Source organism: Dendrobates tinctorius, unplaced genomic scaffold, assembly GCF_039654945.1.
Source record: "Dendrobates tinctorius isolate UK_male_01 unplaced genomic scaffold, ASM3965494v1 ptg000226l, whole genome shotgun sequence".
NCBI lineage: Eukaryota > Metazoa > Chordata > Amphibia > Anura > Dendrobatidae > Dendrobates > Dendrobates tinctorius.
The window spans coordinates 647,442-754,244 of record NW_027361893.1 but is presented as its reverse complement, the minus strand read 5'-3'; the positions used below and the strand labels follow the sequence as shown (position 1 = coordinate 754,244).

The 106,803-nt window shown below is 46.7% G+C and overlaps 1 protein-coding gene across 6 annotated transcripts; it reads right to left on the bottom strand.

Moving 5' to 3' along the window:
* Nucleotides 1-26,256: 26,256 nt before the first annotated feature.
* LOC141059289 (uncharacterized) lies at nt 26,257-106,192 on the bottom strand. 6 transcript variants are annotated; one of them, XM_073555620.1, is made up of 10 exons: nt 82,672-82,725; nt 81,819-81,920; nt 76,071-76,122; nt 75,460-75,640; nt 66,246-66,395; nt 65,937-66,116; nt 65,730-65,853; nt 65,550-65,647; nt 65,261-65,351; nt 26,257-27,479 (listed from the first exon to the last, which is right to left on the bottom strand). In XM_073555620.1, exons 5-10 carry the CDS (start codon nt 66,321-66,323, stop codon nt 26,371-26,373), a joined length of 1,680 nt encoding a protein of 559 aa, XP_073411721.1. In that variant the 5' UTR covers nt 66,324-66,395; nt 75,460-75,640; nt 76,071-76,122; nt 81,819-81,920; nt 82,672-82,725; the 3' UTR covers nt 26,257-26,370. The 6 variants fall into 6 exon arrangements, with proteins under 6 accessions (XP_073411721.1, XP_073411720.1, XP_073411722.1 ...); XM_073555619.1 differs by lacking the exons at nt 75,460-75,640; nt 81,819-81,920 and adding an exon at nt 106,176-106,192 and having other exon boundaries at nt 82,672-82,746; XM_073555621.1 differs by lacking the exon at nt 81,819-81,920 and having other exon boundaries at nt 82,672-82,746.
* Between the last annotated feature and the right edge of the window lie 611 nt (nt 106,193-106,803).

Sequence of the window (106,803 nt, the reverse complement as noted above, 5' to 3'; positions counted from 1 at the left end):
CTGTTGCTGCAACCTTTGGGCCAGCAATAGCAATGCAGGCTGTTCAGCAGCAAACCACTCCAGAGGCTAAGCCCTTCTGTAGCTCCACTTAGTATGCTCACGAGACGATCTCCCATTGGAGATCGGGAGTCACATGCCCAGGTCCATCTCCAGATCTGATTGGTCCATCTCAGGAATCTGGAAGCTTCCGGAAGGTCCCGGCTATAAAAGGTTTGCATGGCTGCTCGTATGTGCTAGTATAGACTCTAGTTGCTACCTGTGTGAATGACGTCGGATGCATGAACCTGCAAATGACTCATTAAGATTCCCCTCCCTCTGATATTACGTGTGTGGATAGGGATTTAGTCATAGAGTCAGCGCCAGTCAGTGGCACGCTACAGGCCACAGTGCATATCTCCACAGAACTAGGGTCTGAAAGTGCGCCTCCTCCTGGGCATTGTCGTATAGCGGCTGTCAGTCGCCGTGCTGCAGTCAGCAGCACTTGTCGGCGTCCACGGTAGCGGCGCCGCACGCACGGTAGGTCTAGACAGACACTGACCCTGTGACTTGGGCCCTAGTCCTTTGACCATATACCGTGCGTGCATTCTGCTGAGACCTGTGAGTCCAACAGGCTCAGTATTTATGTTTATTGCTTTGGTGCCTCTGTGTCATGGTCCATGCTGGATCATGACAGATAAAATGCACTAGTAACCTTTTCTTTTGCACTGTGGTGGTGTTGTGAGTTCATTTTCTGGTCGACCAGTTGTGAGTTCTCCTTCCAGGCTCCCTCTGGTGGTAACAGGAGGTAGTGAGGCTGATTTAATCAGTAGAGATCTTCCACCTGATAATGAGGATGACGATTGGACCTCAGGAATCTCAGACTGGATTTAAGACAGCCGACGCCCTATTCTGGTGCTGGTGATTCCTTCTGGCTTTTCAGGTCTTGGTTTTCAGCTCTGTTCCAGTCATCTCAAGCTAAGTTTTTCTGCTAATGTTCACACTTGATTTTGTTGGTCTATTCATTTTTTTGTGTGGTCAGCCAGCCCCGGCTGGGGCTGTGCTGAATTTCCACTCTTATTTATCTGTATTTGCCAATTTGCTTTTTGTCCCTTATTAGATTGGCCTCTTTTTGCTCTGTCTTAGAATATTTCAGAGTGCTGATATAGTGGGAGAAGTCTAGTGACTTCAGGGTTAATTTTGCTATCAGAAGTGTTGGACATTATTTTTGTAGGGTTTTTGGCAGATTGCAGACAGTGTCTTTCCTTTCCTATTCTTTCTAGTTAGTTTGGGCCGCATCGTTTGCTCAGCCTATTTTCCTGCCTGTGTTTGTGCTTTCATCTTGTTTCACCGTCAATACATGTGTGGGGGCTGTCTTTCCTTTGAGGTCTGCTCTGAGGCAGTTAGTTTTCCCCTTTTCTTGCTTTAGACTTATTTAGTCCTCTGGCTGTGACGAAGCGTCTAGATTCATCATAGGTACGCTCCACGGCTGCTGCTAGTTGTGTGGTTAGGATCAGGGATCTGCAATCTGCATAGTTACCAACCTCTCTGGTTTTCTGTGACTTAGCTTGTTTAGTTTTTTTCTCCTCGGTGACCCATTCATAACAGAATCACGAGCCAAACCGCAGATTCTAGGATACTCAAAAGCAGGAAAAAGTTGTAAAAAAAAAAAAATATGTCAATTTTTTTTTTTATGTATTTTTTCCTCTTTTTCTCTGGGGCCGTAGGGGGATTTGTTTTTTCCTAATGGAGATTAAGCAATTGTCTGATCATGTGGAGCAACTTGCTGCTGAAGTGCAGGGAATTTCCTCCTACCTCATTCAGTCACATGCTGCTGAACCTAAGATCCCTACTCCTGATGTGTTTTCTGGGGATCGGTCTAAATTTCTGAATTTTAAGAATAATTGTAAATTATTTCTTGCCTTGAAGCCTAACTCATCGGGGAGCTCTGTGCAGCAGGTTAAAATTGTCATCTCCTTGCTGCCCGGCCATCCCAGGGATTGGGCTTTTTCTCTGACACCTGAAAATCCTATTCTGACTAATGTGGATGAATTTTTTCAAGCCTTGGGGTTGTTGTATGATGAACCTAATGCTGTTGATCAAGCTGAGCGAACCCTGTTGGCATTAAACCAGGGTCAGGATTCTGCAGAGTTATACTGTCAAAAATTCCGAAAGTGGGCGGTCCTTACTACATGGAATGATAGTGCATTGGCAGCTCTCTTTTGGAAGGGTTTATCAGAGACCGTAAAAGATGTTATGGTGGGATTTTCTGTTCCCTCTGGTATTGACGATTCTATGTCATTAGCCATTCAAGTTGATCGGCGTTTACGTGAACGTAAAACTACACAGGAGGCGCTGCCACCTTTTGAACAAACGTCTGAACCTATGCAATGTGATGGGGTTTTGTCTAGGGCGCAACGTCAGGAGTTTAGAAGGCGTAATAAGCTGTGTTTTTTCTGTGGAGACGCCTCTCATACTATTTCTGTCTGCCCTAAACGAGAGAAATGTTTTGCACACACATTTGCTGTGGGCAGTGTACAATCTAAGTTCCTTTTAGCAATTACTCTGATCTGCTCCTTATCCACATTTTCTAATAAGGCTTTTGTGGATTCAGGAGCAGCGTTGAAGCTGATGGATTTGGACTTTGCTAAACATTGTGGTTTTTCCATGACGCCTCTGCGGACGCCTATTCCTTTGAAGGGTATTGATGCTACTTCTTTGGCGGAGAATAAACCTCAGTTTTGGACCCAGGTGATAATGCGAGTTGCCCCAGACCACTATGGGATCCTATATTAAGAAGTGATTGGAGAAGGGTCATATTAGACCATCCTCGTCACCTTTAGGTACTGTTTTTTTTTGTGGCCAAGAAAGATGGTTCATTAAGACCGTGTATTGATTATCGTTCCCTTAACAAGATGACGGTTAAATATCAGTACCCGTTACCTCTGATGTCTGATTTATTCTCCAGAGTTAAGAGTGCCTGCTGGTTTACTAAGCTTGACCTCAGGGGGGCGTATAATCTTATTCGCATCAAGCACGGGGATGAATGGAAGACGGCGTTTAATACTCCGGAGGGACATTTTGAGTACCTGGTGATGCCTTTCGGGCTCACTAATGCCCCTTCTGTCTTACAGTCCTTTATGAATGATATTTTCAGTGACTTTGTGGATAAGTTTTTGATCACTTATCTGGATGATATTTTGATCTTTTCTAGTGATTGGGATTCTCATGTGGAACACGTCCGGACTGTGTTCCGGATTTTGAGGGAGAATTCCCTGTTTGTTAAGGGATCGAAATGCCTCTTTGGTGTACAGAGGATTTCATTTTTGGGATTTATCTTGTCTCCGTCGACTATTGAAATGGACCCGGCCAAGGTACAGGCCATTTATGATTGGGTTCAGCCTACTTCTTTGAAGGCCCTCCAGAAGTTTTTGGGTTTTGCTAATTTCTGTTGTAAATTTATAGGTAATTTTTCTGGTATTGTCAAACCACTGACTGATCTGACCAAGAAGGATGCTGATGTGTTGAATTGGTCTCCTGAGGCTGTCTCAGCATTTCAGGAGCTTAAGCGGAGATTTACTTCAGCTCCAGTTTTACGGCAACCTGATGTCTCACTCCCATTTCAGGTGGAGGTAGATGCTTCTGAGATTGGTGCAGGAGCTGTTTTGTCCCAAAAAGACCCTGTGACTTCTAAGATGAATCCCTGTGCCTTCTTTTCTCGAAAGTTCTCCCCATCTGAACGCAACTATGACGTGGGGAATCTGGAATTGTTGGCCATGAAATGGGCATTTGAGGAGTGGAGACATTGGTTGGAGGGAGCTAGACATCAAGTTGTGGTCCTCACCGATCACAAGAATTTGATTTATCTGGAGTCGGCCAAACGCTTGAATCCTAGACAGGCTAGATGGGCCTTGTTTTTCACGCGTTTTAATTTTGTGGTCTCTTTTCTTCCGGGCACTAAGAATGTTAAGGCAGACGCCCTTTCTAGGAGTTTCTTTGCCGATTCTCTTAATGTGACCGAGTCTACTACCATCCTAGGTGAGGCAGTAGTTCTTTCTGCCATTTCGCCCGATTTGAGGCGCGCCCTGGAGGAATTTCAGGAGGATAAACCTGAGCGTTGCCCTATGGGAAAATTGTATGTTCCTGACCAGTGGAGAAAGAGAGTGATGTCTGAAATTAATTGCTCCGCATTGGCTGGTCATCCAGGTATTTTTGGTACCAGAGATTTGGTGAGTCGGTCTTTTTGGTGGCCTGCCTTATCTCGTGATGTCAGGAATTTTGTACAGTCCTGTGGGACTTGTTCTCGGTCTAAACCCTGTTCTCGTTCTAGTGGGTTGCTGATGCCCCTGCCGGTGCCCAAGAGGCCATGGACCCATATCTCAATGGATTTTATTTCTGATCTTCCTGTCTCTCAGAGAATGACTTATCTGGGTGATTTGTGATAGATTTTCGAAGATGGTCCATCTTGTACCACTCCCAAAATTGCCATCTTCCGCTGAGTTGGTGCCCTTGTTTTTACAACAGGTGGTTCGGTTACATGGGATTCCTGAGAACCTTGTGTCCGACAGAGGTGTCCAGTTTGTTTCCAGATTCTGGAAAGCCTTTTGTTCCAATCTGGGAATTCAGTTATCCTTCTCCTCCGCATTTAATCCCCAGACCAATGGACAGACTGAGAGAACAAACCAGACCTTGGAGTCTTATTTAAGATGTTTTATATCTGCTGATCAGGATGATTGGGTCTCATTTTTGCCCTTGGCCGAATTCGCACTGAACAATAGAGCTAGTTATGCCACTTTGATGTCACCCTTTTTCTGTAATTTTGGGTTTCATCCTCGATTCTCTTCAGGGCAAGTGGAATCTTCATCCTGCCCAGGTGTGGACACTGTGGTTGAGAGAATGCAGCCGATATGGGACCAAGTGGTGGATAAGTTGTCACTCTCTCAGGAAAAGGCCCAGCGATTTTCCAACTGGCATAGGACCATTGGTTCCCGGTTTAAAGTGGGTGATATGGTTTGGTTGTCATCTAAGAATATTCCTATGAAGGTTGCATCTCCAAAATTAAGCCAAGATTTATTGTACCTTATAAGATTTTGGAGATTCTTAATCCTGTTTCATTTCGATTGGCTCTTCCAGTTACGTTCAAGATCCATAACGTATTTCACAAATCTCTGTTGAAGAGGTTTGTTGAGCCAGTGGTTCCTATGGCAGCACCTCCTGACCCTGTGTTGGTTGAAGACAATGTGGAATATGAGGTAGAGAAAATATTAGATTCTCGTTTGGTTAGACGGAGACTCCAGTATTTGGTTAAATCGAAGGGTTATGGCCAGGAGGATAATTCTTGGGTCTCTGCCTCTGATATTCATGCCAATAGATTGGTTCGTGCTTTTCACCGGGCCCATCCTGATCGGCCTGGTGGCGTGGATGAGGGTTCGGTGACCCTTCCTCAAGGGGGGGTACTGTTGTGAGTTCATTATCTGGTCGACCAGTTGTGAGTTCTCCTTCCAGGCTCCCTCTGGTGGTAACAGGAGGTAGTGAGGCTGATTTAATCAGTAGAGATCTGCCACCTGATAATGAGGATGACGATTGGACCTCAGGAATCTCAGACTGGATTTAAGACAGCCGACGCCCTATTCTGGTGCTGGTGATTCCATCTGGCTTTTCAGGTCTTGGTTTTCAGCTCTATTCCAGTCATCTCAAGCTAAGTTTTTCTGCTAATGTTCACACTTGATTTTGTTGGTCTATTCATTTTTTTGTGTGGTCAGCCAGCCCCGGCTGGGGCTGTGCTGAATTTCCACTCTTATTTATCTGTATTTGCCAATTTGCTTTTTGTCCCTTATTAGATTGGCCTCTTTTTGCTCTGTCTTAGAATATTTCAGAGTGCTGATATAGTGGGAGAAGTCTAGTGACTTCAGGGTTAATTTTGCTCTCAGAAGTGTTGGACATTATTTTTGTAGGGTTCTTGGCAGATTGCAGACAGTGTCTTTCCTTTCCTATTCTTTCTAGTTAGTTTGGGCCGCATCGTTTGCTCAGCCTATTTTCCTGCCTGTGTTTGTGCTTTCATCTTAGAATCATAGAATCGTAGAGTTGGAAGGGACCTCCTGGGCCATCTGGTCCAACCCCCTGCTCAAAGCAGGATTCGCTAAATCATCCCAGTCAGATGTCTGTCTAGCCTCTGTTTGAAGACTTTCATTGAAGGAGAACTCACCACTTCTCGTGGCAGCCTGTTCCACTCATTGATCACTCTAACTGTCAAAAAGTTTTTTCTAATATCTAATCTGTGTCTCCTCCCATTCAGTTTCATCCCATTGCTTCTAGTCTTTCCTTGTGCAAATGAGAATAAAGTTGATCCTTCTACAATGTGACAGCCCTTTAGATATTTGTAGACAGCTATTAAGTCTCCTCTCAGTCTTCTCTTTTGCAAACTAAACATTCCCAAATCCTGCAACCTTTCCTCATAAGACAGGGTTTGCAGACCGGTCACCATTCTGGTCGCTCTTTTCTGAACTTGCTCCAGTTTGTTGATGTCTTTTTTAAAATGTGGTGCCCAAAACTGGACACAATATTCCAGATGAGGTCTGACCAAAGAGAAGTAGAGGGAATAATGACTTCACGTGATCTAGACTGTATGCTTCTGTTAATACATCCTAGAATTGCATTTGCCTTTTTTGCTGCTGCATCACACTGTTGACTCATATTCAGTCTGTGATCTATTAGTATACCCAAGTCTTTTTCACATGTGCTGTCACTTAGCCCTATTCCTCCCATTCTATATTTGCTTTTTTCATTTTTATTGCCCAGATGTAGTACTTTGCATTTCTCCCTGTTAAAAACCATTCTGTTAGTTGCTGCCCACTTCTCCAGTTTATTTAAATCTTTTTGAATCCTCCCTCTCTCTTGTTTCACTGTCAATACATGTGTGGGGGCTGTCTTTCCTTTGGGGTCTGCTCTGGGGCAGTTAGTTTTCCCCTTTTCTTGCTTTAGGCTTATTTAGTCCTCCGGCTGTGATGAAGCGTCTAGATTCATCGTAGGTTCGCTCCACGGCTGCTGCTAGTTGTGTGGTTAGGATCAGGGATCTGCAATCTGCATAGTTATCAACCTCTCTGGTTTTCTCTGACTTAGCTTGTTTAGTTTTTTTCTCCTCGGTGACCCATTCATAACAGGTGGTTTCAGTCCTAGTTTTGCCCCGGTGGCCATTAGGGTCATTGCACACTGGTGGTTTCAGTTCTAGTTTTGCCCCCGGTGGTCACTGGGATTATAGCAGCCTTTAGCCCCTGATCATTTGACCATTCCCTTTTCCTATATAGGGTCACATGGTCTATGAGAAGGTGTTGGTGATAGCGTCTTTTTGGGATTCCAACCATGGTGAAGGGAGCAGCTGGCTGAGGTGTGAAGCCACTGCAGAAACCTGGTGAAGTTAGCAGCTGACTTGAAGGTTGGAGCCACTGCTGAAACTGGTGTTGAACTCTGGCTGCCTGGTGTCCGCAGCAGAGTGAGATGGTGAAGGTGGCAGCTGGCTCTGAGGTGTCGAGCCACTGCGAAAGTTAATCCGTTGATGCACTCTGCTGCCTGGTGCTGCAGCAGAGCAAGATAAGTCTTTTTGTGTTTCCCCTGTTTGTATTTTTCCCTGGTGTGTATTAGTACAGCGGTGGGGCCAGTGCCTGCACCACCTAGCTTCCTAGCAAGGGATAGGTGTAGGGTGTGCTAGGGTGACAGGTATCCTGATCGGCGCCCGGTGCGGAACCGGCCTAGGGATCCTTAGGAGTGGAGGGACACTGACTCAGGGGCGTGCAGGAGGTCTCCACGTCCCCGTTCCCTATCGCAGGACCCACCGTTGTAACTGTTGCCCCTTCCCCGTGTCGTGCTGTTTGTTACCGGCCTGCGGGTCGCGTCATACAGGACAGTTACACGTGCCTTGTCTTGTTGTTTTAGTACCGGCCTGAGGGCTGTGTCACACAGGATGGGTCCTCGTGACATTATCACCAACCATAACATTTTTTTCTGCTGAGCCATGGACCCAATGCAGTCCTTTACCCAAATGCTGCAAATCTTTATGGATGAGATTAGGGGGCTGTGCGGTGAGTTGGTGCAGCAACTGCAGCTGTTGGTGGGCTTTGGGGGCTTGGTTCAGGCACAGGCTCAGCCAGAACCCAAGATATCCCTCCCTGACAGGTTTTCTGGAGGGAGAGATCAATTCTTGGTATTTCAGCAAGCCTGCAAATTATATTTCAGGCTGCATCCTCGTTCTTCAGGGAGTGAAGAGCAACGGGTGGGAATCATTATGTCCCTTCTTAAGGGAGATCCCCAATCCTGGGCCTTCTCCCTACCGGACGATTCACCATCATTAGAGTCCGTGGACGAGTTTTTTGCGCTTTGGTGCTAATGTATGGGGATCCTGATGGCGTTGCCTTGGCGGAATCCCGACTCCGTAGGTGTAAACAGGGAGCCCGGGTTGCTGAGGAGTACTGCTCAGAGTATAGGAGGTGGGCCACTGACACTCAGTGGAATGACCCTGCACTTAGGAGTCAATTTGTGCAGGGTCTGTCTCCAAAGTTGCAGGATACTCTGGTGCAGTACGCCGTCCCCAGGTCGCTGGAGGCCGCCATGTCCCTTGCCATCCAGGTGGATAGACGCCTTAGGGAGAGACATACACAAAATGTGCCCCCTGTTGTCCTCGATAGGGAGGAGGACCCACCAGTGCGGACGGAGTAACCCAGACAGCCCGGTGTTGTTGGTACAAAAAATGGGGTGTCTGCGGTTCGCCGTGGTGGGGGGTATGCTTTTCCTGTGGGAAGCTGGGCCATTTCATGAGAGCCAGCCCAGTTCGTGCCAAGTCTCCAGACGAACCCATGCATGTAGGAGGAGCTGGTTTGTGTACAGGGCTGCCTACGGTTCAGGGAGTGGTGGCGGCATAATTTTACTGTGGGCAGACTGGTCATGTCCTTATGGCTTGCCCAATGCGCGCCAAATTATCTGTGTCATCTCAGAAGCTGCATTCCCCTGGTCGCTTGGAGGGAGACGACCAGGGAGTGTATATTTCCTCCATTTTGCCCTCCCAAGGTACTATGTCAGCAGAGGTGTTGGCTGGCGGCGTACCAGAGGTGATAGATTGGCGGGCGAGGGAAGTAGCCAGCTGGGGGCAGTCGTATGAGGGCTGCTGCCTAGGGACTACTGTCTCTGCCGTCTCTCTTCAACGGACCCCTTCCTCTCCAGTGAGGGCAGCAGATGTCCTGCAGGAGAGTAGGGGCAAGTCTCAACCCTCGCCATTAGCCAACCCTGGGAGGCGCAGACCTCGTGGTGGAAGGGGTTGGAGGGTGGTGTACCCTGTAATGAATTGCGGGGGTGTGAGTGTGGTGACACAGGGGGGACGCCTCTGTTGTCAATCCCAGAAAGAGTTCACCGAATTGTGACAAACGAATGAGTGGCAAAAAACTTTCAGGTCCGGACCTGTGTGTGAACGAGCATGTATGGGTGGCCACCAAAAAACATCCAGTGGAAGTGTGTTGCAGAGTCTTACCAGCTCGAGTTACCCCCAAACATACACATACACAACTCGTTCCCCAGGTCGGCGCTTCGGAGATGTGTGGTGCCTCCAGAACATACATTGCCAATACCAGCGGTGCTTGTTTGTCATCAACCTGACGTGCAGGTAGTTGCAGGGGTGAACTCTGGATTTGGGCGTCCCCGCTGTAGGTGGTTCCCTGATGAGGAGTGGTCTTGAGGGTCCACAGGCCCCTCATTAAGGGGAGGATACTGTCATGATCCATGCTGGATCATGACAGATAAAATGCACTAGTGACCTTTTTTTTGCACTGTGGTGGTTTCAGTTCTTGTTTTGCCCCGGTGGCCATTAGGGTCATTGCACGCTGGTGGTTTCAGTTCTAGTTTTGCCCCAGTGGTCACTGGGATTATAGCAGCCTTTAGCCCCTGATCATTTGGCCATTCCCTTTTCCTATATAGGCTCACATGGTCTATGAGCAGGTGTTGGTGATAGCGTATTTTTGGGATACCAACCACGGTGAAGGGAGCAGCTGGCTGAGGTGTGAAGCCACTGCAGAAACCTGGTGAAGTTAGCAGCTGGCTTGAAGGTTGGAGCCACTGCTGAAACTGGTGTTGAACTCTGGCTGCCTGGTGTCCGCAGCAGAGTGAGATGGTGAAGGTGGCAGCTGGCTCTGAGGTGTCGAGCCACTGCGAAAAGTTAATCCGGTGATGCATTCTGCTGCCTGGTGCTGCAGCAGAGCAAGATAAGTCTTTTTGTTTCCCCTGTTTGTATTTTTCCCTGGTGTGTATTAGTACAGCGGTGGGGCCAGTGCCTGCACCACCCAGCTCCCTAGCAAGGGATACGTGGAGGGTGTGCTAGGGTGACACGGCGCCCGGTGCGGAACCGGCCTAGGGATCGTTAGGAGTGGAGGGACACTGACTCAGGGGAGTGCAGGAGGTCTCCACATCCCCGTTCCCTATCGCAGGACCCACCGTTGTAACTGTTGCCCCTTTCCCCGTGTCTTGCTGTTTCAGTTACCAGCCTGCGGGTCGCGTCACACAGGACAGTAACACGTGCCTTGTCTTGTTGTTTTAGTGCCGGCCTGCGGGCCGTGTCACACAGGACGGCTCCTCGTGACACTCTGTGAATTAACAGAGTACTCCCAGCGCACACCGGGTGACGTTCAACCCGTGTGCAATATACCGCCATATTGAGTGTCCGCCATTACCTAGCAGCAGTGTAACACCTTCTGCACGGTGGACCCCGGGCGGTGAACGCACTTTCTATTATTTATTATTTAGTGCGTTCCGCCGTCCCTAACATTATACTAGCACCAGGGTCTGGCTAGTAATGGCGGACCAGCAGCAGCAATAGCTTCGGCAGTACATTCAGCAGCTGGATGGCAGGTTGGTGGCCCTCGAGAGTTCCACCTCAGCTGCGAATGCTTCTGCAGCTGCTGCCCAGGCAGTCGCAGAGGCTGTCTCGTGTGAGGCCAGTTTCTCAAGTCTCTAAAACAGGTCTTTTTGGGGCCCCGGGTCACTCACGACACTTCTCTCCAGTTACTTGCTTTAACACAGTGATCCCTGTCGGTCAGCCAGTACGCCGTCAGTTTCTGGACACTGGCTTCCGAGCTGGAATGGCCTGATAAAACCCTCGTCCCTGTGTTCTGGAGATGTTTGGCGGAGCATGTTAAGGATGCTCTATCCACCAGGGAGGTTCCCGTAAGTCTGGAAGAGCTGATTGCCATTTCCACCCGCATTGATCTCCGTTTTTCAGAGCGCGGGCTGGAACATGCTCTATCCAGACGGAAGGTTAGCTTGGCTCCCAACCTCTCTGAACCTCTTGAACCTCCCGAGCTGGATAGTTTACCTCCTGAGCCCATGGAGGTGTCCCGCGCCGGTCCCAAGCCACGTCCGGCACAAAGCTACACACGCTGTTACCAGTGTCGACAGTCTAGTCACCTGGCTAACAGGTGTCCGCAGCGGTCTAAAAAACGGTTGCGTCCAATGGTAATGGGTGGGGGTCTGTTTGCTATGGAGGCCTTCTCCCCCAAACCAGCATTCCCGAGGGACGTCAGATAGCGGTGCTTCTTCCTGGGAGGTAGAGGTCACAGTGGACTCCGGGGCAGAAGGGAACTTTATGTCCTCGGCCTTCACCCAACAGCACGCTATCCCGTTGGTGCCACTTCCTCGCCCCGTGCCCATCAGGGTGGTCAACGGTTCGACCTTACCATCCCAGATTACCCACCAAACAGCACCCCTTAGGCTCTCAATTCCACCATCTCACCATGAGATGCGGTCTCTGCTCATTATGCCAGTGGGCATCGACCAATTGCTCCTCGGGGTTCCCTGGCTCAGTTGCCATTCCCCTCATATAGAGTGGTCCTCGGGGAGAATACTGGGATGGAGCAAGGGCTGTGTGGGAAGGTGCATGGGGGGCAGCGTCCAAGTCGCCTCTGCGGAGGTGCCCGCGGATCTTTCCGCGCCCCCCACTGGGAATCTGAGGACCGTGGCTCTGGTCGCCCTCGAGTCAGTGCCGCCGGGCAAGACCTTTGTCCCGCCTCACCTGCGACTCAAGGTTCTCGCATGGGCACACGCGTCCAGGGTGGGTGGTCACTTTGGCTACAAGCGGACCACAGAACTCCTGGCAAGGTCTTATTGGTGGCCGCACAGGGCTCGGGACACTAAAAAATACATCAAGGCATGCGCCTCTTGTGCTCGGAGCAGGTCCTCTAAGCAGACTGCAGATTGGATTGCACCTCGCATGCCATTCTAGCCTCTAAGGAGAGAATGAAGGCACCTGCCGACACACATCGGCGCCCCACTCCAACTTTTGCTCCTGGCGATGTAGCCATCTCTGACGCCTTCCACGTGTCCCTACTCAAACCTGTTCACATGTCCCGGTTTTCTGAATCATCTGCCAGGATATCCGACTTGTCTTCGGACAAGTCTGAGGTCAATGCCATTGTGGGACGCAGGGTGGTACGTGGCAAAAAACTTTATTTGATGGATTGGAAGGCTCAGGGGGGAGGGGGCAATGTTAGGCGTCAGGTTCCTGCAGTGGCACAGCAGGAATCCAGAGCCTCACATTCTGCGGTCTCCTGTTCCCCATCGACCACAGAGGAGCTTGCTCAGCAGCTCTGTCGTTCCTGACGCTCTTCCCAGACCTGCTCTGTGGGTCTGGCTGTTGCTGCCACCTTTGGGCCACTGCCTTCTGTCGCTCCACTGAGCATGCTCACGAGACGATCTCCCATTGGAGATCAGGAGTCACATGCCCAGGTCCTTCTCCAGATCTGATTGGTCCATCTCAGGGTTCTGGAAGCTTCCGGAAGGTCCAGCTATAAAAGGTTCGCATGGCCGCTCGGCCATGCGCTAGTATAGACTCTAGTTGCTACCTGTGTGAATGATGTTGGATGCATGAACCTGCGAATGACTCATTAAGATTCCCTTCCCTCTGATATTACGTGTGTGGATAGGGATTTAGTCAGAGTCAGCGCCAGTCAGTGGCACGCTACAGGCCACAGTGGATATCTCCACAGAACTAGCGTCCGACAGTGCGCCTCCTCCTGGGAATTGTCGTATAGCTGCTGTGTCAGTAGCCGCGCTGCAGTCAGCAGCACTTGTTGGCGTCTGCGGTAGCGACGCCGCACGCATGGTACGTCTAGACAGACACTGACCATGTGTCTTGCGCCCTAGTCCTGTGACCATATACCGTGCGTGAATTCCGCTGAGACCTGTGAGTCCAACAGGCTCGGTATTTATGTTCATTGCTTTGGCACCTCTGTGAATCAACAGAGTACGCCCAGCGCACACGGGGTGAAGTTCAGCCCGTGTGCGATATACCGTCATATTGAGTGTCCGCCTTTACCTATCATGCAGGGGTGGCATTTATGCACATGTAATCGAAGTACATGTATCAAAGTACTACTGGCAGTTATAACATGGATGAATGTGACACGCATCTCTATTCTCTTCATACAGGTAACCAGCTTTTCCAATCTCTGCTCTGAATCCACTCCTGTGTCTCCATTCAATGTCAGCAAGCAGTTAATCCTGAATGCTATCTCTGTGTTTTCAACTCTGCAAGCTTATATCTGGTAACCAGCTTTTCCAATCGCTGCTCTGAATCCACTCCTGTGTCTCCATTCAATGTCAGCAAGCAGTTGATCCTGAATGCTATCTCTGTGTTTTCAACTCTGCAAGCTTATATCTGGTAACCAGCTTTTCCAATCTCTGCTCTGAATCCACTCCTGTGTCTCCATTCAATGTCAGCAAGCAGTTAATCCTGAATGCTATCTCTGTATTTTCAACTCTGCAAGCTTATATCTGGTATATAGTTTTTTTCAACTTAAGGCCCTGTCTCACTAAGCAATCTCGGTAGCGAGATCGCTGCTGAGTCACAACTTTTGTGACGTAACAGCGATCTCACCAGCGAGATTGCTGTGTGTGACAGCGATCAGCGAGCGGCCCCCCTGCCGGTATCGCTGATCGCTGCAAGAAATCTCTGGACATTTCTTTGGTCACTGGTCTCCCGCTGGCCAGCACGCATCGCTGTGTGTGACAGCGGGAGACCAGCGATCAGGTGTAAAAAATAATAAAAAAAATAAAAAATATAGTTATTCTCACCTTCCGATGTCCCGTTCAGCCATCCCGCCTCTCTCCACGCTCCGGTCCCAGTGATCCTTTGCACGAATGACCGCGAGACTTTGTTATCCCGCGAGACCGTGACATCTCGCGGTCATTCATGCAAAGGATCACTGGGACCGGAGCGTGGAGAGAGGCCGGAAGACTGCGCGGGACATCGGATGGTGAGAATAACTATATTTTTTATTTTGATTCTATTTTTTACAGGATGGCCAGCGATGCCGGGCGCTCGGCATCGCTGTGCTGATCGCTGGTGAAGCTGTCTGTGTGACAGCTCACCAGCGATCACATAGCGACTTACTAGCGATCCTGACACCTTGATATCGGTGTCGGGATCGCTTGGTAAGTCGCTTAGTGAGACGGGGCCTTTACTCTGCTTGTCCCCTTATGTTGTGAGGTCAAGAAACTTTTCAAAGTGCTTTATGATCCATGTAGTGCTGGACATGTGTTTATTTGACCACAACATTTTATTGGGTCCTGGTGTCTCAATTTAGTGTGATTGATTAACGAGGAGAGAGAAAAAAAAAAAAAATCTTAGCCTTAACCTCCTATATATTCAGACCTAGCTAGGGGGAGCATTTATGCACATGTAATCGAAGTACATGTATCAAAGTACTACTGGCAGTTATACCATGGCAGTTAGACAGGGCAGGAGACAGGTAAGACATTTATATACATCTACTCCCTGTACATTAGGAGTACAACAAATATATACCATATGCATTTGTGTAATTTTAAAACTGGCCGCTGCATTCACACACATCCACCGCCCTGGCATTAACTCTCTACACTCCATCCATATCGGCCCCTCAGTCCTTTCCTCTCCTATGTATAGCACTCACGCTCTTTTCACGTTGTTAAATTGCACAGATCCAGTCAGTCCCACCATTCAACATCAGAGACGCTCTCACAAATCACTTAACCATCTGCTCACTCTTTCTATCCTTCTTCTCCTAGTCGCAGGAGACATTGCTCCCAACCCTGGTCCCCCATGTTATAGAAAGTCAAACCCCCCGACTGCTACACTCAGAAACCCCTCTAATCTTATTAATATTCCCTGCCTCTCTCTTAATTGTGCACTTTGGAAGTCTCGCTCAGTGTGTAACAAACTCTCCTTCATTCATGACTTTTTCCTTTCTAATTCTCTTAACCTCCTGGCTCTTACCGAAACCTGGATCCAGCAGTCAGACACTACTGCTGCTGCTGCTCTTTCATATGGGGGGCTACACTTCTCTCATACCCCAAGATCAGACAGTAGAGCAGGTGGAGGCGTTGGTCTGCTCCTATCACCAAAATGTACCTTTCAGGTTATCCTTCAAGTACCCTCACTTGTCTTCCCTTCTTTTGAGGTCCATGCCGTCAGACTCTACACCCCCTTCTCCATGTGAGTGGCGGTGGTGTATCGTCCTCCCGGCCCCTCCCATCAGTTCCTGGATCATTTTGCCACTTGGCTTCCACATTTTCTCTCCTGTGACATCCCTACCCTCATCATGGGAGATTTCAACATCCCCATTGCTCTTCCCCTCTCACCATCTGCTACTCACCTTTTATGTCTAACCTCCTCGTTTGGCCTTTCGCAGCTTACTAATTCTCCAACGCATGAAGATAGAAACTCCCTCGACTTGGTCTTCTCTCGGCTTTGTGCAGTGGATGATTTTGCAAACTCCCCTCTCCCGCTCTCTGACCACAATCTTCTTTCATTCTCTATCAAGAACTGCCAGGCTGCTCAGGTCACCCCCACTGTCCAGACTTATAGAAACATACAGGCCATTAACACCCAGAAACTTATGAAGAACTTGCAGTCTTCATTGGCCCCTATCTCCTCCCTCTCATGTCCTGATTCTACATTGAAGCATTACAATGAAACACTTCAAAGTGCCCTGGATGAATTTGCACCCCCTATAAATAGAACACCACAACGCAGACGGCGACAACCATGACACACGGTGCAAACACGTTTCCTGCAGCGGTGCTCCAGGTGCGCCGAACGTCTGTGGAGAAAATCCAATCTACACGAAGATTTCATCCATTTTAAGTTTATGCTTAGAACATACAACACTGCCCTTCACCTCTCCAAACAAATCTATTTCAACACCCTCATCACCTCACTGTCCAATAACCCGAAACGTCTCTTTGACACTTTTCATTCTCTACTCAATCCAAGAGTACAGGCCCCAACCACGGAGCTCCGAGCTGACGATCTGGCCAATTACTTCAAAGAAAAAAATGACCAGATTCGACAGGAAATTATCTCTCAATCACCTCATACCATGCACTGTCCTCCCTCCCCCACTGCATCTAGCTTACTCTCTGATTTTGAACCAGTCACAGAAGAAGAAGTAAGCAGGCTCCTTGCATCTTCTCGCCCAACTACTTGCACCAGTGACCCATTTCCGTCACATCTCCTCCAGTCCCTTTCCCCTGCTGTCACCCCTCACCTAACTGAAATATTTAACCTCTCTCTTCTGGTATTTTTCCCTCCTCATTTAAGCATGCCATCATACATCCACTACTTAAAAAAACATCCCTTGACCAAAACTGTGCCGCTAACTAGAGACCTGTCTCTAATCTTCCCTTCATCTCTAAACTCCTGGAACGCCTGGTCCACTCCCGTCTTATCCGCTATCTCTCAGAAAACTCTGTTCTCGACCCTCTCCAATCCGGTTTCCGCTCTTTACACTCCACTGAAACTGCCCTCACTAAAGTCTCTAATGATCTGCTAACAGCTAAATCAAATGGTCATTACTCCATGCTAATTCTCTTGGATCTCTCTGCAGCATTCGACACTGTGGATCATCAGCTCCTCCTCACTATGCTCCGTTTCATTGGCCTCAAGGACACCGTTCTCTCCTGGTTCTCCTCCTATCTCTCTGACCGCTCCTTTACTGTATCTTTTGCCGGTTCCTCCTCCTCCCACCTTCCCCTTACTGTTGGGGTCCCCCAAGGATCGGTTCTAGGCCCCCTCCTCTTCTCCCTGTACACTGCCCCTATTGGTCAAACAATCAGTAGATTTGGTTTCCAGTACCATCTCTATGCTGATGACACCCAATTATACGCTTCTTCTCCTGACATCACGCCAGCTTTTCTAGAAAACACCGGCGATTGTCTAAACGCTGTGTCTAACATCATGTCCTCACTATATCTGAAACTGAACCTGTCAAAGACGGAACTCCTGGTGTTTCCTCCCTCTACTAATGTACCTATACCCGACATTGCTATTTCTGTGTGTGGTTCCACTATTACTCCCCAGCAACAGGCCCGCTGTCTTGGGGTCATACTTGATTCCGAGCTTTCCTTTGCCCCCCACATTCGATCACTGGCTCGCTCTTGTCATCTGCACCTCAAAAACATTTCTAGAATTTGACCTTTTCTTAATTTTGACTCTGCAAAATCTCTGACTGTTTCTCTTATTCATTCTCGTCTCGACTATTGTAACTCTCTTCTAATCGGTCTCCCTCTTACCAAACTCTCCCCTCTCCAATCTGTCTTGAATGCTGCAGCCAGGATAATATTCCTCACCAATCGTTACACCGATGCCTCTACCTTGTGCCAGTCATTACACTGGCTACCCATCCACTCCAGAATCCAGTACAAACTTATTACCCTCACCCACAAAGCACTCCATGGCTCAGCACCACCCTACATCTCCTCCCTTGTTTCAGTATACCACCCTACCCGCGCCCTCCGTTCTGCTGATGACCTGAGGTTAGCATCCTCAATAGTCAGAACCTCCCACTCCCGTCTCCAAGACTTTACACGTGCCGCGCCAATTCTTTGGAATGCACTTCCCAGGTCAATACGATTAGTCCCCAATCCCCACAATTTTAAGCGTGCCCTGAAAACACATTTATTCAGACTGGCCTATCGCCTCAACACATTAACCTAATCTATCCCTGTGTGGCACAGCCAAAAGTTTTACCATAACCAGGTTCCCCGCATCATGTTCCCACATGCTTTATGCATCCATTAGCCCTCTGTGTCTGTACTGTCACACACTTAACATTATGGCTGGTCCATACAATCAGGGCAGCTGTTACCACCCACCTTTCGTGTCTACCTCTTTCCTCATAGACTGTAAGCTTGCGAGCAGGGCCCTCTTTCCTCTTGGTATTTGTTATAATCTACTGTATGTGATTATTGTTATGCTGTAATGTCTATTGTCTGTTCAAATCCCCTCTGAAATGTAAAGTGCTGCGGAATATGTCGGCGCTATAAAAATTTATTATTATTATTATACCTAGCAGCAGTGTAACACCTTCTGCACGGGTGGCGAACGCACTTTCTATTATTTAGTGTGTTCCGCCGTCCCTAACAAGGATGATGATAGAATCTCTTCCTTGGAGTCAGATGGTACGTGTACGGAGAATTGTTAATGATGAGACCAGACTTGATTCAAGACTAAATGAAATGTGCAATAAGTTTGTGAGGAGGGGTATCCGGTAAAGGATGTCATACGTTACAAGGATAATGGATCTGACACCAGATGAGTTGTGTCATAAATGTGACAAAACAAAAACCAAATGTATCCCATTTGTTTCTACGTTCTGTCCATTTAGTAGTAAAATTGGTGGAATACTGAATAAACATTGGGATCTTTTACACAAGGGTTTGCCACAAATTTCAGAGTTTGCCACTAAACCAATTCTGTCATATAGATGTGGATATAACCTTAAGGATAAACTTGTGAAATCAGATGTGAGGTCTAATAAAATCTCTCTACAAAGGACGTTGTGTCCACCAAAATGTAACAATTTTCCATTCCTGGGGTGTGCTTGCTGTGGGAATATGGTAAAGGGTGATAGTTTTAATCACCCACGTACAGGGAAGAAATTCTGGATTAAGGAAAGATATACGTGTTCTTCTAGTTTTGTAATCTATTTGATTGCATGCCCTTGTGGGCTCATGTACGTAGGTGAGACAACTATGGAGATCAGAGCACGCATCAGCAAGCATAAGAGTACTATTAGGACTAAACTTTTGGAGTTACCGGTACCAAAACATTTCTTCGACTGTAGGCATTCTGTTAATCAGCTAAGGTTTAGGGTGATAGGTGGGGTCCCTATATTAAGGAGGGGAGGTGATAGGGTTAAAATCCTGAAGAGAAAAGAACTGAGGTGGATATCTATTTTGGATATATTGCAGCCGAGGGGCCTTAATGTGGATTATAACTTGCATATCTGTACCTCTCAATCCTCCTCTTCCTTTATGGCATCCTCTTCTGTTATTGTAATTGTTTTTTTGTGATTTTTGTTCACATTTTTTGTTCTTGTTTTATTTAGGAATGATGGTCAGGAACAACTAGAGGAGATGGAGACTGGATCGTTCTGAAGTATGGTCATGTGGTTTTTCTTCTTTTTTATATGTCAGTCCCCATGCCCTCTTTTCTTTCCATGTCTGTCATTTTGAAAATGATGTATTATACTGTTTGATTATATTGACCCTTTTATGTTACAGTAGTTATGTATTTTGTAAGTTTATGGAGTACTATTTATTGTTGTTATTGTATAATGACAAGGATTTGTCTAAACTATAAGCTCATATGGTCGCCATGGAATGGCTAATATCTTTATGCCTTTGCCTGTGTGCTAGCAGTGGGTGCGCAAGCTCGCTGGGTCCGGGACAGAGTTGCGCGCACGTGACTTTGTCATGTGGTCGCTCTCTGTTTCTGGCTGGCACGTGTGTGCGCTCCAGCGGTTGCACGCAGGTATTTGGTTCCCCTTTCTATATCCATTGGCCTGTGCTGTCATGGTTTGGACAGGGTTCTTGCCCTGCACTCACAAGGTTAAGTGTATGTGGCCTCTTTCAGGATCTGGGAGGGGTATTTATACTCACCCTTTACCAGAGTTCTCTGACAGCTATACTTTTGCCATTGGCTTAGGTTAAGTGACCGCTGTGTGTTTGTGCCTTGTGCAGTGTGCATGCTTCTGTGTTTGATATCTTGGCTTCTGACCCGGTCTGTCCCTGTTGTGCGCTTGCCTGCCGTTTCTATACCGTCTATTGCCCGTCCTGGTTTACTGATCTCTTGCTACATCCTGACTATCCATTCTGTCTAATCCTTTGGTACTGTCATGCTATCTCATGCTTTGACTCCGGCCTGATCTGGTTTACGTCCCTGTCTATGCCCCTTGGTAACTTTGCCCTGTAGTTACCTTTCTAGTTTTCCTTCAGCTCCTAGCTCTTCGTGGCTTAGGCCACGCCCCCAGCAGTGTCAGGTGCTTCAGGTCTTATCTGGCCTGAAGTAATCGCTCTCTGCTCCTGCTTCCTCTGAGAGACCTGTGCGAGGCCCCACCCCCTGGTAGTCACGTGGTTCAGGTCCTGTTAGTACACAGCCTCTGGGATGTGCTCCTCTCCCTAGGGACCAGCAGTGCGGATTTCTCAGGGTCCAGACACTGGCTGGATGTCAGTTCTCGATATCCTGACACATGCGATGTACGCGCATGCGCGCTGTGTCCGGGCCAGATGTTATCACGTGACTTTGTCTGGTGTTGCACCCTGTCTATGGCCGGTGTGTTATCACAAGACTTTGTCTGGTGTTGCATCCCGTCCACGGCTGGTGCGCCTGCGCTTGGCATTGTTTATGAGCTGATGATTTGGGGATTATTGTGAGCTCTGGGTCATATATATGATGTGTAAGTAAATCTGATAGGCTGCCTGTTTTGGCGCCAACACGTTTGTATATATCAGTTGGCTGACATGGTTGTATAATGGGTCATTTGTATAACTGGGGGTGATTGGTGTGCAGTTACTATGGTTTTATATTTTTCTGTGGGATATATACACTAGATGGTTTGTATGTGAATATTTTATGTATAAAACAATTTATTGTATGTATTTATTGCCTATGGGCGGTACCTTAGTAGTGATTGGTGTATACTTTGTAACCACTCTATATAAGGCTGCCATATGTGCTATTTTGTACACTTGATAAAGACCTTGTTTTGGTTCAAACGTCGTATATGATGGCAGGATAAACTTTTTTTCACTTGGATTGGATGCTGCTCTTTTTCATTTTTTTTGTGGACACTTTTGTCCAATTGGGTCCATGGACATTGAGCGTGCACACTGATTAGTCCTGTTGTGCTGTCGGCTGTCTTTCTATAGGAAGTGACAGGCAGTCAATGGGAGGACAGGAGATCGTATACTAGCAAGCTTCAGTTGGCTGCTAAGGACAACGTAGCCTCATAATCGGGGCAGCACTGGATGAGGCACCACTACACAGGTTACCAAACCAGACTGTGTACTGGGGTACAACAAAAACATAGGGGGGCGTTAATCTCTCTGATCAATTCCTCCAGATGTACATCATGCAGATGCCAATGCACAGCGCTTTCCTGCTATCACGATGTGCAGGCTATACCACTACGTCGTACCTTCTGTTCCAGGAGGTAGTGAATAAAGCCCTGATATTTGGCAGTCAGGAAGGAGCGGGCCCAAGTACTTCCGGAACTGAAGGTGCTCGTATTGTGCCAGGCCAACATGTCTTGGGGGAGGTCCCTCAAAGCGGCAAAAAGGTAAGTCACAAAAGAGGTGCCGAGTGTATTACAGAAGGGGAATACGCAAGGACACCATTTATCGCTTCCAGTCATAGGGGTTGCGCTGGCACGGTTTCAGTCAGTATATAGAGAGTGGCAGCTGTAACCTCACCCCGGCACTGACCGACAGCCGCCTCAGCCCCGTCTGCCACCCGGTAGTTACCCTACTGGCCCCCCTATAAATAATAATGCTTCTTAAATGTCCACTTAGTATTTAACGGAGTCCCCCTATGTACAGTAGTAATGGCCCCAGCATCGCTGATGTGAGCAGGGGGTGGTGTGATGACTTTCGGCTTCTCCTAATTATCTTCTATTGAGAGAAGTCAAATTTATCTAGTGACACGCGCAAATAGCAAACGTGGTCGCATGATCGCCTGATCGCACCAGTGGTCTTGGGGTCTCATGACAGCAGGCGCACCCCATCATGATTTTGCGGTCTGTAGTCTAAGTGACTGCAAACAATTTTCTTGAGCCTTTAATAACTTTATAATAATAATAAATTGCTTATTATTAAATAGAATGCAGATCGTGGTTACTGTATGCTTATACTTGTTAGGGGTCAGACAGATGGATGAATTTCTCGTGAGAGAATCGCATAGCAATCGTCGGACTGACCGTCAGCTCTCCACACCTGAGTGTGACAGCTGCATAGTAATCCATCACGCTCATGTCAGGAGCGGTACCGGCCAGTCCAAAGATTGTGGTGCGATCCTCGTATGAGTTATATGGCCGTCTGTCTGTGCCCTTGTTATACTAATACTGAAATATTAATCTATTAAAGCAGGGGTGGGGAATCTTTTTTCAGCCAAGGGCCATTTGGATATTTATTCCATCCTTCGGGGGCCGTACAAACTCCGCCCACAAAGTACATCCTGACTCTGGCACTGGTTTCATGACTTAATCTTTCATTGCATGCCCTCCAGTGTTCAGTAGTGAACACTGGGTGTGTGCGAACAGAGCAAGGAGAAATTAATGAGATTGTGGCAATCAAAATACATCTCCCTGCCCAAGAATCTGCTCGGGGGCCTGATAAAAGGTCATCGAGGGCCGTAAATGGCCCTGGGGCCTGAGGTTCCCCACCCCTGTATTAAAGTATTAACGAGCTCACAAGTAAAAAAAAAAAAACCTACCTCCCCCCTCCCAACAGCCTATCCTCCTACATGCACCCATCAGTGCTCTGTACCCCTGACCCCACAATACCCCCATCCTCTCACATTCACCCCCTGTGCCCTATCACCGCTGCCACACAATACCCCATCTTCTCACATTAACCCCCCGTGCCCTAGCCCCCACAATATCCCCATCCTCTCACATTCACCCCATGTCCTGGCCCTCCTGCCTCACAATACCTCCATCATCTCACATTCACCCCCGTGCCGTCTCCCCTGCCTCACAATACCCCATCCTCTCACACTGACCCCCTATGCCCTGTCACATCTGCCTCACAATACCCCCATCCTCACATTCACCTCGTGTCCTATCCCTGCTCCCACACAATACCCCATCTTCTCACATTAACCCCCCATGGCCTTGCCCACACAATATCCCCATCCTCTCACATTCACCCCATGTCCTAGCCCTCCTGCCTCACAATACCTCCATCCTCTCACATTCACCCCATGTGCCCTGTCTCGCCTGCCTCACAATACCCCCATCCTCTTACACTGACCCCCCATGCCCTGTCACCTCTGCCTCACAATACCCCCATCCTCTCACATACACCCCCGTGCCCTGTCCCCCCTGCCTCACAATACCCCCATCCTCTCAAACTGACCCCCTATGCCCTGTCACCTCTGCCTCACAATACCCCCATCCTCACATTCACCCTGTATCCTATCCCCGCTGCCACACAATACCCCATCTTTTCACATTAACCCCCGTGCCCTTGCCCCCAGAATATCTCCATCCTCTCACATTCACTCCATGCCCTAGCCCTCCTGCCTCATAATACCTCCATCCTCTCACATTCACCCCATTTGCCCTGTCTTGCCTGCTTCACAATACCCCCATCCTCTCACACTGACCCCCCGTGCCCTGTCACCTCTGCCTCACAATACCCCCATCCTCTCACATTCACCCCCTGTGCCCTGTCCCCCCTGCCTCACAATACCCCCATCCTCTCACATTCACCCCCTGTGCCCTGGCCCCCCTGCCTCACAATACCCCCATCCTCTCACATTCACCCCCTGTGCCCTGGCCCCCCTGCCTCACAATACCCCCATCCTCTCACATTCACCCCCTGTGCCCTGTCTCCCCTTCCTCACAATACCCCCATCCTCTCACTGACCCCCTATGCCTTGTCACCACTGCCTCACAATACCCCATCCTCTCACATTCACCCCCTGTGCCCTGTCTCCCCTGCCTCACAATACCCCCATCCTCTCACTGACCCCCTATGCCTTGTCACCACTGCCTCACAATACCCCCATCCTCTCACATTCACCCCTGTGCCCTGGCCCCCCTGCCTCACAATACCCCCATCCTCTCACATTCACCCCTGTGCCCTGGCCCTCCTGCCTCACAATACCCCCATCCTCTCACATTCACCCCATGTCCTGTCCCCCCTGCCTCACAATACCCCCATCCTCTCACATTCACCCCATGTCCTGTCCCCCCTGCCTCACAATACCCCCATCCTCACACTCACCCCTGTGCCCTGTCCCCCCTGACTCACAATACCGCCATCCTCTCACACTCACCCCATGTCCTGTCCCCCCTGCCTCACAATACCCCCATCCTCTCACACTCACCCCTGTGCCCTGTCCCCCCTGGCTCACAATACCCCATCCTCTCACATTCACCCCCTTTGCCCTGTCTCCCCTGCCTCACAATACCCCCATCCTCTCACTGACCCCCTATGCCTTGTCACCTCTGCCTCACAATACCCCCATCCTCTCACATTCACCCCACAGTGACTATGACATGCCTAAGCTGAATTAATTTAAGAAATTCCATCCCCACTTACCATGATGCTTACAGGCAGTGACTGAGGCAGGACCAGGACGTGTCCAGTGTATGCACACAGAGGGCACTAGGACCCAGTGTGACTGAGACAACCAGAGCCTGCAGAGACTGCAGCTGCTGAGGGCCAGGAAACAGCATCTCCAGTGAGACAGAAGCACCGTACACTGCAGAGACTGCAGCTGAAGGTTAGTGAGAAGGTGACCAATAGAAAAACCATATACCCCACATCTCAGTATATAGGGTGAGGTGACGTATACTCTCCAAGCCTCTCATTTCTACGGGTTTCGTCGTCCTCACCAAAGGCGACTCATCAGGAGACTATTTAATATTGACCTATATTCAAGTGAGACTAGGCATAAAATAAAATCATATTAGCTGAAACAGTCAGAATACTAGCCACATATTGGCAGACCCCAGACCTCAAACTATATACTTTGTAAGTTTATAAGCCACTCCAGTGTCAGGAATAGATAGTATGTGATAATACAGTATATACCACTCAGGGAACACATAACTTCCAGAGATCATTTCCATATTCATACTAAATAATGTCACAGATCTCCCAGACATTATGGCTGCACATATCCCTAGCCTTTATAATGATATTGCACTCATTCCCTGACAGACCGCAGCATGGCCATTACTTAGAAGCTGCTAATGATCTTTGGAGCAGGTAAGTTTTCCCTGAGTGGTATATATTGGGCCGTCTGAAAACTGGGTTTAGTCTAGGACAAATTGTCTGCACTACTAACTGACAGCTGTTACATTACCAAACTAGGGCAGTCCCTACAGGAGGAAAAACACAATAATTATACTGTGCTTTCACATACTATCTATTCCTGACACTGGAGTGGCTTATAAACTTACAAAGTATATAGTTTGAGGTCTGGCGTCTGCCTATATAAGGGCCCCGTCACGCACAGCGAGATCGCTGATTTTGTGACGCCGCAGAGATCTCGCTAGCGATCTCGCTGTGTGTGGCACACATCAGCGACCGGCCGTCCCACCGGGTATCGCTGATTGTGCAGGATCGTCCAGGGCCGTTTTTTGATTGTTGGTCTCCCACTGGCCAGCACGCATCACTGCATGTGGCAGCGGGAGAGCAACAATCAGCAACGCTGGGAGCTGGTATCCAACATAAACAGCGGGTAACTAAGAGCCGTGCGGCTCTTAGATACCCGCTGTTTACATTGCATGCCAGCTTGCTCGCTGGTCCTGATCACTGGTGGGTCTGTGTATGTGACAGCTCACCAGCGATCAGCTAGCTATGTCCCAGCGATCCCATCCACGTCGGATCGTTGGTGGGATCGCTGGGACATTGATGTGTGTAACGGGGCCTTAAGGCTAATTTTCTGACTGTTTCGGATAACATGATACATGTTTTTTTTTGTCTAGTCTTACTTGAATATAGGTCAATATTAAATAGTCTCTTGATGAGTCGCCTTTGGTGAGGAAGATTAAACTCATAGAAATGAGAGGCTTGGAGAATGAGTGTGTAAACGTCACCTCACCCAATCTACTGAAATGTGAGGTATATGTTTTTTCTATTAGTCACCTTCTGACTAACCTTCAGAGGGTGAATTCTGGGTATAGTTTTACATTTGGAATTAATAAAGTTTAGTTTTATCCTCTTATCAGCAAACATGAGGAATGACAACAGACAACCCGTTTAAGATCTAATTTTGGTTAAAATGTTTCCAACAGTCTGAACATAAAATGCTTCTCTTCTAGGTGACATCTATGTAACAGTTGATTTCCAAGTAAAATATTTCCCACATTAAGAAAATGAAAAAGGCTTCTCTCCTGTGTGAGCTCTCTGATGTTTAGCAAGATGCACTTTCTGGTTAAAACATTTCCCACATTCTGAGCAGGAAAAAGGCTTCTCCCCTGTGTGACTGCTCTGATGTCTATAAAGAAGCGCTCTCTGGTTAAAACATTTCCCACATTCTGAACAGGAAAAAGGCTTCTCCCCTGTGTGAGTTCTCCAGTGGCAATCAAGAAGCGATTTCCGGTTAAAACATTTCCCACATTCTGAACAGGAAAAAGGCTTCTCCCCTGTGTGAGTTCTCTGATGGAGATCAAGGCTTATTTTCCTTTTAAAACATTTCCCACATTCTGAACAGGAAAAAGGCTTCTCCCCTGTGTGAGTTCTCTGATGGAGATCAAGGCTTATTTTCCTTTTAAAACATTTCCCACATTCTGAACAGGAAAAAGGCTTCTCCCCTGTGTGACTGCTCTGATGTCTATCAAGATACGCTTTCCGGTTAAAACATTTCCCACATTCTGAACAGGAAAAAGGCTTCTCCCCTGTGTGACTGCTCTGATGTCTATCAAGATACTCTTTCCGGTTAAAACATTTCCCACATTCTGAACAGGAAAAAGGCTTCTCCCCTGTGTGAGTTCTTTGATGGAGATCAAGAAGCGCTTTCCGGTTAAAACATTTCCCACATTCTGAACAGGAAAAAGGCTTCTCCTCTGTGTGACCGCTCTGATGTCTAACAAGATGCGCTTTCTGGTTAAAACATTTCCCACATTCTGAACAGGAAAAAGGCTTCTCCCCTGTGTGACCTCTCTGATGTCTAACAAGATGCGCTTTCTGGTTAAAACATTTTCCACATTCTGAACATGAAAATGACTTCTTTGCTTTAGGAGCAGTTTGTTTTTTAATGCCTCTTGTGTGACTTTGATTTTCCTTAGTAGTCGGTAATGAATCAGAAGATGGGACCTGTTCCATAGGATCAGATAACAGATCTTTGCTGTGAATGGATGATGGTATATCTGGAGTAACAGCAATCACTTCAGTTGTATCTAGTAGGATCTCAAGATCATCAGATTTAAAAATTGAAGATGTCAGCTGTCCCTCTGATCTCCTGGTACAGTTATCTGCTAAGATAAAAAACAACTATTATCTTTTTAATAAAATATCCTTCAATTTTATATTTTTGAACATTTCTACTTAGCCTGCCATTTTTATGGACAGTTTTTGTACCAAAAATTTACCAAGACAATGACAGTTCACAGTCTAAATGAAAACCTTACTGGATGAACCAATAATGAGGGTTGCTCAACTGTTTGTTCATTCTGCCTCCCAAATATCAAATAAAAGGAAATCAATCAATGTTATGTAGGCAAAAATAATATCAATTCTCATCTCACAAAAAACAAGTCCCCCCATCATCTGTTAATGGAAAAACAGAGGTTTCCACACTATTAGTGGCTCAAAAGCTGTTAAAAGCAACAAGGTTTCCATAAAGTAAACCAATCCAGCAAAATCCGCTCTCACTTCTGAGTCTTGCAGTGTGCTCAAACAACATTTAGGATTAGTGATGAGCGAGCACTAAAATGCTCGGCTGCAGCATATTGGAGTATTCGGGTACTCGGACAGAACAATGAGCCCAATGTAAGTCTATGAGAGACCCGAGCATTTTTACCGCAAACCCGACCCCTCCCCGGGGTCCTTTCAAGGTCTAAAAACATCAGAAAATGATGGAAGCACTGCAAAAATGCCACGGGAACATCATGGCAACTGCCCATTTCTCACTCCTAGGTCACAGCTCTAAACAATATTGTCAGAGTTTCACAACCTTTTTACAGTCGCACCAAAATACCTACAAAAATGAAACCAAAATGGATTTTCCTGGGAAACATGTTAAGGAACATCCTTTCCAGGGTAATGACTTTTATATAAGGCAAAATAATTAACCCAAAACAAAAACGTTCCTCCACCACTTGGGCTATGTTCACACACAGCGTTTCTGCCGGGTGTCAGCTGATTATCACAACTGAAATCCGGCACTATGTGGCAGGGGCAGTCACGGACTGCCCCTGGCACACTGCAATCAAACATGACCGTAGTGAACCGGGGCACAGGGAAGAATCGAGCAGGGAGGGGGCTTCCTGCGTGCTTCCCTGAGACCCTCGGAGCAGCACGATGTGCTCACGCTGCTCAGAGGGTCTCCTCCCTGCAGGCCCCTGGATCCAATATGGCTTCGGGGGCCTTTGGGGTCCTGCAGTGAGGTGGCTGAGAAAGCCTGCAGCAGTGCCTGTCAAATCGCTGATCTGACACAGCGCTGTGCAAAGTGTCAGATCAGTGATCTAACACTAGACAGTGATGTCCCCACTTGGGACAATAAAATAAAGTAGAAATAATAAAAAACATGTGTAAAAATTTTTAAAAAATGCCTAAATAAATAAAAAAAATATTCCCTAATAAATTAAATTTTTTTGTAAATAAAAAAAATGAATAAAAGTACACATATTTCCTATCACCGCGTCTGTAACGACGCGCCCTATAAAACTGTCCCACTAGTTAACCCCTTTAGTAAACTCCTTCAAAAACAAAAAAACAAAGCAATGCTTTATCATACCGCTGAATAAAAATTGGAATAACGGGCGATCAAAAGTTGGGTATGAATAAAAATGGTACCGCTGAAAAAGTCATCTTGTCCCGCAAAAAATGAGCCACCACACAGCGTCATCAGCGAAAAAATAAAAAAGTTATAGCTTGCAGAATAAAGCGATGCAAAAATAATTTTTTTTATATAAAATAGTTTTTATTGTATAAAAGCGACAAAACATTAAAAAAGATATAAATCAGAGGTATCTCTGTAATCGTACTGACCCGAAGAATAAATCCGCTTTATCAATTTTACCACACGCAGAGCGGTGTAAACGCCGCCCCCAAAAGAAATTCATGAAACGCTGGTTTTTGTTCATTCTACGTACCAAAAATCGGAATAAAAAGCGATCAAAAAATGTCATGTGCCCAAAAATGGTACCAATAAAAACGTCAACTCATCCCGCCAAAAATAAGACCTCACATGACTCGGTGGGTCGAAATATTGAAAAATTATAGCTCTCAAATTGTGGTGATGCAAAAACTATTTTTACAATAAAAAGTGTCTTTTAGTGTGTGACAGCTGCCAAACATAAAAACCCGCTATAAAAACACGCTAAATAGTAAATCAAACCCCCCTTTATCACCCCCTTAGTTAGGGAAAAATAATAAGCTTAAAAAAAATGTATTTATGGGGTGTCAGCGTACTCAGGACAAATTTCACAATAACTTTTTGGGTCCTGTTTCCCTTGGGAAAATAAAAATTGGGGGTGAAAAGATCATTTTTGGAAAAAATATGATTTTTTTATTGTACGGCTGTACGTTATAAACTTCTGTGAAGCCCTTGGGGGTTCAAAGTTCTCACCACATATCTAGATAAGTTCCTTGGGGGGTCTAGTTTCCAAAATGGGGTGACTTGTGGGGGATTCCACTGTTTAGGCACATAAGGGGCTCTCCAAACATGATCTCAATTCCAACCAATTTTGCATTGAAAAAGTCAAACGGCACTCGTTCCCTTACGACCTCTGCCATGCGCCAAAACAGTGGTTCCCTCCCACATATCAGGTATCAGCGTACTCAAGACAAATTGCACAATAGCTTTTGCAGTATATTTTCTCCTGTTACCCTTGGTAAAATAAAAAAAATTGGACCTGAACATTTAACTTTTTAACATTCAAAAATTTCCTGTGAAACACCTGAAAGGTTAATAAACTTCTTGAATGTGGTTTTGAGCACCTTGAGGGGTGCAGTTTTTAGAATGGTGTCACTTTTGGGTATTTTCTATCATATAGACCCCTCAAAGTGACTTCAAATGTGATGTGGTCCCTAAAAATAAAATGTTGTTGTAAAAATGAGAACTCGCTGGTCAACTTTTAACCCTTATAACTTCCTAACAAAAAAAAACTTTGGTTCCAAAATTGTGCTGATGTAAAGTAAACGTGGGAAATGTTACTTACTGTAACAACCCTGCTGGCATCGCTGCATGGCCTCCCATCCCCCACTCACCAACTTGCTCACTGCTCCAGGCCATGCTGTGATTTCTGTCTGCTGCCAGCTCCATGCTCTGTCCCTCTAATCTCTTGTCTGCTGTGTTCATGTTTCCTGGCTGTGTGTATAGGGGGGCGGCGCCTGAACTCTCTAGTTCTTTGGAGTCAGGGTGCACCTGTTTAATGTGTCCCTGACCAATTACCAAGAGCCCTCTACTATTTAGGGCTGCTCTACCCACTGGAACCTTGCCTGAGCAATGTCTAAACTCAGTTAGTTTCTTGCTGCTGAGTAAGCCAGGCCCTGTCCTATGTCTCGCCTTCTCTGAGAGGCTTTACTCCTAGCCTTGCCTAGTACTCTGTCTGCACTCCATGAGGCAGAATATCCTGGTCCCTGTGCCATTACTTCTTGTCTTGGTCTAGCCTTGCTTTGTATCTGGGTCCTTGGTCCTATACCTTGTCTCGCACCTTTGCCTTGTCTGAACTCTGTCCTACCTCTGTCTGTCAGTCTCCTTGTCTGTGGTTCCTTTCCCTGCTGTGTCTTTCCTGGTGTCCTGCCTGTCTGCTTGTGCTCCCTACTCTAGCGGTTCCGCTCTGTTCTGCCTGTACTCCGCTTCTCCTGCTGCAGAACCTCTTGCTGTAGCTTCTCTCTGCATACTTTGTGGTTCCTTAGAAGCCTTAGAATCGTAGAGTTGGAAGGGACCTCCTGGGCCATCTGGTCCAACCCCCTGCTCAAAGCAGGATTCGCTAAATCATCCCAGTTAGATGTCTGTCCAGCCTCTGTTTGAAGACTTCCATTGAAGGAGAACTCACCACTTCTCGTGGCAGCCTGTTCCACTCATTGATCACTCTAACTGTCAAAAAGTTTTTTCTAATATCTAATCTGTGTCTCCTCCCATTCAGCTTCATCCCATTGCTTCTAGTCTTTCCTTGTGCAAATGAGAATAAAGTTGATCCTTCTACAATGTGACAGCCCTTTAGATATTTGTAGACAGCTATTAAGTCTCCTCTCAGTCTTCTCTTTTGCAAACTAAACATTCCCAAATCCTGCAACCTTTCCTCATAAGACAGGGTTTGCAGACCGGTCACCATTCTGGTCGCTCTTTTCTGAACTTGCTCCAGTTTGTTGATGTCTTTTTTAAAATGTGGTGCCCAAAATTGGACACAATATTCCAGATGAGGTCTGACCAAAGAGGAGTAGAGGGAAATAATTACTTCACGTGATCTAGACTGTATGCTTCTGTTAATACATCCTAGAATTGCATTTGCCTTTTTTGCTGCTGCATCACACTGTTGACTCATATTCAGTCTGTGATCTATTAGTATACCCAAGTCTTTTTCACATGTGCTGTCACTTAGCCCTATTCCTCCCATTCTATATATGCTTTTTTCATTTTTATTGCCCAGATGTAGTACTTTGCATTTCTCCCTGTTAAAAACCATTCTGTTAGTTGCTGCCCACTTCTCCAGTTTATTTAAATCTTTTTGAATCCTCTCTCTCTCTTCTCTAGTATTAGCTATCCCTCCTAGCTTTGTGTCATCAGCAAATTTAATCAGTTTACCCTCAATTCCTTCATCTAAATCGTTGATAAAGATGTTGAACAATACAGGGCCCAGGACAGAGCCCTGTGGTACCCCACTTGAGACATTCTTCCAACTGGATGTGCAGCCATTTACGACCACTCTTTGGGTCCGATCACTAAGCCAGTTATGAATCCACCTAACAGTTGCCTTGTCCATTCCATACTTAGTCATTTTTTCAATAAGGATTGTATGAGAGACTTTGTCAAATGCTTTGCTGAAGTCAAGATATACTATATCTACAGCATTTCCTTGATCCACCCAATCAGTAATACCATCATAGAAGGAAATTAAATTAGTCTGACATGACTTATTAGTTACAAACCCATGCTGACTCTGTTTAATCACTTCATTCTTATCCAGGTATTGACATACATGTTGTTTAATAATTTGTTCAAAGATCTTTCCTGGTATAGAAGTCAGACTCACCGGCCTATAGTTGCCTGGGTCCACCTTCTTCCCCTTTTTGAAGATAGGAACAACATTTGCTCTTCTCCAGTCTTCTGGCACTTCTCCTGTTCTTCCGTTTTACTCCGCTCCTGCTGCTGCAGAACCTCTTGCTGCAGCTTCTCTCTGCATATCTTGTGGTTCAGCTTTCCTCTGCTCCTGCTGCTGCTGCAGAACCTCTTGCTGCAGCTCCTCTCCACATACCTGCTATTCTGCTCTGCGCTTCTTCTCTGTGGCACCAGCTGCTGCAGAACCTCTTGCTGCAGCTTCTCTCCGCATACCTTATGGTTCCACTTTGCTCCACTCTTGCTGCTGCAGAACCTCTTGCTGCTCTCCAGCTCTTTTCCGCAACCTTGCGGTTCCCCTCCTGTGTGAACAGGTCCAAACCTGTTCCTGCATTCTCCACTCCTTCCTGCCTGTATCCGTACTTCTCCTGTGTGAACAGTCCCAAACCTGTTTCGTCATACTCCACTCACCATCCCTTCTTGTCCGTACCTGCACCTGCTGTGTTAACAGGTCCCCACCTGTTCCTTTGTACGCCACACCTGCCCGCCCTGTCTCTGCCGTGCCAGCCTTTCCGCCAGTGTCTCAGCTGTGCCACCATCTCCCCAAGTGGGATCAGCAGCCACAGCCTGACACCACACTGGAGAGGCACCTGGCAGCTGCCTGCCGCACAAGCCTGACCTCACCATTAGAGGCTCCAGTGAAGACCAAGGCAGCTTTCATAGTCACGCCCCTTCCAGGGTAGTCTGGTTTGTGGCACAGTGAGGCCACAACCCACCGGCTCACGTCAATCAGCCAAGGTGCGAGCATGACACTTAAGTTTTTTGTGTGCCGTATCTCTGTGATTTAAGGGCATAAAAATTAAAAAGTTGGAAAAGTGCAAAATTTTCGCCAAATTACCATTTTTTCACAAATAAACACAAATTATATGAATTAAATTTTACCACTAACATGAAGTACAATATGTCACGAGAAAAAAATGTCAGAATCACCAGGATCCATGGAAGCGTTCCAGAGTTATTACCTCATAAAGGGACAGTGGTCAGAACTGTAAAAATTGGCCCGGTCATGAACGTGCAAACCACCCTTGGGGGTAAAGGGGTTAATCTTCTTAAAGAGCCATTATTAAACAGTGGGTCTCCTATGCTGTTATTGCCTATGCAGTGAGTGAATGGGCTGCCAAGAATTACGACGCACCCAGATACCCCTTTCATGAGAGATACAGGAGGGCTTCCTGAAAAAATGTTGCATTAAATGCAAGGCCCGGCCTTCTCCAAAGTTACATGCACCCAGGGTCAGACTGGCCTGGCGGGGTACCGATGAATCCCTGGTGGGCCCTTGCCGAGAGAGAGAGACATCTTCTTCATTCCCTGACAGCTCCTGCATTCAGCACACGTCCTTCTCCAGCACCAGGATGCCCTGTGAGGGCAGAGCCACGGCTGCTTCACTTTCCGACTCCTCTTCTCATGCTGTGTGCAGCCTGATCAAGATGGGAGGCTCTGCAGACTGCTCTGTGTCTATGAGCAGCAAGGAGTCTCCAGGCGCATAGCAGCTGCACAGAGACCACCTGTGGCGTAAAGTGTAAGAAGCAGTGATGACCTGGGGGTGGAGCTTAGCGACATTGCAAACTGTAAAGCGCTGCGGAATATGTTAGCGCTATATAAAAGATTATTATTATTATTATTATTATTGGGGGCAGAGCTTACCACTTGGAGTCCACTACTCTAGTGCAGGATGTATCTTGGTAGAATGGAGGCAGGATCCATAAGGTAAGTAATAATGTGGCTTTACTGTCATGTTTAGAATGTGTGCTGTGTATATTCTGTACTGTATATTTGTGTACACTGCACTCGTTTTATGCAAGCTGCTGGACGAGCGTGCATGGTGCTTGTGTGACCAGCGTGCCTGGTGCTTGTGCGATGGGCGTGCATGGTGCTTGTGCGACGGGCGTGCATGGTGCTTGTGCGACGAGCGTGCATGGTGCTTGTGCGACGAGCGTGCATGGTGCTTGTGCGACGGGCGTGCATGGTGCTTGTGCGACGAGCGTGCATGTTCCTTGTGCGACGAGCGTGCATGGTCCTTGTGCGACGAGCGTGCATGGTTGCTTGTGCAGCATATGTGCCTGGTGCTTGTTGGACGAGCGTGCATGCTGGCCTGGCGGGGTACCGGGCACTCCCCGATGGGCCCTGGGCTGTTGGAAGGAGAGGAGAAGGAAGAAAAAAAGTCTGCGGTTTTTAGGGGCACGGGCCCTTTAAAAGCGCAGGGCGCATATGTGCAGGGGCGCGCGCACTCAGCGTTCATTACCTGAACTGCTGTGGTGCACATCCCGATCGCTACTGGCAAGCGTGCGCCCGCCGTCACCAGCATATGACATCAGTGTCATGTGCCACATGCGATGGGCGCACATATTCACCGGCCTCTATGTCGGCAGCTATTTTAGTATGAGCACGCCGACCTCCAGAGGAGGCCGCCGCCGGGAGCGCAGGCAGGTAAGAACAATACGGAGGAAGGGGCCCAGGATTGCTACACATAAGGGGGGAAGGGGCCCAGGATGGCTACATATAAGGGGGGGAGGGGCCCAGGATGGCTACACATACGGGGAGAAGGGACCCATGATGGCTACACAAGGAGTAAGGGGCCCAGGATGGCCACACATAAGGGGGGGAAGGGGTCCAGGATGGCTACACATAAGGGTGGAAGGGGCCCAGGATGGCTAAACATACGGAGGAAGGGGCCCAGGATGGCTACACATACGGGGGGAAGGGGGCCAGGATGGATATATGGTGAGCCAGGATGCATATATATGGTACAGACAGGATGCATATATATGGGGGCCAGGATGGATTTATGGGGAGAGGGGCAGAATAAGGACCAGGATGCATATATATGGGGGGCAGGATGGATATATGGGAGGGCAGGTTGCATAGATGTGGGGCCAGGATGGATATATGGGGGGGGTGGGGGGGGGTACAAGAGACCAGGAAGTTTGTGCACAGCTGAAAAGAGTTGTCAGAAAAGCAAGATTTTGATTCAGTAACATGTTGGATGGATTGTCTAGTGGAAACACCCATGTAGTATTATTTTTATTATTTTTTATTCATATAGCGCCATTAATTCCATGGTGCTGTACATGAGAAGGGGGTTACATACAAAGGAATAGATATCGTTTACAGTGAACAAATTTACAATGACAGACTGGTACAGAGGGGAGAGGACCATGTCCTTGTGGATTTACATTCTATGGGATAGTGGGGAAGAGACAGAAGGTCGGGGTGCAGCAGCTCTGGTGGTGGAGAGGCAGCAGCTCGGGTGGTGGTGTGGAAGTCACATCTACGACCACCACCCTCTCCAACTGACACCTCTTGAAATGCAGCCGATATGTCAAAATCTCTAGCTTCTGCTATACAAAATGCAGGGGCTCCTTTTTGACGTCATCGTCCAACTAGATCAGTATTAGTAGTTTATGGCTTTTAGAATCTGGCCCAGGAACACCAGGCTTCAGTAGTTGCGAGTCCTGGCCCCATGCTCTTCCACGTGCTCATTGTTCATCCAATAAACTGCAAAACTACATCGGTGATTTATCACTTAACATGTCCATGTGGATTAATCTACATAGGTTTGACCTCAAGACAGTTACGTGTCCGTATTTTGGAACACGCAAGGGACATACGGAATGCTAGATCGATTGATTCAAATAATAAGGGGGATATTACCAAATTAAAAACTTTACCCCTGCATTATCGGGATTTTCATCCATCTGGCCCTATCAATTTTGAAGTGAGGGGCATTGATGTGGTCCATTTGGGAATCCGTGGTGGACACCTTATGAATAAATTGGCACAAAAGGAATGCTGTTGGATTACTATTCTTAGGACCATGAAACCATTTGGACTTAATGACCAATGGGGTTTCTCTAGTTTCTTCTGAGATATATTTCTTCTTGGCTGCTGTTTGTCCATTATTTATAGCTAATGATAAATAATATTTTTGATATTTAATTAACTTTCATGAATTTATATATATTACTTATATTATATTTATATTACTTTTTGTTTTTAATATCTTTTGTTTTACTTTTTGGTTTTATCTTTATTGGGGTTTGTAGAGTTGATATTGTGTATAGTTATGTGGGTAATCCTATTTCTGGACGATTGTGATACCTGGAGGATTAATTTAAATATTTTTGATTATTTGTATCTAGATATGATATCATTTTCTCCTTGGCATTTAGCGGAAATGTGTGGATCCTATTGGTGGAGAAAAAAGAAAAAAACTGAGGGGAGAGAGAAATTAGAGAGTATAAAAGAAGTAAAGAATGGAATTAACGGAAAAGAAGAAGAGATTATTTTTTATATTTTTTTATTTTTATATTTTTTTTATTAATATTTGATTGAATTATTAATTTTCTTTATAATATGATTTTCAATTGTTTTTTATGTTTGTTCACATATTCATTATATATCAGCACTTTATACACTTCTACATTGGTATAATAGTTCAATTTACATATTATTTATTTATATGTAGAAAACTATTTCTTCTTTTTGTTTTTCTTTTGTTTCTTTTTTCTTTTTCCCTGGATCACATTCATATATTACGCTATTGTATTCTAGATTGTGCGGTCTTCCATGGCATATTTTGTGGTGTCCATGCATTTTCATATACTTATATTAATGCATTTTGGATTACGCGGCTTTTTTGGCATTTTTATTAGTGCCCACACTTTTGCCCAGATTTGATATGGCCGCTGGCTATTGTGCGCTTGGTGTGTTCTCTTATGTGGCACGCCCGGTCACGTGTCTCGCCTGTGACATCACGATGGGTGCGACTGCGCCCCCCAGTGACGTTGCCGTGAGGCTCGTGACAGGCGGCGCGCACTGAGACAATACATGAAGTGCCGCTTGTTATCTGGCTATGCTTACCGCATGTACCACTTTTATGTAACACTGATTAGGGGACACCTGCATGGTTACGCCGCCACTAATGCACGGATGATAATCACCTTAATTTAGAAACACATGTATGGATGCGTTGCCATTGGTGCATAGGTATTTACTGCCCTATATAAACCCCTCATTGCCCCTCTGCTCTATCACTCCCTGAGGAAGCAATGTGTGAAACGCGCGTTGGAGTGTGGGGTGGCAGTGACGGCACATTTACAATGAATCCTGGTTAGTAATTGAAACTTTTCCTTTTTACCTAATCTATTATGGGATTTATTATTCACTGTTATGCACTTTTTGGACTATAAATCACTTTATATATGCACTGCACTTTATCTTGATGTATATAAATACAATTTAATTCACTGAAATGGATATTTATATGGAATACATGTGCTGTTTCATTTCCACCTCTTTTTGCTTTTTTATTATGTTTTTTTGTGTTGTGATTTTAATGTGTCCTATGGTGTCCTTATATAAAATAGTTATATTGATTTCAATGTTGTAATTGTATTAATGATTGGAAATGTGGCCTTTTCTTGGTTTTATGAAGCTTCTTTGTCCATATTATTGACTTATTTTGTAGGTTACTTGTACTCCTATATTTTTGGTTAAGTATACAGTGGAATGTAGTTCTGAATTGCCACAAGTTGTAGGCCACAAATACATCAGACGTCTGACAGCGATACCAGACTGTACAATATGTGGCCTGTATTTATTTTTAAAAAAGTCTTTAAAAGATAACCAGACTCTGAAAGACCTAACAGTTGGACTGGCAACTTCTATCATGTTGGTGTTACGGGGAATGGTTGCCCGCCTTCTGTCTGCAACCACCACATGGCTTCTTCCTGCCTGAAGGGGTGCTATGCCTCTCTCCCCCTGTCTGCTGCGGTCCTTGCTCCGCATGTCCTCCTGCCAGGTTGGGTCAGTTCATCCACCACCTCATCTTCCACTTCCGCACCCTGGTCCTCCTGATTTTCCGGCAAATGTGTCTCATCATTGTCCACCTCTTGGGACTGTGGCTGCTCAAGTATTTGGGCATCATTACAAGGAATCTCATCTTGCCCTGCTTCAAGTGGACCGGGCGAGAGGCCTGAATCTAAAAATGGAAAAGTGAACAGCTCTTCGGAGTGTCCGAGTGTGGGATCAGTTGTCTCAGGGCACTCAGCATGGTGGGAGGAACGAGGATAAGGGTGAGGAATATGTGGTCCAGATTCACGGCTACTCAGACTTGACCGTGTGGAAGACAGGGTGCTGGTGGTGGCCATGTAACTGTCAGTATTATCTGCTATCCAACCAACAACCATTTCACACTGCTCTGGCTTCAATAGTGCTGTCTTGCTGCGTTTCCCTAGGACTTCGGACACTAAGGTCCAGCGAGAAGATGTGGGTGTTTTCTGTGGCCCAATTTCAGCTTGCCCACGGCCTCGGCATGCACCACCACGTCCACTTCCCCATCCCTTGCCACGCACCTTGACCATCGTAAATGGACTAGAATATTTTACACGTCCACTACAAATGAATGAATTTAGAGCGAACGTGTATGTGATACGTGTGCAGGAAAACCACACTTTAAACTATCTGGACTGTAGTTAAAAATGTTTTTTTGGTTATCAAATTGGTGTCAATAAGTACCGTAACAGACAGAAAAAACACTAGAATTATGTAGGCCTAAAATGGCCAAATTTTTGGCACACGGATGTATGAGGGCATGTCACAGATATACCCTGGGTCAGACTGAGGCATAGGGACACCGGAGGATCCTCTGGTGGGCCACGGCCCCAGCCCCTGCCCCCTTCATTAGTCCCTGCCCTGCATGCCCTACAACTGACCAGCCGTGCTGTGTGCAGATATCAGGCGCACTGGTGACTGGGCACAACTCCTAGGCTAGGCGCACACTCCCCTCATCCAGCTGAAAGCACTGTGCCAGCCATTTCCATATCATCCTATAAATCCCAGCAATGAAGTCTCTGTGCTGTCCTGTGAGCACAGGACCTGTGATGAGGTCACCCGAGGGGAGGAGTCAGGGGTCACATGATCAGGGGCCTCAGTGTATGCAGGACTCTGCTGTGCTGGTTGTCATGGTGCTGGATGAGGAGATATAATGTGTGGGGTCAGGAGGGGTTTACAGGATGGATGTAGCAGAGTAGTGTGTGTACAAGGTGTACAGAGCGGAGCCGTGTGTACAAGGTGTACGGAGCAGAGCCACGTGTGTATGGGGTGTGCGGAGCCACGTCTGTACAAGGTGTACGGAGCGGAGCCGTGTATGTACTTGTTGTACGGAATGAAGCCGTGTGTATGGGGTGTACGGAGCGGAGCCGTGTGTGTACTTGGTGTACGGAACGAAGCCACGTGGGTATGGGGTGTGAGGAGCCGTGTATGTGGTGTACGGAGCGGAGCCGTGTGTGTACTTTTTGTACGGAACGAAGCCACGTGTGTATGGGGTGTGCGGAGCGGAGCCGTGTGTGTACAAGGTGTACGGAGCGGAGCCGCATGTGTATGGGGTGTAAGCACTGGAGCCACGTGTGTATGGGGTGTGCAGAGCCATGTGTACAAGGTATACGGAGCGGAGCCATGTGTGTTTACGGAGTGGAGCTGCCTGTATATGGATTATACAAGACAGAGCCCTGTGTGTACGAAGTGTACGGAGCTGAACCGTGTGTGTACGGAACGGAGCACAGCCGTGTGTGTACTGATAGGGCTGGCGGAAAGCACCAAATAATAAAGATGGTAATAAGGTGCGTTCGCAGCCCGGGGTCCACCGTGCAGGGGTGGTAAACTGCTGCTAGTAATGGCGGACGCTATATGGCGGTATAATAGAGGGACACACGCGGGTTAACGTCATCCGGTGTTTACAGAGGCGGACTCTGTTGCTTCACAGAGCCGCACTACCGCTGAACATAAATGCCGGAGCCTGTTAAAGCTCACAGAGCTCGGCAAGGTAAACACTCAGTATCAGGTCACAGGACACAGGGTCAGAGTCCCTCTAGACCTACTTAAGCACGCGGCGTCGCAACTGCGGAAGCCACTAAGTGACGCTGGCAGCTGAGGAGTGTCGACCAAGAGAACCATGGCGTACAGACCAAGCCACCACTTGGCGTAGATGCCAGTCTCCGACTCTGCCTCCTACTTGCTCCTCAGCCTGGGCGCTAACAGGCTAGGTTACACAACACATGCATACCAAGGGTAGGGGTTTCCAATGAGTCATTCACCAGAGACATTCATACGTGCATACAACTCTCACTCCACATAGTCTAAATCTTTCTCTATATTAGCATGGCCGTGCGAACCTTTTATAGCCGCGTCCTTCCGGGACCTTCCTGATGGTCCAATCCGAGCTGGAGAAGGATCTGAGCATGTGACCTCCGATCTCCAAATGACAGATCGTCCCACGGGCATGTTCAGTGGACCGAAAGGAGGACTTAGCCCCTGGAGTAACTTGCTGCTGGCCAGCATGCGTTGCTATAACTGGACCAGAGGTGGCTGCAACAACCAAACCTACAGAGCTGGTCTGAGCAGAGCGCCTGGATCGACGAGTCTGCTGAGCAGCCTCCTCTGCGGCCAGAGAGGAATGGGAGACTGCCGAATGCAAGGCTCGAGATTCCTGCTGTGCAGCGACAGGAACCCGACGCCTAACATGTACAAGGTTTACGGAGTGGAGCCATGTGTGTACGAGGTAAGCGGAGCCGTGTGTATACGAGGCATACAAAGCAAAACCATGGGTGTATGAGGTGGGTGGAGCTGTGAGTGTACAAGGTGTATTGTGGGGAACATTCAAACCTCCCAACCGTCGCAGGACTGTCCCGATTTTGAGAGTCTTCCCCAATGTCCGGGCCGGGAGCTTACTTTTCCTGCTGACACAGGAGTACACGGCGGAGCCCCGAGGAGCACATGACGTTCCAATGGAAGTGACGTGCTGGAAGGTGACAGGAAATGAGGGAAGTTCGGGAGGAGATTGTTTTCCATGGTTCCGTCACACTTCAGGGAATGCTTCAGATCCATCACCGTGTCCTCCGACAGCGGGATCGCCTTGAAATCGGGGATGCCGGCGATGTGAGCGGATCATGATATGTCCTGCACCGGGAGGCTCAGGTGGGCACTACAATGGGAGCCGGGCTGCTATAGAATCTCTCTCTTTCTGTTCTTTTTTCTTGTTTTTTTTTTTTCTTCTTTCTTTCCCCTCTTTCTTTCGCTCTCTCTGTTGAATGATTTTTCTGTGGTGGGCCCAAGGTACTCCAGTCCGACGCTGGATATACCACACTGTAAAATATGTGGCCTGTATTTTTAAAAAATCAACATAGTGCTGTATATAACTAGAGTGACAGGAAAAAATGGCCAAACATGGAGCACGCAGATGTATGAGGCCTGGCAGGGAGATGCCTCACACTGCCAAATAGTGGCCTGTACTGTTTCCTTTTTAATACTAACTAGTGCTGTATATAACTAGAGTAACAGACAGGAAAACACTGGAATACTGGTCTAAAATGGCCAAACTTGGACCAGGCAGATATACGAGGCCAGGCACGGAGACACCACACACTGCCAAATAGTGGCCTGTTTTTTTTTTAAAGAAAAAAATCCAAAATAGTGCTGTATATAACTAGAGTGACAGACTCCAAAAAAAAAAAATAGAATTTAGGCCTAAAATGCCCAAATTTTTAGCACACGGATGTATGAGGCGTGTCACAGATACAACACACTGTAAAATATGTGGCCTGTATGTATTTTTTTTTGGGGGGGGGGGGGAAATCAGCAAAATGGTGTCAAGAAATTGTGTAAGACACTCAAAAAAAATTCTACTCTACCGTACTACATAAAAATCTGCGCACTCAAAAGTGATTTTTGGGACCCCTTTAAAATTGCTGGATTTTCATGAAGTGCTAGGAAATGCATCTGGCTGTATTGTGCAGTGTCAAAAAGCAAATGTAGAGAAAAAGGGCTCTGGATTGCTTTGCAATAAAAAAAAAAAATCTCTATTAGGCTGTGTGCCCACGTAGCGATTTTTAAGCGTTTTTGCAGCGATTTTCGGCGCGAAAACGTTTAAAAATCGTGTACAGAACGCCCCCCATGCATTCCTATGGCATTCCGCACATGCTGTGCTAATGCTGAGCTTTTTTCGCGGCGGAATCGCATCGCGGACAAAATTGCAGCATGCTCATTCTTTTGTGCGGAATCGCAAAGAATTGCCGCGATTCCGCACCCATAGGAATGCATGAGAATCGCTTACTTCCCGCATGTGGCTATGCCCACCATGTGGGAAGTTAAGCGTCTCATGTGTGGTTGGTACCCACGGTGTGGAGGAGAGGAGACTGTCCTCCAGGCCCTGGGTACCATACCCCTGTAAAAAAAAAGAATAAAAAAAAAAATCGGGGTATATTTACCTTCCGGCGTCCCGCGCTGCATTCCCGGCCTAAGTGTTCCCAGTAATGCCTTGCGGCAAGGCCCTGTAATGACGTAGTCTCGCGAGATCGCTATAGCAACGCGAGACTACGTCATCACAGGTCTCGCAAGGCATTACTGGGAACGCTGTGGCCCGGGATGTCAGCGCGGGACGCCGGAAGGTAAATATACCCCGATTTTTTATTTTTTTTAGCATTTTAACATTCTATCTTTTACTATTGATGCCGCATAGGCAGCCTCAATAGTAAAAACCTGGTCACACTTGTCAAACACTATGTTTGACGAGTGTGACCAACCTGTCAATCACTTTCCAAGCGATGCTTCAAATCGCTTGGAAAGTGCTTGAATATCGCACACGAAAATCATGGCAAAATCGCGATCATAATCGCGGTAAAATCGCGGTGAAATCACGTGGAAAAAACTGCGCGATTTCTGGGAAGGAGTCCGGTTTTTAGTGAGCGTTTTAAAACGCTACGTGGGCACATAACCTTAACCTGGCAAAAAAACTTTTCCTAGCCAATTACACCTGGGGCTAGGTATATACAGTCAATATACCCTATAGGTAGCAGCAGCAGCAGACAGTAATGGAATGGACCCTCTTGATGTATGCAATGATATCTATATACACACATACAGAGCCTGCAGGCCTTGCACTGATATGTATACAGCGACGTACACTTGCCTGCCTACCTAACACTGCAACCTATTTACTCCGGAATTAGTCCTTAGAAGGACTGTTGGTTTTAGCTGGATTTGAGTAGTTTAGGATGGTAGACCCCACACTGACTAATAAATCCCCAAGTCTGACCCTATATTGGCAGCAGTTCTCCCTACACTATCTCAATCCGGAGCTGAATGTGCTGAGCAGAGCGGCGTCCAGTCTCTTATGCCCCTGATGATGCTGTGCGGCCAGCCAATCACTGCACGACCACAATAAAGATGGCTGCGGCGTTACAGTGCCTGGCAGACAATCCCTGCATGGTGATTGGGTCTCTAAAGAACACCAAAAATGCTGGGTGGAGACCCAAGCTTCCGCCGAGTAATCCCGGAAATGCTCGGTGCTCGACGAGTACCGTGATACTCAGGCGAGTAACGAGTATTGGCGAGCATGTTCATTCATCACTATTTAGGATGCTTGTATTTAGCAATACTATAGTGAGAAGAACCCACTTAATTTATGGTGTATGTCTCCTGGAGCACAATCTGGGCACTATGTGTTGGGTAATAAAATGGCAAATGTGTAATTTTCACTCTCCAACATCCACTGCGTGTTAATTTCTGGAAAGTGGCTGTGAAGTGAAAATATTCACTCCTCTTAAGGATTTTGACTGTCCTGATTTTCTGTCATTTAGTTATATTAGGGCTTCTGCATATGATGAGTCCAATCTCATCTGGAATCTGTTCCTGCTGTCCAGCTGGAGTAATCTGCTCCCTACTTCAGCCAGTTGTAAAGTACTACACCCTACTAAAGCTCAAAGCATATGGCCGGAATCTGCCAGATACAGCGTTGTTCTCCTCTGGTTCAGTCCTCTGTGCTCAGTTCACGGCTTGTGTATTTATCTCCTGTTGTGACTGTGACCCGTTTACTGACTACTCTTGTGTCTTCTGATTCTGTCCTTCTGGTTCTGACCCAGCTACCTGACTATTGTTCTTGCCATCTAATACCACAGAATAGCAGGTAACACCATGGTCCAAGCCTAGGGGTCCTAGCGTAAGTGCAGATTCCATGTAAGGGTGTTAAAGGACGATGAGCAAGGCAATCCTTGGGATATGGAAAGTAGAGACGATAGAGCCAAGCATGTTCATGGTGGACATCTTTTGAGCTGCCAGGAGACCATGAACAGTGCTCCCAATACATTGTGTCTGCAAACTATTCCAGCAAGATCTGCATTCAAATGGCTATATATCATTCCTTCCCTTCTGAACATTGCCATGTGCACAGACAGTAGTGTACAACCGTGCATAGGGTATTGAGCGAAGTTGGAAAAGAATCTGTACGATCCATTTGTTTTCTATTATCCTTTGTGAATAATTCCAATGTTATCATCACATACAGTGACACGTCAGATTTAAAAAATGGGGCCTGATTAGGAACACAAAAATGGCTACAGGAAGAGTTTAAATCAGAGCATTTTAGACACTAACTACTGTAGTCACAAACTGTGACTGTAGACAAGAACATCGACTGAAATGATCAAACTCAACAGCCTTCATCAGTAATAAATGAGTAACTAGTGGCGAGACCTCTCTGGTGTAATTAGTGTATGGATCTCGGTGACTTAATCTAAACTATCGTAAGGGCCAATATTTTCTGTCAAATGAGTTTCAAGAAGAAATATTACACATTTAAAGACAACTGTGTATAATAGTGCAGAGCTGAGATGTCTTAAAGGGAACCTGTCAGCAGGATTGTGCACAGTAACCTACAGACACTGTCAGGTCAGCGCCGTTATACTGATTACAATGATACTTTGGCCTCCAGCTAAAAAAATATTTATCGAATCCGTCCTTTCCTCAATCTACTAAAATGCTTGTACATGCCCTCATCATCTCTCGCCTCGACTACTGCAACATCCTTTTTTGTGGTCTCCCTGCTAACACCCTTGCACCTCTCCAGTCCATCCTTAACTCTGCTGCCCAACTAATTCATCTCTCTCCTCGCTACTCCTCCACTTCTCCCCTCTGCAAATCTCTCACTGGCTTCCATTCCCTCAGAGTATCCAGTTCAAATTACTCATACTGACCTACAAGGCCATCTATAACCTGCCTCCCTCATATGTCTCTGAACTAATCTCCCGATACCTTCCCTCACGTAATCTCCGATCCTCCCAAGACCTCCTTCTCTCCTCCACACTTATTCGCTCCTCACCCAACCGCCTCCAAGACTTTTCCCGAATAGCACCTATCCTCTGGAATTCTTTGCCCCAACATGTCCGACTACCAATCACATTTGGATCCTTCAGACAGAACCTGAAAACCCACCTCTTCAAGAAAGCCTACAATGACCTCACTACCTCCTCACCACTACTGGTGATATCTGTAATCTGTATGTAACCCCTTCTCATGTACAGCACCATGGAACCAATGGTGCTATATAAATTAATAATAATAATCCACCTGAGTGGCACTGTGCACACTTGCACGCGTTATTTATTTAACTCTTGCTGGCACCGCAGTTGTGGCGCTGAGTGCTAGCGGTCTAGAGGGAGTCCAGTCCTGCGGTCTAAGGTCTGAGTTCTGTGACCTTATGCTATGTGCTTCTTCTGCCGAGTCCTGTGGTGTTAACAGACTCCGGCGTTTCTTTCAGCGGCTCTGTGAAGCAACAGAGTTCGCCCCTGTGCACACCGGGTCAGTGGTTAACCCGCCGGCGTTCACTTAGTACTCCGTCATTACTAAGCAGCAGTATACCATCTCTGCACGTGGACCCCGGGTTGCGATCGTGTGGCGCCCCCAGAAGTATGGTCACCACAGTGGCATTGCCTTCCTCCAGGGAAGGGTCTCTCTAGCAGTTAATCATTTACATGCAACACAGTTCCCACTCCAGGCCAGCAGAGGGGGCTCTGAACCAGGATTGGGGGAGGAGCGCGCTCTGAGGGCCAGGAAGGGAAATAGTTGGTTAGTGTGAGAAGGGCAATGTGTGTAGACGTGTAGAGAGAAGCTGGGGGTTGAGCTGAGGATAGAAAGCTCCCTCACAGTGAAAGCGCATGAGCTGGAGTCTGGAAGGAGACTACACAACCCATCTGATCGAGAGATCCCTGAGTTGCTTCCAGGCTAGTCTGCTCCTGTGCCATCTGTAATCAGGACCCATTATCCCGCTGATTGGCGCGCGCATGAAGAAAAAGGGGCAGGCCTTCATGGGCGGAGCCTGCAGCAGAGCGCGAAGAAGTGAAGTGCCGCGCAGGAAGAGAGGACAGCGCGCGAGAAGGGGAGGAGCTGAGGCCTACAGCCGGTAAGCCGCTCAACCCCGGGGCCTGGCAACTGTTAACTAGGGGGGAAGGAGAATGTCTCAGGCAAGCGCCGATGCAGTGGCGGACGCCCCCGCCAGCCCCTAAGCGCCGCAAGATGCAGTGCCCAACACGGCTGCGGCTCCGGTAGCACCCACCGCAGCGGTCCCCATAATGCCGCTGTCCATGCCCTACATACCCGGAGTGGCGTGGCTACCGCAGTACTCGGGTGAGTCCCATACCCTGAGTGAATTTAAAGAGAGACTGTGCAGTTTGTTTGAGGTGTATCCTCTATCGGAAAGCCAGAAGGTGAACATCCTGATTGGGCAGCCAACAGGTGCAGCACAGAGAGAAGTAAAAGCCTGGCAGGACACTGATAAAGAGACTGTCAAAAAGATTTTGGCCAAGCTGAAGAGCACCTTTGACACCCGATCTGCAGCTGAAATTAAGATGAGGTTCTTTGGATGTAAACAGAAAGTACAGGACAGTATAAGGGACTATGCTCTTAACCTGCAGGAGGCGCTGCGAGCCGTCAAACTGTTAAAAGATCAGTTCATTGAAGGACTCCTATCCAGTACCCACAGAGCGCTGCTGCGCATCATAACCCTAGAAAAACCCTGACCTGGACTTTGCTGATTTCAAGGACAGGGCTATTTGGGTACTGCAGGAACCAAATGTCAGATGCACAGACTCTGGATAAAGATGGAACTGCAGAACTGCGTCTTCAAGTCCAGGAGTTGACCAAAGGTATGGCTGCACTTACTAAAACCGTGCAGTCCTTGCAGGTATCCTCCAAGGAGAAGATCCAGCTTGCTTCCAGTCCAGAGGATGTCCCGTGGCTCCGGAAGAGGAGAACCTCGCCACTCCGAGGGAGGAACAACGATCGCTATGACCAGGACGGGCGTCCCATCTGTCGTCGCTGCCACAAGGCAGGCCATCTTGCAAGATTCTGTCCTTTAAACGAGTAACCCCTGGGGCAGAGGGCCAACCCCCAGGAGTAGGACCACAAGGCCCAAGGAACTGGCGAGCCAAGTATGTTGGAGGGAGACCGATCCTTCCAGTGGTGATTGACGGCATCCCCATGAACACTTTGCTGGACACTGGCTCCCAGGTGACCACTATGCCCTATATACTCTACAAGCAGTATTGGGCTGACTCTGAACTCACCCGTGGCCCAAGTGATGAACTAACAGTAGTTGCCAGTAATGGTTAGTCCTTACAACAAGTGGGATGTAAAAAAATTACTGTTAAAGAGGGGAGGGTGGAGTTAAAATCTCAAGGTCTGATAGTTGTGGATATTGATCGACGTGAATGTAATCCCATGATGACTCTTGGTACAAATGTAATTGAAAATTGTCTTTCCGAGGTTATTGTCTTGTTGCAACAGCTGGCTGAGACTGCTGGTTCCAGTGAACAACGAGTCCTGCAGAAGGAGATCAAGGCCCTGATGCAAAGACAGCAGGTAGAACTCTCTGGCGGAGAAATTGGCAGCGTCAGAGTGAGTGATGCTTTCCCCATTGCAATACCTCCCAGATGTGAAATGTAGATTTGTGTCGGGCAGCCATAGGCCTCAGAGGGAAAGATTACCAGGCATTGGTAGAGCCAGTATACTCTGATAGCAGGCTCACTGTCCTGACAGCCAGAGAGGTAGTTGATGTACGAAAGGGTAGAGTACCTGTACACCTTTTGAATTGTGAGGAGGAGGAGGCCACAATACCTCGGTACGCCACAGTTGCTAAGCTGCTCACTGTTAATAACAACTCATTGCAGGCAGCAGAGCCCTTGGTCTCATCCGACCAGGTGGAGGACAATGACTCTGTAAAGCAGCTGGAGGAGTGGTGCCAGCACATGCAGGTGGGGACTGACTCCACACCTTCATACCAGAAAAATGGTGTTTACAGGGTGACCCAGGAATATGAGCGGGTATTCAGTAAGCATCCCCTAGATTTTGGGAAGGCAAAAGGGGTTCAACATCATATCCCCACTGGAGATCATCCACCCATAAAAGAAAGATACCGGCCTATACCCCCAACACAATACCAATGTGCTAAAGGTATGTTGAGAGAGATGAAGGAAGCTGGGGTTATTAGAGACAGTTGTAGCCCCTGGGCAGCTCCAATAGTTTTTGTAAAGAAAAAGGATGGTACCATGAGAATGTGTGTTGATTACAGGAAAATTAACAGCATTACACATAAAGATGCCTACCCATTCCCTAGTATTGAGGAATCATTAGCAGCACTTAAAACTGCTAACTACTTTTCCACCTTAGATCTCACTAGTGGGTATTGGCAGGTTCCCGTGGCAGAGGCAGACAAGGAGAAAACAGCATTTACCACCCCAATGGGTCTCTGTGAGTTCAACTATATACCCTTCGGGCTCTGCACTGCCCCAGGAACATTTCAACAGCTGATGGAGTGCTGCCTGGGACACATGAACTTTGAGACAGTCCTGTTGTACCTTGATGATGTCATTGTTTTCTCCAAGACTTATGAAGACCGTCTGGAGCACCTGGCTGAGGTGTTTGAAGCCTTGTCCAACTTTGGCCTGAAGGTGAAGCCTTCCAAATGCCACCTCCTGAAGCCCAAGGTACAGTACCTCGGTCATGTGGTGAGTGCAAAAGGTGTGGCACCAGATCCTGACAAAGTCACAGTCATCCGGGACTGGCCGAAGCCCAGCAACCTCCATGAAGTACGCCAATTCCTTGGGTTGGTAGGCTACTACCGAAGGTTCATCAAAGGCTTCACTGAAATAGCCACTCCTATGCAAAATCTTCTGGTGGGGCAGTCCAAGAAAGCCAAACAGAGGAATTCCACATTTGAATGGACTGAGGAGTTGGAGAGGTCCTTCACCCGACTGAAGATGGCTCTCACAGGAGATGAAGTTCTGGCTTACCCAGATTATGACCAGCCCTTTGTGTTGTATACAGATGCCAGCAACGTGGGACTGGGAGCAGTACTGTCACAGGTACAGAATGGCAAAGAAAGCGTGACCTCCTACGCCAGCCGGAAGCTTCGTCCCACTGAAAGGAACTCTGACAACTACAGTTCCTTCAAGCTGGAGTTCCTCGCCATAGTCTGGGCTGTGACTGAAAGATTCAAGCATTACCTAGCTTCAGCCAAGTTTACCATCTTCACGGACAACAACCCGTTGACTCACTTGGAAACTGTAAAACTAGGTGCACTGGAGCAGCGATGGATGGCTCGGCTGTCTAACTATGAGTTTACCATCAAGTACCGAGCAGGGCACAAGAATGCCAATGCTGATGCGCTGTCCAGGATGCCTAATCTGCCAGATGCAGGAGAAGACCCTGAGGCTCTTGAAGAAATAGAGTTACCTCCCTTCCACCGGCCACTTGCGGCCCAACGTGCTCAAAGAGTGAGAAACAGACGGTCTGGCTTGAAAGAGGTCACCCTAAATCCATTGCCCCATCATTACTGGGCAGAAACTCAGGATAATGACACCGCAGTCCGCCTGGTGAAGGAGCTACTGTCACAAGCTGACTCACGCCCAGAGTCGGATGCTCCTGAAGAAACCCAGCAGTTGTGGAAGGAGAGAGGCTGGCTGTTCATTTATGAAGGAAAGCTGTGTCAGAGGAGTATCAATGCACAAAAGGAAATTTTCTGCTCACCCCTCTCCACTCCTAATCACACCTCCGACGCACGGAAACACCCTGACCCGGGTGTATAGTGCATGCACAACATAGAAAAAGATTTTCCAGCGTCTCCAGGAGACAAAATAACAATTGCTTTATTGAAAATAAATAAATCATGATTAAGCCCTTTTAGGGTGAAACGCGTAGGAAAGTGCTCCCCTCCATATGCCTCTTTATGTTGTTTTTACTTGATGGTAAGAAGATTTTATATTTTCAATAAAGCAATTGTTATTTTATCTCCTGGAGACGCTGGAAAATCTTTTTCTATGTTGTGCATGCAGAGGAGTATCAATGCCCGCACTCATGAGCTGGTCTGGCAGGTGGTAGTCCCAAAGAGAAAGGCATCAATGGTCTTGGAAGCATACCACAATGGAGCTGGACACTTCGGATGGAAGAAGTTAGAAGCATTGCTCCGGGAGAGATTCTACTGGGCTGGTATGAGGAAAACCATTGAAAGGTGGTGCCAAGAGTGTGGACAATGTAACCTGCGCAGAAAGGATCGAAACAGCCAGCGAGCTCCTCTACAGCCAATAATAACCAAGCAGGCACTTGAGTTGGTTGCCCGGGACCATGTGAAGTTGGTTCCAAGCCGTTCAGGCTACATCTATGCTCTTACCATCATGGACCACTACTCAAGATTCCTGGTAGTTGTGCCTGTCAAAGATCAAACAGCCAGGACAGCAGCCAGAGCCTTTCAACAGCACTTCTGTAGACCACATGGATATCCTGAGCGAGTGCTTACAGATCAAGGTCCAGCTTTTGAGGCAGAGGTGTTCCAGGAATTCTGTAACTTTTATGGTTGTTAGAAGATCCGGACAACACCGTACCACCCACAGACCAATGGCATGTGTGAGAAGATGAACCAGGTGGTGATCGACCTGCTGAAGACCTTGCCTTTGGAGGAGAGGAATCTGTGGCCAGAAAAGTTGCCAGATCTGGTAGACCTCTACAACCACACTCCTGTGAATTCCACCAACTGTACTCCAGCCTACCTAATGAGAGCGAGGCCTGGTAAACTGCCTATTGATTTGGACATGGGAGTCCTTACACCTGAGGTAACATCACCAGATGCTGACTGGGATACAGAGCGGCAGCAACAGTACAGAAGAGTACAAGAGTGTGTGGAAAAGAATCTAGCTCAAGCAAGACAAAAACAAGAGAGGAACTACAATCAGCATGCACCTGCAGTTACCTTGTCACCAGGAGAACAAGTCCTCAAGAGGAAAAGAAGACTGCATAAATTGGATGACCAATGGGAAGCTGAACCCTACACTATTCTACCCTCAAACTTTGACAATACCAAGGTGTGCCTTATTAGTAAAGATGGAGGAGAAACCTCAGCAGCAATATCAAGGGATCATCTGAAACTGCCCTGACCAGTTAAAAGGAAGAATGGAAGAACAAAATAACATCCAACCCATAGAAAAAGAAGCAAGGGTCAGCACTACACTTGGAGAATTCCCTGCAAATTGGACTAAAGTAAATTATGCTATAGTGGTGCCAGTGTTGACATTTCCCCAACTGGTAGTACAAGAAGAAGTGATTCAAGAAAATCCTGAAGATCAGGAAAATCAGGCAGCAGATGCCACACCAGCAGTGGAGCCAGAGAACCCTCGCCCTGCCAGTGGTGAAACTGTCATGCCCACAGTGAGTAGAACTGGTCCTAGGAAATCTAGTATGCCTGTGCTACGCAGAACCACCAGTAGTGTATCCAGTACATCACACACTACACCAGTAGTTAGCACCAGACAACCAGTAAGATCCCCAATCACACCAGTGTTACGCAGGTCTAACCGTACTACACAAGGTATACCACCCATCAGATATCGTGTATAGATAGGTCAATATAATTGTTGAAATGTATATATGTAACTGTTTTCAAGTTTGTGCCTACAGGTAATCTGTAAGAGTTTCCTTTGAATTTTCCAATTTTGTTTTATGGACATTGGACCACAGGACTTGTGTGGTCAAAACTACCTTGTAAATAGTTCACCATTTGCCCAGAAATGGACCATGGACATTGATGCTTGGACTTATCATCATAGGACTATTTTTGGAGCTTTTGGTTTTTGTACATTTTTCATTATCTTGTAACCTTCATATTGTTTATCTGTTTATATTATGTTTTTATGTTATTCATCAGCCCAGGAGTGCTGACTTGCACTAGGGGGGAATGTGGCGCCCCCAGGAGTATGGTCGCCACAGTGGCATTGCCTTCCTCCAGGGAGGGTGATGTCATGCTTGGAAGCAAGGAAGGGTCTCTCTAGCAGTTAATCATTTACATGCAACACAGTTCCCACTCCAGGCCAGCAGAGGGGGCTCTGAACCAGGATTGGGGGAGGAGTGCGCTCTGAGGGCCGGGAAGGGAAATAGTTAGTTAGTGTGAGGAGGGCAACGTGTGTAGAGATGTAGCGAGAAACTGGAGGTTGAGCTGAGGATAGAGAGCTCCCTCACAGTGAAAGCGCATGAGCTGGAGCCTGGTCTCCACGGTTGTATGGATACTGAAGGTCCTGCAACAGAAACCAGAGGAATAGGAAGCTGTAAATGCTCTATTCCAAACTAAGACTAGGAGGCACAACAGCGACGGGTGAGCCAAGAGAGATAGAGGGCTACAGCTGTCTGCCATACGAGGTAGTTCTAAGAGAAGATAAGAAGGAGGAACTTCAGAGTAACACTGTACTGCAATACCTCATGCCAGCGCTAGGAAGGAGACTACACAACCCATCTGATAGAGAGATCCCTGAGTTGCTTCCAGGCTATCCTGCTCCTGTGCCATCTGTAATCAGGACCCTGGACTGCGTTTGCCAAGTAAAGGTAAAGAAACTGCACCCTGTTGTGTCCTTGCCTCCTTCCTGCAACATCCTCAGCACTACTACATCTCTGTGCCAAACACTGCGCCTTCTTCCTAACCCTTTATCCACACTGCCCTGGGACTACAGCCCTGCCTGTGGAGGGCTACAACATCATAGCTGCACTACACCATCAGTCCCAGAGGATCTGCATGCAGCGTCGGCTTAACACCTCCCTTGCCGAACACCACAGGTGGTGTCACGAATCATTCATTTACAAACTTTACTCCCAACTCAACCCCTTGTACATGGGCGCCCAGGGCCACGGACCGGGTCACCGCTGCTGTGACATTCCCATCTGAGAGACCGGCCCGGTACCGAGTACCCCACAACCCTGGGAGGGCGACCCAATCGCACTTCCTTATATTTTAGATTTAGTGCAATCCGCAACCCTAACATTTTACTAGCGCCAGGGTCTGGCTAGTAATGGCAGACGAGCAGCGACTCCTTGCGTACATCCGACAGCTGGAGGGCCGGTTGGCGGCTCTTGAGTGTCCAGCTTCAGCTGCGGATGTTACCACAGTCGCGCTCCAGGCAGCCACAGAGGCTGTCTCCCGTGTGACCACTGCCATCCCTGCTCCGACTTTGTCCCACCTCCCGCTGCCCGAGAAGTTCTCGGGCGATAGTGCCTCTTGTAGGGATTTTGTGAGCCAGTGCGCTATAGAGCTAGAGCTGCTGGCTGCATGTTAAATATTAATAATCCGTTAATTTCTTATTACACCCAGTTCTGTAGAATGCTTTAGCTTACATGACATAGGCTATTTTTAAGCTTGGTTCATGGTAGAAAGACAGCTCCATATATGTAGAGACCACGTGCTTTAGGAGACGTATATAATTCATGGCTAACTGTAGAGGTCGCTCTTCTTCTTCCCTCACCATCATGAGACACAGACGCAAGATGACATAACTCAACAGCTGGTATGTTACTTTAGTACGAAGAAGCCGAACTGAGAGACAGACGCCATTTGCCATGTGGGTTCCCGGAGAGACAGAAGAATACATGCTGCTTTGCTATGAACAATGGACAATATCTCTTTCACTTATTTTTATTCACCTGTTTTTCTGTAATAACCTTTCTTTGATGGAAGAATCCAAATAAACCACTATATTTTTATCTGGTAACTAGTCCTGAATATTTTACAGGATATGCATTATTTTACATTGGAGAGCCAGCCAGATCTGAATTTTTGTACTTTTTTGCGGATTTCCCTCAACTTGCCCACACGGGGGATTGGACTTTGCTAACGTCAAATCATATGTGCAAGTTATCGGAAATTCCACTACTTACAAGAATCACATAGAACCTAGAAGTAAGAAGTACCAGATAGATTGAGAAGTACTACAAGTGCCAAAAGTACCAGACGTAAGCCAGACGTGTAAAGACAGGAACCCAGCGTTGTCCATCAAAGGAACAAGCTGAGACATTTCAAGGTAAGATAAAATGGATGTCATTAATTGTCTTGCTAAGCAGAGTAAATTGAAATTTAAGTCTGTAGACAATTCTAATTCAGAAGTTTTATGGTTAAGTTTATATGCCGAGTGTGAACTCGAGAATCAGAGGTTAGATTCTAAGTTTTTCAATAGAGAAAGAGAGAGATTAAAAAATATTCTACAGATGGTAGATATATTTCATAGATCTGTGTCAGAGAAATCCAAAAATGATTGTTGTGATGTTCTCGAGATTGGCTGTAAATTTAGGGAGATTGACTGTAATCAAGTGTCTGTAGCAGCCATTGAAGGTGACCTTGCAGACGTGGAACAAGATGGAGAAGTAGGAGGAGACTTCAGAACTGACGTAGAGGACGTACAAGGGAAAGACGTACCACTAAAAATAGAAGACTCACAGGCCCAAATCCGAAGTAGCGTGAGGAAGGATTTGATAAAGATATGCCAAATAATTCCTGCTTATGACAACAAAATAGATGTTTGTAGAAACTCTGAGATTTTTGAAAGTTGTTCTGATAAATTTGATTTATCTAACGAGGAGAAGAATCAGTTGTTCAAAATGTGGATCCCTGTAAATTTTGCTAGGAGATTGTCTTTAAAGTTATCTGGTGAAACACATGAGAATTTAACTGATAAAGACAGATTAAAAATTCTCATTTTTTGTTCATCAAATGAAAATCATCCAGATATTGATATTCTTCAAAAATTAAGAATTGGTCGGAAGGAATGTATTTTTACGTTCATGTCCATATATGAACGTTTGTACAAAATGCTGAGTGAGAATGTCAAAACACCGTCCCTCATAAGGAGTTTTGTAAGCAAATTTTGGTTTATAAATCCTGCATCTCGTGTTATTGCGTCACAAAAAGATTCTTTGTTTGAATGTGCGCAATCCCTTGATTTTGCCAGAAAACACGAGAATCGTGAAAGGAAAGTAAATTGTGCTAATTTTGTGAAGACAGGCAGAGTAAAATCTTATCAGAAGCCTGTATTAGCAAAGCCTTCTAAAATGAGTTTTCCCCAAATATATGAAGTACAAAGGAGATCACATGTTTGTTATAAGCCATATGGAATGATGCAAAAGAACACCGAAAAGACACAAATTGAATTAAGAAAAATGATGAGTTCTGATTTTCTTTCTGTAACAAAGATGGCCGAATTTAACAGACAGAAACAGGTGGTGAGTGACATCATGGCCTGTAAACTGAATACTCTGCTCCAAGAATCTATCAGCTTTAAAATGGCAAGAACCTTTCAGGATATTTTTTGCAGAGAAATAAGTATGGGTGTAGGAATTGGCTAGGGAAAAAGTAATATATATTGTGTAACAGTGTTATACAATTAGTGAGTTATAGAGTATAATCCTGTAGTTTTATGGTTTGTGGATATATACATAGTCATACAGTATATATAGAGTGTTTGTAGAAGTAGAAATAGTAGAACTGTATTTTTTAATGAAAATTAAAATCTACATCAGTAATAATATTTAGAATATGAATATGATATTAACCTTATTTTTTATGTTTCCTTAGAATTTTCATTTCAAAGCAGGACTTAATCGAGAAAAATTCTCTTCCAAGGATTTATGCCTTTATTTACACAGGAAGTTGCAATATTGCATGATTTTATATATCTAACCCTTAAAAGGAAATAACTAATTGCTTTTTAAAATGTTCTGGGTGTGTGCTTTACTGCATGGTTTGAATGACAACCACAGCAGGGGAATTTGAACCTTGTTCTAATAATACAAGTATACCAGTATACTATGTCCCTGTTCCTTAGGAAAATAATTTTTAAGGGGGTCTCAACTTTTGCAAAGCAATGGAATTTTTTTTTCCAGGCCTAAATGTCAAGTATAGCTATACATATACATATATTTATGTCATGTGTATTTGGGGAATATTCAAAGAAATATTAAGAGACTAAATTGAAATAGTTTACAATGCATTGATAATTAGGATAATTTGGGTTAAAATACGTGTATTCATCACACCTTCGTATGTGAGGTATTTGGTTTAAACTTAATATGTGACACAGTCTGAGTGACAGTGACTGAGTGTATGAGCAGCTGCTGAGCGAGTAATGTGATACGTTTGTATGAGGCCTCAGGATTCTGAATGAGGAAAGAAAAAAAAACCCAAAAGCTTTTATCTTTAGGAGAAATATGCAGATCAGTTAAATTATTAGAATATTAGGATATATAATGAAATATTATCTATACAACATATATTTCTATATTTCTATAGTAATTATTATTTCTTGATTTAGTTAATAGTGGATAAGTGCAAAGTGCAATCGCACATCAAAATGGTTTATGCAAATTAATTTTTCCAAAGGATAATTTTATGATATTCAAATTAATTTTGATGGTTACACATCTTCAGACAAATAATGGTATAAGCAAGTATAAATTTACATAATTTATACATTAATTATTTTTAATTTTGGTTTTGATAAATGAATTATTTCATAGAACAATATTTTTTGGTATTAAGGGGGAAAATATGTTTTTGATCCTGACTACATCATCACATTTGATTAATACCTCTTCTTCACACATTTTAATAGGAAAAAATATTAATAAGGTGCAATGGTATAAGTATTGGGTATAATAATAAGTATTATAAAGAGTCATTTCTTTACACTAAGAGGAATTACATGCAAAGTTGCATAATTTGAATATTTTGGTAACACAAGTTTATGACAATTATGAAATAATCCAGATCATGGAAATATTAAGGGTATATGTTACTGAAGACATAACTACTCTGCATCAACATAAAGGCCTTATTCTTATTTTTATTTTTATTCTTGTTTTTCATTATTTTTAATTCTTTCACCAATATTTAGTAAAGTAATATCTACTGAGAATATTGCTTCATTAAATATAGCAATTATATGGTTCTATTACTAAGGAAAATGTTTCACTTCTGAGTTATATGCAACAATTCTTTTATTCATTCATTCGCTCACTCATATATTCTTATTTTGGTTCATGGCTTTACATTCCTACATATTATTAGTATAATGAATATATTCCTTATTAATAAAGATGATAACACTGGTTACATAAAACACAGTGACACCTATGGGTTGAAAAAGGTAATTACACCTATGACATAAAAAAATGTTCTATCACATGAAAAATGCGGATAATAATGTATTATCGTTTATTATTTCAAATATTGAAATCCATATATGGTACAAATTCTGATAATAATTATATGGATATTACTGATTGCTATGGTACGCTGTGATATTATGGGATAGGGAAATTACCAGATTTGGTATAGAATAGGGAATGAAGACTTCAAGCAAGATACTGAAATTATGTTAATAAAGACTTTTCACATTTCTAAACTTCATTGATTTTTATCAGTTGCAAGAAGAAGAATTCCGCGATCCAGAAGTCCCAGAAGGTAACAAAGCTATGATTACTGAGTAATAGACTGTGTTAATTACAAATGCAGTATCCACCACTGACAGTCACAAGTGCAGTATCCACCACTGACAGTCACAAGTGCAGTATCCACCACTGACAGTCACAATTAAAGTGTCTAACCTGACAACCAGAGGACGATGATCCTATGATGCTGAGATGAACGGTGTTATCACGTTCTTATCAAGTTCCAGAGGTTTTCAATCACCTGAAAAGCTTCGATGAAAGCTGGTGAACAATGAAGGTAATTATCAGGAAGCTACAACCCTGACATATGTCCTGTGCATTAGGACAAGGACTGGTTATGGTGCTATGTTTAGCAAGGAAGAGTCATTTTAACCCTTGCTTTGCTGACCAAAGACGTCACACCTGTTCAAAGACCAGTACCGATGGAGGATTCCAGAATATCCAAGGCGAGCCAATTTAAGCCCAGGTTTTTAAAGATGACACTGCACAGATATTAAAGCTGTATAGACTTTGTTTTCGTATTAACATTTGAAATTATGGACTTTGATTTGATACACAACACAATTTCTATATGTTAGAGAAAAACTGTATTTTTAAAAGAACCAAGAAGAAGACAGAAGACATCAAAATGAAGACCAGATGACATCAGATGATGATGACTGGACCTGAGATGCTTCAATTTAGACTTAGGGAAGTATAATTATACATATTTTATATGAATATTGTTCACGGCTTACCATAACATGAATTCACATCAATTGTGTCATTGAGTACTTATAACGGTAATCTGATATTATTATTATGATTGATATTAAATTATTTTGTCAAAGAAGAAGAAAAGAAGAAAGAAGATCTTGTTATATTTGAGGGTTCCAATTAATGTCTGTCTCCCTCAAAAGGGGGAATTGTTAAATATTAATAATCCGTTAATTTCTTATTACACCCAGTTCTGTAGAATGCTTTAGCTTACATGACATAGGCTATTTTTAAGCTTGGCTCATGGTAGAAAGACAGCTCCATATATGTAGAGACCACGTGCTTTAGGAGACGTATATAATTCATGGCTAACTGTAGAGGTCGCTCTTCTTCTTCCCTCACCATCATGAGACACAGACGCAAGATGACATAACTCAACAGCTGGTATGTTACTTTAGTACGAAGAAGCCGAACTGAGAGACAGACGCCATTTGCCATGTGGGTTCCCGGAGAGACAGAAGAATACATGCTGCTTTGCTATGAACAATGGACAATATCTCTTTCACTTATTTTTATTCACCTGTTTTTCTGTAATAACCTTTCTTTGATGGAAGAATCCAAATAAACCACTATATTTTTATCTGGTAACTAGTCCTGAATATTTTACAGGATATGCATTATTTTACACTGCACGATTCCCCTCTGAGCGGGCTAAAGTAGTATTTGTTATTTCCCTCCTGTTGGGCAGGGCTCTGGAGTGGGCCACACCGCTGTGTGAGCGTGGTGATCTTGTGGTGCAGAGTGCCTCGCAGTTCTTGGGCACTCTGAAGCAGGTCTTCTTGGGACCGTAAGTAACCCATGATACCGCTCTCCAGCTGCTGGCATTATCGCAGTGCTCGTCTCTGGTCAGCCATTATGCCATCCAGTTCCGGACGCTGGCTTCAGAACTGGAGTGGTCAGATAAGACCCTCATTCTGGTGTTCTGGAGAGGTCTGGCTGGCCACGTAAAAGACGCTCTGGCCATCAGGGAGATTCCCGCAACACTGGAGGAGCTTATCACCATCTCCACCCGCATAGACCTTCGTTTTTCGGAACGAAGGTTGGAGCGATCCCAGTGTAGGCAGAGGTTTAGGTTGGCACCCAGTTATGTTAAACCTCTGGAACCTCCCAATCAGGCGTCCGAGCTCCAAGAGGCCATGGGGGATTCTCGCGCGGGATCCAGGTCCCGGTCCTTTCGAGTACCTGTATTCTGTCACAGTTGCCAGCAGTCTGGTCACCCAGTCCCAGCCAACAGGTGCCCACAGCGGCTAGGAAAACGCTCGCGTCTAGTGGCTATTGGAGGAGGCCTACTAGACACTGCAACGTTTTCCTCCAAGCTAACCATTGAGGGGTTGCTTGAGTTTGGCTCCTCCACTCTGGCGGTGGAGGTTTGCGTGGACTCCGGGGCGTAGGCCAATTTCATGTCGTCTGCCTTCGCCCAACGGCACGCAATTCCTCTAGTTTTACTACCCCAGCAAATCACCATCAGAGTGGTTAATGGAGCCACTCTACCCTCTCAAATTACCCACCAGACCTCCCCGTTGATACTCTCGGTGTCTCCGTATCATCAGGAGACGATATTCCTCCTCGTCATGCCCAAGGGTATCGATCAGGTCCTTTTAGGGGTTCCCTGGTTACGGTTCCACTCTCCCCATATAGAGTGGTTCTCGGGGAGGATTCTCGGTTGGGGTAACGCCTGCGAGGGTGGATGTCAGAGGGAGGGCAATCAGGTTGCTTCTGTCAGGAACACCGCACTGCACTTGCTCACTGAGCCAGGGCGCGTGTCCTGAGTACCAAGACTGTGCACAAAGATACCTGCGGAGCGAGCAGCAGGGGTGACAATGCATGCTCCAGGACCTGAATCACGTGACTGCTGGGGGCGTGGCCTAAGCTCCACAGAGCTAGGAGCTGCAGGGAAACTCCTAGAAGGGTAACTACAGGACAATGTTACCAAGGAGCATAGACAGAGACAGACACCAGATCAAGCCGGATCAAAGCACGAGATAGCACGACAGTACCAAAGGGCTTAGACAGAAAGAATAGTCAGGACGTAGCAATAGATCAGAAAACCAGAACAGGTACTAGAAAGTACAATAGGGGTAAACTGTAACGGAGTAACGATAGCCAAGCCAGGAGGTCAGAACCAGAAAAGACAATGGTACCAAAAACGAGAGACGGAGTACAGAGTGAAGGAACAAGCCGGGTCATACACGGGAAGCAAACAAACAATGCAGAGTACACGCACACCAGGGGTCAGACACACCAGAATAGCAGTATAACTGACAGAGAATGCCAGTATGGAGTGAGCATAAATACCCCTCCCAGATCCAAAGAGAGGCCGGCAATGTTAACCCTGTCAGAACAGGACATTAACCATGTCCTAACCATGATAGCTTCCACCGAAGTCCCCGCAGATCTTTCCTCTCTCCACCAAACACTATCAACAGTATGCAGACCTGTTCTCCAAGAGGGCGGCGGAGACCCTTTCGCCCCATCGCCCCTACGACTGTCTTATTGACCTCTTGCCTGGTGCTGAGCCTCATCGGGGTCGAGTCTACCCCTTTTCTCTCCCGGAGACAGAGGCCATGTCTCAATACATCAGGGAGAATCTGGCAAGAGGATTCATTGGGAATTCGGTGTCACCAGCTAGGGCGAGATTCTTCTTCGCCCAGAAGAACAGAGAACTGCATCCCTGCATCCATTGCAGGGGTCTTAACGCCATCACCGTTAAGAATAAGTACCCTCTGCCCCTGATATCGGAGCTGTTTGATAGGCTACGGGGAGCAAGAGTGTTTACCAAACTCGATCTGCGGGGGGGGGGTGGCTTACAACCCAATTTGCATCCACGAGGGGGACGAATGGAAGACGGCATTTAACACCAGGGATGGGCATTACGAATACCTGGTGATGCCCTTCGGGCTCTGTAATGCCCTGGCCGTCGTCCAAGACTTTGTGAACGATATCTTCCGCGATATGCTTACCACCTCGGTAGTAGTCTATCTGGATGATATTCTCATCTACTCTCCATATATTGACTCCCACCGGAGAGATGTTTGCAAAGTTTTTCGACCTCCTGCGGGCAAACTCCCTCTATGCCAAGTTGGAGAAGTGTATGCTTGAGCAGGAGTCCTTGGCTTTCCTGGGCTACAACATCTACGCCCAGGGATAGGCCATGGATCCTGCCAAGCTACAAGCGGTGATGGATTGGCAGGAGCCCCATTCTCTCAAAGCGGTGCAGCACTTTATGGGGTTCATAAATTACTACTGCCAATTCATCCCCCACGTCTCGACTTTGGTAGCCCCCCTTGGTGGCCCTCACCAAGAAGGGTGCAAATCCCAAGTTGTGGTCGGAACCTGTCTCCAAGGCCATCTCCTCCATTAAGTCCCATTTCGCTAGTGCTCCCATTCTTCATCGCCCCGATGTAGATAAACCTTTCATTCTGGAGGTGGATGCCCCTTTTGTCGGTGCTGGAGCGGTCCTGTTCCAGAAGGACACGCAAGGTCGGAAGCACCCATGCTTCTTTTTCTCCAAGACCTTCACACTGGCGGAGAATTATTCCATCGGGGACAGGGAGTTGCTAGCGATGAAGTTGGCCTTTTCGGAGTGGAGACACCTCCTGGAGGGGGCTCGTCACCCTTTCCAGGTGTTCACAGACCACAAAATCTTGGTATATTTGCAGACAGCCCAGTGGCTAAATTCTCGCCAGGCCAGATGGTCCTTGTTCTTCTCCCGGTATCACTTCACCCTCCATTTCCTATCCGGTGAGAAGAACGTCCGGGCCGATGCTCTCTCCCGCTCTGTGGTGTCATCGGAGGAGGAGCCTCGCTGATCGTCTCGTCCGAGAGCCTGAGGACCGTGGCTCCAGTCGCCCTTGAGTCAGTACCTCCGGGAAAGACATTTGTCCCTGCCCGTCTGCTACCGGAGGTCCTCTCTTGAGCTCATTCGTCCAGGGTGGGTGGACATTTCGGGACAAAACGGACCTCTGAGCTTCTGGCGAGGACGTACTGGTGGTCGCATATGGCCCGTAACATCAGGGACTATATTCAGGCGTGCGTCTCTTGCGCCCAGAATAGGTCCTCTGGGCAGCAGCCCGCTGGGCTACTTTACCCCCTGCCGGTAGCGGACAGGCCCTGGGAGATGGTCGGTATGGACTTTGTGGTGGGGCTGCCCAAGTCCAGTGGCAGCACGGTCATTTGGGTTGTCACCGACCATTTCTCCAAGATGGTGCACCTGGTACCTCTCTCCCGGTTACCTTCTGCGGGGCCTGGAAGTGTTGTTTATTAAGCATGTTTTCTGCCTGCACGGCATGCCGGACAAGATTGTCAGTGACCGGGGCCCCCAGTTTGCGTCTCGGTTCTGGAGAGAGCTCTGAGCTAAATATCTCCTCGGCCTATCATCCCGAGACGAACGGGTTGGTAGAGAAAGCCAACCAGACCCTGGTCACATATCTACGACATTTTGTCTCGGCCAGGCAGGATGACTGGGCATCCTTGCTGCCTTGGGCGGAGTTCGCTTTGAACAACGCTGTGGCTGACTCCACCGGCCAGACCCTAAATTACGGCCAGCATCCGCACGTCCCTGTGCCCATGCCCGTGTCATCCACCAACTCTAGGGTGGCAGACTGGGCGGTGGAGGCACGTGACATTTGGGATCGCACTCTGGATGCTATCCGGGCCTCCAAGGAGAGAATGAAGGTTTAAGCTAACGCACACCGGCGCCCTGCTCCGACCTTTGCCCTGGCGACTCAGTGTGGCTTTCCGCTAGTAAAATCAGGCTGCGGGTTGAGTCCACTAAGTTCGCTCCTCGCTACATAGGCCCCTTCAAGGTCCTTGAGCAGATCAACCCTGTGGTCTACAGTCTAGCCCTTCCACCACACTTGGCCATCACAGACAGCTTCCACGTGTCCCTCCTTAAGCCTGTCCACATGTCCCGGTTCTCTGAGTCATCTGCCGGGACATCAGACCTGTCCTCGGACGAGTTTGAGGTTAATGCCATCGTAAGATGCAGGGTGGAACGTGGAATTAAGTTTTATTTGGTGGAATGGAAGGGTTATGGTCAAGAAGCTCGGACCTGGGAGCCAGTGGTGAACATCTGCGCTCCGCTTCTCGTTGCGGCATTTGAGCATAGTGAGGCTCAGAGACGAGGGGGCTCTAAGAGGGGGGTGTACTGTTAGGCGCCGGGTTCCTGTCGCTGCACAGCAGGAATCCCGAGCCTTGACTTTGGCGGTCTCCCATTCCTTTCTGACCGCAGAGGAGGCTGTTCAGCAGACTCGTCGATCCCGGCGCTCTGCTCAGACTAGCACTGTGGGTTTTGTTGCTGCTGCCACCTCTAGTCCAGCTATAGCAATGCATGCTGGTCAGCAGCGAGCTACTCCAGGGACTAAGTCCTCCTTTTGGTCTATTGAGCATGCCCGTGGGATGATCTCTCATTGGAGATCGGAGGTCACATGCGCAGGTCCTTCTCCAGCTCAGATTGGACCATCAGGAAGGTCCCAGGAAGGACGCAACTATAAAAAGGTTGCATGGCCGCTCGGCCATGCGCTAGTATAGACTCAAATACTTATGGAGTGTATGATGATGGATGCATGTATCTGGTGACTGACTCATTGAGAAACCCCTTCCCTTTGATACGCATGTTGGTAGGGTTTAGAGTCTGAGTCAGCGCCTGTGAGTGGCTAGTCTATACGCCACAGTGCATACCAGCCTTCTGCACACTAGCGTCCGATGGTGTCGCCCACTGCAAGGCACTATCGAACTGTGGCAAGTGACAGTTACGCCTGCACAACGCCTTGCGCAACCTGTGCGTTTATCTGGCCCAATCCTAGGCGATTAATGGCATCCACCTGAGCGGCACTTGCACGCGTTATTTATTTAACTCTTGCTGGCACCACAGTCGCGGCGCCGAGTGCTAGCGGTCTAAAGGGACTCCAGTCCTGTGGTCTAAGTTCTGTGACCTTATGCTATGCGCTTCTTCTGCCGAGTCCTGTGGTGTTAACAAGCTCCAGCATTTCTTTCAGCGGCTCTGTGAAGCAACAGAGTTCGCCCCTGTGCACACCGGGTCAGTGGTTAACCCGCCGGTGTTCACTTAGTACTCCGTCATTACTAAGCAGCAGTGTACCATCTCTGCACGGTGGACCCCAGGTTGCGATCGCATTTCCTTAAATTTTATATTTAGTGCGATCCGCAACCCTAACAGTAGTTTACAGATCTGGGCAGGTAACGGTCAGCATCTTCTAATCCCAGGGGGGAGGTTTTATAGAAAAGGACTTTCAATGACCGAAGTCATTAGAACAGTTTTGGGAGGAGGAGAATGTTGTGGTCTTGAGGCCAAATGGTGATCACATTATTGTGATAAGACCAGACTACACGACCGATAAAGCAGTCACAACCGGTGATGGAGAAGAATCTTTGACTTCTCTGCATTTAGTGGTTACTACTCACCCGGGTAGTCATATGTAGGAATCTCCTCTTTACACCACTCATCACCCTTCACATATGTCTCTGTAGTATTAATATGGGTCAGATCTTCACCCTGAAACAAATATTGTAAAAGTAACAGACAGATGGAGAAGTCACATCTATGATCAGCTCTAATACTGCCATCTCCACAGTTCTCATTACGCAAGTATAAAACATATAATACTGGTGGATAAAACAAGACTGAGAACGAGACCTTCACAGCCATATACACATCACAGGGGAGATCTCCTGACACCTTCTCTCCATCTACCTGTTGATCCTGAGGAACATTGTTATCTTCTTGTTTACAGTCCTGTGGAAGAAGAGGATGGGGACATCTCTCTGGTGTTGTCCTCTTACTGGATAGATCTGGAGGAAACACATACAGGGACTGAATTCATTCTTTACATACAAATTATTATAGGCCGTGTGTATTAGTTCTGTCTATTACCTGGTGATGTGAGAGGCTGGGGAACCTCCATCATGATGTCCTTGTACAGAAATTTGTGACCTTCTAAATACTCCCACTCCTCCATGGAGAAATAGATAGCAACATCCTGACACCTTATAGGAACCTGACACATACAATGATACTGTCATCCCCCCAATCCCTTCTTAGCGTTACTGTATAATGTCCCAACATTCCCCTCAGTGTCACCTCTCCAGTCAGCAGCTCAATCATCTTGTAGGCGAGTTCTAGGATCTTCTGGCCATTGATGTCCTCATGTATCAGGGGGTGAGGTGGAGGCCCCGCGATTGGGCTCAGGGGTCTTCCCCATCCCACAGACACAGGGTCCTGACAGCGCTCACTAGAGGTCTTCTTCACCACTGTGTAATCCTGGTTATGGAGAGACACATTAATAAATCTCACTACAGACATTCCCAGAGTCCTCACCTCTCCAGTTCTGACCATCTGTTATTCCCATACATAAGACTGATGTAATGTGACGTCAGCAGAATCTCTCACCTCTCCAGTAAGCCGGAAGAGGATCTCTAGGGTGAGGTGTAATATCCTCTCCGCCATCTTGTCTCTGTCCATATTCATCTTTGATGGGTAAATCAGGAAAATTCTCTTTTGTAGAAGATCTTCACTGAGAGGATCGGATATTGTAGAGACCTGAATGAGAAGATGAGCCGATGTAACATCATAAAATCCTGTGTAATAAAACAGTTACTGGAGATAATAAGGGAAACATATGAGCAGATTTATTATTTTACAGTATTATGTTTTCTTTTTTACATCTACTAATAAAACCTATATATTTAAGCCACAGACAACAAGCAGTTTCCTCCTCGGAGTCGGCAGCTGAATACGTTCCTCATAGACTCATCTTCCATAACGCTAATTCTCGTCTCATTTCCCGACACTGGAATCGGCATTAGCAATACTGCAGGAGATATTCATTACACGTGACAGTAGAAATAACTACTTCATGATGAGGACGACATCTTCATCTCCTACTACGGCTCTAGAAACATATTTGTCCAGAGTCCGTCACTGACTCCATCACCACCGGCCGTCTATATGAAGGTTTCCCATCTTCCCCGCACTGTAATCTTCTATCATGTTAGATCTCAGCTCTGAGTCACTCACAGAAGTTTGAGGCTTTTAGGAAAACTTTTTTGTACGAACCAAGACAGGAGTGATTTGCTGCCAATGTCTCCATGTACGGGTTTTTTTTTGTCTTTGGATTAAATATTTTTTTAGTATTTTCTTGTTGTCTGCCGTGTATTACACCAACAGCAAAAAAAAAAATTGGGAACGGAGGTTCGGTGGAAACATTATACTATGTGGGGGAACCAAGAAAAAGGCACCATACAGTATAAAGAATGGGGATAAGTGAGAATGTGTTATCTAGTGGGTTCAGTGGGAGAAGATTGTGGGGCATCTTGTATTATCATAATGTGTATGGAGGAAATCGATACTGAGGGAACATTATACTATGTGTGGTGGCCAAGAAAGGGGCAGCATACTATTAGACTAACACATGTTTCCTTCACAAAAAAACCCTAAATATAACATTTTATACCCACCCCACAATTTGTGACTCTTCAGGGTAAATCGCTCTCTCACCATTGGATTACAGCTGATACTATGAAGCTAAAGAGACTAAACAGACTTTCTGTCCCCTCCATAAAGTGGCACTTTTCCATGTTTGTCAGAACTGTCCGAGGATTTTTAGAGGTGATAGTTTCCTCCCAAGTAGAAGGGACACCTTTGGATATTGGGGTCTATACTACTGCTACATTCAAGCAAAACAGGAAGCACACTGTAGCGCCAAACCATGCAAACATGAAAAATGAATAATGAATTGCATTACTGCATTAGAAGTATGAAAAATTGAGAAAGCTTAGCGCATAAAATGGCCAAGTTATGTGTACCTGGAAGCCACGTTAAGGCATTTCTCGTTTTCCAGGTCCCTATTCTATGCCAATCCTCACTAAGACTGTAGTCTCCATCTGAATGGGAACCTATGAAAAATCCACAGAGATATAGACTTCAGCCCTAACAGAGGATTTTTCATAGGCTCCCATTCAGATGGAGACTACAGTCTTAGTGAGGATTGGCATAGAATAGGGAGCTGGAAAACGAGAAATGCCTTAACGTGGCTTCCAGGTACACATAACTTGGCCATTTTATGCGCTAAACTTTCTCAATTTTTCATACTTCTAATGCAGTAATGCAATTCATTATTCATTTTTCAGGTTTGCATGGTTTGGCGCTACAGTGTGCTTCCTTTTTTGCTTGAATGTAGATCAGTTGGTGACTCTAGGTTAAACACCTGTTCACACTATGATTATGCTTGGATGTGACGGTCAGTTTTTGACATTTGTATACTACTGCTACAGTCGTAGTGGGATTTACTCAGTAAAGAGCTGGAATCAGTTTCTCCCAAAGGGTTAAATGGCGTCTGTAACTTCAATGTCTTTCTATGAAACTTCTTCTCTGAACTTTCTTCCTTTGTTTTCTGCTGTATTTCTATTACTCTCCGGAATCAGGAATGTATTAAGTCCTATAGAAACTGTGGAGAAAGAATCATTTCTAATTCTGTGTTTCCAGGATTCTTCTTGTGGGAATTGGCTGCGATATCCCCTGTGCAATATACACTCACTGGCCACTTTATTAGGTACACCATGCTAGTAACGGGTTGGACCCCCTTTTGCCTTCAGAACTGCCTCAATTCTTCGTGGCAGAGATTCAACAAGGTGCTGGAAGCATTCCTCAGAGATTTTGGACCATATTGACATGATGGCATCACACAGTTGGCGCAGATTTGTCGGCTGCACATCCCTGATGCGAATCTCCCGTTCCACCACATCCCAAAGATGCTCTATTGGATTGAGATCTGGTGACTGAGGAGGCCATTTGAGTACAGTAAACTCATTGTCATGTTCAAGAAACCAATCTGAGATGATTCGAGCTTTATGACATGGCGCATTATCCTGCTGAAAGTAGCCATCAGATGCCTGTTCTTAGCTGAGAGGAGTGGTACCCAGTGTGGTCTTCTGCTGCTGTAGCCCATCTGCCTCAAAGTTCGACGCACTGTGCGTTCAGAGATGCTCTTCTGCCTACCTTGGTTGAAACGGGTGGCAATTTGAGTCACTGTTGCCTTTCTATCAGCTCGAACCAGTATGCCCATTCTCCTCTGACCTCTGGCATCAACAAGGCATTTCCGGCCACAGAACTGCCGCTCACTGGATTTTTTTTCTTTTTCGGACCATTCTCTGTAAATCCTAGAGATGGTTGTGCGTGAAAATCCCAGTAGATCAGCAGTTTCTGAAATACTCAGACCAGCCCTTCTGGCACCAACAATCTTGCCACGTTCAAAGGCACTCAAATCACCTTTCTTCCCCATACTGATGCTCGGTTTGAACTGCAGGAGATTGTCTTGACCATGTCTACATGCCTAAATGCACTGAGTTGCCGCCATGTGATTGGCTGATTAGAAATTAAGTCTTAACACACAGTTGGACAGGTGTACCTAATAAAGTGGCCAGTGAGTGTATTTCTAGTACTAATGCGCCAGTAATGGGGAATCTCCACATCCCCCCACCTGCAGAGCCACACTCCACATAGAGAATAATGGAGCCTCCGGCACCGACCTCCACCCGCAGAGCCGCACTCCACATAAAGAATGGAGCCTCCAGCACCGACCTCCACCCGCAGAGCCGCATTCCACATAGAGAATAATGGGGCCTCCAGCACCGACCTCCACCCGCAGAGCCGCACTCCACATAGAGAATAATGGAGCCTCCAGCACCGACCTCCACCCGCAGAGCCGCACTCCACATAGAGAATAATGGAGCCTCCGGCACCGACCACCCGTAGAGCCGCACTCCACAAAGAGAATAATGGAGCCTCCAGCACCGACCTCCACCCGCAGAGCCGCATTCCACATAGAGAATAATGGGGCCTCCAGCACCGACCTCCACCCGCAGAGCCGCACTCCACATAGAGAATAATGGAGCCTCCAGCACCGACCTCCACCCGCAGAGCCGCATTCCACATAGAGAATAATGGGGCCTCCAGCACCGACCTCCACCCGCAGAGCCGCACTCCACATAGAGAATAATGGAGCCTCCGGCACCGACCTCCACCCGCAGAGCCGCACTCCACATAGAGAATAATGGAGCCTCCAGCACCGACCTCCACCCGCAGAGCCGCACTCCACATAGAGAATAATGGAGCCTCCGGCACCGACCACCCGTAGAGCCGCACTCCACAAAGAGAATAATGGAGCCTCCAGCACCGACCTCCACCCGCAGAGCCGCACTCCACGTAGAGAATAATGGAGCCTCCAGCACCGACCTCCACCCGCAGAGCCGCATTCCACATAGAGAATAATGGGGCCTCCAGCACCGACCTCCACCCGCAGAGCCGCACTCCACATAGAGAATAATGGAGCCTCCAGCACCGACCTCCACCCGCAGAGCCGCACTCCACATAGAGAATAATGGAGCCTCCGGCACCGACCACCCGTAGAGCCGCACTCCACAAAGAGAATAATGGAGCCTCCAGCACCGACCTCCACCCGCAGAGCCGCATTCCACATAGAGAATAATGGGGCCTCCAGCACCGACCTCCACCCGCAGAGCCGCACTCCACATAGAGAATAATGGAGCCTCCAGCACTGACCTCCACCCGCAGAGCCACACTCCACATAGAGAATGGAGCCTCCAGCACCTACCTCCACCCGCAGAGCCGCACTCCACATAGAGAATAATGGAGCCTCCAGCACCGACCTCCACCCGCAGAGCCGCACTCCACATAGAGAATGGAGTCTCCAGCACCTACCTCCACCCGCAGAGCCGCACTCCACAGAGAATAATGGAGCCTCCAGCACCGACCTCCACCCGCAGAGCCGCATTCCACATAGAGAATAATGGCGCCTCCAGCACCGACCTCCACCCGCAGAGCCGCACTCCACATAGAGAATAATGGAGCCTCCAGCACCGACCTCCACCCGCAGAGCCGCACTCCACATAGAGAATGGAGCCTCCAGCACCTACCTCCACCCGCAGAGCCGCACTCCACATAGAGAATAATGGGGCCTCCAGCACCGACCTCAACCAGCAGAGCCGCACTCCACATAGAGAATAATGGAGCCTCCAGCACCTACCTCCACCCGCAGAGCCGCACTCCACATAGAGAATAATGGGGCCTCCAGCACCGACCTCCACCCGCAGAGCCACACTGCACATAGAAAATAATGGAGCCTCCAGCACCGACCTCCACCCGCAGAGCCGCACTCCACAGAGAGAATAATGGAACCTCCAGCACCGTCCTCCACCCGCAGAGTCACACTCCACATAGAGAATAATGGATCCTCCAGCACCGACCTCCACCCGCAGAGCCGCACTCCACATAGAGAATAATGGAGCCTCCAGCACCGACCTCCACCCGCAGAGCCGCACTGCACATAGAAAATAATGGAGCCTCCAGCACCGACCTTCACCCGCAGAGCCGCACTTCACATAGAGAATAATGGAGCCTCCAGCACCGACCTCCACCCGCAGAGCCGCACTTCACATAGAGAATAATGGAGCCTCCAGCACCGACCTCCACCCGCAGAGCCGCACTCCACATAGAGAATAATGGGGCCTCCAGCACCGACCTCCACCCGCAGAGCCGCACTCCACATAGAGAATAATGGAGCCTCCAGCACCGACCTCCACCCGCAGAGCCGCACTCCACATAGAGAATAATGGAGCCTCCGGCACCGACCTCCACCCGCAGAGCCGCACTCCACATAGAGAATAATGGAGCCTCCGGCACCGACCTCCACCCGCAGAGCCGCACTCCACATAGAGAATAATGGGGCCTCCGGCACCGACCTCCACCAGCAGAGCCGCACTCCACATAGAGAATAATGGAGCCTCCAGCACCTACCTCCACCCGCAGAGCCGCACTCCACATAGAGAATAATGGGGCCTCCAGCACCGACCTCCAACCGCAGAGCCACACTGCACATAGAAAATAATGGAGCCTCCAGCACCGACCTCCACCCGCAGAGCCGCACTTCACATAGAGAATAATGGAGCCTCCAGCACCGACCTCCACCCGCAGAGCCGCACTTCACATAGAGAATAATGGAGCCTCCAGCACCGACCTCCACCCGCAGAGCCGCACTCCACATAGAGAATAATGGAGCCTCCAGCACCGACCTCCACCCGCAGAGCCGCACTCCACATAGAGAATAATGGGGCCTCCAGCACCGACCTCCACCCGCAGAGCCGCACTCCACATAGAGAATAATGGAGCCTCCAGCACCGACCTCCACCCGCATAGCCGCACTCCACATAGAGAATAATGGAGCCTCCAGCACCGACCTCCACCCGCAGAGCCGCACTCCACAGAGAGAATAATGGAACCTCCAGCACCGTCCTCCACCCGCAGAGTCACACTCCACATAGAGAATAATGGGGCCTCCAGCACCGACCTCCACCCGCAGAGCCGCACTCCACATAGAGAATAATGGAGCCTCCGGCACCGACCTCCACCCGCAGAGCCGCACTCCACATAGAGAATAATGGAGCCTCCAGCACCGACCTCCACCCGCAGAGCCACACTCCACATAGAGAATAATGGAGCCTCCAGCACCGACCTCCACCCGCAGAGCCACACTCCACATAGAGAATAATGGAGCCTCCAGCACCGACCTCCACCCGCAGAGCCACACTCCACATAGAGAATAATGGAATCTCCAGCACTTACCTCCACCCGCAGAGCCGCAGTCCACATAGAGAATAATGGAGCCTCCAGCACCGACCTCCACCCACAGAGCCACACTCCACATAGAGAATAATGGAGCCTCCAGCACCGACCTCCACCCGCAGAGCCACACTCCACATAGAGAATAATGGAGCCTCCAGCACCGACCTCCACCCGCAGAGCCACACTCCACATAGAGAATAATGGAGCCTCCAGCACTGACCTCCACCCGCAGAGCCACACTCCACATAGAGAATAATGGAGCCTCCAGCACCGACCTCCACCCGCAGAGTCACACTCCACATAGAGAATAATGGATCCTCCAGCACCGACCTCCACCCGCAGAGCCGCACTCCACATAGAGAATAATGGAGCCTCCAGCACCGACCTCCACCCGCAGAGCCGCACTCCACATAGAGAATAATGGGGCCTCCAGCACCGACCTCCACCCGCAGAGCCACACTGCACATAGAAAATAATGGAGCCTCCAGCACCGACCTCCACCCGCAGAGCCGCACTTCACATAGAGAATAATGGAGCCTCCAGCACCGACCTCCACCCGCAGAGCCGCACTTCACATAGAGAATAATGGAGCCTCCAGCAACGACCTCCACCCGCAGAGCCGCACTCCACATAGAGAATAATGGAGCCTCCAGCACCGACCTTCACCCGCAGAGCCGCACTCCACATAGAGAATAATGGGGCCTCCAGCACCGACCTCCACCCGCAGAGCCGCACTCCACATAGAGAATAATGGAGCCTCCAGCACCGACCTCCACCCGCATAGCCGCACTCCACATAGAGAATAATGGAGCCTCCAGCACCGACCTCCACCCGCAGAGCCGCACTCCACAGAGAGAATAATGGAACCTCCAGCACCGTCCTCCACCCGCAGAGTCACACTCCACATAGAGAATAATGGGGCCTCCAGCACCGACCTCCACCCGCAGAGCCGCACTCCACATAGAGAATAATGGAGCCTCCGGCACCGACCTCCACCCGCAGAGCCGCACTCCACATAGAGAATAATGGAGCCTCCAGCACCGACCTCCACCCGCAGAGCCACACTCCACATAGAGAATAATGGAGCCTCCAGCACCGACCTCCACCCGCAGAGCCACACTCCACATAGAGAATAATGGAGCCTCCAGCACCGACCTCCACCCGCAGAGCCACACTCCACATAGAGAATAATGGAATCTCCAGCACTTACCTCCACCCGCAGAGCCGCAGTCCACATAGAGAATAATGGAGCCTCCAGCACCGACCTCCACCCACAGAGCCACACTCCACATAGAGAATAATGGAGCCTCCAGCACTGACCTCCACCCGCAGAGCCACACTCCACATAGAGAATAATGGAGCCTCCAGCACCGACCTCCACCCGCAGAGCCACACTCCACATAGAGAATAATGGAGCCTCCAGCACCGACCTCCACCCGCAGAGTCACACTCCACATAGAGAATAATGGAGCCTCCAGCACCGACCTCCACCCGCAGAGCCGCACTTCACATAGAGAATAATGGAGCCTCCAGCACCGACCTCCACCCGCAGAGCCGCACTCCACATAGAGAATAATGGAGCCTCCAGCACCGACCTCCACCCGCAGAGCCGCACTCCACATAGAGAATAATGGGGCCTCCAGCACCGACCTCCACCCGCAGAGCCGCACTCCACATAGAGAATAATGGAGCCTCCGGCACCGACCTCCACCCGCAGAGCCGCACTCCACATAGAGAATAATGGAGCCTCCAGCACCGACCTCCACCCGCAGAGCCGCACTCCACAGAGAGAATAATGGAACCTCCAGCACCGTCCTCCACCCGCAGAGTCACACTCCACATAGAGAATAATGGGGCCTCCAGCACCGACCTCCACCCGCAGAGCCGCACTCCACATAGAGAATAATGGAGCCTCCGGCACCGACCTCCACCCGCAGAGCCGCACTCCACATAGAGAATAATGGAGCCTCCAGCACCGACCTCCACCCGCAGAGCCACACTCCACATAGAGAATAATGGAGCCTCCAGCACCGACCTCCACCCGCAGAGCCACACTCCACATAGAGAATAATGGAGCCTCCAGCACCGACCTCCACCCGCAGAGCCACACTCCACATAGAGAATAATGGAATCTCCAGCACTTACCTCCACCCGCAGAGCCGCAGTCCACATAGAGAATAATGGAGCCTCCAGCACTGACCTCCACCCGCAGAGCCACACTCCACATAGAGAATAATGGAGCCTCCAGCACTGACCTCCACCCGCAGAGCCACACTCCACATAGAGAATAATGGAGCCTCCAGCACTGACCTCCACCCGCAGAGCCACACTCCACATAGAGAATAATGGAATCTCCAGCACCGACCTCCACCCACAGAGCCACACTCCACATAGAGAATAATGGAGCCTCCAGCACTGACCTCCACCCGCAGAGCCACACTCCACATAGAGAATAATGGAGCCTCCAGCACCGACCTCCACCCGCAGAGCCACCCTCCACAAAGAGAATAATGGAGCCTCCAGCACCTACCTCCACCCGCAGATCCGCACTCCACATAGAGAATAATGGAGCCTCCAGCACCGACCTCCACCCGCAGAGCCGCACTCCACATAGAGAATAATGGAGCCTCCAGCACTTACCTCCACCCGCAGAGCCGCACTCCACATATATGGCTGCTCTGTGCGCACAGGACCTGTGATGAGGTCACAGGAGGGGAGGAGTCAGGGGTCACATGATCTCCGGAGTGCAGACATGGAGCCTTCTCCTCAGTCAGTGACCTTCCCGCCATTATTCCCCCTCACTACTGGCACAATTACCCCGCGCCGCCTTTTCTACACAGTGTTGTGTGTGGAATGTAACGTGTGATTTCTCTGGAGACAAATAGACCCCACACATGAGGGAATTATCACCAGTTACCGGACGGCTACTATATGGCGGCATATGATTGTGCTATCGACTCCATACCAGGAGCGAAAATGCCGAAATCTCCTTTATTTAACCCCTTCCAGAGTCCGGCTGAGGCTCATATTCGGCGTCCACCTCTCCAGTTGCTGTGGGGTTTTTTTTTTGTTAGAAGGAACCTGTCACCTGGCTTTGGCCCTGTAAGCTGGGGCCACTGCCTTTCGGGGCTTATCTACAGCATTACCTGAAAGATAAGAAAAACAAGTTTTATTACACCAGTAGACGTCCGGTAACTGGTAATAATTCCCTCATGTGTGGGGACTATCATGGTGCACAATCCCTGTCCTTCACCCCTTATACCTGACCTGTTTAACCAATTATCTGGAGATAAATGATTTTACAAACTTAACATGAGAGAGGCATATAACCTTATACATATACACCATGGTGATGAATGGAAGACGCATTCAATACACCTGAGGGTCATATTGAACATTTGGTGATGCCATTCCTATAACTAATGCTCCGGCAGTGTTTGAAATTGTCAAATTATATATTTTTTCTCACTGGTGGGTAGATTTGCGGTGGTTTATCTGGATGATATATTGCGTTACTCACGTACTATGGAGGGGCATTGTGAGCATGTCAGACAGATGGAGTGGGCATAACATTACCTAGCAATCTCCCTTTTTGACATTTCGAAGAGCTCCACCATTGAAAAATGTCCTAGCACCAAGAAAGATAAAAGAGAAGAAGGTTAGCTAAAAGTGGCATGTCTTCTGAATGAAATCATTACATGCGATCTGAATAATTGTCCATGTTGTCACACGATCTGCCGTGGTCTCTGTGAATTCACCATTAATTCTACAGGTGAAAATTTTCCCGATGAAAAGTCCCATGTCATGTTCCACCAGTTTTGTTATATACGTGATTATATGCTCATGCCAGAATGTTTATGTGGGAAGAACTACCCAACCCCTCCACAAAAGGCTGAACTCACATCGTTCCTATATTCAAAAGGGTTTTCTCAAACATGGGCTTTCACATCACTGCATCCCATTCTGGATCTCCGACCGTAAGTACATACATCACACCACATTACACATATGCTGTTTAGGGTTATATCTTCAATTTTTTTTTTATTTAAAAATTTCAAAACAGAACTCAGTCCAACCTCACTGAGAGGGAGACAGTCGGATTCGTAGGCCATTATAGATCCAGTCGGGGGAGGTGAAGAGGTGGCTGGTCCATCTTCTGAGCCTTCCAGCTGCATCCCCCGGAATCCCCCAAGCTCCACCAGCACAACCAGTGACATCAGGCAGCCTTGAGGACCAGGGAAACAGCAGCAGCCTTAAGGTGCCTCTTGAGGCCTCACCCCAGGCTGCCCTCATACCCCGCCATGGCCAACGAAGGCGAGACTTCCCTGCCTCTGACACCAGGAGGCATGTTGACACGGGGGTGCTAAATTACCTATCCAGGGCTGCCCAGGATGAGGGTGAAGAGGCATATTCCCGCAGCCTGGCCCGGTACCTCCATCCTCTACCCCGGGAGGTGAGGCTCCGTGTGCGAGGATCCATTCAGATCCTCATTGATGCCTGCACACCCACTAACACTACATCTGAGGTATTTGAGTTTTTGGAGCGGTGGAAGCTGTCACTCCATAACCTGTTACTGTCACGACTGCGCTGCCGACACGGCCCAGCAGGCGCCTCCACGCCGACCAACCATGAAGGCGAGGGACGGGCGTCCCCCAGGGATGCAATATGGACCCTCTATACCACAGAGGGGGACCCGAGCCTACCCAAACTAGACCGGGATACTGTGGCAGCTGAGCATGTGGACAAAGAGAAGACACATAGGACGTGATAACACCGCACAACTTCATGCATAAAGATCGTGAAAATTTACTAAACTAAAGCCACACAGTACATACACGAAACGGCTATGCCAGGCTCCTGATTCCACACCTCCCAGAAGGGTACCACCCAGTGGACCCCAAGGCACCAACGGATCACCAGGGCACACATAGGCGGGACATCGGGACACAGGCAGGACATAAGGGTACATAAGGACATCAGGCTGGACATTAGGATGGACATCAGGACACAGGTAGGTCATCAGGGTCACCCACAGGACATCAGAGTCATCGGCAGACATTAAACAGGAGTCGTTCGGTTCTGGACATCCGACACAACCTACAGGCACCACTGCAGTCATCAAGCTCCAGGCAGCGGTCATCATGTTCCAGACTGCGGTCGTCAGGCTCTGGGCATCGGACCTAGGAAGGAACTCAAGTGTGATGGTTCTAAAACCACAGGATTGCTGGGCCTGCATTGAGCTAGCACCGCATGGTAGTCAGAGCACAGGGTAGAAGATGCTCAGCAGAAACACCGGTTACAAGAGAGTCACTGGGTGCAAGGCTCCATACACAGAGGGATTCCAGAAACAAAACACAGCAGACACAGTTCAGACAGGGTCATGTACAGGATCTGGGATTCAGGTGTGGATATACCACCTCCAGGACAGGTGCAGGAACAGGACAAAACAGGAATCAAGGCAGGGACTTTGGTACCAAAACATAGGAGAGGTTCAGGAACACAAAACACATATGGCAAAGTTCAGGAACTTTGTGAGTAGCTCTGCCCCCGCCCATAGGGCAGGGTAAGTTTATATAGGAGCTGCCCCTCAGCAATTGGCTGGGGACAACATTTCAAGTACACACACTAACCCTGATAAAAGCAGGGAAGGTGTGGCCGCGCACGCCCTAAGCACAAACAGAAACCATTGCAGCACAATCAGTGCAGGAACTGAGGCTCAGGGCACCTGGTAGTGGCTGCATGCCCAGACCCACATGAAAAGTCATGGACCAGCTGCAAATGACCTCACAACTCGCGGACAGCTTACACAGTGGCAACCAGGGACCGTACATGCGGATGGTCATGCAGCAGAGCAAAGACGTAACACCACATGTATGGCTACGCAGCAGAGCAGGGAACTGAGCAGGCTCCATACAGGTAACAGCCAGCAGTATCCCAGCTCAGTTAGAGGGAAAGGCGCAAAGGGTTAAAGCAAATACATGCATTGTCACGCCGACAACCAGGTAGACAGAACGGCGTGACAGTTACGAGTTTCCCCAAAGTGCAGTCTCAATCTGGTTCTGAGGCACCTCCTCCATGGGTGCCTACACCACACCCCATTCCACCCGCAACCCAACCTTGGCCTCCAAAGGCCCAAATGGCTGCCTATAATCCACCTGCCCAATATGGCCACTTGTTCAGATCCAGTGTTGGGGGCTGGTCCCAACCTGGCTTTGGATGACATGGCCATATTAGGGGGTATGACTCACGTGGCTACCAGAATCCCCAGGAGTATCATCTCCAATATCCATCGGGCCACTTCTCTACTTAAAAGAAAGCGAAAAAAAAGTGCAAAATGTTTATAAATAATGTAAATAATTTATTGTTAAAAATCCATAAACAAACTCATTCACAAAACAACACAGGAGAAAAATCATGAGGGAATGCTGGAAAACAATTGTGCAAAGTATGCTGCTTCTCTACTCAGCACCATGATTCTGCCCACATCACACATCCTGAGCAAGAATATGCACCCACACAGGGTGAAGGCCAAGTTGACCAGCAAACCCAGCAACATAGTGAGGCTGGTCTCCCGCCATCACCACCCCCAACCTACCAAAATTTGTAAATAGTTATTTTTGTACATTTGCTAAAGCAAGTTTCTTATTTTATCTAAATATTTGGTTTGACAAATATGGCAAAAATATGTTTGCCCAAATTTGTATGGGCCCAAAAGCCATATGAGTGTAATATGGTTTTATGTATCCAAAGTTATATTTTGGCTGGATAAAAAGTTCAAAATTGCCGAGTTTGGTCTCTTCTTGAATTCATAACCTGGACCTCAAAAATAGAAAATATTTTACATAATGTAATTGAAAACACACAAACTTCAAGAACAAAATGGCTTTTATATCCTCAAAATTTGGCACATTACAACATAGATATAGCATGCTCTTGCCAGGGAGTAGCAACCTGAGGTGTTACAAAATAATTTGTGAAAACATCACATACGTTCAGTCCAGAGAGCGGGGAGGGATCACATGTGGTCTAGGCCTACCCACATTTCCCAAAACCCAACATCAGCACCATCAGATGAGGAGCAATCATGAATTCTGGTGAAGTTATGAAGGACCAAACATGCTTTAATGACCTCATTAACGTTAGTTTCACTCAGCTGAATGGCTGACAGGAGGACCCGCCATTTAGCACAAAGAATGCCAAAGGCACACTCCACCAGTCGTTGTGCGCGTGTTAGGCGCAAGTTAAAGATTCTGCGCTGGTGGTCCAGGTTTCAACGGGGATATGGCCTCATCTGCAACAAGGACATAAGGCACAGATTCAAATTGGAGCCTGGAAGCTGGCGTGGTGGTGGTAGGTCCAACTGGTTATTGCACAGCCGCCGACCCATAGTGGAAGAATTGAAGACTCTAGAGTCTCCAATTCTTCCATAGGCCCCAATAACTACAATTATGAACCTGTAGTTACTGTTGACCAGGGTCAACAAAACTACAGAAAAATATTGTTAATAATTATAGAATTGCGACCCTGAGTTTAGTGTCTTACCAACACGGATTTGCTTCCCAACCAGGGCTCCAATACAATTGGGAAAGTGGCAGTGCTCCTCAAATCCCCTGGAAATACGCAACCAGTCTTCCATCTTGGGCTCAGGCATGACGTCTTGATGAAGTTGGGACCAGATTTTGGAACAGGTAGACCGGACCATGCCTGACATTGTTGATTTCCCTATCAAAAATTCATGTTGTAGTGCCGCATATGACAGACCAGTTGTGAGGAAGCTAAAAGAAAACACATTTTTGAAATAAACATTACAAAACATGTTCAAGGTTTGAAAAAATCATATTGATCAAAATAATAGTGTACAGTATAACTAACAAGCCATGCAATAACAACATTAAAATAGTTCCAATGGCTATGTGATTTTAAAACAATAAACATATTACTAAGAGTTTATATTTTGGATATATTAAGAAGAAAACAACCAAAATTGATAACCAGAACTACATACTACATTTCCAAACATCATCAACATAGAGGATAAGGAGGAGGAATACATACCATAACGTAAGGAGAAGGCGCTCCTCAGCAGAAATACATTTCCGCATCCTGGTGTCCTGAAAGGTGATCCCAGGGGGCACGGTTTCCAGCAAAATATCAAAGGTAGCAAGGCTCATGCGACAATATTGGCAAAACTTGTCGGGATGGGTCTGCAGAGATGCATAGAGACGGTGGAAATGACCTTTAGTGAGGCGTTGCCTCAAAAGCGGATGGACCCACATTCGTCTTTTCCTCCTCGGATCCACAATCACTGGGTATGGCTGACCAGAGCTGCGTGACAAAACCCAGTTGTATAGCACCCGCTCAGTTGGGGTGAACCTAAGTCTGACAGACATTTTGCCAACAAACCACAAATACAGCAACACAAGCACAGCACCAAAATGGCCAGATTGGAGGCTGCCACCTGTTGCAGAGGCAAGAAATAGGGTTGCTGATGATGATTTAAATTATTTTCAGGCCTCAAAACCGTTAAATGTCCATATTGCAAGGATGTGAGAAAAAAACGCTATACAGATGCCATACGGATGCTTACATGCGCAAAATACGTGGCAACGCCCTGCCAATGGATCACTGTGCGTATTACGACCGTAAAATACAGACCGTATTTTTATACGTTGCGTCTGACTCCGGCCTTAGAAGAGATTCCCCCACAGGTTCAGAATCGCATTGAACAACTAAATCGAAAAGAAATCTTTTGGATTTTTAAACTAAACACCCTTAGTCCACATGGACTCAATGAAATAACAGATTTACAGATGTATTTTTGTGACCACCTTTTGGCTTCATAGACTGTATTATTTATTATACTAAAAACTTCCAAACGGAGCTCAAATAGTTAAAGAATGTCTGCCAAACTTACGTAGTATATAAAAAATTACGGAGAACAAGATGAGTTTACCATATACCATGAAAATATTTATCATGAATCAATCCTTCAATTACATGAATAGTAAAATTTACAATAAAATATTTTATAAATCAATTTAATATGTATGGATACAAATGATCCACAAGACTGCGAGTCACATGCTACAAGCATAATAACAGTATAGACCACTAGCATTTTCCATTTCATTAAGCCAGCGGTGGTTGAAAAGAGTTAATATAAAAAACAGCTAATATAATCAATATAAGGTGGCCACACTAGCTGACCAAGTAACTACAAGCTGTAATAGATGTCCACAATTAATAGTCCCCACCGCGGCAACGGTATTAGATACATAAGCACATATGCAAAAACCGCTACATATATAAAAGAATTGAAATTACCCATAGTGATTTCTTGTGCTGTGACAGCGTTCCCCAATGCGCGTTTCGCGAGATATTTCGTTGCTTCCTCAGGGGGCATGGCCTCCGAGTGGAAAACGTGAGCTGTAAATACAGGACCTTCCGGCTCACATGACCACGCAAGAGACAATAGCTTGTGCTGTTCTCGCACATGCGCTCTAAAGCACTGAAAAGGTCCTTCAACAAGTAGTCAGTCCACCTGACACATACATGGCCGCAAGGAGGCAGGTGGCGCCAAACCACACTACCCGCAGCCACAATGTGAAGCGGGATGAACCGAAGGGCCAAAGTACAAGAGAGACGCATAGCACATAAAATCATGCGCTAAAAAAAACCATATATGTAAAGTGTGAATGTGAATGAAGAGATGAAAATACATAAATAATTAAATATAAATGATAATGAGAATCTGAAATATAGTGACTGTTGTACAGATGAATATAAGTGAAAATGCAAATAGAATGAATAATCTTAATTATATATATCAGAGATGAATCACTAAAAAATATAACACATTGCACAGAAGTTCAAAAATAAAAAAATTTCCGCTGCTTGAATACATCGTCACGTGAGTATTCCCACTTTTCAGATGTACATAAGACAGCTTCCAGGATAGATCTTCTACTTACTAACATATTCACTCTGTCCAAAATTAAGGACATTCGCTTCATGCAGAAGTCCATCTCGGATCCTACCCCGGTTCTCATTGACTTCCTTGTGGGTCCTCCCCCTGACAAACCATTCCGCTGGAAGCTTAACTCAGCTTTGCTATATATACCAGAGTACAAACAAGAGATAGAAAACGCTCACTTAAACTACTTCAAGGAAAACGTACCTGGTGAAGTAGATCAGTTCACGGTCTGGAACGCCCATAAAGCGGTCCTGAGGGGGTGTCTTATGGAGATCCTCTCTAAACATAAGAAGAGAAATAGGGAAAATATTACAAACCTACAGGTCCAAATTAATGATCTAGAGAAAAAACAAACAAACTTAAAAGTTCTTTTCCAGACCGTACTAGATTATGGCCCGATGCTGTCGCATCGGGAGGATGCGGTAGCATCACACCTCTTGCCATGTTAACCCTCAACACACACACACTCCTCTCACCTTTCACCATCTCCACTCACTCTTTCACTCCACATACGACCCCTTCTCTCAATCCGTCTCTCATACTCACGCCGTCATCGCCGCTGCTCCACGATCCCCGACATCTTCCGCCGGTGCCATCCTGGATCCAGACTTTGTCCACGCCGGCGACATGTTCTTGCGGCGACGCCATCTTGAGTATCGCGGGATTTCGCCGATCCAAAATAGCGTCGACGCAGGAACATGTCGCCGGCGTGGATGCCGTCGGGATCCAAAATGGCGTCGGCGAAATCTCGCGAGATTTCGCCGACGCCAATTTGGATCCCGACGTCCTCCACGCCGGCGACATGTTCTTGCGGTGACGCCATCTTGTCTATCGCGGGATTTCGCCGATCCAAAATGGCGTCGCTGCAAGAACATGTCGCCGGCGTGGAGGACGTCTGGATCCAGGATGGCGCCGGCGGAAGAAGATGTCGGGGATCGGGGATCAGCAGCGATGACGGCGTGAGTATGAGAGACAGAGTGAGAGAAAGGGTCGTATGTGGAGTGAAAGAGTGAGTGGACGTGAGTGGAGATGGTGAAAGGTGAGAGGAGTGTGTGTGTTGAGGAGGAGTGGTGTGTTGAGGGTTAACATGGAAAGAGGTGTGCGGTGACGTCACCGGTTACAACTGGACAGAAGTGATTACAACCGGAAGCTGCTTAGGGCATTTATTATTATAGATATGTTATTCTATGCCTATTTGTGGGTTCTCTAGTTTTTTAAAAATTTTTCCGTACCTGTACAAGGTTGTTTATTCCCCACTCCCTTCCCTCCCTTCCTACCTTCCTTTCCCTACCCTGTTTATTTCTAAAAAAAACAATAAAATTATTTGAAAACAAAAATAAAAAAATAATGAAAAAATGCCATCAATAACAATTGATTATATCAAGATGTGCATAGTGCATAAAAATAGTGTAATAACATGGCAATAATACCAACATATATTATATTAATACAGATATACACTATATCTTCCTGTGCAAAAATGCATATTAATTCGTGCACATGTACAAATGTACATATTAGATGTGTGAAAATATACACGCACAATGCATACATAACGTGCTAAGTGGCATATTTTTGATAAAAAATTAATCCACATGTATATGTACAAAAATATATTTTCTTTTTTCCTCAAACTGCCACAGTCCAGATCACAGTATTTCTTTTTTTTCTGTAAATGCTGTGATGAAAGGAATCTTCATGGAAACATGTTTTTCAAGGAACAAAAAAGCCCAATAGAATCCATCATTCACGATGCCGTATACATATCAAATGACATATAACAATATCTAAGAAAACAAAACAAGACAAAAATTAATAAAAACATAATAAAAACAAAGAGACCAACAAAAAAGGAGGAGATATAGTATCTGGAGAAGGAGCCGCAACCCAAATAAGAGGGAATTCTTATAAGAATGATGAAAACCCATTTAGTTCATTTAGACCATTGGGCACCATTGTGTCCAATGTAAAAATCCATTTGCACTCTTTTTGAGCGAGAAGACGTCTCACGTCACCTCCCCTGATTCCACATTGTACATGCTCAATACCACGAACTGTTAACAGTTTGGGATCACATTTGTGAAATTTATAAAAATGCCGGGGCAATGTTTTCAATTGTGACACGTCAGTTACTGTTTTGGCTGCCATAATAGAATCATAGAATCGTAGAGTTGGAAGGGACCTCCTGGGCCATCTGGTCCAACCCCCTGCTCAAAGCAGGATTCGCTAAATCATCCCAGTCAGATATCTGTCCAGCCTCTGTTTGAAGACTTCCATTGAAGGAGAACTCACCACTTCTCGTGGCAGCTTGTTCCACTCATTGATCATTCTGTCAAAAAGTTTTTTCTAATATCTAATCTGTGTCTCCTCCCATTCAGTTTCATCCCATTGCTTCTAGTCTTTCCTTGTGCAAATGAGAATAAAGTTGATCCTTCTACAATGCGACAGCCCTTTAGATATTTGTAGACAGCTATTAAGTCTCCTCTCAGTCTTCTCTTTTACAAACTAAACAATCCCAAATCCTGCAACCTTTCCTCATAAGACAGGGTTTGCAGACCGGTCACCATTCTGGTTGCTCTTTTCCGAACTTGCTCCAGTTTGTTGATGTCTTTTTTAATATGTGGTGCCCAAAACTGGACACAATATTCCAGATGAGGTCTGACCAAAGAGGAGTAGAGGGAAATAATGACTTCACTTGATCTAGACTGTATGCTTCTGTTAATACATCCTAGAATTGCATTTGCCTTTTTTGCTGCTGCATCACACTGTTGACTCATATTCAGTCTGTGATCTATTAGTATACCCAAGTCTTTTTCACATGTGCTGTTGTTTAGCCCTATTCCTCCCATTCTGTATATGCTTTTTTCATTTTTATTGCCCAGATGTAGTACTTAGCATTTTTCCCTGTTAAAAACCATTCTGTTAGTTGCTGCCCACCTCTCCAGTTTATTTATATCTTTTTGAATCCTCTCTCTCTCTTCTCTAATATTAGCTATCCCTCCTAGCTTTGTGTCATCAGCAAATTTAATCAGTTTACCCTCAATTCCTTCATCTAAATCGTTGATAAAGATGTTGAACAATACAGGGCCCAGGACAGGTACCCCACTTGAGACATTCTTCCAACTGGATGTGCAGCCATTTACGACCACTCTGGGTCCGATCACTAAGCCAGTTATGAATCCACCTAACAGTTGCCTTGTCCATTCCATACTTAGTCATTTTTTCAATAAGGATTGTATGAGATACTTTGTCAAATGCTTTGCTGAAGTCAAGATATACTATATCTACAGCATTTCCTTGATCCACCCAATCAGTGATTCCGTCATAGAAGGAAATTAAGTTAGTCTGACATGACTTATTAGTTACAAACCCATGCTGAATCTGTTTAATCACTTCATTCTTATCCAGGTACTGACATACATGTTGTTTAATAATTTGTTCAAAGATCTTTCCTGGTATAGAAGTCAGACTCACCGGCCTATAGTTGCCTGGGTCCACCTTCTTCCCCTTTTTGAAGATAGGAACAACATTTGCTCTTCTCCAGTCTTCTGCTATCTCCTTCAGTACTCTGGGGTGTAATTCATCTGGACCTGGAGACTTGAATTCATTTAGGTTAGCTAAGTGTTTCCTCACTATCTTTCTGTTTATAGATATCCTGGATTCTTCTATTCCCTTAATAGGACAGTGAAGAACAGTTGGTGTTACATTTCCTTTCTGAGAGGAAAGTCTGTCCAATGTATATTTTAGGACACGTGCACATGCCATAGTATACAACTTGGGTTGTATTGCATTTTATATGTTCCTTGATGGAAAATATCTTCATGCCAGCAACTGATTCAAATGTTGTTGTCCGAACTATATTTTTACATGAAATGCAATGACCACAGGAGAAGCATCCTTTATTCGGACCACTAGAGCCAAAAAAGTTTTTCTTGTCTATCACTGAAACATAGTGACTTTTTGTTAAGTGATCCCTTAAATTGCTACTGCGTCTTGACGTCATAAGAGGTCGATCCGGCAGATGTTTAGCAAGGGTTGGTGTGATGAGGTCAGCTTACGCTGAGTCAACTTTTTCTTTAGAGTGGACCCTCTGGGTCGTGGCACCTACCCGCCTAGGGCGAGCTGACCTTGTGAGGAACCACCCCCTATACAGGGAGCGTCAGGGGAAAAACCAAGGGGGTGAGCCACCACGACTGCTGGCACCAGACGGCCGGCTCAGATAGACGCTAGGTACGAGTGTCTGACGACCAGGACTAGCAGGAAGCAAAACAAGACAATACGTAAGTTCAAGGTATCTTCATTAAGACAACTTCAGGAAAACATTCAGTGCAAAAACGTGAAAACAAGCAAACACGGTAAGGTGCGTGCGTGGCACACCAAGGTCCATGGAATAGTACGTGCTAGAAGGCAATCCTGGTTAACGGCAAGGACACTATGATATCGGACTCCGGACAGCTGGCAGGGATCAGGGCATCAGGCTGTAGACTTCATGCTTACGATCTCTGGCAGGGATGGCAGGCTCCGGGAATCCAGCAGGCAAACCAGGGTACAAGCAAGGAGGCACGACGGATCTATAGGCATGGTGCGTGTTAGGGAACACACCGAGGTCCAAGGCAAGATTCCAGGCAGAGTGCGTGCTAGAGGCACACCAGGGTCCAGGGCAAGGTGCAGGGCAAGGTGCAAGGCAAGGTGAGTGTGAAGGGGACACGCCAGGTTCAAAGTGCGAAACACAGTGCGTGTGTAGGGGACACGCCAGGGTTCAAAGTTCAACATACAAGACTGGATGCGTGTATAGAGACACGCCAAGGCACAAGGGACAAGGCAGAGTCCTGCGCGTGCAGAGGGCACGCCAGGGTCATAGTTCAAGGCAGAGTCCTGCGCGTGCAGAGGGGCACGCCAGGGTCAGGGTTCAAGGCAGAGTCCTGCACGTGCAGAGGGGCACGCCAGGGTCAGGGTTCAAGGCAGAGTCCTGCGCGTGCAGAGACACACATCAGGATTCAAGGCAGCGTCCTGCGTGCGTAGGCCGAGGGCCAGAGCCGGGTCAAGGGAGCACCTTGAGACTAGCGTGGAAATGTGCAAGAGAGCACCATAGGACAGAGAACGGAAAACCAGGCAGAGACAGAGAACGTGGAAGTACTACAAGGCTCAGAATAGCAAAGGCCAGACATGGCGAAACAGGCAAGGCAGAGAACATAGGAAGGACTACAAGTCCAAGGATAGCAGAGACAAAACATGGCACAAAGGACAAACACAAGACAAGGCACGAGATGAGAGGCAGAGTACAAGCACAGAGCGTGTGCACTACAGGGCAGAGTGCAGGGGCACAGAATACAGGGAGCGACCGAGCAGACCAAGCAGGGAAGCAAAACGATACTCAGGCCCCGACCATAGGAAGGGGCGGTCTGATATAGCACCATAGCACCTGGACTTCTGGGTCAGGATCAGGGAAGGACTTCCAGTTCAGATTCTCCAGGATCATAGAGAGCGTTGCTAGATCAGACTGGGCTGAACCATAGAGAAGGTCACATGCTCAGGGGTTCCAGGATTACATAGAGGATTGCAGAATCAGACAGTGCTGGAACATAGGAACGGTCACATGATCAGGGGTTCCAGGAATACATAGAGGATTGCAGAATCAGACAGCACTGGAACATAGGAAAGGTCACATGATCAGGGGTTCCAGGAATACAGAGGATTGCAGAATCAGAGCAGACATGGATGGTTACCTAGCAACGGCGTGCAGCCATGAGGTAAGGCGCGCATGCACACCGCTCCAGGCATCTTGCAGCACGAGACATAACGGGCATGAGAATTCAGTACACGTGCACACCGCTCCAGGAGTCATGCGACATACCAGACATGGCGGGCATGATAGTTCGGTGCATGTGCACACTGCTCCAGGTGTCATGCGGCATAGCAGACATGGCGGGCATGATGGACATGACAGGCATAACGGACATGGCGGGCATGACAGTTGGGTCTGATTTTAAGATGTTCCAGTGCCTCTGAAGGCACATCCTCATCTGTTTTCTTTTCTCTTTCCATATTTGGTTTTAATAGGGCATCACGTGAGCATTTTTTATTTGTTGGATGAGTGTCTGGGCTGCAGATGTGTTTTAAGAAATCCAGTCTTTCTGGCTTCCGGGGCAAGAATTTGGTTTGGCGCCCCCCCCATAAGATTTGCACACTTAGTCATGTACCGATGAGCTGCTCTTCCTAATGCTCTCAATGATCAGTGAAAAACAGAGCAGGAAGATAAGCTCATTGTCACAGGACCATAAGTATGAAAATCGCATATGAGTAGAGATGAGCGACTTTGCCTTTTTTAGGGCCGAGTCAGGTTTCATGAAACCCGACTTTCGCAAAAGTCGGGTCAAACGAAATCGGCCGACTATAGGGAAAAGTCGGAGGGCGACCGAAACACGAAACCCAATGCAAGTCAATGGGGAAGCAAAGTCGGCAGGGAGTGGAGGACAGTAAACACACCTACAGTGCCCATTTCAATGCCAAAAACATCAATTCTTATTACTGAAGCTTGTCAACCTTAATTTACTTCATAATAATAGTTACGCATTGAAAACTGGGGGTTATTTGGCTAAAGTTGTGGATTGTAGGGCTAGCTCCAGGTTTTCGTGTGCCCTGGGCCAAAGAGTGTCAGTGCGCCCCTTTAACACATACCACAACTCATGATGCTCCGATACGGCACATAAATATAGGTATAGTACAATGACAAATACTTCACTGCTTACATGACATGACTGATCTACTGTGAATTGTACAATAGCTCAAAAACAGGACAGTATATTACTCCATACAGTATTATGGCCACCACATTGTGCGTCATACAGAACATACAGAATAGTGAGCCCCATATATTTCTCCACACAGAATAATTGGTTATGGTCACATATAATGTTCCATACAGTATATGATGAGCTCCACATAATGCTACAGTATATGATTGTCCCCATGGACGATGCTCCAGTGTGTTATGGGCCCAAATAATGCTCCATATATAATGGGCTCCATTTCTAGTGCTCCAGTGTATATTGGACCCCGTAAATGCTGCTCCAGTGTCTGATGTCCCCCATTTGGAATGCTCCAGTATATGATGGGCCTCATGTATGATGTTCCAGTGTCTTATGGGCCCTAATAATGCTCCATATATAAGGGGCCCCATTTCTAATGCTCCAGTATATAATGTGCCCCATAGATGCTGCTCCAGTGTCTGATCTGCCCCATTTAGAGTGCTCCAGTATATGTTGGTCCCCATGGACGATGCTCCAGTGTATGATGGGCCCTAATAATGCTCCATAAATAATGGACTCCATTTCTAATGCTCCAGTGTATAATGGGCCCCGTAAATGCTGCTCCTGTGTCTGGTGTCTCCTATTTGGAATGCTCCAGTATATGATGGGCCTCATGGATGATGCTCCAGTGTATGATGGGCCCTAATAATGCTTCATACATAATGGGCTCCATTTCTAATGCTCCAGTGTATAATGGGCCCTGTAAATGATGCTCCAGTGTCTGATGTCCCCAATTTGGAATGCTCCAGTATATGATGGGCCTCATGGATGATGCTCCAGTGTATGATGGGCCCTAATAATGCTCCATATATAATGGGCTCCATTTCTAATGCTCCAGTGTATAATGGGCCCTGTAAATGCTGCTCCAGTGTCTGATGTCCCCCATTTGGAATGCTCCAGTATATGATCGGCCCCATTTTTAATGAACCCAGGCATGGTATGTGAAAAGAGCTCCATGGAGTAATCTGAAGTGTGTGCTGCCACATTCTTCACTTTTGGTGTGGGTGAAGGACACAAAGAAAGGGGTTGCTCCTGACCAGAAGCCTGCACTGACGACTCAGTGCTTGCATATTTTGAAACTTCAGAAGAGGAGGCGATAGAGCTGGAGGCTGTTTCTGCAACGTAAGCCAAAAACAGTTCCTGATGCTCCGGCTTTAAAAGCAGTCTACCTACTCCCAGAAAAGGGAGCCTTACAGGCCTTTCGGAGCTACACCATGATGCAGGCTCAACACCTCCTGCCTTAGCTGCTATTGTGCTTTTGGCACTATCAGCAGATGCACCACCACCACCATCAGTACAAGGTGGCCCCCTGACACCCACGTCCGCGTCCTCTTCCACCATACTTCCTCATGTTTTGGAAAATGGACCCAAAATACCAGCAGATATAAGGTACTGTATCAGAAGCGTACAGCTCTATACAGTCTAGGGATAACAGTAAATCTCCGTATATATTTCATGAGTCATACAGAGACTCTCACAGGCTCAGTGTGGATTACACAATAAAATAAAAAGTTGAAAAAGGGTACAGTTTCACCGGATACAAGGTATATATAGTATAGTGTAAACATTCTGAAGCTCCGTATATATTTCAGGATAAAAGGAGAGATACAGGGCGCATCCACTGTGTGAAATCCGTATAAAACAATTAAAATTGTGGAACAGTAGGGAAGGTGCTCACCTATTGGGGTTGTGAGGAAGTCACAACACCCATGAACGCTTGAGAAGCAGCAGCAAGTCTGCACAGGGTCCTAGGACAGAATTGCAGAAATGACGTGGAAGTGCAATAAGGACTGCGCTTGCTTCTGGTAGAGTAAAGGGTTCTTTATTCAGCCAACGCGTTTCCTGAGCCTGCTGGCTCACTTCATCAGGGCAGATGTGCCCTGAAGAAGTGAGCCAGCAGGCTCAGGAAACGCGTTGGCTGAATAAAGAACCCTTTACTCTACCAGAAGCAAGCGCAGTCCTTATTGCACTTCCACGTCATTTCTATATATTTCAGGAGGCAGACACAAACGCTCTCAGGCCCAGTATGGATTACACAAGAATATGAAAAAGCTGTAAATGGGTAATGTAACACAAGCGTACAGCTGTATACAGTGTTGGGGAAGTTTTAAGTCTCCAAATATTTCCGGAGTAACAGACAGACATTCACAGGCTCATTATGGATTACACCAGAATCTAAATAGCAAAAAAGGTGATTGTATCAGAAGCATACAGCTGTATACAGTGTTGGCCAAATATTTCCGGAGTCACCCTCAGATGCTCACTCAGTCTGGGTTTGACCATAATAAAAAATTTTGTAAAAAAGGTACTGTATAACAAGATAGCAAGTATATATATTATAGGGTACAATTGAAATCTCCGTGTACATAGTCCCGTAGTCACTCTCAGACACTTACTCAGTATGGATTTGACCGTAATTCTAAATGTCAAACAAAGGTACTGCATAACAAGATACAAGCTGTATCGAGTATACAGTCATGGCCAAAAGTTTTGAGAATGACACAAATATTAATTTTTACAAAGTCTACTGCTTCATTTTTTCTAATGGCAATATGCATATACTCCAGAATGTTATAAAGAGTGATCAGCTTAACAGCAATTACTTGCAAAGTCAATATTTGCCTAGAAAATGAACTTTATCCCCCAAAACACATTTCAACATCATTGCAGCCCTGCCTTAAAAGGACCAGCTAACATCGTTTCAGTGATTGCTCCATTAACACAGGTGTGGGTGTTGATGAGGACAGGGCTGGAGATCAATCTGTCATGATTAAGTAAGAATGACACCACTGGACACTTTAAAAGGAGGCTGGTGCTTGGCATCATTGTTTCTCTTCTGTTAACCATGGTTATCTCTAAAGAAACATGTGCAGTCATCATTGCACTGCACAAAAATGGCCTAACAGGGAAGAGTATCGCAGCTAGAAAGATTGCACCTCAGTCAACAATCTATTGCATCATCAAGAACTTCAAGGAGAGAGGTTCCCTTGTTGCCAAAAAGGCTCCAGGGCGCCCAACAAAGACCAGCTAGCGCCAGGACCGTCTCTTAAAAAAGTGTTTCAGCTGCGGGATCGGGCTACCAGCAGTACAGAGCTTGCTCAGGAATGGCAGCAGGCAGGTGTGAGTGCATCTGCACGCACTGTGAGACGGAGACTCTTGGAGCAAGGCCTGGTCTCAAGGAGGGCAGCAAAGAAGCCACTTCTCTCCAGAAAAAACATCATGGACAGACTGATATTCTGCAAGAGGTACAGGGAATGGACTGCTTGGGACTGGGGTAAAGTCATTTTCTCTGAGAATCCCCCTTTCGATTGTTTGGGACATCTGGAAAACGGCTTATTCGGAGAAGACCAGGTGAGCGCTACCACCAGTCTTGTCTCATGCCAACTGTCAAGCATCCTGAAACCATTCATGTGTGGGGTTGCTTCTCAGCCAAGGGAATGGGCTCTCTCTCAGTCTTGCCTAAAAACACAGCCATGAATAAAGAATGGTACCAGAATGTCCTCCAAGAGCAACTTCTCCCAACCGTCCAAGAGCAGTTTGGCGATCAACAATGCCTTTTTCAACATGATGGAGCACCTTGCCATAAAGCAAAGGTGATAACTAAATGGCTCAGGGAACAAAACATAGAGATTTTGGGACCATGGCCTGGAAACTCCCCAGATCTTAATCCCATTGAGAACTTGTGGTCAATCATCAAGAGACAGGTGGACAAACAAAAACCTTCAAATTCAGACAAAATAAAAGCATTGATTTTGCAAGAATGGACTGCTGTCAGTCAGGATTTGATCCAGAAGTTGATTGAGAGCATGCCAGGGAGAATTGCTAAGGTCCTGAAGAAGAAGGGTCAACACTGCAAATATTGACTTGCTGCATTAACTCATTCTAACTGTCAATATAACCTTTTGTTACAGAAATATAATTGCAGTCATATTATGAGTATGTGATAAAAACATCTGACAAACACACAAAAACCAGAGGGCAGCAGATCATGTGAAAATATAATATTTGTGTCATTCTCAAAACTTTTGGCCATGACTGTAGGGTAAAAATTGGTATCTCCGATTCACCCTATATATAGAAGGCGTAAACCACACACGTTCACTCACTATGGATGATACCGTAATAAAAATTTTTGAACAAAGGTACTGTATCAGCACATACCAGGTATATCCAGTCTAGGGGTAATTGTAAATTTCCGTCTATACTTCCGGAGTCTGACACAGACACTCACAGGCTCAGTATGTATTAAACCAGAATTTAAAAAGTAGAAAAAGGAAAAGGTATTCGAAGCGTACACCAGTATACAGTGTTGTGGTACTTTTAAATCTTCGTATATATTTCAATCTCAGTAAGCCAGTCCAGACTCTCCGCTACTGGAAACTACATGGATACAAGTCGAGTGTTAGCAGAAATTTGGGAATTACTCATCGCGGGAAAACCTCCAGGTAGATGTTGCAGAGGAGATGCAGACACACAATTACTGTGTCTGTGGAGACAGCAAAAACGGTTCTTTGTGAAAAGGATTGCTTTATCGCAATAGCGTGGATCACATCATCGTTACTCGTCTCCATAAAATTGTGATCACAGGGAGAGATGTGGACATGGTCCTCACTGCCTATCATGATGTGTCTGGTCATTTTGAAGTGCAAAAGACAGAAGCCACAGGCCGTAGGCGATTCTATTGGATTGGCATGAGAGGAGACATTGAAAAATGGTGGCAGAAATGTCACACGTCTGTGACTATTACAACTGTGAAAGGTGATCATAAAGTACCACTGCATCCGCTTGTAAGTTGACGTCCATTACAAATGGTAGCCATTGATCATCTGAAGGTAGAGGCCAGCAGGACAAGCCATAGCTACATCTTAACCATCATCGATCAATACACCAAATTTCTAGTGGCCGTCCCTGTAAAGGATTTAAGTGCCCAGACTACACAGCGGTGAAGCAGGGAGAGGTAAGTATTGCAACTTGCAAGTGCTGTGGCCATGACCAAGCAGGGGGGCACACTCGTGGTCGACGGTATTGGCACAGGGCCCCTCATAGTACGCTGGTGTGTCTGACGGCGAGTGGGCCCCCCCACCGTCAGACACACTGTATTGTACTATGAGGGGCCCTGTGCCAGTGCCGTCGGCCATCAATGGGCCCATCCACCTGTTCAGAGCAACAGCACTTGCCTAGGTACGCCAGGTGTTGACCCCAGCCCTTGGGGGGAGGTGGGCAGCCCAGTTAGGGAGGTTTAAAAAATGGCATATGTTGATGTGTAGGCTGGACATTCAACAGCTGCAAATGGTGGAATTGGGCAAGTCCGAGGAAGAGGAGGACAAAAGCGAGGCAGTTTTCTGGCAACCTATGTGTCATCAGGGAAAGGTGGGACAAAATCCTTGGAAGCCCATGCATGGTTCATTTTAATGAAGGTTAGAGCATCAACATTTTGGGTCGACAGACGGGTCCTTTTTTCTGTCAGGATAGATCCAGCAGCACTGAAGACGCTTTCAGATAACACACTAGCAGCAGGGCAAGCGAGCTCCTGTAAGGCATATTGCGCCAATTCAGGCCAGGTGTCCAGTTTAGAGGCCCAATAGTCAAAGGGGAATGACCTGTGAGGGAGAACATCGATATGGGAGAAGTAGTTTGTAACCATAGTTGACAACTGCTGTCTCCTGTCACTTTTAATCGATGCAGTATTAGCAGTCGTGTGAGCGGTACTTGAGGAATCAGTCCACAACATGGTCATGAAACCCCTGTCTCCAACGCCACTTCGGCTGTGTGCACCACGAACACCTCTTCCATTGTGCCCACTATGGCTCGTGGGAGAACCAGCACCGCTGCTGTGTGCTGGGAAAGCCTCATACAGTTTACCAGAGTTGCTTGTTTGTTAGCCAATATTATCTCTAGGTTCTCCTGTGGCATGATGTTGTGTAATTTGCCTTTGTAGCGTGGATTGAGGATGCTGGCCAGCCAGTAGTCGTCATCCTTCATCATTTTGGCAATGCGGGGTTCCTTTTTTAGGATCCGCAAGGCATAATCGCACATGTGGGCCAATGTTCCAGGTGTCAATAATGCACTGCCACTGCTGGGTGGAGAAGCACTTTCTGGCAAATCCACATCCTTACAGTCACGCACAAACCCTGTACCTGACCTTTTGCCCCTGAGAAGCATCCTCCTGCCCAAAATAATCATCCCACTCATCCTCCACCTCGTCCAGGACAGTTCCCAGACCAGACAATGGCTGAGTGTCAGTAAGGCTTCCCTCCTCCTCCTGTTCCTCCTCCGCTGCAGACACCAGATCCTTAATGTGAGTCAAACTGTGCATGAGCAGATGCATAAGTGGGATGCTCATGCTTATGATGGCGTCATCTGCGCTTACCAGCCGTGTGCATCCCTCAAAACACTGAAAGACTTTACAGAGGTCTTTCAGCTTTGACCACTGCACACCCAACAATTCCATGTCTTCCCTCAAACTGCCTACCCGTGTATCCTCCCACAAATGCATTACAGCCTGCCTCTGTTCGCACAGCCTCTCAACCATGTGCAGGGTGGAGTTCCACCTTGTTATGTCTATGATTAGGCGGTGCTTAGGGAGGTGGAGCAATCGCTGCAGCTTCTGCATACGACTGGAGTGTACGGGCGAGCGACGTATGTGCGAGCACAGTCTTCGCACCTTATGGAGAAGGGATGTTAACTCCGGATAATTATTAAGGAAGCACTGCACCACCAGGTTCAAAGTGTGAGCCTGGCAAGGTATGTGTGTGAGTTTTGCAAGGGCTATGGCTGCCACAAAATTACGGCCGTTATCACTGACTACCTTGCCTGGCTCAAGATGTAGACTGCCCAGCCATGACTTAGTTTGTCGCTGCAAGTAGTCGGCCAGTACCTCCACGGTGTGTCTGTTGTCGCCCAAAGACATCATCTTTAACACAGCCTGCTGACGCTTACCACTAGCTGTTCGATAGTGGGACACCTCGTGTGCAACACTGCCAGCTGCGGATGGAGTGCTCGTGCGACTGCGCTCTGTGGACGAGCTTTCGCTTATGGAGGAGGAGGGTCAAAAGCCTACAGCCAACTGTTTTCTATACCGTGAGCTAGGCAGCACTGTTCCACCGCCGCTGTCCCCTTTGGAGCCTGCATCCACCACATTAACCCAGTGCGCAGTGATGAACACGTAACGGCCCTGGCCATGCCTACTGGACCATGCATCTGTTGTGAGATGCACCTTTCCACTCACTGATTGCTTGAGTGCATGGACAATGCGGTCTTTCACATGCAGGTGGAGGGCTGGGATGGCTTTTCGAGAAAAGAAGTGCAAACTGGGTAGGTTATAATGTAGGACTGCGTAGGCCATGAGCTCGCGGAAAGCTTCGCTTTCAACCAAACGGTAGGGCATCAAGCTCTAATGAGATTAGTTTGGCAATGTAGGCGTTCAAACACACTGTACGCGGATGAGAGGATGAGTACTTTCTTGTCCTACTCAGTGTCTGGTAGGGCGAGCTGGACTGGAGAGCTGCATATGGGGGAAGTAGCGGTGGACCGGACGGAGAGGGGGTTGGTGATGGTATTGGTGGTGATGGCCTAGATTCAGTGTTGTGTTGCAAAACCATCGTGATTCCCTGAGTGCTTTGGCCTTGCGACGACACCTCAACATTTAGTGCTAGTGGTGTGCTTAACGGTGGCGGTGGTCTTACAGTGGGGGAAGCGATGGAGCGTTGCTGGATACCTTCAGTCGGAGCAGGTGCACATGTGCTACCTGAGGTTTTGTAGTCCGCCCACGCTTGCAAGTGCATGTTGATTAAATGTCTAAGCATGCAACTGGTATTCAAATTTCTGAGTTGTTTACCTCGGCTAAAGGTCCTTCCGCACTTCTTACAGGTAACCTTTGCCTCATCAGTAGGATTTTGGACAAAGAAGTGCCACACTGCACTCTTCCTACTATGGTATACATTTTCTGGCCTTGCACGCTGTGCTAAGTTGACCGTCTGGCCAAGCTGTCCTGCAACTCTTTTAGTTTTTGGTCCACGTTTTTGGACAGCTACGGGCCTGCCAGATAACAGCTGCTGCGATGTCAATGCCTGCTGCGGATCCTTCTCCTTATCTGAACTATTGCCAGCGCCACCCTCCTCCCCCAATGGATGCCAATCCGGGTTAAGAACTGGGTCATCCATCACCTCCTCTTCAAAGTGATCTGCTCCTTCCTCTTTACCTTCCTCTGTGTCACCGTGTAAGGTGCTACAGTATGCAGGAAGGGGACCTGATTTTCATCAGGGTCAGATTCTGGCTCAGTAGACTGCGAGGGCAATGTAGTGCTCTGGGTCAATGTACCAGCAGAATCATCTAGCAGTGGCTGTACATCAGTGCACTCCATGTCAGTTTCATCTTGGACTGGGGAATTCAGGATTTCACAGGATAACCCAGGCATGGTATGTGAAAAGAGCTCCATAGCGTAATCTGAAGTGTGGGCTGCCGCAGCCTTAACTTTTGGTGGGGGTGAAGGACACAAGGAAAGGTGTTTATCCTGACCAGAACCCTGCACTGACGACTCCGTGCTTGCAGGTTTCGAACGTTCAGAAGAGGAGGCAATAGAGCTAGTGGCTGTTTCGGCAATGTACGCCAAAACCTGTTCCTGATGCTCCGGCTTTAAAAGTGGTTTTCCTTCTCCAAGAAACGGGAACCTTACAGGCCTTCTTGGGCCAGACGATGACGCAGGCTCAAAACCTCCTGCCTTAGCTGCTATTGTGCTTTTGCCAGAACCAGCCGATGCACCACCACCATCAGTACCAGCCGCGCCCACGTCAGCGGCCTCTTCCACCATGCTTCCTCATGTTTGGGAAAATGTACCAAAAATACCAGCAGAGAGATGGTACTGTATGAGGAGCGTCCAGCTGTGTAAGGTGTATTAAAAAAATTAAATCTACGTATATAGTTTGTTAGTCACAGACGCTCTCACAGTATGTATTTGACCGTAATCCAACAAGCAGATATACGGTACTGTATCAGAAGTGTACAGCTGTATACGTTTTTTGTGTATTTAACAATCTCCGTATATGTATTTATGGAGTGTCACACACACGCTGACTCTGTATAGATGTGACTGTAATGCGAACAGCAGATATAAAAATACTGTTTGAGAATCGGACAGCTCAATACGGTGTATGGAGAAATGGAAATGTCCGTATATGTATTTACGGAGTGTCACACACACACACGCTGACTCTGTATAGATGTGATTGTAATGCGAACAGCAGATATACAAAACTGTTTGAGAATCAGACAGCTCAGAACAGTGTATGGAGAAATGAAAATGTCCGTATATGTATTCACGGAGTGTCACACACACGCTGACTCTGTATAGATTTAACCATAATGCAAACGGCAGATATACAATACTGTTTGAGAATCGGACAGCTCTATACGGTGTCTGTATGGAAAATTGTAAATCTCCGTCTATTTTTATACAGAGTGACACACGCTGTCTCTGTATAGTTTTGACCGTTATCAAACAGCAGATGTACGAAACTGTTTGAAAAGCGGACGGCTCTATACGGTGTAGGTCTGGAAAAATGGAAAATCTCCTTTGTTTGTTTTTCCAGAGTCACACACAGATAGCTTGCATTTGTCCGTGATACCAGCCGGTACACGGTAGTGTGTGAGGAGCGTACACCGCTATACAGTGTGTGAAAAAATGAATGCTCGGTAACTGACCAGAACAAAATAATAAAAGTTGGAGTGCTTTGAAAAAAAGCAGTTTGAACAGCAGTGTGCACACAGCAAAGCAGCTATCAGATAGCCTTAAAAGGCAGCCTAATCACCACCAGCACTGCTGCACACAACAAAAATCCTCCCCTTTCACTGCACACTAAAGGTACTGTCACACTAAGCGATATCGCTAGCAATATCGCTATAACTTGTGACGTTATAGCGATATTGCTAGCAATATCGCTGTGTCTGATACTTACCTACGGCCTGCTCCCCCACTGCTTATCGCTGATCGCGCGAGAACGTCCAGAACTGTTTCTCGTCGTCAGCTTCCTGCGGCGCTTCCTGTGGAGAGACGAGCGATTCGTGGATCCGGGCGCGAGGACGCAGGATCGCCTGGTGTGACAGGTAAGTAGCGACCCCCATCCCCAGCGATGTCGCTAGTGAGATCTGCCTGTGTGGCAGCTCACTAGCGACCACTTAGCGATGTACCAGCGATCCTGACCGCGTCATATCGCTGGTCGGGATCGCTTGTACATCGCTAAGTGTGACAGTACCTTAACTGTACAGTGAAAAGCGCTATCAGTAGAATCCATTTTTTTTCTTCTTCCCTGACTAACGCTCTCCCTATTCAGAATCAGCAGCAGCACCTCTCCCTATTCTAAGATCGGCAGAAGATGGCGGTCGGCGGTCACGGCCTTTTATAGCCACTGTGATGCCACACAAAGCCAGCCAATCACTTCAATGCCCTTCTCTAAGATGGTAGTGGCCGCTGCCCAGGTCATCGCATTGCCCACAGTGTGCGTCCTCCATCATTGGCTGAGAAAAGGCGCTGGAAGCATTATTTGAAACGCGACTTTGGCGCGCGGGTCGGCGACCTCATGGCCGACCTCACGCTATGGTCGGGTTTCGATCGGCGAAACCCGACTTTAGCTAAAGTCGGCGACTTCTGAATTTGACGACCCGTTTCGCTCAACTCTACATATGAGTGAAGTGTCCATGTGAAGACTACTGGAACTTGCAGAGCTGAATGCTGACATTGCAGCTTCTGAATTCTCACAATGAATGCTCTGCACTCTTGTAGGATTCTTCAGCACCGGTGGCAAGAGTACACGGTCATGTCAGCACAAGCATGTGATTTATATACAGTACTTCTGGACACATTCGGACTAGACGTGCCCGGCATCACTTTATTCATTTTCATTGAGTGAGGCCACACATGTCTAGTTAGCACATGATTGCATGTATGTAAATTACCGGCACAAGAGAATCCTAACAGCGTTCAGTGAGCACTGTGAGAATTCATAAGTCTGCAGTCACATAGAAAGTCTGAAGACTCAGCATGAATGTGGACAACCCCTTTATCGCTCCTAACATAAATAAAAATATGAGAATAAGTCAGTATCACAAATATTTACATCCAGGTACCTTATAGATGACGTCATCTCTGGACTCTTTCTCCTTCTTTACTTCTTCTTGTCCAGACCCCATGATGAGTTTTCTCATTCACAGCCATCTCTGCAGACTTCCATCTTCTCCGGTCTTCTGCAGCAAATCTCCACACGATCCCCTTAAAGATAGAAGTGTCATTATAATGCTCCTAAATAAAAATATCTGCAATATAAAGTAGCCTCACACTTTTCCCCTCCCTCCTCATACTGTCTCCTCTAACATCCCACCTGTTCACCATACTGTCTCTTCATATATTTACCCCCTCACTCTCTATACTGTCTACTCACACATACCCCTGACTCCCCATACTGTCATCCCATCACCCTCACTTCCCATACTGTGTCCACAAACATTTTTTCCATCGCTATTCATACTGTCTCCACATAGATTTTCCCCTTTCGCTCCCTATACTATCTGCAACTATCTCCCCACTCACCATACTGTGTCTGCACCCATTCTCCATACTGTTTCCTCATGCATGCCCTCATACATACTCTTCATTGTGTCCTCAATTCTCCCCTCAAACATTAAATCCCCCATCCCCACTCCAAATCCCCCCCACACACATTAAATCCCCCATCCCCATGCCAAATCCCCCCACACACATTAAGTACCTCCCATTCCAAACCTCCCCACACATTAAATAACCCCCATCCCTACTCCAAATCTCCCCACACATCCCACTCCAAATCCCTCACACACATTAAATCCCCCATCCCCACTCCAAATTCCCCACACACATTAAGTACCCCATCACCACTCCAAATCCCCCACACATTAAATAATCCCCCCATCCCCACTCCAAATCCCCCACACACATTAACCACTTCATGACCGATGCTTTTTTTTTATTTTTCATTTTTGTTTTTCACTCCCCACCTTCCCAGAGCCATAACTTTTTTATTTTTCCATCAATATGGCCATGTGAGGGCTTATTTTTTGCTGGAAGAGTTGTACTTTTGAACGACACCATTGGTTTTACCATGTCATGTACTCAAAAACGGGAAAAAAATTCCAAGTGTGGTGAAATCACAAAAAAAGTGCAATCCCACACTTTTTTTGCTTGGCTTTTTTGCTAGGTTCAATAAATGCAAAAGCTGACCTACCATTATGATTCTCCAGGTTATTACGAGTTCATAGACACCAAGTATGTCTATGTTCTCTTTTATCTAAGTGGTGAAAAAAAATTCCAAAGTTTGCTTAAAAAAAAAAAAAGAAAAAAAAAAGAAAATGTGCAATTTTTTGAGACCCGTAGCGTCTTCATTTTTCATGATCTGGGGTCTAGTGAGGGCTAATTTTTTGCGGGCCGAGGTGAAGTTTTTAATGATATCACATATGTGCAGATACGTTCTTTTGATGACAAGTTATTGCATTTTAATGCTCTGCCGTTTAGCGATCGGGGTAATCCTTTTTTTTTTTTTTATTGATAGATCGGGCGATTCTAAACGCGGCGATACCTAATATGTGTGATTTTTTTTTGTAGTTTTATTTTGATTGGGGCGAAAGGGGGGTGATTTGATTAGGTTTTTTATTTTTGGCATACTTCAATAGCCTCCATAGGAGGCTTGAAGCATGCACAACCCAATCGGCTCTGCTACATATGGGCAATGAGCAGATAGCCCATACAGTTGTGGCCAAAAGTATTGATACCCCTGCAATTTTGTCAGATAATACTCAGTTTCTTCCTGAAAATGATTGCAAACACAAATTCTTTGTTATTATTATCTTCATTTAATTTGTCTTAAATGAAAAAACACAAAAAGAATTGTCCTAAAGCCAAATTGGATATAATTCCACACCAAACATAAAAAAAGAGGGTGGACAAAAGTATTGGCACTTTTCGAAAATTCATGTGATGCTTCTCTAATTTGTGTAATTAACAGCACCTGTAACTTACCTGTGGCACCTAACAGGTGTTGGCAATAACTAAATCACACTTGCAGCCAGTTCACATGGATTAAAGTTGACTCAACCTCTGTCCTGTGTCCTTGTGTGTACCACATTGAGCATGGAGAAAAGAAAGAAGACCAAAGAACTGTCTGAGGACTTGAGAAACCAAATTGTGAGGAAGCATGAGCAATCTCAAGGCTACAAGTCCATCTCCAAAGACCTGAATGTTCCTGTGTCTACCGTGCGCAGTGTCATCAAGAAGTTTAAAGCCCATGGCACTGTGGCTAACCTCCCTAGATGTGGACGGAAAAGAAAAATTGACAAGAGATTTCAACGCAAGATTGTGCGGATGTTGGATAAAGAACCTCAACTAACATCCAAACAAGTTCAAGCTGCCCTGCAGTCCCAGGGTACAACAGTGTCAACCCATACTATCCGTCAACATCTGAATGAAAAGGGAATGTTTGGTAGGAGACCCAGGAAGACCCCACTTCTTACCCCGAGACATAAAAAAGCCAGGCTGGAGTTTGCCAAAACTTACCTGAAAAAGCCTAAAACGTTTTGGAAGAACGTTCTTTGGTCAGATGAGACAAAAGTAGAGCTTTTTGGGCAAAATCATCAACATAGAGTTTACAGGAGAAAAAAAGAGGCATTCAAAGAAAAAAACGCGGTCCCTACAGTCAAACATGGCGGAGGTTCCCTGATGTTTTGGGGTTGCTTTGCTGCCTCTGGCACTGGACTGCTTGACCGTGTGCATGGCATTATGAAGTCTGAAGACTACCAACAAATTTTGCAGCATAATGTAGGGCCCAGTGTGAGAAAGCTGGGTCTCCCTCAGAGGTCATGGGTCTTCCAGCAGGACAATGACCCAAAACACACTTCAAAAAGCACTAGAAAATGGTTTGAGAGAAAGCACTGGAGACTTCTAAGGTGGCCAGCAATGAGTCCAGACCTGAATCCCATAGAACACCTGTGGAGAGATCTAAAAATGGTAGTTTGGAGAAGGCACCCTTCTAATATCAGGGACCTGGAGCAGTTTGCCATAGAAGAATGGTCTACAATTCCAGCAGAGCATTGTAAGAAACTCATTGATGGTTACCGGAAGCGGTTGGTCGCAGTTATTTTGGCTAAAGGTTGTGAAACCAAGTATTAGGCTGAGGGGGCCAATACTTTTATCTGGCCCATTTTTGGAGTTTTGTGTGAAATGATCAATGTTTTGCTTTTTGCTTCATTCTCTTTTGTGTTTTTTCATTTAAGACAAACTAAATGAAGATAATAATATCAAAGAATTTGTGTTTGCAATCATTTTCAGGAAGAAACTGAGTATTATCTGACAGAATTGCAGGGGTGTCAATACTTTTGGCCACAACTGTATGTAGCAGATTTACCGCTGTGCTTTGAGCGCCGGCCACTGGGCGGCGCTCAAAGCAATCTGCCTGCAACAACCATAGAGGTCTATGAGACCTCTGGCTGTCAAGGCAATGCGTCGCCGACCCCCGATCACGTGACGGGGGTCGGCGATGAGCTCACTTCCAGCCCGGCAGCCGGAAGCTCTAGTTAATTGCCCGCTGTCAGCGCTTGACAGCGGGATTTAACTAGTTAATTGCAGGCACATGTCAGCTGTTTATAACAGCTGACATGTTGCGGCTTTGAGGTGGGGTCTGGTCGCTGAACAGACCCCTCCGCCCCGGGACACCCAGAATCCAAATGAGAAAACTCGCTGAAATGTGGACTAAATCCATAATTGATCAAGAAAGTTGACATACTGGTAGCTTGGCTCACCTGACTATTGAAGGCGAATTCCACCAATGGCAGTACATCACACCAGTCATTCTGTCTCGCAGACGTCAGACATCTGAGGATCTGTTTCAGAGACGGATTAGTGTGTTCCATCTGACCATTGCTCTCTTTATGGTATGCAGACGAAAAGGACAGAGAAATCCCCAATTTCTTGCAGAAAGCACGCCAAAACTTTGCCACGAACTGCACTCCAAGATCAGACACCACATTCAGGGGTACGATGAATATTAACAAAATGCTTGGTTGCACCCGAATAAGACACATTTTTAATTCTATTCTGAATGTTAGAAATATGTTCATCAATGCGTTTTTTTTATTTTTTTTTGTGGTACACCCAATATATTGCATTTGGCAAAGAACACAACAAATACAATATACAACATACTAAGTGTCGCAGTTCAAGAAAAAGTTAATAATAGCAGAAAAACCTCCAAAAGAACTAACTGATTTAGTTTTATCCATAGCAAATTTGCAAACGTTACACCTGCTGCTAGCACACTTGAAAAAACCTTTAGCGGATAACCAGGTTTGTGAAGGGGACTGGTGTTTTAAAAGGCTGGGGGAAAGCGCTTTGCCTGTAACCCCTTCTAGCCAAAAATTGCAGCCATCTGAAACAATCATGTACAATTTCTCGTCCTGGTTAACAATAGGGAGATATTTTTAATGATGTTTTTAATGCGGTGAAACTGGGGACTGTAGGGTGTTGACAGCTGACATGTACACCTAACAGCGGCCACTTAACGCGCACGTCCGGCAAGTGCGCCGGAAATTACGCCCATCGGTGACCCGTCACATGATCGTGGGTCACCGATGATTTGGCATGACAACCAGAGGTCTCCCGCAGACACTGTCGGATTGCTATGAGCACCGCCTGCTAGCCAAAACCGCATGGACCAGGGATCGTCCCGCCGAACTCCCGCTCTCCTTTTAACATGGGCAAGATGCTACTCAATCAACACATGGTGAGGATAAAATAGTGTGGCAATGCTTAATTGAACCACAAAACAGGCAGATAACACATAACACAGTCCCAGAAAAATAGCCAAGATCGTGCACATTAGAGTCTCACCCCTCTGCTGACTCGCTGGGATAATAGCAGCTGTGACTTCAGATCTTCCAGGGTCGCTGCCCCACCTGTGGCATGCACACAGAGAAAAGGTAACGACAAGCGTAGGAAGATGACAGTCCTTTCAGTACATACAAGGCCAGTTGAACCGAGGATCACAACCTGGCTTCATCTTCCAGGGTTGACTACTCCACCTGTGTCACGCACGCAGAGAGGAGGTAACAAGTGTAGGAAGATGACAGTCCACTGAGTCCATATAAGTTACAAGGTCAAACTGGCTTTTCCAAACGTATCCATGGTTCAGTGATGATCAATGCAGCAGATCTGTATTCTTCCAACTGAGGCTCAAAACCCCTAGGTTGTTTCCTATGGAATGATAGATTTGTGTCCCTCGTGATGGAGCCATGATGTAAAATGGCTGCTGTCCTGTCTCTGGTCCTTTGGCTGTATGGATGTCTTGGCAGAATCTCTGGCTGTTTCTCTCTCTCAGTCCCTTTATACAGAGGCATGTAAGCTATTTTTAGACTTAACAAGTGTCCCTCATTCATTATTTACATAAAGGGTAAGAATGGAGATGAAATCAAGTAGCATTACTTGATTATTTTCTCTCTGCTTTAGAAGTCAACAAACTGGCTCCATAACACAATGCATAATCAGCATATCAGCAAACATCACTAGTGATCAAAGATTAGAGCACATAGAAGTTGAGATTACCGGCTTACACAAACAAAAGTCTGTTTTCTTGACCAACCAGAAATCAACACTTAAATTTGAAAGCCAACATACAGATAACATTCTATTATTCTTCGTTTGCTAAAAATAGTCGTATGAATAATTAAGATACAATGCTGTATGTCTTCATAATGCCAAAAGTAGAAAAAAGTTTTTAAAAATACTTAAAAAATCTAAAAGTTAAAATTACCCTACTTTCGCCCCTCTCAAAATAAAAAAAAAAAAAAAAAAAAAAAAAAAAAAAAAAAATCAAAACATACACTTACTTGGTATCAATGCGTTCAGAATCGCCCGATCTATCAATATAAAAAAAAGAATTAACCCGATCGCTAAATGGCGCAATGAGTAAAAAAGTCAAAACGCCAGAATTACGTTTTTTTTGGTCGCCGCAACATTGCAATAAAATGCAATAACGGGCGATCAAAAGATCGTATCTGCACCAAAATGGTATCATTAAAAACATCAGCTTGGCACACAAAAAATAAGCCCTAATCCAACCCGAGATCATGAAAAATGGAGACACTACAGGTATCGGAATATGGCACAATTTTTTAAAATAAACTTTGGAATTTTTTTTCAGCACTTCAGTAAATAAGAACCTATACAAGTTTGGTGTCTATGAACTTGTAATGACCTGGAGAATAATAATGGCAGGTCACTTTTAGCATTTAGTGAACATGGCTAAAAAAAAACCCAAAACAACTATAGGATTGCAATTTTTTGCAAATTCACCGCACTTGGAATTTTTTTCCCGTTTTCGAGAACAATACATGGTAAAACCAATGTTGTCGTTCAAAAATTCAACTTGTAACGCAAAAAAAAAAAAAAAAAAAACACAAAACAAAAAAAAAACAAGCCCCCACATGGCCATTTTGACCAAACAATAAAAAGTTA

Bases quoted from the DNA above. Each gene is read 5' to 3' on its own strand.
- LOC141059289 (XM_073555616.1), bottom strand. From the start codon at position 75,051: ATGTGGAGTGCGGATCTGCGGGTGGAG. The intron at 66,117-66,245 runs GTGAGAGATTCT...CTCCATAACCAG, and splicing joins TCTTCCGGCTTACTGGAGAG to GATTACACAGTGGTGAAGAA. The intron at 65,352-65,549 runs GTAGATGGAGAG...TATTTGTTTCAG, and splicing joins ATGTTCCTCAGGATCAACAG to GGTGAAGATCTGACCCATAT.